This window comes from Podarcis erhardii (genome assembly GCF_964252035.2).
Source record: "Podarcis erhardii genome assembly, chromosome: 5".
Lineage (NCBI taxonomy): Eukaryota > Metazoa > Chordata > Lepidosauria > Squamata > Lacertidae > Podarcis > Podarcis erhardii.
In genome coordinates, this window is record NC_138509.1 from 57,032,219 (window position 1) to 57,176,021 (window position 143,803).

Below are 143,803 nucleotides of genomic sequence, written 5' to 3' on the forward strand. Positions count from 1 at the left end.
TTGTCAGCACCCGTGGCAAGGCAAGTAATTTGCGCCCCCAACCCTTGGATTTGCGCCCCCTAACCCATGGATTTGCGCCCCCTAACCCTAACCCCCAGATGTTGCGCCCGGTGTGGCCGGCCCCCCCTGCACCCCCCACGCTACGCCACTGAATAAAACCATATATCTGAAAGGCACCACAGTCTCTGCTGACTTTCATTCTGAAGAAGCTCGACATCAGTTGCAAACTGATATAGAAATGTGGCAAACAATTTAATATAGAAAATTAAACTAAAATTGGCAGATGGCTCCATCCCTAGACCAGAGCCAGTGTTTCCACTGTGTGGTTGTTAAATCCTTTAACACAGTCTTGAAAGTAAAGATCTGCTTAATCCCTTTTATGGTTGTTTTTCTATGTAGATGGTTCCTTCATGCAACCTGTTACGGGCAAATGAGATTTGGTTTCAACTGAAGTTACAATTTAAGTTTCTACCCTCCCCCTGCTCCCCCAGTCCTTTCCATGTGTCTAATATAACTTTCCCAATATCTCTTTTTCACTTTTAAGGAGCTGTGGAAGGCTGCTGACTGGATAGAAACAAATGCATTGGGTTAGAGGCTTAATCCTCCTCCCTGCTCTGTTTTCACTGATCAAAATTGTCCCATGACACATCTAGCTTGGACCCAGAGAACACAAAGCATTTGTAGAGTTTGAAGGTGGACTGATAAAGCAAGAGAGTGGGGAGGATTTTCCGGTATATATTATTGCATAAATCTCTGCCCTAGTTGGGGCGGGGGGTGAGACTCGCCCTTGCTGTGTTGGATTGTTACCAGCTGGGAGAAAATCAAATGCTTTCAGTCTCCAGCTCTCACACAAGCAGGTGAGAACATCTGGAGGAGTGATCCTAACAGTGTATATATTTTACATAATAAAATAAGTAAAATCTCAGTCTGGACATGTCTAGCTCTTCTTCTGCAACAACATTTGCAACCCCAAAAGAGCAATCCATCTCTTTCTTAGAAAAAGAAAGGAAGGAGTTAGGGCGATCTGAGTCAACAAGAGAAAGAAGAGCAGGTGTTAATCGCAACAGGTTATGCTTGAGGTGTCTTTTTCTTTCTGCTAAAATAGTTAACACCTAGATATAGTTCTGAGTATGTCTTCTCATTTGTGATCTTAAAATGCAGAGAATAGCTACTTTTCAACCTGTAAGATGGGGAGGCTTTGCCCCCTGAAAGCCACCTTTGCGGGTGGGTCAGGGAATGGTCAAGGCTTTCCTACATGTGGTAGGCAGGACCAAGTTCTGTAGAGGGCAGATAAACCTCCACGCATTACATACCACATTCACATGGTTTGACACCCTTAACAGTAACCCTACGCACAAAACCCTTGCTTTGTTCCCCCAGCCCTCTGCCAATTCCGGGCAGGTCAGCTGAGAGGATAGTTCCACCCCTATAGGACTAGTTTCAGCATTCTCAAGAGCACAGATTTTTAACCTCAGCAAGGCTGTAACCCCTTCTACATTCTCAGCCTCCATCAGTTACTACCCAAAGGCCTTCTCAAACTTTCACATGCTTTAGATCTCTGCTGGGGTTCTCAAACCAAAGAGTACTTGCCCCAAACTTGGATCTTGGCACCCTGGAATTCTCCTTTTTATATACCTGTTTTTTCCTTGAACCAACCTTTTCCACTACGGTATTGCCTAAAACACAGGGCTTGCTCCAGGTTTGAATGTACTCTTAGGGCACTCAGGCACCTGGTCTGGGAACTGGGTGTCATTTGAATTTCCCAGAATGCTTCAGAATAACACCACATTGGCTGCAGCAGAGGGAGGAAGAGAAGAGATGCTGGACCATCACCTGCTCAGCTGAGAAGCCAGGCTCCTTCCTCCATCAATTGTCACTAGGCAGCAGTCATTCCTTCAGGATATAGCAGCTGGGAAGAGAAGGGATGCAAGGCCCTCCCACTTGCACAGTGGAGAAACCAGCAGCATTTGGCACCTTCATTCGTTCAACTGTTTCCATCCCAGCTGGTCATTAGAAGAGCTTGCAACTAAGAGCTGGCATGGTGACAACAGGCCTACTTGGAAATGTCCAATTTAACTCAGCAGGATTTAGTTCTGAGTAAAAATGAATGGAATCATGCGGCATGTCTTATTTTCCAATGATTTAAATTGAGAATAAGGTATGCTACTAAAAGGGAAGCATACTGTGGTTTGTGTTCTTTCATATAAAAACAATATTAGGAATAGTAGACACAGGAAATAGATGTACAGTAAATAAAGCACCATCTTTTGATGGCTGCATTTGGAACTGTTCCCTGCTCTGTGCACCAAGATCTGTAATTAGGGCCTACTTTATTACTGAATTGGGAAGCAATGGTGCTGTCAGGGCTAATCTTTGAGCCAGGAGTCCAGGCACCTATGCAGCAGAACAACACAGAGTATGTAATCTGCAGCCAGGATCACTGCCGTTCTAGCATGGAGAAATGCCCTAATGCTGGCAACAAATATGGCACTTTCCAAATATGGAAAATTCTGACTTTTGCACATACACCAAACCATCAAGTCTTAACTAAGTACATTTGTAGGAACACAGGAAGCTGTTGTAAACAGGTACACACCCAGTCTTGCTTTGAGATGCTGGTGATTGAAACTTGGACCTTCTGCATACAAAGCAGATGTCCTACCATTGAGATATAGCCCTTCCTTATGATGATTTGTACTCCTGTTGTGGTCAAATGCAATCATTTTTCAATAATTTGTGCCTGCAAAGGTTTTGAGGCAACCATGCTGCTTCATTTCCAATCAGTGTATATCCTTTAGCTTCCTGTTGAAATCCTGTAACTTTTCATGCCACATACATTCTGGTTTATTTTCTTTATGCCCTGTCTTTGTTATGCTATAGCCACTCTAGACAGCAGTAATGTGGCAGATGGAGGAAGCATCGCAGAGCAACTAATAAAGCAGAATAAACTCACAACTAATGCACTATTATCATGTCAAGAGCATGTTGCAGAATACACCTGTCTGGATGGTCCTGAAAGGTTCAGCTATACATTCAAATGCTCTAGTCTCTGAATCCTTTGACATTTCAGCAAATACTGTATTTGGCATGTAAGTAATGATCACTAGCAGATTTCAGTGAGGTGCTAGGTGGTGTAGGCTCCTGTTTTATTTGCTGTTGGGTAGGCTGTGCTGCTGGGTCTCTCATTAGAGCACTTCTTCTGTAGCAATTGCCTTGCCATCATGAAGCAAGGGTAAAAACTGCTGTGTGCAAAACTGCGATACCTGCCTGCTCCCTGCACCCAGAATCCATTCCACCACTGAAATTATACTGCTGATTTGCTTGCAAAACTTATTCCTTGAACACTTGCTTACCCAGCATAGGGCCGTTTTTGTTTCAAACACGGCGCCTGCCCTGCCAAGGTAGCTGATGTTTCAAACGTACGTATTTTCTTTTGCCTCAAGCATATCATGTGGTCACCGGGTCACTTCAAAATCTCTCTAGCTAGGCTAAGGTTGCAGGGGGAGTTTGCTGCCGCAGTAATTGCTAAGAGGGAGCCTTCCTCCTCATTAAATTAATAAGCTTGGTAGGGAAGCAGGCGAAAGCTCCCCCAACGCTGCAGGATGTGGAACGCTTTGGCGACTGAAGCAAAATGCACACCTTACTGAGGAGTGGAAGTGCAGAGGTGTGGGCTACATCAGAGGGAAACACATTCCCTGCCTCCCCCAGGGCTTTTGCAGTGTGGAAGGTCTTGGACAGCAAAACAGGCTGTTCCCAATTACCATCCAGACCTCTAATGAGGCCAGGAGCATCTGAGCCAAACACAAGCCTTGCTGCAGTGCAGGAGGAAATGGACCAAAATACCCACGTGGCTGGCGTGAGCAAAGCTGTGTCAGGCAGTTTTGCACAGTGGAGTTTGACCCAGAGACGGAGCCAGAATGCTGAATCCAGAGGGAACAGCAAGAGAAGCTTCCAAGGCAATTGACTCAGAGATCCTATTGTCCAAAGGTTTGTCGATTCAGAAGTGCTCTCCTGTATTCAAGACTCTTCTTGGCCTTGTTTTCACTGTGATTTATAAGCCCACATTTATCTACTAATCACTGAAATGCAGCCACCTCTGAGATGGCGAAAGAGCTCCCTTTGCTTTGAGCAGCTTACGGAAACGGCATTAGTATTGCATTTCGGTTCTTTGCTGACTTAATACAATCTCTTTTTGTGTCAAGCTCCAATCACATGTCACGGACAGGCAGGCCTAGGAGAGAGCAGCAGAAATGCACCTTATACATTAAGGGAATTCATTCAGCCTGAAAAGACGGCACCACATAGATTTCCTATTTCATGATGACATTTACTATGGCTGTGTCCACTCCAGGGCACTAATGGATATGTGGATCGCTGTTTCCATGTGTGTGTTTGAGTAGCTTTGCCTGTGAGCATTTTCAATTTTATGCCTTTCAATTCTGTCTTGGTGAACACATAGGCAATTTGGGGAGATGGTACACAGTGTGGGAAACATCAAGCAAACACCCCTCAAATTTGTAACCATATACTAATGCCTCTTAGTGGGTAAGCACAACCCAAATGTTGGTGGCGCTCAGTAGCATCACTTGTATTTTGACTGTACTCAAAGCAGCTTGAGATGGGGTAAACTTGCAATCCAGCCAAATGAAAAAAAGACTGATTATTTGAGTTGGAGGTACTTACGCTTGTGTTGTGCCATGGGCCCTCTTTGGCTGGAGGTGGATCTGACTCACAGTCCTCTATTGTCTGCTGAGACAGACGGATGCCAACCAGCTCATCCTTGCCTCAGGTCTGGGAGCAGCCTAACAAGCAGAAGGCCTTTTGGCTGAGATCAAGTATGAGAAGGTAAGAAATGGAGCCATATGTTTACTTTGCACAACTTTAGGTCTCAGAGGCAGTGACACCAGAGTCTGTGGGAATATAAGGGGTTCTGTTTCGTTCTGGATATGCTAGTTGTAGTGCCCATCTCACCACAAATCCCCTGTGAGACCAGTCATGCCAACATTGTTCATTTGTCTGCCACACCACCTTCCTTCTTCCACTGATTTTGGCCCGGAAAGGAGGCCAGAGCTATGAGCCAGTTCTCTACCTGGGTGAGATGGCCTGCTATTAACACACTCCTGCCTCCACAGGACCAGAGAAAATTGTGTTCCTCGTGCTTCTCCTTAGGCACAAGTCCATATGGAGCCAGTGAGCTGAGGCACACATATTCTTGTTACCAATACAGTCTCAGCCTCAAAGCCAAATTAAATATAGATTTTATTAAGAATGAGACTAGGAGAGGAGATAAGAGCGGGACAATACTTTAAAATAAATGAGACATTAAAGAACTGGCTAACCTATAAAGACTATTGGTTGTAGTCCCAACTGCACAGATTGGATCCTCTGCTGGAGATTTAGCAAACAGCATCCTTGGATAAACAAAGGAATATGGACATAATATTTCATCTTTATGAGTCTGCACCCAGGTGGCCCTGGCTGACAGGCTGCTTGGCCCAGCCAATGGGCTGAGTTGCTTATAACAAATAAAGCACTCTTCACGCCATTTGGGAGCCAGAACAATGGGTGGCCGAGGTGTTACGGGAAATAACAAGGAGACTGATCTGCTCCTGATAGATTATATCAAAGGATTGCTCAGATTGTACACACAGAAGTGGTGAGAGTTATGTGACTTGGGCTGTGTACACATTGCCAGCAAGGTCATTCTTTTTCTCAATGTGGACTGGAGCTCCCTTTGGAAAAACACATCAAAACAGGGTTTCCTAAGTAATGACAGAATATATATAGTGAAGATATGGATTGTGGCTAATGCCATGTGTACACTGCTTCCCAAACCAGCTGTGGGAGCACACTGGATGTGGAATAAGTGGGAGTGGGTTCACAACCTTGGTTGCTTAGAAGGACTAGAGAGAATGAGACTTACCACGAACAAGTTGCACTTCTTTTTGTTTGAGCATTGGCTTTGCTAAGGAAAATGGTGGCTTTTTCTAATCTCTAGCACTGCATGGCACAGCTGGTGCTTTTATGGCTACCATTTTTTAAAAATCTGTTCACTCTGATCTTGGCTAAATGCTGTGTGGCTCTGTGTTTGATGTTTTTTTTTTTGTTTTTGTTCTGTTGTTTCCTTAAGTGAAGTGGGTGGAAGGAACAGGATATTTTTGCTCAGAAATGCTTAACTTTACCTCTTGAGAAATAAAGGGAGGAAGATACAGTTAATCAAACCGGAGGCTCAGCTGTGGAAAAGAATTCTCCCACCTCTGAAAAGTTAATTTACTGGAGACAGTATATTGTGTATGGTAGGCTTTTGCTGACGCACGCTAAGAAAACAGGAGGAGCCTAAGAAAATGAAATGAGGTTCCTGGCTCTATCTATTGGTCACTATGTTTGGCTTGAGAAAGGAATCTCCCTTCTGTCCCTGTTAGAGTGGTATATCTTTTGAGGCTGATGCTGTGTGTATGTGTTCTGTTCTCTCTCTCTCTCTCTCTCTCTCTCTCTCTCTCTCTCTCTCTCTCTCCACACACTCCTCTGTGACACGTGACACAATTTGCTTGTTCTGTCTGGATCTGCTTTACTAAATGTGTCCAACACAAGGCATGGGCAGAAATTTGCATAAAATTAGCATGTACTTATTTATATGTATAGATACCTCTGGGCAAATTAAGATGGTGGGTGGATGGGTTCTCACCAGCACTGCAGTTTGGGAAAAGGAGCAGGAGATCAGGCCCTGGTGCAAAAGACCAGGGGATCAGGCCCCCTAGGTTACCCGCTAACCATCTCCATCCCTGGTATCCTATTTATTTTCTTTAGAGATGCCAGAAAGCGAAGTTGGAGATTTCTGTATGCAAAGCATGTGCTCTGTCACTGAGCTATGGCCCTTCTATTACTGAGATAATGAATAATGATTTGAAAAGATAATGAAAAGCAAGAACCACAGAATGACAAGATGCTGATTTGGCAATTGGCAGACTAGGCAAGACTGTCAGGGCCCATCAGGATTCAGACCTCAGCCCCAATGAAACCTTCTCTACTGAGGAAGGGAGAGCCGGACCCTATGGGAAACCTGCATACTCAGTACCTCCTGACTCACGAGCAGAGGCTGCATTCCCAGAAAGAGGCTCCAATACTGGGATCCCACTGTTCCTTGTTGCGACATCCATCCCATCTCTGAACACTCCCACCCACCACCTGGGACTACAGGAATACCAGCAGTGCTAAGGCCTGTCGATACAGAGCTTGAGGTCTCCCATCTCTCAGGCCAACATGGCAGAAGAGGCAAGCCCTACGCATGCTCTCAGCTTTGAGCAGCTCTAGGCAAAGGAGGAACTGTTAGGTCTTTTACAGACATTTAAAAAACAGTTCCTAGCTACTAAGTGCTGATATAATAGCTCCATGATTTAGCTCCTTGGTCTCTGAGTTGCAGAGCATACCCTCCAACATTTGTCTGATGGAAATAGGGATGTCCTATTCCATTATTATTATTATTATTATTATTATTATTATTATTATTATTAGCCTGCCCATCTGACTGGAAAGCGGGACATTCCGGGATCAAATCAGAAATTAGGGCAGGTTTCTTTAAATCTGGAACTGTCCCTGGAAAACAGGAACACTTGGAGGGTCTGCCAGCTCCTCGCTTGTCTCAAAATGGGACAAGGGCTGATTCTCATGCATCCCTTTTAGCACGACAGAAGAGAGGCTAAGATACCTGACAAAACAGTTGTTTGATCATAATTTGCTGCACAGTTCTGTCACACCTCTGCTGGCTCCTGTGTGGATCAGACTCTCATTAACAACGTTAGACAAATATCAGGCAGGAAAGGCAGATTAAGAAGTAGGCGAATACACGTTTCAACAATTTACATTCCAGAAACAAACCACAGCAGAAGGTAGAACCCTGGCAGGCTTTCTAGCATGCTGTGGGAGCCAGCATTAACAAAAACGTGATACAATTTAGGATAGTGAAGGAAATGGAAGGAAATGATGTGCCATGTGAGCTGGGCCTTTTCAAGTGCCCAAGGCAATCTCTCAAAAGAAGATTAAGTTCACACAGGATTTCAGGGATTTCTGGAGACTATATTGGAACATTATAGCTTTCATACAGAGGCTGCCGAAAAATCTTTCCTGTAGCAGCACTGTCCACATCGCAGTGTATTTTAAAACTTATTACATTTTGCATTTGTTTTAGTATGATGTTTATTTGTAGTCATTTGTCAAATGTCTATTTCATCCTTCCTCCCAAAGGAGCCCAGGGCAGCAAACACAATAATAAAACAATACAAATAAAAACATGTTAAAAATAATATTGATATAAAACTTCTACAAACGTATTAAAATGATCTAAGAGCAATCATATACTCTCACAGTTAATCTTTTAAAGGTTGCCGGAAATGGCATATTTCAGCCATCAGATGCCTGGGTAAAACAGAAATGGTTTTACTTCCAGGACCGCCTCTCCCCCTATAAACCGACCTGGACTCTGCGATCATCATCTGAGGCCTTTCTTCATGTGTCTTCTTCACAAGAGGTTTGGAGGGTGGCAATATGAGAATGGGCCTTTTCTGTAGTGGCTCCCTGTGATAGATAGACAAGAAGTAAAATAAATTGCTCCTAAATGGAGAGCCACCATTGGGAAGACCCTGTGCAATATGTGCCATGTATCCACATCAGTGCTGTCTGTCACCAGGGATGTGTGTCGTGCTGCCTTAAAGATTCTGTACTTGGCTGGGCTTATGGAGACGGGTAAAAGGCTTTCAAAATATTACACCTGCCATGTAGAATACAGTTGTGAGAAAATACTTTTCAGTGGCTCCATGTGTGGTTCATTGTGTGTTAAGTCCTCCACATGGTTACTAGGTAAAGGTAAAGGGACCCCTGACCATTAGGTCTAGTCGTGGCCGACTCTGGGGTTGTGGCACTCATCTGGCTTTATTGGCCGAGGGAGCCGGCATACAGCTTCCGGATCATGTGGCCAGCATGACAAAGCCGCTTCTGGTGAACCAGAGCAGCGCATGGAAACGCCATTTACCTTCCCACCAGAGCAGTACCTATTTATCTACTTGCACTTTGAAATGCTTTTGAACTGCTAGGTTGACAGGAGCAGGGACCGAGCAACAGGAGCTCACCCCATCGCAGGGATTTGAACCGCCGACCTTCTGATCGGCAAGTCCTAGGCTCTGTGGTTTAACCCACAGCACCAACCGCATCCCAGGATGCATTTTTTGCGTAGTGCTCTCTTGAATTGGGAGTGTTGGGGTTTCTTTACCCTTTTCAGGGTGATACATTCCAAACAGTTAAGTTCACAATATTTCATTTTGAAACACCAAATTCCATTCCTTGGCAGCATACAAAAGAGCACGCAGAATAGAGACAGGCCAGACCCTTGGAGCCATTCCAGAACAAAGTTCTCTCCTCCACTTGTTCTACAGTATAGCTGAAAAACGGGTGGGTGGGTGGGTGACTGTACTACAGTTGTGTGAGGCGAGAGGTGACTTAGAGAAATAATGAATGAGCCTAGCTAAGTGTTTCCTACAAAAGGAGTCTGCTGAACTTAACTGCTGCCAATGCAGAGAGAGGAGGGAGAGAGCTCCTCCTCTGATTCTAAATAAGAGCATATCGTAAGTCTGATATCACAGGGCAAACGTGGGTCATCCCTCTGGGGCAGGTACTGTTGACAAGCCGAGGGATTTGGGACCAAGCTGTTGTTTCATTGTTGAAACTCGGGAGGCAGCCAGGATGAAAGGCTTTCTGGGTATTGTCTTCAAGCAGTGCAGCGGGTCTGAACAAATAAAGTTCTGATCCTTTCCCATGCATCTACCTTTGCATCACACCTGGAAAGCAATTACTGAGCAATGGGAGGAGGAAGAGAGGTGGAAAAAAACTAAGATACGAGTTTAGAGGGCTCATTTGGAGCACTTTGGACAAGCTGGATCCCTCCTGATGTAATCTGCTGGACCTGAGGAAGATAGGGACCAGACAGTGGTGTAGCTGGATTTGTGTAAGGCTTTCTGTATTCTTGGATGAGACTGTATCAAACATCTGAGACAGTCTTTGGGGGAAGGGTTGTGGCTCAGCATGTGCTTTGCATTCAAAAGATCTCAGGTTCAGTCTGTAGCATCTCCAGATAGCTCTGGGAGACAGGAGTGTAGACTTCAATTCCTTCATCCACGTCACTTATAAAGATGTTGAACAATATGGGTCTTTTAGGATGGTCACTTTAAGATCATCTTTTTTACAGCTCTGCATACCGTCTTTTAGGCCCAACTGAGGCCTTGCCATCTGTTGCTCCAAAGAAAGTGTGTGACCTTCCTGCTAGGATCTTAATACAGTGGTACCTTGGAACTCGAATGGCTCCATTCTCGAAGGTTTCGGCTCCTGAACACCGAAAACCTGGAAGTAGGCGCTGTGGTTTTTGAACGTTCCTCGGAACACGAACGTCCGACACGACTTCCACTGTGCAAAAACCTCGCTGTTGGCCAATTGGAAGCCGCGCCTTGGAACTCGAATGTTTCAGAAGTCGAATACGTAGTCTTCTGGAATGGATTATATTCAAGTTCCAAGGTACAGTTGTATTTGCTTCCCCTCTTTGACCATGAGGGCTCACAGGCTCATAGGCACATGCACACCTCCCCCCTTTTGTGCCATTCCTTTTGCCATCTCCCATTTCCTTTCAGTCTTGGAAATAGCTGTGTTCAGAGCTGTGCATGCACCAATCTTAATGCTGGCCATAGTTAAGAGATTAACAAGAGCCGATCAAATTCTGCTTACCTTTTCTAGCAAGAATCATAATATGCCGTGTTGTTCTTGTGGTAGGGCTGCCTGATTACTGTGGATGGAACCATCAGTTTGAGTTTTTCCTCTTTCGGTGGCGCCTGATCACAGCTGAAATCTGACAAAAGAATGTTAATGGTCCAGGGTGGCTGAAAGTCTTTTTACAGGAGCTAATTGTTAGAAGATGGTTTACTTTACTGAGACAGAGAGATCTCTGGAATGTTTGAAATACAAGAGTTGTCAGAGTTTGGAGAAGATGTGTGTTTGATGTATGTTTGTAAAGGAATCCAAGAAGCAGATTGGGGGCAAAGCAGTGACAGGAGCAGGGAGCAGAGAGCTGTGGGATGAAAGCTGCCTTGTGGGTGCAGAATCTCTCTGGTGATCTGATATTGGTTACCAGATCCGCTGCCTTGTAGAAATGCACGTGTTTCTCATGCTCACTGAGTATATATGAAATTTCACAAGTTTCCAGTGCTTTCTGTCCCCAAAGAAGAAGCATCTTAACTTGGTGGTGGTGGGGAAGTAACAATATGGTATGTTACTCTTCCCTGTGCTCACACACATTCATCTAAATGTATTCTATAAAACCAGTGTGCATGTATGTATGGCATGCTTACCAGTTATAGACACACACAAAAGGCTCACTCCACTAGCCAACTGCACCAATCTTCCTCTTGGGCAAGCCCACCTTTACACCTCATCCACCTACTCACCTTTCCCTTCACAGATCAAGGAGGGGAGGTTCTTCAGTGTTCTGAAGTGGCTCCCTCCCTCCATTAAACCTCACTGCAGCTGCACGTATTGGAGCAGGGAGGCACTTCAGAGAGGTTTGCCAAACCACTCTCTGAAACGCCTCCCCTCCTCGGTTAATTAACTTGCCTGGGCTGCCATCCTGTTGACACAGTGGAGTTGGCATGGTCACATACTGATGGCCATGTGAACAGCAGCCTGATGGCAGCCTTACATTTATATGTGTATAGGAAGACATACTCAGAGACACTCTATTTGTACACTGAACACTTTTAAACAGCAACATAATCCCCTTCTCCCAAAGAAGAGTTTACATTCAAAATGTTGCCCTGGAGTGTAAAAAGAGGAGCTGGCTAACTGTTTTAAATGGTTTAATAAAATTGAAGCTGCAATCTTATGTGCACTTGAGAGCAAGTCACAATGAACTCACTGATCTTACTTCTGACGTGTATGGGAATGTTTAGGAGTGTCTGAACAAGTTTCTTTGTTTTCTATTAAATTTTATTTGTCATGTGGCACAATCTGTCTGGATTCCTTCATGTGAAATAGTGGCCCAGTTTGCGTGACTCATTGAACCATAGTTGAAAACAAGCACTGATTTAATGTGAATGTGCAGCAAGTGGGTGCAATTTCTACTCCTGCAGGGAAGTAAAGCCAGAGTCTGACTTGTCACTATATCTAAACTCAGAGACCTGGTTTGTTTCCCTCAGCCCACAATCTACTCAAGTTATAACTAGTGGCTCTTTCATATAGCTATAACTATAACTAGTGGCTCGTTCATATTTTTACAAGACCAAACCTTGGCTACTGCACATGGTTTGTTTTGGAGAAAAACTAACCATGAGCTTGGGTTCAGATGTCACAACAAGCCAGGATGGGGTCACTTCCAGAATGTCAGCATGCTGTGGGAAGGATTCAAGTACATATCACAACTTTAGGTTTGTGTAATTAAAGTGGATTAAAGTGCTTTGTCACCCAAGCCCAACAAATCCACTTAAAGACAGCAACAACAAACCTTTTGTGGCTTAGGAAGGCATATAAATACCAAACAAGCAAATCAGGATTAATGCTTATTGTCATACAAAACAAATCAGAATGAATGTACAATAAAGGCCAGATATAATCTAACCTCTGCATAAGCGAATCTAAATGAATGCTTAATATATAGGTTGTCTGGCGGCAGCAGCAGCAGCAGGAGTCAGCAAAGAAGATCCCCCCCCCCCCCCGGAAACTGTATGTTCACATTAAATAATAAACTATGGATTTTTAGCTATGGTTAATGTGATGGGTAAACTGGGCCACTGATTGTTCTTTTGCCCACTCTCTTTCACATATCACGTTGTGAATCATCAGAAGGACCAGGGCATAATACCAGCTTGCAGCAGAGAGGATGCTGAAGTGCCTTGCAGCCACAATGGTGCAGCTACAATTAGCCCAGACACAATTCAATGCCATGTTATATAGTGGACATTGTTCTGCATATGTGAATGTTTGATTTGTGGAGGCCCAAAGGGCATTGTGGGGTGTGAACCCCCAATTCTGCATTTGCTATTGCCATCTGAGATTATCACACATTTTGGATAAAATGACTGTGGATTTTGAAGGAGGTAATCCTCCAGTCATGGAGATATATGACATGGGATATACTCAAGCTTTTTCTGGGGTTCATGGACACATACCTGTAAACGTTAGCTCTTTTAAAAGTTTTCTGATTAAGCTGTGTTTGGATCTTCTGTGCAAACAAGGAATTGGAGAATCGGAAACTATTAACCCAAGGAAGCACTGTGCAGCAGATTGGGAAGTGCTATGAGACTGTGACGGGGGGCTGACTGTACTGTGATTTTGGTCTGACAAGTCCAGTGGACTTGATTTTGTTACTGTCAGTCAAAGGTTAAGAAGAGCACGTGGTGCATATTCCTTTGACAATCTTGACAAACAGACTTTGACTAGCCGAGCTGTTGTGTTTACCCGCCTTGCATTTATCTAATTGCCTTTGAATCTAGTTATACTGGCCTTTCTTTGTCATTAAGGTCTTGTTTACAAGTCTTGGGTGACAATGATTTTTTTAGAGACTTGGTTTGGAATAGCAACTCTGAATAGGCAGCCTTGTCTTACATGTGCCGTGTTCACTGACGCTATTGTCTTAGAATCTAATACTTACATCCTGAAGCAAATCCAGCCTATCAGGTTGAAGTAGTCACACCAGTATCCCCCCTCTGGGCGATGGGTTCTCTTTTCCTTCCTTTGTATGGTGCACGGGTGCTAGCTGCTGTAAGGCTAATAACAGATAATAAGATAAGGCTATCAATGGCTACTAGGCACAATGACTTTGTTCCACTGCCACTGTTCAGTAAGCCTCTGAATATTAGTTGCTGGGAATCACAAGTGCTCAGGTCCTGTTTGTGGACTTCCTACAGATATCTGGTTGGCCACTGTGAGAACAGCATGCCTGACTGATCCAGCAGGGCTTTCCTTCATGTTCTTATGAGTTAAGCCAGCCCTTAACTGTTAAGGACTCTAATCAGTTTAGACTTCAACAAACGTGAGGTTGAAATGGAAGAAGAAGAAGAAGAGTTTGGATTTGATATCCCACTTTATCACTACCGTAAGGAATCTCAAAGCGGCTAACAATTTCCTTTCCCTTCCTCCCCCACAACAAACCCTCTGTGAGGTGAGTGAGGCTGAGAGACTTCAGAGACGTGTGACTAGCCCAAGGTCACCCAGCAGCTACATGTGGAGGAGCGGAGACGTGAACCCAGTTCACCAGATTACAGGACTACCGCTCTTAACCACTACACCACACTGGTTCTTGACTGGACTGAGAGTTGCTCAGATTAGTTATGACATCAGTCTTTCCTTTCACAACTGAGTGGTGCCCCATGTAAAAAGTTTTCTTTTAAATTTGGCTCCTATAAAGGTTAGTTGGAAAGTTAATTTTGAGAGGGAATCTATCTTGAGTTATGCCACCTGGGCAGGCTAGGACCAATGTTAAACACTCTCTCACACACACTTGGAGCACAACATGACATTGGTTGTGGGGGAGGAAATAGTGAAAAAAACTATTGGTGCAGTAGTGGGAACCATGTATTTGGGGTGAGACTATCACTGGCAGAACACCAGCAGTGCAAAATTTGAAGAATGGAAGGGAAATGTGAAAAATCCTACGCCTACTCCTGTCTCTTGCAATGGGATAACCTTCTGTTTACAATTAAGATGATGAAAGTTTTCACGTTCCATTGAAATTAATGGGAGTAGTCCCAGCCTTAACAGCACCTTTCTTCACTTCCACAGCTACAAGGATTTTGATTAACCCTGCACTTGATCAGAGCATCCTCATGCAAGGCATTCTGCTGGTGTAATGCCAAGAAAATATGCAATGGGAAATCCACATGTTTCTATTAGAGAAATTCTGTCTTCTGAAATGAAGATTCCATCTTCTGTGACTCTCTCATAAGTTGTTCCTGGAGGTAGATTCTGAGCCAATTGTTAATGTTGCATAGATACAGCCCTGTCTCAACATGCCACCAGAAGAGGTACTTCTGGGAAATCCCAAAATTGATTGCAGTATGCTATTCTGAGGAATTTCCAGGTTAGAAGAACTGTGGTGAACTGTACTATTTGGTTTTTAAAGGATGAGTAGGATTGGGTTGCCCACATTGTGTTTCCAAAGTTTGAGAATCCCATATATAACTAAGACAGTGAGCTATGAATCAATGAGTCTTTGTTTGAGTCTTGTCTCTACTCTTAACTCACTAGGTGCCCTTAGTCAGGGTAATCAACATGGTTCCCTCCAGATGTTGATGGACTCCAACTCTCATCAGCTCCAGCTAGCACGTCCAATGTTAAGGGATGATAGAGCTGTAGTCCAGCAACATCTGGAAGACCACAGACTTTCCACCTGTGCCTTAGGCATATCACTCTCTCTTTATCAACTTGTTTTTCTCTCCACAACCAGTATCCTCTTCAATATGGGGGATATAAAGGTTGAAAGAATTGCAACTAGATAAATGAATGCACAGTGTTTTGAATGCTTCAATGCAATATACCAGTGTTAAGTATTATTATTAATGGCATTGAGTTTAATAGTACAGATATGATCTAGTTAAATCCTGAAAAATGAATCTCCAAGTAAAAAACATCTAACTTGTTCAATGGTCCAGTAATCCAGTAATCAGTCTTCCACAAGTAATTCCTTGATGTACCAAAGACAACAAATAACCTTGGTCTTACTATAATGTATAGATAACTGATCTTTCCTGCAATAATTTCCCAAAGCTGTCAGATAGTGTCTCGTCAAAATTGCCTGGGCAAATGAAAGTTGAATTCATGTCATCCCTACGGAATATATCTTGTAAGTATATAGAAACAAACAGTTACTATTCAGAGAGAACATTGTTGCAGCTCAGTGGTAGAGAACATGCTTTGGGGTGATGTGGGGCAGAAAATTTTCCAAAATGGTACCTTTTTCACAATACATTTTCTGCATCATAGGTTCATAAGTACCAACGAATGGCTGCAAACTGCAAATACAATATTAGTTAAGCTTTGAAGTTTCAGTATTATTAGCTGTTTCTAAATGCAAATAAAATAAAAACACTAAATTGATAGAGCATTGGATCCCACCCCTTGCAAACTCCCCCCCCCCACCCTGATGCACAATATGTTCTTCATGCAGAGGGTCCAAGGCTCAATCCCAAGCAACTCCAGGTAGGACTGGGAAATACTTCTGCCTGAAACCTTTGAGATGGTGCCAGTGTCAACAGTGCTGTGCTGGATGCACCAATGGCTTGATACGATACGATATCTTTATTGTCATTGTCCCATACAGAACCATGGAACTGAAAATCTACATAAGACATTCAAAAACCCCTAAAAACTCTGAAACCCCATTTTAAAATACAATATACTATAGAGACTCCTTATGCTGCATTTAGAACCAGAATTGCATTTGCATAGACGTAGAAACTGTTTCTCAGGCGGCTAACCCTGGTCTTTATAAACCTATACCTTCTTCCAGAAGGCAGAAGCTGAAAGAGATCATACTTGAGCAGGTATGGCAGCTCCCTATGTTTCTGTGTAGTTCAGAAGTTGTTATTATTATCATTATTGTAATTCAATCTTTATTGGTTTAAAATCAATATAGACACACAAGGAAAACTTAGAAAAAGAAAAAAGGAAGGAAACAGAACAAAAAACACACACCACAGTACATCTCTTACAAATAAAAAATAAAATAGAACAGTACATCACGAATATACAATTTTAAAAAAATATTTTTGTGTAGTTCAGAGTTTTATGGGAATGCCATCTTCCCCAGGCAACGGAAATTATTTTATTCTGTGAACCACCCTGAGACCTCCGGGTATAGGTTGGTATATAAATTTAATAAAATAAATACCATACTTTTCTGTGTATAAGACTAGGTTTTTTTAACTAGAAAATTAGGTTTAAAATTGGGGCTCATCTTATACACGGGTAGTGCTGAGGGGTGTTTTCTTAATTTGGAGTCCCCCCAAATAGGGGGTGTCTTATACATGGGGGCATCTTACACGCAGAAAAATACGGTAAATAAAAATTAAGGGTTTAAACACCTCTTTACCTATTATAGGTAGTGCAGTCCTAATCATGTCCCCTCAGAAGGGAGTTGTATTGAATTCAGTAGGTCTTACCCTCAGGTAATTGGGATTTGGATTACAACCTGAATCCTTTATAATGTCCCGGTTATCAGTGGCACTAGCTGAAGAGTTTAAAGCTTAGAAACCATTTTCTCAGGCCAAATTAGAAGTGTTTGCCACGAGTCAATTCTTGTTATCACAATTGTGATCAACTAGCTTCCAAGATGCTTAAGCGTCATTTCATCTAGTTGGGTGCTTGACTTCTTCACAAAATTGTTTCTGAAAATGGCAATTCTTAATTTTCGCTACCATCTTATATCCTTACTTTCTAGCTCTCAAATTGTTCAGCACAGTCTCGGAGTTAGATCATTTAAGCCCCCTAGCTGATTGTTCCATTGCTTTTTCAAGCTCATTCTATTAAAATCAATATAAATTGTTTGGCACCTTTTCCAAATCCCCCAAGAGCAGTGTGATTAAGTTTTGATGTTGGCGCTCACCTGCTTCTATCACTCATTCTGGATCATACCACACTGATTTTTGGGTGGGTGTAACATACAGTAATTGTTAATAATAGTAAAAATAAACATTTATAATAATAAAGCTGCTTTTATTAACATTTTTGAAGTGGGAAGAGAGGGAAGAGATGGATCAGAACTGCCCACATATAAAAAAATCAGAGAAAGCTCTCCTGGAATAGTTTAAAATGTGGCATTATAAGAGGTGCACATTTATTTTTGTATTTTCTGAGCACTAGGTAATTTTGGGTTTACAGAGGGGGAAAGTGTGAGGTAGAAGTTGTATACAGTGAAGAACTGTGGGATACAGGGGAATTAATTGGCACACAAGGGGTAGACAATCCACAATTAACTTAGGTGTGAACAGGTCCTAAGTGGACCCATAGGATCATCCTGTTTGAGGGTTAAGTATTTGAGGGAGAGAATGGAAGGACATGTTTCTGTTCAGATTTACAACCTGGAGGAGAGACTCCTCAGTGGGGTCATATGGAGTCTTTATCTAGGCAAATTTTCTAGCCTCCAGGGGCAAAGTCGAAAAATTCCCATGCAAAGATGCTCTGCAAAGACGTGGGTGGATGGAAATTGCCCTTCTATCATCGCTTCATCATCTTAAACACAAAATGCGTTAAAATATGCTAAGTGGAGGAACTAATCTGCTTTAAGTGGTTTTAGATCTGCAACTCTGAATCATTGGCTAGATTAGATAGTATACTGGTAATTGTTCACACAAGACATGCCTCTTGGAAGCTTCTCCTGAAGCCTCTCTAGTACCTGTTATGAGGCCACAAATTCTTTTCTCTTGGGATCCTGGATACCCAGGGTTGGCATTACTGCCCGCTCCCCAACCTGGACAGGAGGCGGGTTTTTTTTTGCTTTTTTTGCGGGATATGGATTACTGTATGTGCACTCTGCACATGCCCAGAGGGCTGCCTTCTTATTTTTGTTCTCAATTACTTCACACCTTTCCGGGCCGAATCTTGACCCTCAAGACCGGTTCCGGTGTTCCTTTTTAAATTTCCAATTATTTTTGAACCCAGCCCCTGCCCCCAACCCCGCAAGCCCCCTCCTTTCCCCTGGCCTGGCTGGCTGAGGGTTTCAGGGTAAGCCGCGCTGGCCCTTGCTGAAGGAGCCCGCTAGATGGCGGCGCAGAGAGCCTCGCGCGGGTTTCCTCGCTCGCTTCCCAGCTGCGGCTTCTCGCCTCGGTGGCGGCGGCCGCTCATTCGGCACCGGCTCGGACCGCGAGCGGGAAGGCGAATCCGGGCCGGGGGGGGGGCGTTCTGGCGGGCGCGCGAGCGAGCGAGCGAGCCGTGTGGGACCCGCGGGCAGCGGCCGGAGCGCAGGTGAGAGACGGAGGGGGGCGGCTGCGCGTGGAGGGGGAGACGAGGCCGTGTGGTGTATATAGACGTGTGTGACAGAGTGCGCGTGAGAATGGGCGTCTAATTGGGGGGCATTCTGGGGTAGCAGGCGGTGGACAAAGAGGGCTCCTCGGAATATGCGGCTGCGGGAGGCTTGGAGGGCTACGGTCGTCTGAAGGCGCGTTGCTGCCTGCAAGCGCAGGAGGGGTGTGTGTGAGAGAGAGAGAGAGCGAGCGAGCGCTTGGGCTTACGGCGAGGCGGAATATAATGTGTAGTGGGGGGGGGGGCTCTGCGCTGGACCAGGTTTTGGGGTACGTGGGGGGCGTTCTGAGGAGTCAGGATATGGCGGGCAATTGGGGCATCGTGAGAGAAAAGGGGCTGGGGCATTCTGGAGGTCAGGGCATGGGGGGGGGAGAGGATAGGGACGTGGAGGGGAGCAGGCTCAGGTGTGGGGAGCGGACGAGAGGATCTGGGCCAGCCTGGGGCGGTGGGAGCTGCTGCTGGAGGTGGAAGCTGCGAGGTGTGCCTCGAGGCAGTGGCGTAGCGTGGGGGGTGCAGGGGGGGCCGGCCGCACCGGGCGCAACATCTGGGGTTAGGGCAAATCCACGGGTTAGGGGGCGCAAATTACTTGCCTTGCCCCGGGTGCTGACAACCCACGCTACGCCACTGCCTCGAGGGCACTCTGCAAGAGGTGGGCTCCGTGCTGCGGGCTTGCAACATCGGCTGGGGCTTTAGGGAGGCGGGATTGTTTAGTTGTGGAAGCGTCTGGTAAGGAAATCGGGAGCGGGGGGGGGCGTTGTAGAATACGGAGGCTGGGCTCGAGGGGTAAGGTAAGTGGCCCATCGTGGTGGAGCAATCCGTGGGGCAGGATGTGGGATGATTTAGCGCCTACCCAGGGGCTCATCTGGGTCAGGACAGGCACTGGAAATGGTTCAGGGTAGGCTGAAGAAGTGGGGGGGGGGGTCTGCAGCCATTCTCTTCTAGACTCTGGGACTTACACTCCTTCTCACCTTAAGATGTGACTGAAATCCTTGTGGCAAGTCAACCCTGCTGCATTTCTGGCCCTCATCTGCTGAGTGGGGCACCAAACAGCTGCCTCAAAGTCCTGCCCTGAGAGCGCAACTCTTGGTGTGTGTGGAGATGGTGGAGGGGGGGGGCAAGAACAACATTATGCAATCTCTGGGGCAATGATTTTGTGTCGTAGTGCTGGGATTTAAAGGAACAACTATGGAATAGTGGGTAGGAATACTAGACTGAGAAGGCTATTCTGGAGTGGAGCAGGGTGCTGAGCTGCCATTTCGATGGAGGTTCCTGACTACTGGATATATGGGAGGAGCGGGCTGTGGAAGAGGCCGATTAAGCCTTGATTAAGGGCTGGGGAATATATGGTGGGAAGTGGAGTGCGCATAGCAATGGGCAGAGGGATCAGATGACCCAAATGTCAAATATAAGGAGCAGTGTGGGGTGTCTGTTGTGAAGTGGTCTTCCAAAATCAATGATGTCCCTAATGGTGTTCTGTGCATATGAAATCTTCTTCATCACCATCTTAGGTATGTCTGCTCAGTAGTGAGTTCTATTAAATTCAATGGGACTTACTCCCAGGTTAAATGTGTTTAAGGTGGATCAAGTTTTATTTTGGAATGACAGCTAGAAGTCTGTGTCTTTCTCTGTATTTGTAGCCTTTGACCTGCTGGGTTCCAGGAGGTTTTTGTCAGTTCAAATGGCTTGGTGAGCTAGACTTAGCCAGTCCTTTAGTTCTATCAATTGGGTCTTCAAAGTCATTTTTTGTCTTAGCTCAGAAGGTTCTGTATGTCATTGCTGCTTTTGAGGAGGGGGTAGTGAACTAGACATTCAGAGTGCTGCAGTCCTTTCACCAACACCAGCATAAAACTTGCAAAGTAGCCGAGGAGGAAGGAAAAGTGTAGATTTCTCTGAAAGATTGAGAGATAATAATACTTAATGAAGCTACTCTATTATGGCCAACAGTATGAAGGGCTGCTACATGTGTGCTGATTCCCTTCTTCCTCAACCTGTTCCTATTTTTAATGTAAGGTCTCTAGAACTGATGTATTAAATTAGGATTTGAACTTTATGCTGATTTCTTTTTTCTTTTTTACCCAAATGCATTGTTAAATAGATCCTACATTTTGCCAAGTTCACTGCAGGTTCTGGCCTGTGTAGATTTTAAAAAATGCCGTACAGTATATCTCTTTTCTTTTTAATTTCTTTAGTCTGGGGAGGGGTGAAAGCACCCCTTTTCGTTGCAGAATCTGTTTGTCTTAACAGCTTGCAAAATGCACAGTGAGTCCCTTGTGCTGCACTATTTAATTTTTATATTATTTCTTCTTACAAATCCACCTGAATGTTCCCTTTTGGAAATGTAATGGGTTCTAGTAGTAGTGTGATTTATTTAGTGGCTTTTGGCTGGCTGGCTGTAGTAAGAAGAAACCACCAGAAGCACTCAAAATAATTGATGCCCATCTACTCTGGGCTATGGAAGTGAAAAGCTATGTTACTCACAGGGCTTTCTTTGGGAACCAGGCACTGCAAGTCTGTCTTAGCATCTCAGCAAGTAAGACTTCTGGCAGCTGCAGGAATGGCTTTAATGCAGTCTTTAAAATCCTGCTTTTAAGAGATCTGCCTGAAAATGGACAGTTCTGTGTGATGACTGATGAATTTATAGTAGCAAGGCATGGTTTGGCTTTGTCCTGTTGGGATAAAAGGTGCCATTTTGAAAAGGTGACTTCAGATTGATAGTTGCAAAGAATAAAAGATTGACAATCCTGACACTGCGGTACCTGCTTTGCAATTGGAGCCATTCCATATAGGTCACATCCTTTGACAAGGGAATCCTTGCAACAACTGTGGAAAGCAGGATTGGAGGACCTCAGGCCCAGGGGCCAAATGCAGCCCTCCAGGTTTCTCTATCGGGCCCCTGGGACTCCTCCCAGTCCCCAGAACTCTTCTGAACTACCCCACTCTTTGCAACCTCCTTGTGTGTTTTTGCCTGGCTAGAAGGTGTAATGAACTGATTATGCTTTTTGCTTGTATTGGTGGAGGTTAGAGAGAGAAGTGAGTGTGAAGAAATTAGCTTACTATACAAAGGTAAAACTGCTCTGTCAACCTCTAACTCAGGCACCACCCATCTCTGGTACATGGCCCCAAAAGGCCAGCCAGAAAGGACTGTGGCCCTAATAGTGAAAAAGGGGCCACATCCAAGCTGTAAAATAAGCCAGTCTTGTTCTTTCCCTCTATTGCTGAAATGGAGAGGCTGAAACTGAGAGACAATGGCTTACTTCTGGGGAATGAGTGGCTATTTGAACCAGTGGACTATCAGCCATGCCCCAAACACATCTGTAACAACAGATTTGGAAGAACCATCTTGCCCATTTGGGGAAATGCTAATCATAGAATTGTAGAGTAGAAAGGGACCCCAAGAGTAATCTAGTCCAACTCCCTGCATTACAGAAATCTCAGTTAAAGCATCCACGACTGATGGCCACCCAACCTCTGCTTAGAAACCTCCATTGAAGGAGGAGACTCCGAGGGAGTCTGTTCCACTGTCAAACGGCTGTTACCATCAGAAAGTTCTTCCCAGTGTTTACTCAGAATCTCCTTTCCTGTAACTTGAAGATATTGGTTTGGGTCCTATCCTTAGCAGAAGAAAACAAGCTTCTTCCATCTTCCACGTGACAGCCCTTTAGATATTTGAAGATGGCTATCATATCTCCTCTCAAGTGTCCTCTTTTCCAGGGTAAACATACCCAACTCCCTCAACCTCAATAATATCCTCTTATTATTTGGCTACACTGATATTGGGAAAAAGCACTGCACAGTTGGCTCCCTCTAATATCACTAACCAACTTTTTCACCCAAACAACAGAATAAGAGAGAAGCTGTAGGAGAACCAATGAGTGGATAATTTTCATTGGTAAAATAGTAGCTGGGTGGGAGTGAGGGAAAAAATTTCACAGGTAAATTGGACTGGTGGGGAGGGGGGGCAACACTTCTTTCCTCAAATACATGGTCCCAGCTGAGATGGGGCTCCCGCCATGGCTGCTTTTGGCTAAAATACAGATAGGTGAACCAAAGATGGATCTCTTTTATCTTGTCTAGTTTGGCTCTGAGGCTCTATTTATAACTGCACAGTACTTTATTGTTTACCCAGTCACACTAAGTTCAATGAGACTTATAAGTGTACATAGTATTGCAGTCTGAAAAGCCCTGTGTCAGACTAGAAGGTTTCTTTTTGAAGAAGGTCAGTAGCACCTAAAGGATTTCGACACATAATAGAGGTTTACCCAACCTGTGTTTAGAAACCTCTAATGAGATGGATAAATCAGTCTGCATCCAATTTGTGCAATTGCCCACCAATTATTTTGTTTCTTTATTATATTTAACCTAAATCTATCTTCCTGTAATTTAAGCCCATTAATTCTGGTTACCTGCAGTTGCTGTGGAGACCAACTGGTTTTCAAGGTGTTTAAAGCACCTATTTTTATCTTAAACTGCTGTTCTATTGCTTTGCCCTTCCTCTCACACCCCTTCATCTTTTTGTCATCTCCTCATTCTCCAGCCTAAATATGCTGAGTTCTTGTGACTGCTCACCCCTCTTCCTTTCTAACACCTCTCTCTTAAGTCCACATGCAATTAAGTTCCACTGGCACTATGGCATGTCTTTCCAGACAAAATTGGCTTATATAGCACAATAAATGCATAATTATTGTAAATGTGCATCTGATATTCATCGGTTGTGCTAGTTTCCTTGTCGTTCAAGGTACTGTCTTTGTTGTGGATTGAGTGAATATTGGAGAAAATGGCAAATACTGTATCAGTATTTAGATACGGAGGAAATGCAATTCATTCCCTGCTAATTATGTTATAAACTTGCCCAGTGGCATTAGGCAAGATGCTTTTTCAAACCCCTATTGTATCTGGATTATGCTATGTGTGTGTGTAGTAATATTGAGCAACCTGCTTCCTCTTTAACCAGGCCTTTGGCTGATTGACATCTGATGCCCTTTTAAAATGTGTTGTGGAAGGGAGGAGTATTGCTTAGCCTTTGTTTTTGTTTTTATTATGTATTTTCTGTTTTTCATATTGTGACTTTATGCTATGAACTGCCCTGAGATCTACGGGTATAGGGGCAGTATACAAATTTAACAAACAAACAAACAAACAAACATAAATAAATAAATAAATAAAGTGTTGTATGGAATATTCCAAGCTAGTACAGTGTTACCTTGGTTCCCAAACTTAATCTGTTCCGGAAATTTGTTCCAAAACCAAAGTGTTCTAAAACCAAGGCGTGCTTTCTAATAGAAAGTAATGCAAAATGGATTAATCCGTTCCAGACTTTTAAAACAACCCCTAAAACAGCAATTTTGCTAGGTTTTTTGTTTTTGCTAGTTTTCTTAACCCTATCCAAATTACCATAGGTTCTTTGAGCTTTAGCTGCAAGCCCCTGACACAAGTAATACAGTCATGCCTCGGGTTGAAGTAGCTTCAGGTTGAGTGTTTTCGGGTTGCGCTCCGCGGTGACCTGGAAGTAACAGAGCGTGTTACTTCCGGGTTTCGCCGCTCATGCATGCGCAGATGCTCAAAATTATGTCATGTGCATGCGCGGAAGCGGCGAATCACGACCTGCGCACGAGCAGAAGCACAGGCGCGGGTTGCGTTCGCTTCAGGATGCGAACGGGGCTCTGGAACGGATCCCATTCGCATCCAGAGGTACCACTGTATGGTACCAGGTGTATCTCACATTTAAACTGTATTCCTATGTACACACTCTTTCTTACCTATGTGTAAGTCCCATTGAACTTAGTGGAACATATTTCTGAGTGCATATGTGTGGAACTGTGCTGCTGGTTGCTAACTATGAACAAATCAAAATCAAAATGGTGAATCAGTGGAGGGAATGATTTTTGAAGTGGTTGATCTGCAGAAATCCGAAATGTGCACATGTTGGGGAAGTGGTTTCAGTAGAAGTGTGGGGAGGGAATTGTGGAAAAAAAGATATACACATTTTAAGAATAAGGATTTTGATTACTTTTATACCTTGCAGTAAACAGAAATGTAGGTGGTCCTGAGATGGGTTGGGTGTATGTTGCTCTCCCCAATGGTACCCCTTGTAAAAATACCTTAGTCAGCTCTTGAAAGCATATAGCTGCAGAACTGGGTACTGTGTAAACTTGCAGCTTTGGCTTAATGGGATTATTGGTGGTGTGAGCCAAATGGAGCAGAGCTTGATTTCCAAGTGTAGATTCTGTTTGCTTGGTTGCTTTTTTGTATAAGTAAAATTAACGAGAGAGTGCGTTAATCAGGGAGAGAATGATAGGGTCTCTTCTGCACTTCCCGTCTGAGAACTTCAATATGTACACTGAAAATGTCCCCAGTGTTAAGCTGAAATGAACAGAGACCTTAGCCCACAGATAGTCCAGATTTTAACATTACTGAAAATAGAGGGGTAATGTATTATTCCCCTTCCCATTTGGGGATGCAGAATCCTTCACGCCAGCCTTCTCCAACATGGCTCTGCTGGCTGGGACTGATGGGCGTTTTATTCCAAAACATTAGGAGGATACCTGGTTAGGGAAGGATGCTCTTACATTCTCTATGAATATGGCCTTGGATCAAGTTTAGATGCTTCACATGCATTCTTACCAACTGGGTAAGGAATTGTAGGTGTTTGTATCTGCTTTGAACCAAATGGTTATTGGAATCAGGCTTTTATAAGCATATGAAGCTAGCCTTGATGGAACAATGCTACCTTTGAAGCTTTAGGCGCTGCTTTAGTCTTGGGGGGAGATAATAGGAATAAGTGACCTGACTTTAAAAGAGACAGTGACAGTTAAAACCTACGGCACTGTATTGCATGCTTCTACAGTCAAGTTATCGCATAAGACTTCTCAAGCATAGTTCTTTTTCTGAAATGTCGCTGGGAACTTCAAAGTAATCTTACTGCTTCAAGATTTTGTGTGGAGTGCTGCAGTCACAAAGGCTGTATGGCTCAAACACTGTACAGAGTGTCATGTGTTGCTGTACTTGGAAGGCAGAGAGGGCTGCCTTTACACTGCAGGGCATTGACCCAACTCCTGCATAGAGAACCTTAGCCACTTCTGCCATAAAGAGTTCTGCATTGTCAAATATAGCCCTGCAAACTCTGATTGCAAGAGAGGCTTTCAAGCATCCATTTTTCTCCTTCTGGAATGCGTTGGCATCAAAGTGCTCGGGTTGGCCTTGAGTGGAAAAGTATGCTCCCAACATACTTCAGCTGGGTGCTGATTGCCTTAGAACTAGAGCTGTCAACTAATTAAATACTTTTTCATTGATTAATTGTCCAACTAAATTAACATACTATAGAAGGATCAATATAATTGTATTTGTGCATTATTAAAGAAACTATGATAATGTACACTTTAATAAATAAAAGCTGCCAATAATAGTTCAAAGAAGAGGCCATCTCTAATACATCATTTTTCATTCTCTGACTGTAAACAGTAACTCAACAGATCAAAAATTAACTTCCACAAATAAAGTGTTCCCATAATTTTAGCTTCTATTGATTAAAATTTGCCCTGTATCTTAAAATGGATCTGTACCAAGTAATCAACTAAAATGTCAGTTGATCTACTAAGCAAACCAATGTTAAAGCCTGGAGTCCTACTTTGAACTGATCCACACAATTGTATGGAAGGGAGAGAGATGTATATACAGTACAGCCAGCAGAAAATATACCTGGTTTGCAAGCCATAATTTGATTTCCTGCACTTTTGGCTTAGTATCCATACATGCTGCCTGAACACCTGACAGAGTGCTATCCGCTTGCCTACATCTAACACAGCTATCCTGATCTTTTAGTTAGGCAGTAGAATCATGGCTACATGTACAGCAAGCAGGAGCCCACATGGCTGAGCAAGATGTGCCATTAGGCATGTGTATTCTGCAAAAGTGTACACAGTAGCACAAATCTCAATGAGTGGTATGTGCATTTGGCTGCCACCTTCCAAAATGCCAAGTCCTTGGGGCTAACTTGCTTCACTGTGTTCTTGGCCTCTTGTAGCTATGTATAGTACCTGATTATACTGAATCTAACAGGGCTGCTCCTGGGATCCTTGCAAGCTTAAAACATTGCACAAAGGATTGATTAAAGTCCAAATAGTCTCTGTTTCTTCAGGATCACTGTTGTTAAACCTGTTCCCTCTTTTTTTTGATTGAAGACTAAGATTTTCTAATTTATCCAGTACTCTGCAAGTGTTAATCAATATTGGAAAGTGATTGGAGTTTATAGTTCAAACCTATTACATGGTATATACGGTGATGGAAATAATTGACAAATGCATGCCATTGTAGGGCTTTAACCTTTATTCAATTTAATTGGATAGGTTAACTGATCAAACATTGTAATCAATTGGAAACATGCCTTTGGTTGATTGGGCAGCAGACTCATTTTATTTTTTAAAAATATTTTAATGCAAGTATTTATAAACTTAAAGGGTTTGTAGCCTTTTCAGGCTATCTTGTCCCCTTCAGGTTATTCCCCACTTTCTCTCATATAGAACACCTTTTCTAAGATAATGCCTGCAGCTGCAAGCAAAGAAAGTGTGCTTGTGTTGTAGATTTAATCGATTAATTAATTGCAACTAGTGCAGCTCAATGTTTACAATTTTCTAAATTTAGTGACAGATCTACTAAATTGTATCTAAACAAACAGGAATAAGTTGTTGAGGTTTGGACAAACATAGTAATGATATACCTGTTATGTATAAAGGCATTGTAGGCTGTATGTATGCAATGCAGGCCTAGGCCTTCAGGCCTCCTGTAGCTCAGGAGCTTCATCTGCATAACAAAAGACAGGATTTTAAAACAGTCCAATGACATTGTTTGTAGCTGGCAGGCTGTCAATCCCTGCTGAGATAGGGCCAGTGTTGTGATTTGCTAATTGCAGGATTAAAGTGACCTATCACAGGTGGTGTGTGTGTTTTGCCTGGGCTGGTTTAAGGTACATATACTGGGCCAAGTGTCCATGTTTGTCATTCTTGTTCTTCTTATTCTTGATGTTCCAATAAATCCTTTTTGAGCTGAATCTCGGTTTTGGGTCATGCCTGAACCCACCTACACTTCAATACCTATTGAACTGTGTTATATTTTTGTTTATTATTAATTACTTGTCCTTCATCCTAAAGTCCCAGGGCTGGTTACAACAATTAAAACAATATTAAAAGCAGTTTTAAACAACTTAGGGAGCACCCCTAAGCTGCGAAGCTGCTCCTTTCAGGGAAGTGCAACCCTGACCAGCGCAGGCCATCTTCCCACCTCCCAGATTTGGAACACATAATACCTCTATCTTTTCAGAATCACGCCTCAGTTTATTGGCCCACATCCAGCCCATCATTGCCTCCAAGCATTGGTCTTAACACCTCAGCTGCCTCTCCTGATTCTGTCGGAATAGAAAAAAAGAGCTGGGTGTCATCCTTGGATGTTCACGGCACTTCACTCCAGATCTCCTGATGTCAGGAATCAGACCATTAGTCTGTTTAGCCCAGTACTGTTGACCAGATGTGGTAGCAGCTGTTCAGGGTCTCGGGTAGAGATCTTTCCCAACCACATCACCTTTGATGGTGATATTCATCTGTACAGCTTAGGTAGCCACATGTTAAAAGTCGAAAGAATATTGGAGGCGTCGTGAGCTGATCTTCTAGCTCATGAGTAGGGGACCAGTGCTCTCTCCCCCCCCCCCAGTCCTGACTATTGGCCATTTTGGCTGATGAGAGTTGGTGTCCAAAAGCGTCTAGAGGGCCACAGATTCCTCACTGCTGCTCTAGCTAGTCAGTTGACCCCATTCAGATCCACAGTTTAGCAGCTTTCAAGCACCATTAGGTCTGTTGCAAACACACAGTCAGAAAGAGGTCTAGAGAAACTCTGCCCCAAGTATTCGTTTGTGTTTTTTATTTCGCTAGTTATATCTTTACCTAGTTGAAAGGAGGACTCTAGATAGGTGAAGTACAGTGGTACCCCAGGTTACAGACGCTTCAGGTTACAGACTCCGCTAACCCAGAAATAGTAGCTGGGGTTAAGAACTTTGCTTCAGGATGAGAACAAAAATTGCGCAGTGGCAGCGCGGCAGCAGCAGCGGGAGGCCCCATTAGCTAAAGTGGAACCTCAGGTTAAGAACAGTTTCAGGTTAAGAACGGACCTCCAGAACGAATTAAGTTCTTAACCCGATGTACCACTGTAATTAATGTACAAGATGACATCTCTGTATCAAAGTGTAGCACGTTTTAAGGGGTCCACAATGTGGCTCCCTTAGGTGCCACAAGCTTCTGCTTTTCCAAACTTTTATTACTTTTTTTAAATGAGGGGGTTTGGGACCTTTTTTTGTTGCTGTGAGGGAGTTGCCTGGTTTTATAAAATTTTTGGTCTGGTTTTCATTTGTTATGGGGTAGGGTGGGGAAACGGGTTCTGAGCATTGCCCAATTTTCTTTTCTGTAATGGGTATTTCATGGTGCCCACATCAGTTCCTTAGATTTCCAAATGTGCCTGCAGGCCCAAAATTGTTGATTCCACAAAATACAAATCACTCAAGATGCAAATCACAGTATTTGTGTTCTGGAATTGCAAACAACTGATTATGAAAACTGAATATCTATTGTAATTGGGCGTGATTCCATTTGAAGTCAGACTGTAAATGAGATCCTGATTACGCTATTACACTCTCTCTTATGTTGTTTGCTCACTGTCTTTCATGCGTTTCGGTTTCTGAGACTTCAGTGCCAACAGCACTGAAGCCCTCTCTGAAAAAGAGAAGCTTTTATGTGCAAGTCTCCCCACCTCCCAGCGTCCTATCAATGTTCAATTCTCTGAGTGGTTGATCTGACAGCAGTGACTTCAGCTAGTGGTACAGATTACTGGTAGTCCTTTGAACCACAATGTTGTCTTGTTAGGGTTTCCAATGGTTAAAGGGTAACCTCTTGATAAATAGAAGAGAAAACATAATATATACATCTTTCTGGGTGAGTTTTCACAAAATGAAATAGTGTTTGATATTCTCTGAACTTTGGACCTGAATGAAGTCCACTGTCTAGCTTAAATGAAGTCCACGGTCTAGCTCTTACTGCAACTCTGTTTGTCATGTGATAACTGCAGTCATCACATGGTTATTTGCTTGCGTGTAATGGTGTATTTACCGTTTTATCACATCTGCACCATACATAACAGTTGGCTATATCCTTCTTGATCCCGTGATTAATGGATCCATTCCACTCATTCTCTCAGACTTTGGTATCTGCTGGTCCAAATTAAGCCCTGACATGTCTACTAAAGCCAACCGTTTGGGGAAGAAAAAACAGATTGCCAAGGTACTTCAGGTCAGGGGAAGCTAACACGATGCCTTCCAGATGTTGTTGGATTCCCAACACCCATCAACCTCAGCCAGTATGGCCAGTGATCAGGCATTATGGAAGGTGTAGTCCAACAAGTATGTAACCAAGCATGTAGATAGGGCCAGAGCCAGCCTTTGTGGAGGATTTGCGCAGTGACCCATCACTCTACCTGATGTTGCAAATTACAGATCAGCAAGCAGCGGTTCCATGTGGTAGCAAGCTTTTTGGTGAAGGACCTTCCCAACTGACTTAAAACACCTGTGTACCCCACCCCCACCCCGATTGGCTGCCCATTGGATCCTTCGGGGCAGGAAGGTGCATAAAGTGCTTCCTGTTCCCTCGGAGGCTTGCTTGGCTACAAGGTCTTCCTGTGATCTGGAGTGCTCCTTTATTCTGGCGTCTCTTCTGACCACTGACTCGTCTCATGGCCCCTGAGTCATTTCAGGGTTGGGCCGTGAACAGCAACAGGCTGACACATGTTCATGTGCCAATGGATAGTTGGAAGGGATGAGTGACATTAGTTCTCTGCTTACAGGTGCCATGCCTTACTTGGACTAAATTGGGGGCATTAGTATGTAGCTGATCTTAAAAAGAGGATTTTCCATCCAGGAATGTGCTGTCCTTAAACTAACTGAAGAGCGTATTGTTAATCTTTTCCTCCCTCCCTGCAGGTCTGAGCTTTTAATTGTTATAAGCAGACAGAAATTCAACATGTGAAGTATTTCTCATTATGACCCTAATACACTGGGAAGAGCTTCACCTTTTAAATTTCAGTTTTGTAGGCTGCTGTTCAAAGCCTCAGTCATGGGGGAGGGGAGGTGGCAACCCTGTTTTGTACACTTCATTGTGGCAAGCCCACGTTCTTATTTAATTATGTCACGATTTCCGGTGCTTACCAACTTTCTGATAGCTTCCTGCTTGTGTGTTAGACTGAGTGGAGATACAGCATTTAGAGTTAAGGGGGAATTGGGAAAACACCCTGAATAAATGTTGAAGAAGCACCTGAGTTTCACTGGTCAGAGTTCTGCACCAGAAGGCAACAGGTCTTGGTGTTGCTGATAGGATTCCCTCTCACTCTCCTTGCCAGATTTTTTTGCTGTTTTTTTTCCATATGAACCTTCACAAGTGCTGGAGGCTGCTGATTTTCTCCATGTTCAGCGTTCCTGTGAATTAAGAATTGCTGGAGGGTGGAGTGGGGCTTTTCTCAGTGGAAGAAACCCAGTTGCAGAATGCTCTCCAAGAGAGGCCCATTAAACATAATGTTGTCAGGTTTTGACTTGCCTTCAGAAAAAAAACAACCCTTCATCAGTTTACATAGGCATTTCTAGGCTATTAGTGGTTGGGCCTCTTTTTGTTTTATCCTTGTTTCGTATTCCTCAATGGTTTTATTTTTAAAAAAGAGAGAAATCATGTTGCCATGTAAAGTATATACAAACAGAACTCCAGAGTCGTCTCAGATCATTATTTCTTTTAATAGGAAATACATATAACAATCTGAAACACAAATTGGTAACAACAAAGAAAAACATCAGAGCAACAAGGAGTATAATACAAGCCTGAGCCTGGACTAGAAAAGGAGTGAAAGGTAAATATTTTCAGTACATTTTTAAAGAGATTCTCTATTTAAGATGGGGTGAGAAACTTCAGGTCTGTGGTCCAGAAGTGAATGTGACCCTGTGGCTGAAAAAGGGGTTTCATCCCTAAATTAGAGGATGTTGTCTGATGATTATAAAAATAAGGTTCTGTGCTTTGGTTTAATAGATCTTAAAAGAACCTCTTCTCTTTGATAGTTGCACTAATAATCTGGTTTCCTTATACAGGAACAATTTAGAAGCATTGAAAAATTAGCACCTGTCCATTGAGAAATCTGCTCTGGTCTGTTGGTAAGTTTTAATGCCTCTACCAGAAAACAGATCTCCAAACTGTTTGTTTCTGTTTTTTTCCAAATCTCCAATGTTCATTTTACCCACTTAGGGTTATGTTATGAAACATTGACTTTTGCAGATAAGAAACTCCCAGATTTGTAATGTCATTTTAAAATAATATTCTCAATCCAGATCAGTGCACTTGTTTTAAAGAATTTTCTGTACTTCATATTGCATCAATGAATTTGTTTATTTACTGTTTTACTAGTGGATATGATCCAGTCCAAAATAAGCATGTAAGTTCTGCTGCTCAGAGTGCTTCAGTTGAATCTGTTAGCTGCTTTGATTTCCATTTTGTTGGGAAAAGCTCTGCCTGTAATGTTAGATTCACAATTTAGGATTTTTTAAAAAGTTAGGTATGTTAAAAGAGATTGTCATTGAAATTTGGAGGTAAAGGAGTCCTTGAAATGCTCAGTGGCTCAAGATAATGATGAAACAGCCTATTATCCAAAAGAGCATTAGTATGCATCTTGGTGTAAAGTATTTTATAAGTATTTGGTGTGAGGAAAAAAACCTGATGGCAAAGTATCTTTATTGAGTAGGAGAACAAGTATCCTTGATGTCAACTTTATATAATTGGCTCTTGGTACCTTATATAAACATTAATTATAAATCTGAATTGAAGTAAGATTTTTTTAAAAAAAACTATTTGTTTTCAATTTTAGATGCTCTAATGACTTCTGAATGTTGCTATTATAGTCAAGCTCATGCTGAGATGTAAGACTTCTTTGCTTCACCTCACTAACGCAGTGCCAAAGGTTGACCTACTTTCTGATGACTGTGTCATTGTGCCCTTGCAGGTTCCACTTCCTAAGTCTCAATAATGTATATTATTAAACAAGCCTCTGCCTTGCTGGTATCCTATTATCTCCCATACCTTGTCATTATGTGCTAGGCTGGAGCATACCCATCAGCTATGCCCCTGGAACTCTTGGGATTTTGTGTAGAATTTGGCACAGAACTTGGGTTTCTTGATATTGACTTTTATGTATTTTAAATAAAAATGGTTTTCTAGTTCTCATGGTTAAAAGCAACTAAGCCCCCAAAGTGTTCGGGTAGTGTCAAAAGGCAGCCTAGGAAATCGACCAGAGGACTGATTCTTCCAGGCTTGAATCTGTGACCTCTACTGCCAAGCTCCCTTACACACCTATCGATCTTAGCACCTATGGATCTTAGCACCTGTACACCATCCTTATGCTACATTATCACAGTCTCCCCTGCCTCTCTGGGGTAATGTGACAATAAATAGGATAATCCTATGTCTACTGCACTGAGCTCCTTGGAGGAAGGGAGGGATGCCTATATGATGAAAAAAATTATAACATCCTTATGGCTAAATGAGCCTTGAAGTCTAATGCATTTCTAGCTTGATGTTTGTTAGAAGTCAAATCACTGGGGCTTCCTTCCAAGTAAATGTGTGTTTTTGATTTAGAATCACACATGTAATTCAGAAGTCAGGGCTGTCATGCCAGCTTATTTGCTGGTGGATATAAATGGTTCAGATATTGGAATACAGTATTCAGGGAAAGCTGTCTGTGGCCAAGAGACAGCAACTGCTGTTGTGCGGTCCTTTGTAAGGAGCTATGATTGCATATTTTAAATGCACAGAAGTCTGCCCAAAGAAATCTTTGGACACTTTATACTTATACTTCCACTCTGACTCAGAGATCATTGATACATGGAAATGTCAGCTATCAGACTCTGTGATACTTCATCCTGGTACAAAAGGCAGTGCTAATGGTTCCCAGTGCTATTATGCTGCTTCTTGGCAAGCATACAGATTAACCTTCCATGTGACACTATTGAGCAGGAGTAAGAGGTTATGAAAGTACATAAATGTTAGTCTTTGGGAACCCAAATTCAGTGGCCCTTTTCTTTCAGCTAACATTAAGCAGGGTTTTAATTTTGTTGTAATTTTAAATGGGTTTTTGATTGTGATTATTGTAATTAGGGTTGTTAGCTACTCTGGGCTCCCATGGTGGGCTATGGGGAAGAACGGGATGGAAATGTATGGGAATAAATAGCTATTTTTGGGATGCTTTGAAGCAAGGCTACTGCATTATGATGTTCTTTGGGTGGGACTGAGTAAGGTCAATTATAATGGAAGTTTCCTTCCTGGGGTTAATAACACTTGGGGAAAGGGAGCATCAGGATCATGACTGGAGGGTAAAAAACTCTTCTTGTGCATCTGAGTCCTGATCTTGATTTCCCCCATTCTCCTGCTGCATCTTTTATTGGAATGAAAAAAACTAGTTAAAGGCAAATCATACATTTAACATTTCAGCTAGTTTCAGTCTTGTCTTCCGTTTGTCCACATATGCAGGGTATTATGCAGTAAAAAAAGAGAGCTGAATTCATTAATCAGGATAAAATATGCAAATTAAGAAATGTGCACAAAATACAGAGTATCTGCAAGAAAGGGCAAACAAGTGAAGTAGGCCATTAATATCTTGCAGTCTGACAGCTAGAAATTCTACTAGCTTTGGAAATTTAACCCACAGTGCCTATTTACTTTAAAGCCCATATTTCAAGCCATAAGGACTAGAAACTTGTTTTGTGTTTTTAAATGAAAGCTGGAACTCTTTGGTGTTGGATTCTGTGCCTTCTGCTTTGTGGGGTGGGTGTGCATCAGTGATCTCCCAAGGCAGGTTTTGCGTTGACTTTATTCAATTCCAGTTTCCTTAATATTTCTGTTGTTTCTGCTTTCCTTATGAACTTTTTCTCATTCTGTATATTTCATGGTTAAACTTTCCCTCTGGCAACATTTGATAGAGAATTGTCCTTTTTTTGCCATGGTTGGCAGTTCTTCCCTTTAAAATAAATATCTATCCTAGATGTCCTTCCACTTTTGCATACTGGGGCTGGTATGCAAAATCACTTTTGGTCTTGTTTCAATAGTTTTGTATAGCAATTCCAGATTCCAACTTAACAACAGCACTATCTGGAAACCTGGACTTGGCATGGTACAAATCAGGACCTGCTATCCTGCCCCAGTGCTTGGACTTTTCAGTGTGCATATGCTTAATCCAAGCTGTCCATAAGAGGGGAAAAACTGTTGCAGATTAAATTTCTGTCTAAAACGCAGCTGTGTGAGGCTGGCCTTAACTTATTCTGGCATACTTCTGTTGCTTATACTATTTGAGAATGCAAAATTGGTTAGTGTGTAATCAAGCCCCCCGAACCTTATCATGTCAGTAGTTACTACTGGTGTTGGTATGCTCTTTGGTCATGGCAAGCGTCTTTCCCCCCACCCCATTTCTGATTTTGCTTAATGGTCTTTGCCTAACAACTGCTCCCAGCTTCTGAAATTTGTGTTGCATCCCACTTGTCTTGGTGGAGCTAAAGGAAATCATTGTGCTTTCCGCGAACGGCCAGAGAAAGTTATAGCAGCCTGAAGGGTTGTAGCTGGTAGACATTAAGCAGCCCCCAAAACTGCTGTTGTTTGGGGGCATTGGTACTGCTTTGCTTTGCTTGTTACTGTGTTTTTCTCCCTTTGCTCAACTGGTACGTTCGGCAATAAAGCCTTGTCTCAGTACTCACAAGAAATCTGACAGTGTAAAAGCAAATCCCGTCAGATACTTGAAACAATAAAAGCATTTGGCATTGCTTTGTCTCTAGCCTGCACTGCATCATTTGGTTTGTTTTTGAGCATTGATGCGCTGCTTTTCCAACAAGTGTTTAAAGTGGCTTGCAAAAAGAAAGGAGAATAAAACATGAATAGTATAAAATGATACAACTGGGTAAGAACATTGAGAGTTTAATTAGCAAATAGCCTCTACCAGGAAAACATGGTCTCTTGACACAGCAGCTGACAGCATCCAGACTCTGCCTGTCTTGGAAGAGTTGGATGGGACATTCCCTTGACGAGCTGAAAAACTCCATCAACTCTCAAATGTGTGGTAAAGACTCAGGACAGGGCAGAATCCCAATAGAAGTGCTGAAAGCCAGCTTCACTTCCTCCCTTATGATGCACCTCCATGGTATTTACCTGCAGTGTTGGGAAGAAGGATCTGTGCCACAAGACATGCATCTCTCTGCTGAGTACTGTGGGGAAAGCCTTTGCCCAAGTAGTTCTCAACAGATTTATGCTCACTTGCTGACAGGGTCTATCCCAAGTCACAATTTGGCTTTAGATTTTGGAGGTCAGTCAACATGATTTTCTCACTGAGCCAGCTGCAGGAGAAATGCTGAGAGCAGAGACACCCATTGCACATCCTTTTCATTGACCTTGTTCAACAAAAAAGGACTCTTCACACAGCTCAACAAGATGATCAGGTCTTTACAGGAGAACATGCATGTCACTGTCCAGTATGATGGTTCATCCTTGGACACCTTCCCTATAAAGAGTGGAATGAAACAGGACTGTGTTCTCACCCCAACTCTCTGTTGCTCTTCTATGCCATCAGCTTCCATTGAAGGAGCAATGGTGTCTGTTCAACCTGGCACATCTCTGTGCCAAGACAAAAGTGTGGCATGTTCTTATCTGAGAGATGTTGATTGCCCTTGGTGCAGCCTTGACAGCGCACTCTGTGGGAGCTCTGTCAACCATTTTGCCCAAGCCTCCATGGAGTTCGGCCTCATCATCAGCCTGACAAAGGCCAGCAACCTGAATCAGGATGTTGCCAGCACTCCATGCATCAGCATTGGTGACCACACATGACATGAAGGCTGGCAACATTAACCCTGCCATATGGGAATCCCTTGCGGACGATTGTAGGGCCTGGAGACAGACAGTCAGGTTGTGCATCCACAGCAGTGACCAGAGGAGGAATGACTGTCAGGAGCAGCGCAGAGAGAAGTTTGACTTCACTCCCAAAGATGTACTCTTCCATTGTCTCCTGAGACAGATGGATGCTTACAACTCATGGTTTACAGCTTGAGGTGGGATATCTGGAGTGAAGTTGTACACTATGCCTATAATACCAAGCCTTTGGGATATGAGCTGGGATAGCTCAGTTGGCAGAGCATGAGACTCTTAATCTTCAGGTTGTGGGTTTGAGCCCCACATTGGGTGAAATATTCCTACATGGCAGGGGGTTGGACTAGATGATCCTTGTGGTCCCTTACGACTCTGCAATTATATGATTATATGATTCTGCTTTGGGTCTTGACTGACCTAGGTTTTGCTTATGTGCCTGTTGGGATCGTTGTTGAATTCCAGAAGTCAGGCAGGTGTTTTGTGCAGGTCAGATTAGTTGGTGGCTACTGCTTTTGGGCTGGAATATGTTGGCCATTGAGATTATTTTCATCCATTTTCTTCCACCAATATCTGAGTATAATAAATATAGTTGGCCAGCATAGATCTTGATTTTCTGCTTTTCATGGATTCCCAAAGATGAGGCAGGATAGTAGGTGAGCAAAATAAATTTGGAGCAGTTTTGGAAGATCTCAGAAATATAATTTTTTGCATATGTGTGTTTGCAGATTTGCATGTGTAATAAAACTGGAGTATGAAAAGACTGAAGTTGGCTAAATTGGTATGTGAACCTTATCCTTTTGCCTTTCCCTTAAATCTTACCAGGGAGCAACCCATATGTAACCTGCGGAGCAAATCCAATTTCCTGTGACTCTGATACTAATGGGGGATGGGGTGGACAGTGGCTGTAAATGTCACTGCACCCTGGGCGATATTTTATAATCATAAGATGAGCTTTTCCCTTGACTGAACTTTGATGGATGACTTATTCTAATCTTTTACGTAGTCAGATAATCTCCCCTCCACTCCCCTCTGCTGGCATTAAAATGAAAGATTTCTAAGGAGTAAGAACTGGTCTGCCAATCCAATCCAATCCTAGGATGAGTTAACTTCCCAAGATTGCAACAGTTCTGGGTAAAAATTTAACCAGACCTTTATAGCCAGTTGCTTGATTGTCCAGACCAAAAGCTACGCACTGATCCCAAACAAATGAGAACCTTGGAAACTGCTGTAATTGCAGCTTTACAAAAACACAGATTCCACCATCTGTCTTCTCGTAGACCCTAGATGAGGAAAAGGTAAGCACAAGGGCTAGGGTGTCCACTGCTGATCTTGCCTGTGTTTCTCTTGGATACCTCTCACAGAAAAGGAGGTTGTTGACTCTGCCCTGCTGCGATGGTTAAATTTTAGTCAATGTTTGTGTTTGCTTTGCGATAAGGGAGGGCCTGCTCTGAGGTTTTTTCTCTACAGGCAAGAGCAGGCTGGGTGTTCTGTCTACAGCCAATCACTTTCTAGAGGAGTAAATAGGAAAGGTAACAGAGTTCACTGCTTATTTGCTTTTTAGAAACCCAATGATGCTTTTGCTTCATTTGTAACCAATAAGGTGGCATGATTTCCAACTATAGAATGTCTGGGTTGAAGTGCATTCTTTCATCATCCTAGTTTCTTTTTCATGTATGAAGCTAAGCTTTGCCCAACCTGTCTCAAGGCTCTTTAACGTGAACATTAGGAACCTGTTTGTTATCAGATTTCTTCTTACTTCAGGTTATATGCACAGTTTGGAGTATAAATGCGGACAAATGAGGAAAAGACATAATGGAGCATAGTAGCAGATTATGCTTTCTTAACATGGAAGAGAAAAGGGGTTGGTTTGTGAGTTTTGAGGAAAACAAATGGGGGTCACCCTAGAGTTCTTAAATTATTGGTATAGGAACTCAATAGAAGCTTGTTACAGCCATGCGGTCTGAGCTGTGGCAACCAGCTCAAACCTCCTCACATGGGAGCTGCTCCGTGGCTAACCCTGGCAGGACAGCTTACTCTAGTATTAACCCCTTCATGCATGCTGGTTATATGATGTTGGTTATCCCATATGTATATTTGTGTATCAATTAAAAAAAACTAATAAAACACAAATATTTATTTGCCAGAGGGGTATAACACAACAGAACATTTAAGCACACAGATAGGTGCAGACTGCTACTTGTCTCTGTTGACAGTACTGAGCTAGATGGGTCCAGTGATCTGATTCGGTATAAGGCAGCTTCACATGTTCAGCCTCGTGGCAGTGAATGCCATAGTTTGTAAATACCTGTTCTTTAATTGGTTAAATTATGCATATAGTTAAAGAATGGGTATTTACAAATGAGACCAGATTTAAGGCATATTTCCCCCCTTCACAGATGCATTTTATAATTAACCCCTGCCTTCCAAGTTATATAGGGCACATTCTGACTGATAATACTTTGTGTGATCATAATAGAAAATAGCACAAGGAGGTGAGGTGATGGTGCACTTAATATCTTATGATCTGTCAGTCTTTGTATCTCAATTCCTGGTGCGTTCACACAAATCCTTGCACCTTATTAAAGAGATACACAACTTGCACAAATGGTTTTGCATTGTCTTTGCTGGGAATCGTCTCCTCTTTCCACTTTCTTATCTGAGTGAAAAGCTCTATGCACCAAATTAGTACCATATGCAGCTAGCTGTTTTGTTGTTATTTAACAGAACCTACACCCTCACTACTCCACTATCCTGTTATTTCACTGTCTCACCTCTGGTTTTGGTTGAAATTGCTGTTGATCAGTAGATTGCCACAAGTCCACAATTTTGGAAGCAGAAAGCAGGGCCATATTCAGGAGTATTTTAAACACTGTGGGATTAAACTGACATGAAATGCAGCAAGTGATGGTGTGAACACAGCCTTAATTTTTGGATGTCCTGTTCCTTAATATCTTTTATAACCATGAAACTTTCATGCTGATCATGACTGCTCTCTCTTGTTCTGGGCAAGGTATGAGACAATGGAATCATGTGAGCAGCTCATATGGATGCCAGATGCTTGCAGCTTTTCTAATAACTGGATTTCACAGTGTCAGATGATGAATGAGATAGATGTGTAGAGTAGGAATGGGGAACCTGTGGTCCTCCAGATGTTGCTAGACTACAGCTCACATCATCCCTCTCATATTGGCTATGCTGGCTGGGGCCAATGGGGTATTTAGTCCAACAGTACAGTGGTACGTCAGATTACGAACCATCCTACTTATGAACGCTTCGGGTTATGAACTCTGCAAACACAGAAGTAGGTGCCATGGGTTGCAAACTTTGCCCTGGGATACGAACATAATCAGCTTCCGGGGCCGCGGGAGGCCTATGTAGGGAATGCGTGCTTCGGGTTAAGAATGGACTTCCGGAACGAATTAAGTTCGTAACCCGAGGTACCACTGTATATTGGAGGGTCACAAGGGAAGCGCGGTAGTTCAGTGGTAGATTATCTGCTTTGCATTTAAAGGGTCCCACATTCAATCCTTGGCATCTGTAGGTAGGGCTGAAACTCTTCGAAGCTGCTGCCAGCCATTGGTCTTCAAGTGGTGGGTTGGGTCCCTTAGTGGGCTACAGTTTGACCTATGGAGAGTTGCAACATTAATATATGATGCAAAATTCACTTGTGGGGCCCCAAATGCAGGTTTAAGTTAAAGGGGGTGTCCCCAAGTCCAATAAGCTGAAGGACTATTGATGTGAAAAAATACTGAGCTAGATGGAGCAATGGCCTGACTGAATAATAACGATGTTCTCCACCTCTGGCATAGACGTTTTGGTTAAGTGCTCTGCAGAATCACAGTTCTGACAAATAGCAACCTAGGTAACATTTGAATTTGGAATCCCTGTTCCATGAGAGCAGGTGGGTTCATACAATACCTATACCAAGTACAAAAAGCTAGCTTGACTGTTCCAAAATGGAGTTTGGGAACTTTTAATACGGATGTGACATCCCTATTTTAGAAATCATGGTGTTGACAGGTCAGGATCCTCACATGTCACATCAAGTCAGAGAGAATAATTACATAGTTTTTCAGGTTCTCTCTGCTCTTTCATGACATTTGCACTAAAAATGATGAGCCCAGGAGGAAGCTTCAGGTGACGCTGTTGGATCTGCTTAATGTGCCGTTGGCTCAGAAATGCAAAGAGGATTTCTTGCTAAAACAAGTGCTTGGCTGACTCATCCAGGTGATCATCTCTATATGAAATATTTAAATTGCAGACAGGAGCCATGTGGGTTACGAGTTCACTTTTGTTGCCTTTTTTTGCAGTTGTGTGCTTGAGAAGGGACTGTTATTGTTTCTTGTAGGAGATTGTTCTGCCAATAAACATGTTCATCTTGTTTCTTGCATCGTAAATGGTTGAACAAAGGCTGGTTCATGTTGAGCTGTACATGTAAGAACTCAGAAGGTGGTTACTGTCTTGCTTTAAGAATTGCCTTTTGTTTCCTCACAAAAGTCTTTCATTTTTCACTCTGTACACATTGGCATGATTTGCAGAAACCAGACAAAATTTGGATCAGTGCGGCTGTGTGGGTTCCCAGAGAGGAACTCATAGCAACTTTGCTTCATCCTAGTCTACATTGACCTAAGCCCAAGGTTTGACTTAGTGTTTCATCTGAACTGGGGCTCACAGCTAAACTGTCTTCTCACCATGAGCTGTAACCAAAACAAACCTTGGTTACAGTGTGTGATTAGTGAGGAGAGAGCTTAACCACAAGTCCTTGGTTCAGACAACATACCTAGTCAAAACGTGGCTTAGTGTGGCACAGAAGCAAAAAGGACCAGAAAGTGCAAAGCAGTAATGAGCTCCTCTTATGGAGCCTGCATACCCACACAGCTTCAGGAAGCTAAAGTTTGACTTAGCATGTTGAGTGAACCTGGCCATTGTGAGACCAAACCTTGCTGAGGATCCACTGTATACTATCAACCAGCTTGGATTGGTTGTTGTTTAATCATCCGGAGTGCCCAGATGTACTATGCACAGTGAACAATGACTGTAGGTTTTGCTTGAAGGTTGGATCTTGCTTTGACCATATGCATACACAGGGAGAGGTGGGGAAATGGCCGCCTTGAGCCAGATGGTATTCTGCATTTTGTCCCTGGGCAAGGAGCTAAAGTTGAAGGAGATGGAAGTCCTGATGTTTTAAGAATATTTGTACTAGTATATTATAGTAGCATTTATATATTATGTTCAGGGAGTATGGGGTGTTAAGAGGGAGGGGTTTTGCCTCTGGTGGGGGACACATTGTGCTTCTTCTGGGGTAGTTTGTCGACCTTCGACCCCCATCCTGCACTCAGCAGGAACCTGTGGCTCTTAGAAGCTGTGATTCCTAGAAATGACAGCGGCCACACCATCTAAGAGAAGGAAAACTCTGATCCTAAACCTTCGCTACCTTGTGGAATATCTTTGGGAGAATAAAAGGCCAAGGAGTAAATCAGAGTGGAGTACCTAAGACGGTTGGATGGATGGCGTCTTGTATGCCTCCTTCTGGCAACTCCTGCAGCCAAGCTGGTGCCAAACTTATTGCTCTGCTTATCTTTGGACCACATATGTGAGGCCAGGAGGTGGGTCTTATTGTCTGGGCAGCCCAGGACATCCATACACACTATCCAAGCTTGTGTCTCGGGGAGGTCACTGCTAACATAGTGGTTTGTCTTCACCCTCAGAGGTGCACCCCATTGTCTCTCGAGACAAACAGTTGCCAACAATATAGTACATTCTAAGCACTGAAAGCACTTCACATATCTCAGCAATGTGGGAAAGTATTATTTCTGCAGTGTAGAGCAGCCTTTGCCAACTTGGTGTCCTCCATTGGACCGCCATTCCCTTGGGAAGCTGTAATCCAATACACCTGGAGGACACCAGGTTGGTGAAGACTGGTGTGGGCGGATGCTGGCACCAAGCGTATACCTGAGACACCAAGTACATGCCAAGAGGAGATTTGGCTTGTGGACTTTTCAGCTGGTATTCTTAGCCACCATAGCACATATCCAAAATGTTGTGTATCAGATGATTTTTACCGAGTTGGATCTGCTGCACAGTTACTTGTTTACCCTTAGACTACAGAGGAGTACTTTGGGATGGTCTCACGAAACATACATGAATATGATGGACTCCTGTAGTGCACTCTTGCCCATAGAGTGAGTGACCACCAGTACAAAACTAAATTGTGAGACAAAGCACCTGACTATTATGAAAGGCATGACATCTTTAGCAATATAGTAATGCCTGACTAAAATCCAGTGGAACGGACGTTCATTACGGGACATTTCATTATTTCAGAACTTCCCCACCCCCCACCCTCCTAGGTTCCTTTTCTAAAACCTTTCAGCATCTTGTTTCCGTGTTCCTTTTCATAGTAGAAGAAATATTTGCCACTGGGTAGGCTGTTTGCAGCAAGCCTGTCTGAACAAGGCGTAGGTGTTTGGTTTACACATTGTTGTTTTTGTTTGTTGAAGGTAGCAACCCCCCAGAGTAAGCGAGAACCACGTTTAGTTTGCTAAATCGTGATCTCCTGTTCAGAATCTCTTTTCTCATTAGTTGCTTGAAATTAACCAATAGTTCTTCTGATGACAATGGAGTTAAGCAACGTGGAGGAGATAATATTTTTTGGGATCAAAGCCAAACCAAGCACATGGAAATGAGGCAACAGCATTATGTTCCAGTAAATGGCATTTAATACCTGCTATACCAGCATAAGGGCTGTTCTGTTTAAAATCGGATGCTGGTGAGTGTGGTTGGACCTGCCTTGAATCAATATTTTCCTGTTTTGATCCATGCTAAAGGTTCTGGGTTTCAGTGAGCCTGCAACTGGGAATGGTTGACTAATGACATATTAGCCATTTGAGCCCTGAAAAGCACTGTGGTCTTGGATGGCAACCCTGCTCAAAGGCCCTGTTGGACAAGATCATATTGCTTCATCTTCAGTCCAGGGACCTTTAAAATTCTCAGTATCAATATGTTCAGGCTGATTTATCTGCTGTATGTAACCCACTAGGCTTGCTGCTTCATGGTTCCAGTCTGCTGTTCCTGGTTATAGTTTGTGTGCTGGATATCACTTCCTCTCTGGTCTTGAGCCAAATCTCACCACAGCATCCACATTTACATTTGACTTTCACCTTGCTCCCTGTTGCTTGATCATCTGATCCAGACGCCCTATGTGCTTCACACACGACACACCATTAACCTGTTGATGCTTCAGTTACAGATGACGAATATGCTCTGCTTGGGTATAATGGCTTCTCCTGTGTGGGAACAAGACTTGATATTCTAAGAAGCCGGTTAAAATGTAACCTCAGAACTTTCAGTTGCAGGAGAATTAGGGGTGTGGCAGAACATGCCTAAGGGAGTGCTTTAAATATGCTTTCGTTTTTTATTTGATAATTGAAATGAATACAGGAAGAAAGAATTGGCAGTTTTGTGAAACGTTGTATATGCCATAGAGTTTTGGTAGCAGTGAAAGGACTTTTGGGTTAACGTTTCCGGAAATGCTGTTACTCAAGCATAGCCATATTGCACTGCTTCCTTATCTATTGTTTTCACCAGTGTCAAACTTTTTATATACAAGGAAGTTGGGTGATTATCCATTACAGGGTTTTGCCTGCTTTGGTTACAAAGGTGTGTTGTTGTGGATAGGTTAAAGTGCAGGCACTAGCAAGCTATATGTATAAGGGACAATCTCAATTTCATGACAGTTGTGCCCAGGGGGTTGCTTTAATTTTTTTGCTAGAGTGAATTGATAAAATAACCATTTTGTAGGTTTTGATGTTAAATCTCAGTATAGGGCAGCTGCAGTCTGATACTACTGCCATATGCATACATGCTAACACTTAGGAGCAGTGTTAAACTCCATTTTACATGCTGCAGCTGTTAAGATGCGAAATGCTGATTATAGGGCAATTGTGGTATTATTGGAATAGCTTTTAAGCAAATGGAGAAACAGTACCCCCCCAACTTTTAAATTAGTTTGGGACAGGCTATTGCAGAATAAATAGGTACAGCAGGCAGGGAAGACCTTTCTGAAACATAAAATAGTGGAGGAGTTTTGAAAATTACCGGTAGCTCCACTGAGATCTTTAGGGCCATTTTTGTATACTTGCAACACTCTTTTGTTCATCTGTAAAATGTTGGAAGACATGATTTTAAGCTGCTGAAAGACAGGATGTTGGATCCAGTAACTTTCAGTTCCTCTTAAGAACCTTATAATGTTTGTTGTTTTGAAGTCTGGCAAAGTAGTAATACTGTGTGCTAGGGCTGATACATAGCTTCTGTTTTCCAGATGGGTGTTTGGTGGTGGGGAGAGGGATGGGAAAGAAGGAAGAGAGAGATTGAGATCAAGCGGCTTGCCTGAGGGCACCCAGTGTATTCACAGGTGAGCCAGCCTTTTCTTCAGCTTGTTTTCACAATTGCTTACTCAAGTTGAGTTATAAGCAGTAATGTGATACTGCTGCAAACAAGGCAAAAGGGTCCTTTGTACTGCATTGTATGTGATATTGGGGGTGGGTGCACAGTCATCTACATAAAATTGCCTGTTGAGATGACTCATTCCATGCCATATCCTGTGATCAGTTGTTATTCAGCACTCTTCTTACTGGATGCTGTTTTTTAGTTTCTTGTTTGCACCTTATTAACAAGGTAGAAATTTTTGAGCAATTTGTCTAGATAGAAGCGTCCCTCTTCCTGCCTATTGGTTTCCAGAGCTCCTGCATTCCTGCTACTTTCAAATTTCTAGTCCTGATGACCAGGCTCATTTCAAAACCAGATGGCAGCAGTATTAAGGAAGGTGATTCTCCATCACTCCCAACTTCTGCTTTTGCTTCCCAAGAAGGGCATAGAAGCCTCCAGCCTGCTCTTCTCATATTTAGACCCTTCTTAGCGTGCTATCCCTGTAATGTGGTTGCTGACAGGCATGTGGCTTTTTGTGCTGCCATATGATAAGCCAGGATGACTTGGGGAACTGATAGATGGAGCCAGCCGGTAACCATGTTGTGAACCACATCCCCAAATGCTCGCTTCATTAAATGCTAGCTAGTAGAATAAACCTCGTCCTTGGTCCTCAAACCAGCAAACTAGAGCAAGCAGAATTCCTGTGAGAGCATTCTCTTTAGCACACACCACACACAATATGCAAAGCAGCGTTTATATTTGATAGCTCTTTTCCTCTTCCTGCAAACCATGTGGGTGTAGCTTTGTTTCTGTGCAAAGACATTCATTCATTTGCATGCTTCCTTCACACTTAAAAAAAATATTGGCTGGCTGTCCTCTTTTTAAGACCTTAGGAACCACTGGGACCTGGCTGCTGACAGAACAGAATGGAAATGCAGGCAGCTGCTTTCAAAATCCAGTACATGGCATAGATGCTGTTATGCATTAACATCCTGTTCTACTTGTGGTGGTCCTATGCAATACAGTGGTACCTCGGGATGCAAACGGGATCCGTTCCGGAGCCCCGTTCGCATCCTGAATGGAACGTAAGACGCGATGGCGCATCTGCGCGGGTCGCGTTATGTCACTTCTGTGCATGCACGTGACGTCATTTTGAGCGTCTGCGCATGCGCGAGCGGTGAAACCCAGAAGTAATGTGCTCTGTTACTTCCGGGTTGCCACGGAGCGCAACCCGAAAGCGCTCAACCCGAAGCACATTCAACCCGAGGTATGACTGTATTTAGGTAGATTAAGCCCATGGTCAAATGCAAATCATCCTTCTTAATACTAGCTGGCCACGTGGGAAGTTCACATGTCTAAAGATGGGAAGGCAGACTGGAGGAGACTTAGAGCCCTTGCACCAAAGGTTAGGGAACCTGTAGCTCTGCAGGTGATGTTGGACTACAACTCCCATCGGCCTCAGCCAGTGTGGCCAGTGATCAGGGACAATAGAAGTTGTAGTCCCAGCAACATATGGAGGGCTACAGGTTACTTAGCTGTGTATTTCCAGGAAGCAAAAATAGAGGTGGAGTCCCCAGCCACTGGGGAAAGAGGAAGGAGGAAGAATATACTTTTTTTTAAAGTCAAAAGAAAGCAGACAAACAAAGAAGTCCACCTAAAGCTTTATGTTACAGAGCGTTTGATTTCGATATCGTGGCCTTGATGCCCCAGAGATGAGCTTTTGCAGCTTAGGGGCTTAGCATGTCTCTTGAACATTCCTTCAGTTTAATTTGATGTTTCTCCACATTTTCATGGTCAGTGTCTGGAAGGTCTAAATGACAGAAAATTCCTGGGCAGAGGTTGGGCTATATATAGAGGTAGCCATTGTACATCATGTGGGATTAAGGTAATGGGAATAATGCTTTAAAAACCACTTGCAAACGTGCTCCAAGGGTAAGGAGGGAGGGTAAGGTGATGGCAGGCAGTAATAGGTGCCTTCCACAGCCATCTGACCATCTTGGAAGCTTGCAGAACCAATTTTCTTCCAGAGCTTGCACAGGGAGAGAAAAAGGTGCGTAACAGGTGCCATGTTTGCTTTCAAACTGTCGCCACTGCTCAGAAAATGTTATACAGCCTTAAACTGATTGGGGTCAAGGAGGTTTGAAGATGGCCTGCTCTCATATGATCTTGTCTACTTGTTAAGATCTTCAGAAGAGGTTCTGCTCGTCATCCCACTTCTATTTGGTGTTAGGTTGAGAGCTGACCCTGTTGGGCAACAGAATGAAGCAACCTGCCTAAATGTAGTACTGGGGATGAAGGCAGGGATTGGTGTCTGGTGCAACAAGTTAAAGGGTTGGCCTTGGGTTTGGAGGGGGGGGGGGATTTGAGCGCTGCTTCAGGCAGCAAAATGTCTTGAGCCAGCAGTAGCTAAGTTGATGAGAGCTTTCAGGCAGCAGCTTGGCTGAACAGGTTTTCTTGGTGGTGACTAGGCTGCAATACTTCCTTGGGATACCGGCATATATGTTTGTTTTTCTGGCATTTTATAAACCACTGCATTTGGCAGGCTTTTTGTGACCCCCCTCCCATTTTGGATTGTTGTACGTTAGTTCTTGGTGTTTGTGAGTTTTATCGTTTGTTGCTTTTTTGTTATTTTGTCATTTAAAATCTTCCTGTGAGCCACTTCAGGGGCCTTTAGACAAAGTGGCATAGAAATGCTATGATAAATAAAATTAATACCTGTCAACACCATGAGAGGGAGAGAGCAGATAATGGGGAAGCTTGCTGAAGGGAAGGCTTTGACTTAACTGCTTTAGGCAGGAAATCACTTTGTACTGTTTATCGCTCACTGAACCGCAATGGAAAGCCATAGGTTATGATCCAGCTAAAGTGAAGCCCTTTTTCTGCCCCATTGATTCTAACCAGAGTGATTTCAGCATGTGTTTAACTCCTCCTGCTGAAGACAATGGGACAAACTTTGGGTGGATGATAACCATGGTGTTTACTCTTGGTTTTCAGTTTGGCTATTGATAAATCTCTACTGCCAGGCAAGTAGAGGGTCAAAAACAAAAGCTTCACTTTCCAATCTGTGGCTTGTTAAACACTTTTAAGATAAGGATAATTGGCCTTTTGCTGTAGAAGGTCATAAAATAAGTACCTTACCCTAATGCGGAGAGCATTTGTTGACTGGTGTTGTGGGTTTACACCCTTCTTTCAGAGCTTAGGCACTGGTTAGGCTTGGGCCTTACCATTTTCAGGATAGTTCTGAAAACACCTGTGCTATTGCCTTTGAGTAATGTTTAGTCCACCCATAATATAGGTGAGAGACCATAGCTCAGTGGTAGAGCATACACTGTGCATCTCAAAGGTCCTGGGTTCAATCCATGGCATCTCCAGTTAAAAGTTACAGATAGGTAGCTGTGTTGGTCTGCCATAGTCAAAACAAAACAAATTCCTTCCAGTAGCACCTTAAAGACCAACTAAGTCAGTTCTTGACAGTAGTCACCAATGGCTTCTTTGGTTGTGTGGGACACTGTATCTGAAGAAGTGTGCATGCACACGAAAGCTCATACCAAGAACTGACTTAGTTGGTCTTTAAGGTGCTACTGGAAGGAATTTGTCCAGTTAAAAGGTTCAGGTAGGAAATAATGGGGAAAGGGCTATGCCTCAGAACACAGAAAGCCACTGCTATTCAGAGTACTGTTCCAGATGGAAAAATAAGCTTAAGAACATAGGAAGAGCCTGCTGGATCAAGCCAGAGGCCCATTTAGTCTAGCATCTTGTTCTCAAAGATGCTTATCAACCAGATACTTATGAGAAATTTGAAAGCAAGATCTGAGCACAACAGCACTCTCCCCTTCTGCAGTTTCAACTGGTATTCAGAAGCACACCCTCCCAACAGTGAAGGGAGAACATAGCCATCAGGGTTAGTTGTCATGAGGCATGTGGTGACTTAAGAAGGTGGGGTGGTCCTGGCAGGATCTGTCAGAAGGGGAGGAGGAATGGGTAGAAATTATTGAGTCTGTTGGTGGGAAGGGGTCTGGAGAGTCTGCTGCGAGACTCCTCTGTCCAGCTGCTGCTGAACATCCCCACCCAGCTGCTGCTGAATATCCTAATGGAGGAAGGAGAGTAGCAAGCCAGCCATCACCCCACCTCCAGAGTTCAAGATTGCCCGGTTGAATGCATTGAAGTGAGAGACCAAGCCCTTATTTTGTCTGTCCTGAAATTTACAACGACCTGCTTAATTGAATGCCCGCTGGATTCTAGTGTTAAAAAATAGGGAGAAGACCTTTGTTCTGTTCACGTTATCCATGCCACGTCTGTCACTTCACCTCTCACTCACCTTTTCTTTAAACTAAAAAGCCTCAGATGCTGACTTCCTATGTTCCCTGATAGAGGTGGCCTTGGAGGGGTATAGCAGGGGGTCCTCATGTACTTCAGACCTACAAGTCTGGATAAGGTGTGTTCCAGTATACAAGGGACTGGGGGACGGGAGAGAGTATCTCTCAGGATCTGAAAATTACCTGTCCTCAAGGCAAAGTGTAGCAAGATCAGGCATCCAGTCAAGTCTCTTGCCTTGATAGGTGAAAATGATGGAGCTTCTCCACTGGCTACCTTGACATACTTAGTTTTGACTTTCCTGCAAATGGCGTCTTTGCTGACTGTGTGCTGGTGTTAAGGTCCATAACGTGTTGGAATAATTGCAAAGTTTGTCATTGGTAGTGCCATGGGCGTTCTTCATTTCAGTAGATGCTCATGATGCTTCTGCAACCTCATTCCAGATGGCCCACTGAAATTTATAGCACCAACTAGCTGGGGAAAGAATAACACTTCCTCAGCAATAATATATTGTGTGTTGAATGTGAGGAAAAGGCAGCATCCTAAATGGAAGCATTTCTTTGAATGATGTTATTTGGACGCCATCATCTGGATAGGTTAGTCTTGAACATTCATTTGTGGTTTTAGGCTGAATGTTCTTCTTTAGCCCTAGCTCGAGTTGGGGTCATGGTGGTACATGAGCTCTGAGGTATCTTTTCTGCAGCTACTTTTAGAAATCAGCTAACTTAAACCAGTACATGACTTGTTTGAAACAGGTGTCTGACTTTGGTGGAAAGAGAAGGTCGGGTAATAGATTTGGGAGGTAGATGAATGGAGTACTGAGCATCCGACAGACAATTGTGCTTGTCAGTATTCTAGTGCTAGTCTTGCTGCTTTGCAGAATTTGAGTGGATGAAAGGGAACGCCAGGAGAGGGATCTGTGAGGGCAGCCCCAACAATTGCTCTTGAGCATCATCCTTCTGTGTTCAAATGCTTCAAATGGAAATGTAGCACTACATTGAATTCTCCCTTCTGAAGCTTATGGAGAACACACAGTCTGCCCTTTTACATGGATCATGTTCTTAGACATATGGATCAGCCTAGAGGGACTAGAAGAATCCACATGGATAAAAAACAGACCCTGTGAGAGGAAACCAGGTTTTGTTGATATTTCCTGCTGCTCCTCTTTCTCTTTTTGGGTTTAGAGCAGGGATGGAGAACATCAGAACTAGGGTCTGAATTATGGCCCTCCAGGTATCTCTGTCTGTCCCCCAGCCATTTCTTGGTCCACGTCGCCTATCCCTAGGCTACAGCCCTCTGGCTCTGCTTTGTGCCCCCCATGAGTGCTTTTGCCTGGCTGGAATGTAACATGGAACTATGATAATGTCTCTTGTTTGTGTGGGTGGTAGTTAGAGAGATGTGTGTAGGGTATTGGTGTATGTAGAAACTTCTGGTTTTTACTGTACAAAGATAAGTTTTGTTGCTCTACTCTCTTTTGCTTCTGGCCCTGCCCAACAGGTGGGATGTGGAAGGTTGTCCCCAGAAGGTTGCCCAGGTGGGAATGAGGCCCTGGGAATGAAAAGGTTCCCTCAACTCTGGTTAGAGAGTATGAGAGCCCTTTGCAGAAAGGATCCCAGCAACAGTCTTGGAATACCATTTCTGGACCTTGGTCCATATTTCCTCCTCCTCTTCCTAAAATGCACCCAGCTAGAACATTTTAAGGAGTTCAGAGGTCTCTTTGATGGACTTTTGAATCTTGAAGTGCACTGCCACCGCCTTTCTGTTCACTTTGGAGTGGGCCTTTTTATATCACAGAGGCATTTATTTATTTTTGGTAGAGATTGAAATCCCCCCTCCCCCTGCATAGTGTCAGGGTTCAGGCTGGGCTGTGCTCAGCCATCCTGCTTGTTCCCTCCTACTGCTGTGCTGCTCTCCAAGCTGCCAGTCGAAGGAAGCATTGGATGGTTGGGTGACCTTGACTGCACTAAGAGGATAAAGCTATGGTAGTTACACTTGTTTTCTCTCTTCTAGCTGAGGACCTGTAAAGAACAGAAGAGACCCCAAATCCAGTAGTTTAGAGAGCTGTTGTATTGAGGTTTCAGGTGTTTCCTCCCTAAGCGATACAAGGTTGGCCATTTCTCCATCTCTCTCTCTCTCTCTCCCCTGCACCTCCACACATTTCCTAACAAACACACAGGGAAATCTAGTGTCTGCATTGGCAACAACTGAAACACATGTTCAGATCTTCTCTTGAGTCTGTTATTTATATTAGCCATATAAGCATTAGCATACGTTGCTTTCACCTTTGTACATAGGAATGGAGTGCTTTATGATTTCTTAACATATTTGTAGAAGTCGTTTTTCTTGCAGGAGTGTTTGGGTTTGTTTGAACAAAATAAAAAAATTCCTTCCAGTAGCACCTTAAAGACCAACTAAGTTAGTTCTAGGTATGAGCTTTCGTGTGCATGCACACTTCTTCAGATCTGAAGAAGTGTGCATGCACACGAAAGCTCATACCTAGAACTAACTTAGTTGGTCTTTAAGGTGCTACTGGAAGGAATTTTTTTATTTTGTTTTGACTATGGCAGACCAACACGGCTACCTATCTGTAACTGGGTTTGTTTGCTTTGTTTGTCTTTAATTGTAACGTTTTAACATTAAAATAAAGCAGAATGAAAAGGTGCATGAGAGCGATCCATATATTCAATAATATTCATAATTACTGCTAACCTAATTAAAGCCTGCATGTCAACAAATTTTCAACGCCTTTCGGTGTTGTTTGCATTATAATAATGAACTGTCTAATTTGAGTCTCTGCTGTCTCTGGCTTCCTGAATCCTCCACTTCTAGTATGCAGGCTGGATGATGGCAGAAGCTCTGTGTGGAGTTTGTCATAATATAATTAAGAGGGCACAAGTAGTTGTTTTCAGTGTAGTGATGGATATTGTATATTTCCCTTCTTCCTTGCTCTGTGGTTTTCTCCACCTCTTGAAGACCCCCCATAGCTACAAATGCACAGCTTCCTGGTTTCTTCTTACATCACAGCTGGGCAACTTGTAGCCCAGGGGTCACATTTGGCCCCTGACGTAATTTTAAGTGGCTCCAAACACATTTTTACTCATTTTCTCCTTATTTTTCCTAGCTTTGCTTTCCAGAACAATAGATGTATTGGTCTGTTGTGCTAAAAAAAAGTCATTGGTTTACTTATCTGAGAGTAATCCCATCAATCCCAGTGTGACTTACTGCTGAGTAGACTTGCACAGGATCCAGAGGTCTCATCTGAGGTACCAAGGTTAAAGTTGAAGCAGGGCAACCTTTCTCCCAGCTTAGTGAAAGCAGAGAACTTTTGAGTTTAGTTCTGCACATTAACATCTCTGGCTACACCTATAGCAGGCCTTTTGTTTCTGATAGATTCCCCTGAGCAAATGTGATTATAAGAACATAGCAAGAACCTGCTGGATCAGACCAGTGACCCAGCCAGTACATCATCCTGTTGTCCAACCAGCTGCCTATGGGAAGCTTGCAAGCAGAACATGAGTGCAACAGCACTCTGCCCACCTGCAATTCCCAGCAGCTGGTATTCAGAGACATACTGTCTCTGACAGTGGAGGCAGAACACAGCTATTGTGGCTAGTGGCTATTGATAGCTTTATCCTACATTGATTTGTCTCATCCTCTTTTAAAGCAATCAAAGTTGGGGGCCAACTCTACTAACTGTGGGAGCAAATTCCATAATTTAACTATGCACTGTGTGAAGAAGTACTTCCTTTGTCTGTCCTGAAAACTCTGTGCTGTAGGACTGCAGTGGGCAACCTCAGCAGAAAAATGGTTTTCCACCGCTCTCCTACGGCACGTGTCTCTTGGAGCAAGCAGAGTACCTGAAAGACTGAGATAGGAAATGAAGTTTCTGATCTAGCTCTGTGGAATGGCAAACTCTGTGATCTCAACCAGTGTCTGTCCAAGCACCTCTGATTTTAAATGAAACAAACAAAGAAAAAAAGCTTCCATGATACAAACATGTTTACCTTACCATGGCCACATATCTAGCCTTGCAGATGTTCTCCTGTTGTGAATGGCAGACAGCAGAGAAGCAAAAGCTGTTAGGAGCCCGTCCTATTCTTGAGTAGGACCCTGACAGAGACACATGCCAGACTGGCATGTTCTCTCCCTCCTGGTCAATCGTTCGGGAGCTTCAAAAGCTTTCTTCTGCCCGAACATTACAGCGACTGATGCCAACAGACATCGGCACACTTAGGGATCCGCAGAGTGTTCGCAGTTTGCGTAACAGAACTCAGCAACTCAGCATTTTGGCTAATCTACTTTATTTACATATCAACATACATGGAGCTCTGCAACATGGCTCCCTCTCTCTCTAGCATCAGACAGCAAAGAGAGAGAACAAAGGACAATAGTCCCACTTCATGGAACACAGCAACACAAACATCTTGTCTCCGTCGCTTCCCACACTGTGGAGTCAAAACATGCACCGTCATGTGATCGACAACAATCCTATGACTGCAATCACGGAGCAGGAATCTTAACAAAAGCCTGGCTCTGTTTTAGTGCTGATTAATGATAATCTAGTAATGTTCATCACTCTGCAAACCCTAGCTTAATGAAAGCTGGTGGCATGAAGGGAAGCTATTTTTTGCTAACAGGCATGTGGGAGAGCATTTTTAGAGCTGGCAAAAAACAGCAAAACAGAAAGCAATGATTGTTATCTGGTTTGAAATATATTCTGAGTTGTCAAATAGAAATGACTCTTCCTTCTTTGCGTGGGTTCCTTCCAGCATCTGTCGGACTTGCATAACTCATAACTAAATGTGTGTGTAGCCTCCAACCAACAGTAATGAGGTTGTGGAAATCTCCTGGATAGATTCTTCTCCTTCCCCAGCCTCTGCTGCTTTTTGTTTTGTTTCTCCTCTTAGAAAACAGCTAAACCTCATAAATTGCTGTCTCTGAGGGTGGCCACCTGCAGCTTTCCTTCTCCCCTGGAGCCGAATTTGAGCCAAGGTGACTTGCACTAATTGGCATGGGTGGGGTGGAATCAGGGAGCTTTGTCCTCATCCTTTCGCCTTTGGCAGGTCCACGTTTAAAATTAGAAACCTCCCATAAACAGTGCCATCTGCTGCCACCCCAACAGGCTTCCTTTTATAGCCTTTTCAGTGGTGTTTGGGAGTACCTCCTACTTAAGATACAAAATCACAACAGTGTTGTATTGGTAATAGGGAAGTGGCTAAGGATGGGTAGGCTTGAGGGGGGTTTAAATCCACAAACATTGATGCAATAAAGGAGAAAAGTAGGTGTGTGCACTCAGTGGCGTAGCGTGGGGGGTGCAGGGGGGGCCGGCCGCACCGGGCGCAACATCTGGGGGGGGGCGCTCGCCGCCTCCGGAGTCGTCGAAGAGCCTCGGGCGCAGGCTGTAGCAGAGTCCCATGTTTCGCAGAACCGACGAGCTGTGCGTGCGTCCGGGCTGAAGGCGTCCGGCAGGCAGCGGCTCTCAGCGCTCGCCACAGTCCCTGCGCATCAGGGCCGCGGAGGGCGCGCCAGGCAGCCCCTCCTCACAGCCCCGCCGCCGCCGCCGCTGCAGCTGCTGGGCCATGTTGCATTTTCCTCGCCTCTCTGCCCTCCTCCTCCGGGCAAGCGGTGGCAAGTTAGGGGTTAGGGGCGCAAATTACTTGCCTTGCCCCGGGTTAGGGGGCGCAAATTATTTGCCTTGCCCCGGGTGCTGACAACCCACGCTATGCCGCTGTGTGCACTGTAGAATCCCATAGGCCTCATATACCGAAGGAGAGAAGGTAGTTCAGGACTGAACTAAAGTACAGACTTTTTGTCCCCAACCAGAAGCCCATCAAGAAAGAGGCAGCCCAGAGAACATACTCTTGACTATCACGAATTCACTGGAAATGGTTGGAAAGCAAACATTTGTTTTCCAACCGTTTCCAGTGAATTCGTGGTAGTCAAGAATATGTTTTCTGGGCTGCCTCTTCCTTTCTGGAAGCAGCTGCAACCACAAATACCCATCTTGGGTTCATATGAGCACGCAGAGAGAAAACTGAACTCCCTGAGGGACTTCAGTCCCACCATTTAATTGGAAAAGCATTAACTGTTGGGCAAGTCAGAATGTCTCCATGCCACTGGTGATGTAGACCAGCCAGTTGGGGCAGCTGCCATGTTTGAGAGAATCCTAGGCAAGGTGCCTTCTGGCAGCCCCTGGAAGGGACAGGTGTTGGCAGACAGGCAGCACCAGGGACAGTGCTGTGAAGAAAAGGGCTGGGCGAGGCTGTTGAAGCCAGTTGCTGCACCTTCATTATCTCTCATGGCCCTGGGCCCTACCTGTGATGGGATAAGGTGCTGAGGATAATGAAGATGGCAGTAGCTGCCTCATCTGGTGGTTCTCTTCACAGCACTGGTGCATTAACTTTATTTCTTTTTAAAAGGGATACCAACGTTCGTGGTGGCACTCCAGGTGCAGATGCATCAGCACCACGTAGTGCTGGTGCCAGGATGGTGATTAGTCCTCAAAAGGTAGTATAAGAAATGGCTTGTGAAAAGCCAATTATGAGTCGACATTGTGCCCCTGAGCTTAGGGGAATTTTACTTAGCAAAAGGCCAATGAGTCTCTCAAATGGGGGGTTTTAGGAAGTGGGTAGAAAGGGAGAGAAGTGAACTTTGGCTCCATCCTCAGTAAACTTTGGAACAAAAATGGAAAGTAGTAAAAGATAAGATGGCCAGAGCTATGATTCGGGGTGGCTATAAATCCAGTATTCCCATGGGCTCCACTGGAAAGGAGGAAAAATTGTATTGGGGATTAATTCAAATTTTGTTTTTCATGTCAATTATTTACTGGATGACGGTCCTGTCTCTGACATGTTTTTCACCCTATTGTTTTATTTTCTTACGCCACAAATGCAAACAACACAATGAGCAAAATGACTCATAATAAGAACAAAGAAGCATAGAAAGCTGCCTTATAATGAATCGGGTTACTGGTTCATCCAGCTCCTTATTGTCTATACCAACTGGCAGCTGCTCTCCAATATTCCAAACAGATTCTCTTCCAGCCCTCCTTGGAGATGCTGGCAACTGAACATGGAACCTTCTGCATGCAAAGCAAGTGCTCTACCATTGACCTATGGTTTCTCTAAATGGGCAAACTTTGCACTCCCTGATCCATTTGTACCGGGTATCCATGATACAAGGCAGCACCATGGTAAGCTCCAATCAAATAGCTTTTGGCAAAGTCTGGAGAACTGAGACCTTACAGGTGCCTCCAATTAGCCTGCTTCTTCAAAATTCTGCTCTGTCTGAAGAGTGTGAATTCTTAAATGGCTTGCCGCAGATGGTCTTTCTTGCCTGGCATACTTGTGCCAATGGGCAGGCATGTGTAGAGCAGGAGGTATTTGGTTCTTCAGGTGAATTGGGCTCAGGGAGAAGTGCCTGCTAAGCTCCTTACTTGGGTTCTGCATGCTCTTTCCCATTAGCCTCTGGTTCAGAATCCAGAGCCTGGTTCTATTCTTTTCTTATTGCCAGTGTTATTTACATGAAACCACTGGGTGCGATCATTAGTTGATTTGGGGTGAGGTGCTATCTGTATGCTGATGACGCTCATTGCTACTTCTCCATAACATCTGAATCAGAAGAGGCTGTGCAGTCCCTGGGCCACTGCCTGGGCACAGTGGTGAGATGGATAAGGGAGAACAAGCTGAGTCTGAATCCTGGCAAGGCAGAGGCACTTTGGGTAAGTGTCTCCCGTGTCTGAGAAACTGGCCAATTGCCTACCCTGAATGGGGATGCACTCCCCCTGAAGGATCAGGTTGGCAGTTTGGGGTTGCTTCTGGACCCAGCTCTGTCACCGAAGGCTCAGGTAGCCTCAATGGCTGGATGTGCTTTTTACCAACTGTGACCGGTTTGACACCTACAGCCGTTGCTAGACTGGGAGAGCTTGGCCACAGTAGTTCATGCACTGGTTACTTCAAGATTGGATTACTGCAATGTGCTCTATGTGGGGTTTCCCTGAAGCTGCAGTTAGTGCAGAATGCTGCAGCGAGTTGCTCACAGGAGTGAGGCCTTCTCAGCATATAATGCCTATGCTCAGAGGTCTGCACTGGTTTCTGATCTGCGACCATTAGTATATAATGCTCCTAACAACCTGGGACCACTTTACCTGTGAGATTGCCTTACCCTATACGTGTCTACTCAACAGCTTCAGTTGGTGCCACTTAATACCCGTCCTGCATCTGTAAGAACTTGATCATTTATTGTGGCAGTTCCAACACTTTGGAACTCCCTGCCTATTGATATTGAGTGCCTTCACTGTATTCCTGTTGGCACCTGCTGAAGACCTTCTTATTTAGTCAAGCCTACCCAGATGAGTTTGACCAAACTGCGGGAGGCAGTGGAAGACAGGAGTGCCTGGCATGCTCTGGTCCACAGGGTCACGAAGAGTCGGACACGACTAAACGACTAAACAACAATCCAGATGTTTAGAAAGTTTGTGTGAGTTTTCATTTGAGTTTTCATAGTCTATTCTAGTGTGGTTTTAACTTTCTGTATGTTTTAAATTATGGTTGTGTTTTTTTTAGTGATAATTTTATTATTTTCTCTTTTTTGTAAACCAGTTTCTACAATCAAGTGGTCTACACATTTTACAAAATAAATAAGTCCTCTTCTTCTGACTCAGCACAGGACTCGGGCTGACATCCATGGCAGATTTTATCTAGCTCCTTAAATTCCTCAGTCTTACAAGCTATTGATAGTCATGTGCTTCTTGTTTTAAAGCAATGATACAGTTCCCAAGTCTTGCTTATGGATGTATGCAAACATTTGAAACAAGCCCAATAGTAAAAAGGCAATCTGCTTTTCTTGTGAGGTTCCTTGCCTGTATGCATAAGATTTATTAGATTCTGCAAAACAGCTATGTCATAGTATTTGCAAGCCTATTATGTAATCGTAAAACTTGCACATTCTTCCAGTTCTCAGCTATTCATAATTTCTCACCTTTCAGCTTGTGAATTATAAATGCTTTATTGTTGGAAAAACTCCACTTTGTTCCATGTGTCATTTAATTCCATGGCACAACCGGCACAGTTAGTATTACACCCCACCTCCATATGGGTTCAGTGGGATATTCTGGCCTAACATTACCATTTCTGATGAAATTTAAACCCTGGCACAGACTGTGCAGTTATGCATATCAAAGTGTCTCTGCTTCTATCTCCATCCGACTCCATTCCAATTCACCTGCATAAAGAAGCACATTGAGGTCCTCTGTTAAGAGGCTGCATGTATTCCTGGATATGAAGCATACTCCTCTTTCTGTAGAAGCTCCATATTTCCTGTGGATATGATAATGTAACTCTGCTGAACAGGAGTACTGAACACAGCTGATAGCTACAATGCTATTATGTTCACTGCTCATTGTGTGATTATAGCTAGCATGTCTGCCCTCCATACTAGAGGCTTTCCACAGTGTGTAGGTCCAAATGGAAAATCTTTGTATGTGGTAAAGGGAAGTTTGCAAAAACTTATGGAAACTCTTTCTTTTATGGAAACTCATTTTTCAATGTAGCCCTTTTCACTTATGGGTGTTGAAGATTTCTTCCCAGTGGAAATCTGTTCGGCTTCCTCCTAAAAATGTCTAGGGTAGAAGTGGGAGATTTGTGAGCTGGTGTAGTAAATGGTACCTTTTCAGACACCTGGAAGTGAACTGCATGTGAGAATGCCACCCCAGACTTTTGAAAACGACAACACCTCCCTGTGAACACCCCCCCAAAAAGCTCAACAACTTTTGGCCATTTCCCCCACCCCCATTTTTTTTTGTTGCAGTCCAAAAAAATAGGGGTCGTCTTATACATGGGGGCATGTTATACACTGAAAAATACGGTACATACTACTTTTAGAGAAGCCTTTGTCTATCTTTCTGGTGTCCTAGCACTGTAGCTACTTGGTGAGGAAAGGATAGGTGAGAAATTTGAGGTTTCTTTCTATCTGAAAAAACAGATTTATAGCATTGGAAGGGACTCAGAGTCCCTGTAATCCAACCATAAGCTGCAAGGTAGAAAAATCCATATCACCATCACGAGTCCCTCTGATCCAGATCATCAAAACACTGCAAGCAACATTTATTGAAAAGTTCTGTATTTTTTGCATGCAGAACTTTAAATTATTTTGGCACAGATATATGAACATGAATTGAGAGTACTGATAACAAAGGAAATGAACTGAACAGAACACATCCTTGTCTTGCACTTTCTCTTTTAGCAAGAGTGTTCACCTACTAAACTTGTGACTTTCTTTTTAACCAGTAAAAGGAGGCATTTGCTGACTACTCCACAGCTTGCCTTGTTCTTCAACACATTGCTGTAACACATTTTAATTAATACAGCATATGTCTCTGAACAACTGCTGTCGAGAAACACTCTTGCGTGTGATTTATTCTAGTGATTGTGTGCCTGAGATGATGTGCTTGCGTGCCTATGTGTTGATTATGTTAGCTGACATCATGCTGATATTGGGGTATTGGCACGCTCTGCAAATATCACATGAGGATGGTTCTGGATTATTGCCACATTCCGTAAGGAAATTTTCTGTCTCTTATATACAGAATCAACATTTAGCCTTGGAGAGGTCAGATTTCATTAGTGGATGTACACATTTGGTGTTTGAATGTTGCAGGTATCGCGTTTGATAGTGCCTCCAATGTGCTTGCATGGAAAGAAAGCAGAATTGTGTTGGCCATATTGATAATGTGGATAGTATAGATGGTTTTCCTCCACTGCAAAAGTCTTATGGGGTTAAAATGTGTTTGTTGATTTGAGAAATAATGTAGTATTCTGAAACAGCATGTTAAAATCTTGCTTGCTATTTTTTGTGCATAATTAAATGTTTAAAAACAAAAGTAAAATATTTAAAATTCCAAAATCTTTTGAATGCTTTTTTTTTTTAATTGTTGGAAGACAAAGAAGAAGTAAACACGGGGAATAACTATTCCAGTTCTCAGGCATGCTTCAACCTTTTGGTCTTCAGTGGCATATAAATATCAATTACCTGATTAGTTGTTCCAGGATTGTCTAAATTGGAAGTCATGTTCTTGAAACAAAAGTATCACATCCTCATTCTTCTGGGTATGGATCTTAATTGCAATCCTCCCTCAGGTAAACATACCGTGGGTTGGGATGCATATGGTTTCTTGCCATAGTTCTAATCAGGTGTTCAGAACCCGCAGGAACTCATGAAGCTAGCAACATCCCATTTATGATGATTCATGATCTGCTCAGTCTTAATGTGGCGGCAGGAGGCACCCTCTATGCAGGTAGGGTTTCCAGCATGGGTCTGGGAACATTAATTTAGCAAATCTTTGCTGTTTCCTACTTAAGCCCGGTTAGTCAGTACCTGCGGTGATCAGGCTATAGCTTATTGCAGAAGTGACTACTGTAGATCCAGTATATTGTACTGTACATGCTGAGATTGGAGCTAATTTTTAATTTATATTTTTGAACTATTTGAACTTCTTTCTGAGAGGAAGAAGCTGTGTTATTGTATATATGTGAAGGGCAAGTGGAAATGTATTTGTTATATTTATATCTTGCCTTTCCTCTGAACTCAGAACTATTATTTGCACCCAAAGCAACCTTGTTACATGTCCAAAGCCCAACTAGTGAGGTTGACAGCTAGTGGAAATTTGATATTGGGAGCCCTGCATTCAAACCTAACACTCTCTAGCCATTGTACAACACAGCTTTAGAATTCTTTTGCAGCCTAAGCTGAATTACGCCATGGAACGATCGCCAGTCTCCACACCTACTATGACATACCGTAATAGTTCAGATGGAGAATCCAAAACTTGCCATAAGCTCTCTCTGAGTGCAGTCCTCTCCTCCAAGGTTAAGTGTGTAGAGGATTGAAGCCTGTCTCAAAGGATAATATCAACCTACCTTACAAAGTGATTGTAAAGCTTATTGAGATAATGTACCGTATTTTTCGCCCTATAGGATGCACTTTTTCCCCTCCCAAAATGAAGGGGAAATGTGTGTGCATCTTATGGGGCGAATGCAGGCTTTCGCTGAAGCCTGGAGAGCGAGAGGCGTCATTGCGCACCGACCCCTCTCGCTCTCCAGGCTTCAGGAAGCTATCCGCTAGCCGTGGGAGATGCAGCTCTCCCACGGCTAGCGGAGAGCTTGCCTGCACCCAGAAGCTTGGGGCGCGCTGAACTCAGCACGCCCCAAGCTTTGGGCTTCGCGCAGCGCTCCGCTAGCTGTGAGAGAGCCCCGCGAAGTTGCGTGGCTCTCCCATGGCTAGCGGATAGCAGCCTGTTGTGGGGGCTGGGGTCGGGGGAAGCTCGGGCTTCCCCCGTCCCAGCCCCGCGCCTGGGGTGGAAATAATTTTTTCCCCTTTATTTCCCCCCCAAAAAAACTAGGTGCATCCTATGGGCCAGTGCGTCCTATAGGGCAAAAAATATGGTATGCCAAGAGCTTTGCTATATCAGTTCTAATTATGTACTAAAAATGCCAATTATTAAAAGAGGATTAGTAACTAGTATAGAATATTGAGCTACATGGTAATTTTTAACAGGGGTTTGCCGATCAAGCCATGCCCTGAAATTGATCTTCAATGAAATAAACAATGGTTACTTATGTGAGTTTGAATTAAACCACTGATGTTGCAAGGCATAAAAATGCAAAATATCCTCATTTAAGCACTTTGCTTGTTGTGTTTAGGAGTTTTAGTGCCTTGCATAAAATGTAGGAAGATGGAGAATAAATCACAAATAGCATCTTGTTCTCTCCACGAAACATTTCGGCCCAAATGTTTAATACATGGTATTTAATGATGCAGAAGGAATTGCTAACCTAAGTAGCAATGCTGCGCCTGCTGTAGCAGAGCAATGTCCAGAGTGTGAACGCATCCCTGGAGAATCCAGTTGTGTGAATGTTTAGCCAGTTGTTAGTAGCCCTGGGATTTAATGAGAGCAACTTTCGAAGCTTGGGAAGGGAAAACAGTCTTTGCCTTTTAAAGGGTCTTGTCACGACTCTGACGTGAATGACTATGCAGAGGCCCAAGACAATTTCCCATATGCGACACATTAGCTGGCAATTGGCGGTTGATTGCCTGAAATGAAGCAGAAGGGAAATCTGAAATATAGACTTAAAAAAAAGAGTACAACAGAGTTCTCTGGCGAATATTAAAGGTGCAGGATTGGGAATGGTAGTGCTAAAAAGGAGTGGAAGGATGAAGAGGCGATATAGAGTTTAGTGGGAGGCTTCGGGCACAAGTCAACATGCAGTAATGGTGGGCAGTAGAAACCAAACTTGAGAGATGGTGGGTCACCAAGCAAAAGCAACCAGCCTTATTTTGTGTATTTCAAGTTCTGGGAATGCTTAAAAGCCAAAACCAGAGAACCTAGACTGTTGTGGTTAAGCAGATTCTGATACAACTACACGCTTGGTTTGTCTTTATCGTTTTGGATAGTTGAAGTTTTTTTTTTAATGTAACAACAATAGCATCTAAAGGAAAAAGCATACACAATATATATACTAGCTTGGTAAATGGCAGATCCATATGCTCAGCATAGCACCAGAGACTGTGGAAGCAGGAGGAGCAATGTGATTTTGAGGGCTTTGCAGACCTTTTTGCCACACTTTCCATTTACAAGTGAGCAACACATGAAGAAGGCTTGAGTTAGTGGTAAATCTTGGGGATAAATTTTATGAGCTATGAATTCTTTTACACTATTAAGAAGTAATTGATTATTACAATTATTGTTTTTTAAAAGCTTTTATTTTGCATTTCAGAAATCCCTCTGTGGTCTCCAGTGACACTCAGCAGGAAGGTTCTCCAACTATCTCAAGGTTTTCTTGTAGAAAAGGGCTGTGTTGCCCAGTGGGCAGCAGCCTTTGTCAACCAGGAAGAATGAGAAGGAATGTACACCTTTATCAGATGGCTCTCTTTGTGGTTGCTACAATGGGATATCCCTCCAGACGCTCTGCTGTAGATTTGGATGCCACACCCCGAATGACAATTGTCTATAACGGTAAAGAAGCTCTCCAGGTTTGCCTTATTTATCATGAACCACTTAGCTGGGCAAGTTTGCAATGTTTATGAAGAAGAAAGATCTATGTGCCTAGATGGTGATGCTTCTTAGCTGCATACATCTTGGTATGCAAATCCCATTCTCTCTCCCTTTGTTATCTCAATGTTTGAATTTTGAGCACTTATTTACATGATTTCAGCTTTCCACAGTTACTAATGTATGTATTGACAACCTCCTCTGGTGTATATTTGCACAAGAAGGCAATTACACCGACTGTTTTGGGTAACCTATACTTGCTATGAATGGTAAAGCCCACATAGTTTTACCTATTCAAAATGTTTTTCTTTGAAATTGTTTTCATGGCCAGTTATACTGAAAGTGGAGGCGGGGGCCCCTTGTTAATCCAGAGCCTCTTGATCTAGTAAACAAATCTTAGCGTGAAGCAAGTTAGCAGAGACTTTCTCCGTAAACAGGCCTTCAAATATTGCTGTGAAAGATCCCTCTACTGCACTGATGCAGCCTGTAATGTGCAGGAAAAATTGCTTAAAGTTAGGGGTGGATGCCCGTGACATACAAAAGAATCTGTGGCAAAGATTTTGCAGTCTGCTGTCTCGTATCCTTATGTAGTCTCCTCTTATATGGGAATGGGATGAAAGTTGGCCATTTAGGAGTTGACAGGGCCAGTGCTTATCTAGTCCATAACCAAACACAATTGGGAAAAGGCAGAGAAAACCTGTTGTGGGCATATAAAGGGAATTTATTGATCGGTTCTTGATTCTTTGACAGCTTTCTGAATGTTGCAGACTGGGAATTGCTGGTGGAGGTTCTTGGAGATATTTGCCTTACGTATGATTTAATACTCAAGTGATGAGGGCTTTGTAGTTTTGCACGTTTTCTGTCAGTTGTGCTGTCACAAAATGAAGATTGTAGGAAGCTAAGCTATTGGCTTTAAAGACTTGCAGAAGATGATGTAACCCTTTACAAGAGAGATGGAGAGGAGGAAGGAATGCTCTGTTATATAAACTTCTTTCAAGTTCATTTGAAAAAGTTGTTTGTTGTAATAATCAGGGCATAACCTCTCCCTTTTTTATTTTCCATTTGATGATTTTTATTTTTATTTTTAAAAAAGCTGCTTCCAAATATTGCAATAATACAGCTCTCTCTCTCTTACTTTTTGTATCAGATTTGAGATGTCTCATCTCACATTCAGGTGACAAAATTGTGATTTGCTGCTAGAGTTGCCTGCAGTGTTAGAATCAGAAGTTGGCATCATTGGGCACCTGCCAAAACCCGCATCGCAGCATGAGGTCCACTACTGTCCTATGGTCTTGCTCCATTTCCTCTTTGATACCGTACTGATTGACCTGTCCTCTATGTATGAAGAATGACAGGATCAAGGGGAAGGAGCAGTAGGTTGCATTTGCCTTTCCATCTCCTGGGTAGTGGTGCAAATTGATCCCCAGGGAAGAGGACACTTGTAGTGCTGAAGAGAAAGGTCCACTCAGGGAGGAGTCTTACTGAAGGCCTCTTTCCCAAGGACCCTGCAAAACCTGGAACTGGCACTGGATGCCTCTCTCTCCAGACCTCCATGGTTTTACAACTGTTCAGTCCTTCAATGCAAATTTAGAGGAGATTGGAAATGACTTTGTGTTGTGCTTTAGTCTGTTACTTTATGATTGGCTAGAAGGCTGAAGATGAAAGGCAAATATAGGTAGATGTACATGCCATGGGTGGTTAACATCAGGTGGAATTAAAACCATGACAAGACTGCTGATACTGTGTAGAACAAGGGATGCCAAAGTGGTGCCCTCTTGATTTTGTTGGATTACAACTCCATCAAATTTCAGCCAGCACAGACTGTGGTTAGGGATGATGGGAGCTGTAGTCCAACAACATCTGCAGGGAACCATCTTGGCTACCTGATGTAGAAAGAGCACAGCTTGGTGTCATAATGATGACAGTGGCATACAGGCAATTTTCGCTTTGTGGTATGCTTGGAACAACAAAGGAAATAATCACTTTTGAGAGGCTTCCGCCGGGCTCCTGCCCTTTCGTCCCACCTTTCTTTCCTTGCCTTCCTATTATGGAAGAGGGAGAGAGGGAAAACCTGTTTTGAAAGCCGTGTGGGAGCTGCCACTGATTATTATATGCCAGATTGGTGCTGTCAGCACTGCTGTCTTTCGCCTCAACATGCATGTCTGGTTACATCAGCATCTTGGAGCAATCTCCTCTGCTCCAGTTTCCCGGGGACCCTGAGGCACTACGAACACATGATCACAAGCGTTTCTGAGAGTGCAGGAGAAGGGGGTCAAGAATTTCCTTCTGTTTGCCTTTGTTACCTTGTGCTCAAATCCCCTGTCTTGGGTAGCTTATCAGTTCTACAGTGGTATTCATCAATCCCACCACCAGAGTTGCTTAGTAAAGCTAAGGCTTTGTATAATCTGTGCTCCCTCCTTAATGGGAAGGGGTGTGTGAATCAGATTTAAGGGAAGCACAAATTCATGTGCTTGGAATAAAAACGTTATGTAATTTATTACGATTTCTGTGAACTCTCACAGAAGCCTGATCAGGAAGATCTGCCTATAGGTGCTGAATAAGAATAAGAGACTTACCGTAGTTTATGGACTGCATATTTTTGGATCATTTGTCTACGGTTCTTGTAGTCCTCATTATCTTTAGCGTTCTTCCCCTCCTTTAGCACCTCCAAGATGGTACTGGCATGCAGTGTCCTAGAGCTTAAATGATGCCAAGATATTGGAAACATTTTCATGCTGTTGCCAGAGATGGGCAGCCGGGTTGTGTTGGGATGGTAATGTTTGGGCTTTGAAATTCTTGGCAAGGGCTTAAAATAGTGGAGGAACTGAAGATCATATCTAAGGTCCCTTGAGAAGGGTAAGGAAAAGCGAAAGAACAGAGTTCCACCTATTCCATGACCACTCAGGTGTCTACTTTTTTAGTGTTCAGCAGACTATTTCCTCTGCACTTATATGCGTCTCTGCGCATCTGTGCTGGTTTGTAGAAACAGTGAATGCAAAATGTTATTCTTAAGATTTCAGATTCTAAATGTGTGTGTGTGTGAGAGAGAGAGAGCGCGCACTATAATATGTAGCTTGATTTGAACTATTAAATTTGTCAGCTCAGAGAGTGCTGGTTTGCAGAAATTGCTGCTTTTCAGTTGTTGGCTGGCTACCCATAAAACATTTTTTAAAGGTTTTGACGTAAGATCCATGGGTAAATTATAACAATTCAGTTAGCTATTAGTCTGGGAAGACATAGTTAAACATATGACAGGGTCCAAACGGTTGGAAGTTCAAACTAGAAGAGATCTGAATATTTAAAAACATGGATTTAGTGCAGTGAACCATCAGGCAATCCTGCTAGTGAGTTCCCGATTTTCTAATGGCTTTTAGTTAGAATTGGATGCCTCTCTAAGGAGCTGCTCTGGATGATTAACAGCCTCTTCCCCCCAAAACAGCATGTTATTAATCTAGGATTGCTACACTTAAGATTTTTTAAAAATTGTTGCCCTATCCCTCCTCTGAGCTGTTAGGGCTCCTTTGACCCTTATCAGAGGATGTGGCACTTAAGGAAACAATGAGTCCTTTTTCCTGTTAAATTTTCTAATAAAATAATGGGGGGGGATTTAAAAAGATATTTGAAGCATTCCCAATGAAACGCTTCCCAATGATACAGTTGGTGATACAGGAAATGTAACATTAAGCATCCATTTCTCATGGTTTCCTTCCTTCCACCCTCCACTTTCAGCCCACTGGTGTGGTAAGTTCTGTGCCTTACATATTAAACAATTTACAGTTATCATTCTTCATCAGAGATGAGCAATTGACTCTTAAAGTTGTAATGGTGTCTCTAACACGTTCCTGGCTATTGGCTATTCTTTGTCATTATTGTAACTACATGCGGCAATGGTAGTCACAATGTTGGTCAACCATCAAGTGGCTGTTTAGGATAGTTATTGTACTCCAGGAGATGACAGGGATCCATCCATCCTAGTACTGCTCGGAAACTTGTGCTTCTGCTGCTTAGGAACAAGAGGAGAAGCAAATGAAGGCTTGAAGCTCTGTGGAAGGAAGGAAGCACCAGGCCACAAATAATCTATGGAAACAGAATCCAATGAACACTGGGTTCTGTATTGTTAGGAGTTGCTGACCACTGCTCCAGATGGTGAGCTGCATGAGTGCAGTTTTTCAAGGGCTTCCTGTCTCAGTGGCACTTAGCTTAAATAACAAGACAACCCGAGTTCTGTTGTGCTTATGTGTTTCCTTTGATCTTGACTCTTGGCTTGTTCTCTGGCTCTTTATTATTAGGCTTGAGCTGCTAGTTTCTCGCCTAGCCCTGACAAGATTTGCAGAATGGTACAGAAGATTTGATGAGTATCAACTAGGGGTATTAGTGGTGGGGCTGATTTGCTCAGCTCATAGAGGAGGTGGGAACTCTGTTGCGGCTCCGGATTGAACCACCAGCTCTAGGAGTTCAGTGGCCAGCATGGGGGTGGAGTAGTGTGACTATGTTAATATTTTGCTTAGGGGTGCCCTCAATAATGGTCAAGGTATTAGAATGGGCCTTCTTACCACACTGCTACCTGCTGTGATAGATTGGGACAACTAAAATATGAACTGTGTTCTACTATCCGTAGTGTCCAGATTGCATTTGGAATTTCTGTGGAATGAAGTGCTGTCTAAAGGAAATACTTATCAATGGAACAGCAAGGCATTCCGTGCCAGTACTTGGATAAATGCAGCTCTGAAAGCCTGTTAACATATTTCATGTGGGAGGGTGTTAGCTGATTAATGGCTTTTAAGTTCATTGTTTTTATTTAATTCAGTCTGTTAGACAAATTAAATAAATAGCTTAGCATATTAAAGCAGACTACTCTCCCAAGCAGCCTTGCTTCACTGTATTTCCTCTGTTTGTGTCAGAGGAGCAAGACCTACTGAACGAGGTGCTCAGTATATGCCATTGATTCACTTCTACCCATTGTCTGACTCATGAGACTGTAGATTATTGATAGTAAGGTTACTGTTGATTAACATCTTTGACTAGAAGTTGCTACAATTGAAATATGATTAAAAAAATTAAGCTACAAATAATTCATTGCACCTCAATTATGGCCTATGACAAAGGTCTCATTTAAGATCTTATTCTCCATTCCCCCCAAAGAAGTCACATCTCCCTTTGAATATACAAAGTAAAGAATGGGTTCTGTCTGGCAGGCAGCTAGTTAATGCTGCAATAGCCCATCTCCAAACTGCCAAAAGTAGTGTGGCTGACTTTTGATTGGTTAGCCGCAGCCATCAGTCAGTCAATGTCCACCTAGGCCAGAACCGTTTAAAAAGATGGCTAATGCCAAACAGTTCTTAGTCCCTCAACCTTACCATCTATGCTGCTATGTTAGATGAGAGGCCTGTTTGGAAGTAGCTACAATAGGACAGACTTTCCTTTCCTTTTAAAGTACTGTTCTGTTTTTACCTTTGCCTTTCTCTGTTTTTTAATTCTTCATAAAGTTCATAAGATTTGGCTGTTGGGAGTCTTGGGAGCCAAAATGTGAAGGTTCTCTTGCATGACTGGCCTACCTTGATGGGCAATTGGAATGAAGTACCCTCTTCCACCAAAGTGTCCACCTTATCCCAATAATTCAAATGGGAAATGGTCATTTTGCTGTAAACTGCACCAGAGCTTTCTGGGAACAGCAGAACGTACCTACACATTTCACACAAATGTGTATATCTAAGTTGTGTGTGTGTGTGTGTGTGTGTGTGTGTAATGAAAAACACCCTGGGGAGGCTGGTCTTCAGCAGCCTGTTTGGTATAGAGGTTTAGCAATTTCAAGCCCTCATTTTAAGTGGTGTGTAGTCATACCCACTCCCTGATTTTCAACCTTCCTTCCTTTGTGTAACTAGGGCCCCTCAGCTTCTCTGCAGACTCCCTGGTGCAGTGTGGGGGGTCTTGCAGCTGGCACAGGAGCCATGAGTAGGAATTGGCACTCAGCCTGCAGGCTTTTCTCTGAGACTTTTCCCACAAAGCATCGCTAATTGCATTATGGCTATCTGGCAGCCAAACTGAGAAGACCACAGTCCTTACCTTGTAGAGGTGGCATTTGGATTAGCGAGTTTAACATTTTGCAAATGTTACCTAATGCCAAATGGAAGAGGCGTAACCGAGTCTGTTTATGGAAATATTTTTTTACATGTAGAAACAGCTAAACCTTCCCTGACACAGGCATTATTTGTACAATCAAAATACCAACCTGGGTGCAGCTTAGTTTTTGTTGAGAACAAGTTGGTTTGATCTAAAATGCCTTGTTATGGCAGAAATGTGTAGTTGCTGCTGCTGCTGCTGCTGCTGCTGTGTGATTCTGCTAGTTTATAAAGCTAGTTTGCTGGGATTGTATGCCCCATCATGCATATAGCTGTCTGAGACATCTTGATAACTTTAGTAGATTTCTGTCAACCTCTTCTCCCCTCCCTCCTCTTTAAGGTATTCTACCACTCGTGTATGGAGGGAGGGTTTAATATCAAATCCTTGCATATAGATCATACCATCTAAAGCATGGATGATTGACCTGTGGCCCTATAGGTTATGATGAATTCCTACTCCCATCAGCTCCAGTCAGCATGGCCATTGGTCACGGATAGTGAGAGCTGTAGTTCAGCAACATTTGGAAGGCCACAGATTCTCCACTCCAATCTAAAGACTGAGATCTTGCTGAGGTTTCCCCTGGTTAGAGAGTGTGCTTTTCTCTGCAACCATAAAAAGAAGGAGGTTCTCCTCTTCATTTCCCCCAGCTGAAGACTGTAGTTTTCAGTGTTCTAACATATTTTTATGGCCTGGACAACATTTTCAGTAAGCTAGCCTGATTAGGGTATTTGCATACGTTGCCAATTTGCATAAAGAGCTGGATTTTGTTACTTGCAGTGTCAAGAATAACTGATGAAGCATTAACACATCACTTTGGAGATTTGGCTTTGGTTCTTTGGTCTGCCACTCACTTCACTCTGTAAACTGCCTGCTCTGCCAGCTCTTTGCATTTCTTTTGACACAATTCTATGTACTGTACGTATATTCAGAAGCAGGTCTTCTGAGTGAGGCTTACTTTCAAGTAAGTGTGTGTAGGATTGCAGCTGATAATTCAGTATCTGCACATACGAGCTGAGGATTTTGGAAGTGTTCAACACCGAAAAATATGAATGCCTCATAGCTGAGCTTTAGAGAAGCAAAGAGTAGAGCTGTTCCTGAAATCAGCTCACTGCAGAACAAGTAATGAAGTTAGCCTTGGGGTTAGCATACTTTAGAAGTGGCATAAATATAATGGGGAAGAAGTGAACTGATGTAACATAATGGTGCCGTTTGTGTCTTTTTTTTACACCCGTGTTGACACGGGTGTATGAATTGATAATGCTATTTTATTTTATTTTGAAGCCCTAAAAGACTCTGGACCAGTTAAGGACTGTCTTGCTCCTTATGTCCCTTCCTGAACACTCTGATCATTGGGAGATGTACTCTTGGTGGTGACTCTTACTCCTCCTGTCTGCTTCACAGTTGTTAGGAGCAGGGTGTATAGCACTGTAGCACCTGCTTGGTAGAACTTTCTCCTGATTAGTATCAGACAAGCATTTACTCCCTGCCCCCTGGCAAAAACTTATTTTATAAAGGCAAGCATTTACAATGCCAACTTTTAAACATGTGCTCAAAATATTTTTTGTTCACTTGGACATTCCCTGAAGTGTGACAGATTACTGACCATGGCAAATACTATTGTTCAGTAGTTTGTTGTGTTTTTATATTGGATTGTATACCATTTTCTTACTCCATGTTAGCTGATATTTACATCTGTTAACTAACTAACTAGTTTCTGATGGCCAGTCCAAAGAGAAAAGAGCCCTTTTCTAAAGGACTGACTTCTAACAGGGGTGGACACTGCTATTGGTTAAATGTTTCATGTAGGGCCTTGCATTTGAATATTTGCATGTTTCAGGTTCAGTTTGATTTGTAAAAGTTTGGTGCAGTGGATGATGTGTTAGCTTTAGATGTGTGGAGGCCCAGTCTCAAATTCTTGCTTTATGGAGCACACGCTGTAGCTTTCTGTGCTAATTACTTCACAATGTACTTGTTGGGATTTATAAAGAATTATAAATTGCATCAAGCTTGAATTTCAGTGTTGCTGAAATTCCTTTGGCCACCAAAACCCATGTTTTGCTACTGTGAATTCAGACATTTTAAAGTGACCTCAGTTCTCAGAAGCATTTAGATTTTTATAAAATAAAATAAATAGTCAGTATGCAGGGAGGCATTTGATGAATTCAGGTAAAAATTTCCTGAGGTAATAGTAGATCATGAACTTTTAAGGACTTGATGGTGAGGGAGAGTGGCCTCATGCTGTTGTAGGATGTACATCTATACTTGTATTTTTAAAAGTTATATTTCAGCGGAGTCGTTTATTGAACATTAGTATATCTACAAATTACAAAATACTGTTCCAGATTTTCATGATTTTTCTTCAAGTTATTACCTGAAAGGGCTATAGTACTTTCGATTTCTGACTTCTGACTTCTCATACTGACAAAGCTTGTTGCTTCCAGCTGTTGTTGTTGTTGTTGGTGGTGGTGTTGTTGTTGCTGCTGCTATTTTTGACATCCACTGTGACAAGAGGACTGCTCTCTTCATTTGAGTTTTTGGAAGCAATGGAGAGTTGAGCCTGTTCCCTTTCCAAGTCTGATGTGGTTTGACAGCTCCTTTGTGGGTCTTTGCCTTTCAGATCTCGTAGGAGGATAAACGGCTGTAGCTGGTCACTGAATGATGAATTTTAGCAGCTGGAACTGCATCCATCCATGAAATAGACACGATGCAGACTCCCCTGAGAGCTAAAAGGAGTGATTGAAAATTAATATTGTTTGAATTGAACTCCTTAGGCCTTTCAGTTAAACTCATAAATGCAGGCAGCAATTACAATCGGATCTGCTACAGTGTGTCACCACAGCAGAAAGCCTCTTGTTATTGTTTCACAGTGGTATTGGCAGGCATGCAATGTGTGGGGTAACACCTCTGAGTAGTGCATGTCTGTTGGTATGTGACTGGGAGGAACGCATTGGAAGACAAAATGTATTTTACCAGAGGACTCACTGCTTGGCTCATCCAGACCTGTACACATCCATTTTCTATTCAAAACAAGCATTAAATACAATATCAAGAAAAACGATGGCCTAAATATCAAACTGTCTTTAGCATACGAGGTATTCACTGGAAGCGTGTGCAGAGGGGCAAGTCTTCCGGATATTTGCTGTAAGAAGGAAGGTGCTTGTAAACATTACGTGTCCTTGGGTGATGTACGCAACCATGCCATAGGAACAGTTTGAAAAGGTAATTGTAGGAACATGTTGGAGTGTTTGCAGTCATTCTTGTAAAGAGAAGGAGGGCTCTTGAGAAATTCTTGTGGCAGGCAGCTCTTGCCTGAAGCTTATGTTTCTGATGGAGCTTATAAAAGGTTCTAAAACAACCTGTTTTATGGTTTCTTAACCCAGAGTTTATCACCCTTCCCCCCCCACCCTGCTACTTTGAAACTCTTGCGAGAGAGAGCAAGAGAGAATGAGAAATGTTTTTCTTTGAAGGACATCCTCCCATTGCAGAGCTTAAATGAGGTAGTTTTGCTTTTCAATCTCCCAGAACCTGCAAATTAAGTTTCTACAGAATCAAACTGCAGCGGCAGAAGAGGGATTAGGACCATGGTGGTGCAAAGGAGAAAACAGCTCTGATTACTCAAAATAATAATTCTAATTCGTAAGGAGAGACTTGCAGTGGATTACACGTGTTGAATCGCTCTAGTGAATGACTCAACGTAATCCAAATAGTGACAGTTTTTATTACATTTATACAGTATTCTGCCCTTTCCCCACAGTTTTTGTTTCTCAAAAAGAAAAGAAAAAAGCAGAAGATCAGCACTTCTGTGAGATTGGCAGAGGTGAACTTCTATGAAGTCTCCATAACTGAGTGCCTAAGGCCAAATCACTGCAGTGCATCATCTTAAATCTGGAAAGGTCTTTTTTAAATGGGCTGAATTCAGATATGCTACTTTATGTATAATCTGAGCATCTGGAATTTTTGGTAAAGTTTATTATTATTCCTCCGTGTTATAATTTATATAAAAAAGTGATAACAATGACAGGATCAGACAAAAATTAAAAGATGAAAAACAGCACATGACTCCGACCATATGGTGAACCATTCAAAAGATGGGCAAATATATTGGAAAAATCAACTTGCTTTAACATCAGCTTGTGAAAATCTGTGAATATGTGCTTAATTTGGCTAGGCAGCAAGGGCTCTATTCCCTGGCAGGTGGGATTTCAAGTGGTAAACAATCCTGCATTGTGGTATGAGATTGAATTCTGTTGCTCTGGATTCTAGAAACTGCCTCCCACCCAGTCTCGGGCAAACTGATTCTGTTATTATTGAGAGCAATGGGGTTTTTGCTGCTCAAGGGAGCCATGAATTGTAACACCAGCAATGGAAGGAATCGTCTGAGCCTTATAAGAAGCTGTGTGAATGAAGTTCTCCACTGTACTATTATTGATGTTTTAGATGTTTGTGTACAGTGTCATTTAATGCTTCTACAAGCTGCCCTGGGAGTGCCAATTGGCACTGAAAGCCGGGATATGCATCAGAACCAGGTAGTTTCCATAGTGCTCTCCAGATGTTGTGGTCTACAACTCCCATTAACCTCTGGCCAGCATGGCCAATGGGCAGGGATCATAGGAGCTGTAGATCACAACATTTGGAGGGCACCATGTTGTCTACCCCTGCATTGGAACAAAGATGAAACAGCTGGGGGTATGCTCATCTCAAAACTGTGAAATCATGCATATTTTACGGGATGATATATCAGTTCAGTCCATAATCGGTTGCCTTATCTTAATAAAATCTGAGAAAACTTCCCACCACATTATCTTAGTGTGGCTGAAATTTGAGGAGGAATTTGTGGTCATAAGAAGAATAAATTACTTAAGGGGCCTCTAAGAGAGCTAATCCACATTGGTACTACTGAGTGGTCTGGTAAGGAGAGGCAGCTGTTAATACAATCTTGTTCCCTCTCAGTGACTTGAATAGTGCATGAAGTATGTATCCCTGCAACCCTATATTATAAAATACCATGCTGCTTTAAATCTCCCCAGCATGATTACTGGGCATAGCTATGGAGGCATCCTCCAGACCTAGTAAATAACGTTTCATTTTTCGACAGGAGTGATGGATGAATGCAGCATCCTTGCTGAGGATAAACTGAGAAACAGCTGTCATTGTACAGAGCATTTAGCCATTGCTTATTGTTAAAGCCTTGGCGCTTGGGAAAACTACTCTGATAAAACTCCTGGCCAAGACTGGAGCCTTCAGGACAGACAGCTGCATTGTGAGAAGTGGGATTCAGGGCAGACCTTGATTTCTTTTGGTTTCTTTGTGATCTTTTTGGAAACATTTATGATAGCATTGTAAACAAGCCCACAAAAGTTCCTCTCTGGTTTTTTTGTTTTGTTTTTGTAAACTGATTTGTGGTTTTTAGATAATCAAGTGGTGTGTAAATTTCATGAAATAAATAAATAAAAATAACACAGCCAGCAAGGCTGATGGAGCCTTGTTATGGTGGGTGAGTTCTGAACCATTAGTGCTGAGATGTTCCTCCTTCAGGGAGTACATTTTTTCATGCTGTTTCTAAAGAAGCAGCAACAGGAAAATCTCTCCACAGGCCATGCTTTTCAATGCATCCCTCTTCCATTTGTCAAAGCAATGTTCCTATAAACATAAACAGTGAATGGAAGCTAAGTAACTGGCTCAGAAGTACAGAGGGTGAATTCTGCCATAATCTTTTGTTGTTTGATCTCTGTGGGAAATAGAAGCAGGAAGAGAGGCTGACAGGCTGCTTTCTGTGCGTGTATTTATTCTGACATACCTTGATGGAGCTTCTGGTTGTGTTGTTCCATTGTCTCTCTGGTGTCCATGTATCTAGCCTGACCTAAGGCCTTGAATCCCCAGACGCTATGGAAGCACCCCGCTATGGGATGATATATTTGGCACTTGCCCCTGGAGGTGCTCATGTGTGAACATGCCCATATTTATAGGCAGGTTTTAATCTAGAAGAAGAGCAGCTGTTGTGTACAACATATAAGAAGTGGACTAAAACATTCTGGCAGGTTTGCAATGACATGTAGATTTTTTTGCTCTAATTTTGTTTTAGCACTTCAAATAAAAACCAAAGCCAAGTGAACCTAGTGCATAAAATCCAAATTGGGGAGAACTGTCCAGCAGTGTGAAGCAGTTGTTTCTGGCTCCTAAATGTTGATCTCATTCCCATAAAAGGAAGAGAATTGTCTCTCTTTGAGACCTAAGCATCCTCTGTCATTGTTTTTTTCAAGAAAATAAAGCCACTTTCTCCCTTTTGAAAGCACCCCATCTTTTCCCCCTGCAAAACAAACAAAACCGGTTGTCCTGGCTGGGACTTACTCCATTGTACAATCATTTATCCTTTTATGCTGTCTTTCAAAGCAGCCTTCATTGGACACCAAACTGTTTCCCTTGAAATGGAAGCATCAGGAGGCTGTGCAAGCAAACAACATTCAGAGCTGCTTCAAAGTAGACACTAGGCTTATAAGGCTCTGGAATTTAGTCTGTCATCCACACTCTAGTTTCCTATTTTGTGCAGTACAAGGGGTGCTGACTGTAATTGTATTATTAGAGCATAAACTAGCATCTAAGGTTTGTAGAAATCAATGGGACATACGTACTAAGCAAATGGCGGTAAGCACACAGGACTCCAAAGTGCATGTTCTTACAGATGCAGACTTCCGCTTGCTTCACTGAGCATTTTAACTTGTACAGATTCACACAGTTGTCTTAAATGCTAAGTAGAAGCTGACACCCTGAGGGCTCAGTAGCACATACTGTATTTCCTGGAATCGGCAAGGGTTGGGGGAAGGCAGCACAACCCAAAGGAGACAGAGAGTGGAGCTGAAGGCAATGGAGCTGTGCAGAACAGCAAAGCAAAACAACTGTACCCACCAACCCAGAGCAGAAGGGTATTCTCTGGTCTACGGAGGCTAGAACCCAGTGTGGCTAAAGACACTTCCCAGTTAAAAGGGGCAAGAATAATATCCAAATGCTGTTCTCTTCTACTGTGTAGCACAGGAGAATTTATATTGGTCAGATGTTCTACACCTTTGACCTTACCCAAATATAAGGCTGATCTTATTTCACGAGGAGAGAGGCAAAGGCTGAGAAGGATAAATTGAAAAACTGGTCCAAGGTGAACTGCTGGAACATAGTGTATAGAATTGCTGTCACATCAGAATGCTTCCTCACATTAAGATGTGTAAAACACATTGTGAGATTCCCATTTGGTGCAAGGATGGTGCTTCGAAGCTGAAGGTTGCCAACGGAGAAAGCTCTTGGCAGAAAAGGCAGATTTTTCTTTCAATCTCTATTGTTGTGATTGTAGAAGCCAAGAGGCCATGAAACCAGTTTGACTGGAGATTGCTGTGGGTAATCGCTCTTCCCTCTAATCACACAAAAATGAGGAAGTACTAGAAAGATTTTGGCTCAAAAACATGCAGTGTTGGACATGGCTCCACAGTGGAAAGTATTTAGTAGAGGGTGGTTCTCTGGATGTTGCTGGACTACAAGTCCCATTATCCTTGGCCATTGGCCATGTTGCCTGGGTCTGATGGGAGGGCCACAGGTTCTCCAATTTAATGGAAACTGTGCTTAATATGAACGATGCAGTGGATAGGGTTGCCATATTTCAAAAAGTGAAAATCCAGACCGCTTTTTGGGGGCCAAAGTAGTTTTGCCGAAAGAGTTGTTGAACTTTTGGACGCTGCCAACATTGGTTGCCGTACATCGGGAATTTCCTGGACATTTCACCCAGACACTGCTTCTGGCTGTAGTATTCCGGGTATGTCCTGGAAATTCCAGACATATGGCAACCCTGCAGTGGATCAGAAATTGATGATGATAAGTATTGATAATAGAATCCTATTCCGCTGGCACAGCTGAGTCATATTTACAATTCAAGCTGCACCTCTTAGTCATTGGTTCCCATATGGAATCTCTCTCACTCTCTCACTTACCTGGAAGGAAGTGTAGCATGGAAGGTGCTTGTTGTACATGGGTAAAAGTCTGATCTGGTGCTCCACCCACTTTTGTTTTGGGCACCACCTGTCACTGGCAGGTGGCCTCTGAATTGCTGCTCATGAGTTAGTGCAGCCTTTGGACTCAGAAAGGTTCCCCATTTCTGATCTAGACAGAACAAATTTGATAGGTGCCAGTGCTAAAATGTTTGTGGTAAATGAGGGGTTGGGACTCCTTTTGGCCTGGCAGAACAGATCTTTATTTCCCTCGACTGCATGGGCCAATGTTCGCTGGTGGGCAGGGTCACTCTTGCTGATCAGATGACTGACAGGTAGGCAGGACCACTCATCTCTCAGAGTTAATCCATTGAGTGGGAAGAGGGGGGTTCAGCTAGTTGGGGTTCAGTCCTGCTGTCTGCAGGGCTCTACACCCAATGTGACTTACATGTAACAGGATCCCACTCATAACTCTGGCTATGTATCTAAAAAATACAGTTTCTATTTCAGAAGGGTATTGACGGGCTTATTTAAATTTCAAGAAAACCTTCAAGCTGTTTTCTTTGAGCTAGTTCCACTGTGACATTTTGGCTTTACCAGTAAGCTTCAGAAACTCATCCCATGTGCGCAGGTATGTAAAAAAAATATTCTGCCCAAGTGACACAGCATGCATCTGGGTTATCTCATGAGCTGAGGCTGGATATGTGGATAGGATTATTTACCAGCAACTTGTGCATGTGCACAAATCTAACAAATATTTTGCATTAATTAATGTACCTATAGGATTCATTCTCCAAGCCATTTTGTGGTTGCTTAATATTGCATCAAACCTGGCTTTAGCTTCAGCATCTCACTTCCATAAGTGATAGATTTTGTTCAAACAGTTAAATCAAGGACCAAGTCTCTGTTCTACTGTACTGGAGAAAGCAGCTCTCTTAACCCCCTTTCATGTCCTGGGATTGTTCTCTTAAAAGCTTCCTTTTCCAACAGCACTGCATCATCCTCAGTAATTTCTGATTCACTTTGTTCTTGCTTCCCAGTATGGCAGGAGCTTTTAACTTGCCCTGCAGCCATTTTCCTCCTTTGCTGCAGGCAGAGGGCAGAGCATTTTGCTCTTTTGCAAGTTTTAACTGAGCCTCAGAGAGAAGGCTCTCTCTCTCTCTCTCTCTCTCTCTCTCTCTCTCTCTCTCTCTCTCTCTCTCGTGTGTGTGTGTGTGGTTGTGTGTGTTTCCACCCATCCCTGTGTTTCCAGAGCATCTGATTTCTTGGATCAGACAGATAATACCAAAAAATCTTCATTGATCAAATAATTACACTATGGTGCTAAATATTTTATGTGGAAGTTAAATATGTTTGGAGCTTACTCTCACACCAGAATTTTGGCTTCTCAGAGTTAATATGTTAAGGTTCCACCCTAGCACTGAACCTGAAACAAATAACCTTTCATATTTATTCCACACATGTGCAAAGTTGCCTTATGAAGTGGTAGTAGTTCATTTTTCCTGTTTACAGTTGAGAAAACCAAGTTGGGCCTGCTCAAGGTTATTTGCAAATGGATAGATGAACTGGGATTTCACTTCTGCTGCAGGCTGAATGCTTTATGCACCAATACGTCTTTTTAATAGCAAATAACTGTTTCTCGTGGTCCTTATGCACATATGAGGACAGGTAGCACTTGGTTTCCTGATATTTACACATTATCTGTTGCATGATACTTGTTATCTGTACAGAGGCATACCTAGGCTCCCCCCTCTCCATTTTTGCCCCTTGGCAAGAAAATGTATCAGTACCTCTGAAGCCAGGAGAGACCATGTACCAGAAACTCAAAAAACTTTATTCTTGTTGCCTTTCATGCTCTGCCAATAACTTCCTCTGCAGCCATTGGCATCAGGTCTGGTCTGCTCCACCTCTCCTCCTCCTCCTTCTCCATTGGTCAATCCGTCCATCTGCTTGCCTGCCTCCCTTGGCTCACCGCTTTCCCTTCTGGCTTCTTTCTTTTTTCCTCCTCCTGCAACTCATGCCCGCTCTCTCCCTCTTTCTTCCCTCTGAGCCCTGCTGGGTGCCTCACTCACACTTCTAATAGCACCACCAGTCAACTGTGGAGGGGGCCCTGCAGGACCCATGCCTGTGACCAGATTCCTCTCCCAAGGTGCCCGGAAGAGTCTGTGTATCTCACCTGGCTGCCCAGAACAGCAGAGGAGTGGCCCGGGGAGTGTCCAAGCGGGTGGAGTTCTCCTAACCACTCTGAGCCAGAGTGGAGAAGTGTGATTTTTGCATCCCTCTGGGTCTGTGCCCTTGGTGGCGGCCCAACCTATCTAACCCTTAGGCATGCCTCTGTATCTATATGCATGCAGAAGAGGCCTTAGCCCTGTTTGAGTTGAAGCAGTTCTCAAATTGGCAAGAGTGACATCATTTGAATAGCACAGTGCAGAGGTTGGGGACAGGGAGGTAGCCTTTATTGGAGTAGTGGAGATGTTGTGCTTACCTGCCATACTTGCATTTGTAAATCCACAAAATTCACAGTTTCCCTTCTCAACGTCTCTTTACTGACAACTGGACTGCTCACATACTTTGGTGTTGTTTTGTCACACACTGTTGCATTCTTTCAGTCTACAGCTGCTAGCAGCCATCTTCCCCTGCCCCCAACATCTCACCCAGAACCAAGGAGGTGGATGAGAGCCATTTGTTTAGAGGGCTACTCCCACTACCGGTCTGGCTTATTCCATGCCACTTCCATTCCATCTTGGACAGCAGAATAAAGTAAGCTTGCATTCAGGGCATGGGAAGGAGAGATTCTATGGTAGGCAAGACTCCCCTTTGTGTTTTGATGCCAGTACTGAGAACAGAGCTCTCTGCTCATAAATTTTACCAGCATTTGTCTGTTTAAGGAGATCTCATCCGCTTGACATTTGGATTAGTTTCACCCTTCCCTATCCTCATGCTGATGAATAGGTTAGCTGTGCAGTGTGGAATAAACATTGATTAGGATAAGTGGACTGTTCAGCTGAATTACGGATTCAACCAGCCACTTCTCATACTTTGCTGCTTCTGCCTGTCCTTTCTTACAGAGGAGGTTGGTTCAACTGGACCTCTGCACATGTCCAGAATTGTGTGTATGGTTTTGCTTTGTTCTAATAATGAGAGAATACCATGTGATCATCACAGGAAGCCCTTATTGTGTGAGGCTGCGCTGGTATAAACTGGAGGTACATCCAGTCACAAGGAGGTGGTTACACTGTGACCCAATTAATTCCAAAATCCAATCCAATAGCTAATACATCTAATGCCTTTTTGCATTCCCTAAGAAGTCCCATTTCAGCAAGGATGAGAGCACCTTGCCATAAATATCTGTATTGGCAGAGATATCCCTATGTCTCCTATGTTTCAGCCTTTGGCACGACACTAAATTAACTGAACTTGGGATGCACCATGAAGTCTCCACCAATGTCCTTTGTTATGTAATGTCATTTATGTCCGAGCCTGGACCCTTTGTAAAAAAAGCCCTTTCAGAATCAGGGAAAGCTATTGGGTCAGTTTTTCCTAAAACTGGGTACATAAAAAAAAATCCCAGTTTGTTCAGCTTTTGGGGAGATGCTTCAGGAGACAGGAAAACCACAACTTTTCATGTGACCATTTGCCTTTCCTCATTCTTTTTCTCTCCTTAAAATAAAGCTGGATCTTTTAAGAGTGCTTCTGTAGTGACATTTTAGTAAGACACATAGCTCTTCTGCTGTTTATAAATAATTTCATATAAGCAATTTAAATCTTTATCCATTCATAAATAAATATTACAGTTGCAGCAACAGTATGGCTGGTTCTCTGCAGCAAAGATACTAATATGCAAAATCCCACAAATTGATCAAGGTTATCAAAGCAAATGCAATTCTCTCTGTGTACATGTGTAGTGTTATTCATTATGCTTCCAGGCATGTATATTCTGTACAGATTTTCTGATGCCCATACAAATGTTGCCTGTCAAATGCTCATTGTGGGGCAGATCCTGACATTCACGTGTGAACTCTAATCGACACTGACCCCATGCAGTCTGTGCGGTTTTCTGTTCTCCCTAGAAGTGGGAGATTATTTTCCTAGAAAACCCTGCTATTCTTGCGAGGGGCTCCTTTATGTGCATACAAAGTCCTTCAAAGAATATTAACAACCTGAGTGTCTTGCAGAGGCCTGGAACTGATGATCCGGAGCTACAGATTTGATCAGTTCAGGCAACCTTGGAAAGGAGATCTGTGTGAAATGACTGAGAAACAGGCTGGAAAGGGCATCCAGCAGAACGCTTCCCACTTGCAAAGCGATTTGAGTGTCACCTTTCCTCGTGGCAGCACAGGTGGGGGGGAGGCTATCACATTCTCCCTCAAAGCTGGAGCTAGCTAACTCTCAGAGGTAGGGAGGCTGTGGCTCCCCCCACTGAGGCTCACCTTGCAGTTCTGCATTTTGGCACAGCAATGACACTTCAAAGGCAGGTACCTGCCATCTGTCACTGATCTGATCCCCCTCAAGGTAGGGCTGCCGCAACACCAAGAAGGTGACTCCAACATTTAAGCTTTGCTCAGGGAATTTATTTGCTCTACGTAGGCAGGTTTAGTCATTAAGGCTTATAACTCTGCAAACACCTTACAATTTGAAGTGATTGGTCTGCCTTCCCTGCCTTGTGCCTCATTCATGTACAATGTCACTGCCATTGTTCATGCACATCAACAGAGCTGGTATTTTCATAAGTTGTATACTATTTGAATAAAATGATTGTTTGCATAAAGTTCCAGGATGAGCTCAGAGTGTTCCGAATCTCTCTCTCCCCTGCCCTCCCAATCATCTACAGTGGTACCTCGGGTTAAGAACTTAATTCATTCCAGAGGTTCGTTCTTTTTTTCCATAATAATTTTTATTAATTTTCCAACACAAATAAACAATCATATCAGAATTTCCACAAATTTAACTCTATTTGGACTTCCTTCAGCTTCTCTGACAATCATCCATATTTGCCTCCCAGTTACGCATTTATTCTGTTTATATTGCCATTAACCTTCCCTCCCACTTCTATTTCTGTTCAAACAATATATCTCAACTTTCACAGTGCTTCTTGGAACCCCACTAGCGTTGTTTGCACATCACACGTTCTTTTCAGATATTAAAAAAATTTCCCCCAGTCCTCGATGAACTTTTGGTCTCGAAGATATCTGATTTTCCCAGTTAGTCTGTCCAGTTCTGCATAGTCTGTCAGCTTCAGTCTCCATTCTTCTACCGTTGGTATTTCCTCTTGTTTCCAATTCTGGGCCAATAGGATTCTTGCTGCTGTAACTGCATATTGGAAAAGTTTAAAGTCCTTTCTTCTTATTTCCTTTCTTGTAATCCCTAAAAGAAATATCTCTGGTTTCTTTGCAAATGTACATTTTAACATCTTTTTCATTTCATTGTATATCATCTCCCAAAATCCCTTCACTTTCTTACATTCCCACCACATGTGATAAAACGTTCCTTCTATTTCCTTACATTTCCAACATTTATTACACGTCTTATACATTTTTGCTAATTTTACCGGTGTGATATACCATCTGTAAAACATTTTCATAACATTTTCTTTTAGTGTCATACAAACAGTGAATCTTAAATTCTCCTTCCACAATTTTTCCCAATCCTCAAACTGTATATTATAACCAAAATCTTTGGCCCATTGTACCATTGAGGTTCGTTCTTAACCTGAAACTGTTCTTATCCTGAGGTACCACTTTAGCTAATGGGCCTCCCGCTGCTGCTGCGCTGCCAGAACACGATTTCTGTTCTCATCCTGAAGCAAAGTTCTTAACCCGAGGTACTATTTCTGGGTTACCGGAATCTGTAACCTGAAGCGTATGTAACCTGAATCATCTGTAACCCGAGGTACCACTGTACCTTTTGGGAAAATTGCCCATTCTTTTGATGGGACAAACTAGAGATATGTCCATACATCTCAAGCTCCATTTTTCTTTCTGCAAAATCATCTTTTTCCAAGAAGAGATGAAGTATTTATAAATATACTTTCTATGGCAGTTTAGGTTATGCCCGCACTTGCTGTATAGTTGAGGTCATTGCTTGCTGTGTATATGATTCATGTCAAGCTGGCCAGGTCTATACTGCACATACATTCATCCCTTCATCTACTGAGTATTACCTGTAATAAGGGAAGTCGTGTCAGTGTATGGTCTATGATGCAGCACAAAGGGTACATATCCATCAGGATCTGTGGTCCTCCAGATGTTATTGGATTCCAACTCCCATCAGCCGCAGTCAACATAATCTGTGATCATGGATGATGGAAGATATAGTTCAACAACATCTACAGGACCATAGGTTCTGCAATCCTGATCTTTATGGTTTAAATAAATTACAGGTGCTAGCTACATCGTGTGTGTCAGTGAATCGTGTATATTTGGAACACCATTGAGAAAGCCTGCAAACACCCTGCCCCTTTTTGTGAATTTTCGGGTCATTTCTGGATTTGGCACGATGTGGTTGTGCACATTCATGCACATATTGAACTCATAAATGGGGGGGGGTTGTCTGTATGGTCTTTTGTTTTTTGTTATGCTGTATATTTTTGTGTTTTTATATTGTAAACTGCCCTATTATCAGATGAATGGCAATATAGAATTCAAATAAATAAATAAATAAATAAACAAACAAATAAATAAATAAATCTTGCCCCTGAACACTTCCCATGCTGATAACAAAAAGTGTTCAAAGCTGCTGTATCTGATGAAGTATGGTCATGTTTTCCTTTTCCAATATCCCCTTTTTTTATTTGTGAAATGCTAAATTTCAGGTGGTACAGTTTTACACAGAGAAAAGTATGGGAGTGTACAATTGTACAAATCTGTACATAAGCCAGAGTCACACCAACACTACTAAGCCACTGGTGCAATCTTATCTATTGTGAATTCCTTTTGTGGTAAACACCTGACTCATCAGATAAGAGTGGGTCAGCTGCAGTTACATGGCCCTGAACTGCTTTAGGATTACATGGCAGAAACATCACACAGTTTGAATAATTGGGAGCACCGGGAGTGGCAAACCTGTTGCTGGACTACAGCTCCCATCATTCCTGCTTATTGGCCATGATGATCGGGGCTGTTGGGAGTTGAGATCTAACATCTGGAGGGTCAGTGAGCTCCACCCCTGGAATGGGATGGAATAACATGGCAAAACAAAAACATACAAAATAAAAAACTATCAGTATAACATGATTGCTTAAACAACATGCTGCATCCAATAGAAAAAGTAAGAAGGGAGTTTCACAGGTTCACCTTAGTCCTAGAAGCACTCCTCTCGTAATGTTGCTCACAGTCCCTCTCCTGCAGCAGCTTCTGATAAGGCTTCCAAAGCCAAAGAATGGGGTGGGTTCAAGTTAGAGGTTCCAGATAACAGTTGCAGACACAGATTGACAAAGTTTGCTGACTAACAGAAGAAACTAGAATATAGTATATAGAATGAAAATGCAAATATTGCAGTGGTCTCTGTTACAATTTGCTATTTTTTGCTCAAATACTCATCCTCTCCTTCTGTTGCTTTCAGTTTCCAGCATATGCTAAGGATTCTTTCTACCAATGCTGAAATAGTTCAGCAAAATGAATTGGAGCGGGGTGGGGCATGCCCTTTGTTAACATACTGGCAAATAGAAGAATGATGTTAAGAAGTGGAGCTCACAAGCCCATGCTTTGCATCAAGATGACTTTTTGGAAGACATTGTTTTCTCCTGCTGAGCTCCCTTCCCTCCCAGGTTATGAATCAGATCACACAAAAAGTAAAGTTTGTGTAATAAACCAACCAATATCAAAGGGCCAGTTCACATGTGTACATGTGTCATTTGATGATGAACCTATGTGAATGAGCCATCCCAGATAGTACTTCAATATGGAAGTTTTCAAAGGGAATCAGTTCACATGTTTGGTTGCAAGTCATCAAGTGATAGAAAAGAATTAAATTCTATCTATGCAGATGTGAACCAGCAAATAAGATTCTTTGGCTCCTTGTTATTGCATGTTAATTGGGTTTCATTTTTTTTAAAAAAATGCTCAATTTCTGTCACTTTCTTCTCGCAGATCTTGCATTCTAACAGCATTGTCATTGTCACGCTCCTGTGATCCCTCGCAGATTTTTACTACACTCGCATCATAAACAACAATAAACACAATTTTCCAGCTGCACCTCTCCAACTGAGCTGAATTTTGAGTGGTATTATTCTTATTTTGACATGGTACCTTCTAACCTCCAAACAGCTGTGACTTCTTTTTACAGCAGCCTAGTTAATAATCAGGAGCAAACACTGGCATTTTGCAAGGGAGAGAAAACACTGATAAGCCAGAAGTGCCTTTCACCTTCTTCTGCCACAGGCATTTAAATGACCAGGAGTGGGGAGGGGAAATGATGGTTGTGAAAGCGGGAGGGCTCAGGACTCTGCCTGACCTCAAACTGTCTCCCAGCCTGCCATCCCTGCTCAGAACTGGCCTTCTGGTGACTCAGTCTGAGCAGTTCTAGGTAAGGGATATAAATAGCACCTACTATCGAGGCAGCTATCTGCCTCAGGCATTTGTGCCCCAATCAAGATTGTTGGTTTGTCCCTGACTTCCCTCAAGGGACTGTGGTTTGGAAAGCAAGTCTTACCTCCCTTAGCTCAGTGTGATTGTGTGGAAGAAGACATGACTGGATATGGCTGTATGAATGTATGGAAGCATTTTCTTACATGTTACGAGGCAAAGTATATAACACTATTTGCTCACAGTTTCTGCTTGCGTCCACACCAGACATTTACAGCTCATGGCTTCCCCCAAAGACTCACTGAGAATTGTAATGCAGGGTGCAGGGGGCTGGAGCTCTGTGAGGTGTAAACTACAATTCCCAAGATGCTTTGGGGAAGCCATGTGCTGTGAATGTATAGTGTGGATGTGCCCCTTTCTAATTTTCACTCAATAGCAGGCTATATATGAAGGGTTGGAACACAATATTGATCAGTTTTCAGTAGGAGTTTAGGCACTTGTCTGAAAGGGGTGCTTTTGCTATAAAAACGTGGTGCTCTAATAACAACTGGAGGAAATTCAATTGGTTTTTCACTGCAGCTTGGACAAGGCTAGGGTTAAATTCCTCTGGGTGTATTACGGTTTGCCTCGGTATATTTATATATGGTTTTCTGCTTCCTTCAGTGCTCCCATAGGGAATGAGGACTCGCATTCTCAAGCAGTCAGATACTGATTCAGTTTATCCACCTTCCCTTTCATTCACTCGCCCACACACGTCGGCTCCTGAAAACATGCATTTCCATGGTATACTTGAAATTCCCCTTGAAAAATATGGGCTTTGTAAGTTGGAAGGAATCTTCCATAATCAGTTTTCACTGTTACACAGAGCATAACTTCTGACTGCATTTCTTCTGCATGCCCTGTTCAAACTCTTGATTGATACCCACAACAGAAGAGTTTGGGACATGAGGTAGCCAGAGAGAGACAAAAAACCAGAACAGGTCACGGTGTGCAAGCAATAAGGCTGAAGTCCAGGGGTGTGTGTGTGTCAAACCAGGGCTTCCAGCTTACCTCCTGCTCCCCATTGCTCAATTCCTTTAATGAGCCTGGCAGACTCTGGAGTTCAAGGCTGCAGCGCTAATCTGGACATCCAGTCAGCTGACTCTATGGGTCAGTCTCAGAGCACCAGGCTTTTTAATACCCTATCCTCAGAACTAGCTCCTTAGTTTAGCCACTTGACTCTAGTGTAAAGACTCTGCCTTACCTGGACTATATAGTTGCCTCTTTGGTAGGGTTGCCATACGTCAACAACGTTCCTGTCCGGATCTTCACTTTTTGAAATATGGCAACCCTATCTTTGGTTCTTGTTTGCTGCTCTCAACCTTGGTTCTCGCCTGCTTTAGACTACACTTGGGGTATTTGGGTGGACGGCCAGCTCCCGGGATCCCAGAACATGACAGCTTGATGCTTGTGCTTTCTGGGGTCTAAACTAAGGGACCAGATAGTGTGGGCTAAGACATCTAGGCTGCAATGCTGTGCCTACTCAGCTAGAAGTAAATCCCACAGAACTCAATTGGACTGTGTAGATAGGCATAGGATATGCTGCCACTTAGGGATAGCTGTGCTGCTATTTTGTGGGTTGCTTTGGCTGTGAAGGCTTTCAGGATTGACCTTAGAATTTGTAGTCCACCTTCAAGGGAGAAAACATACTTATGCAAAAGGGAGCAGCTTCAGGGGCCCAGTGAGTGGCCTGGGAACACCTGAGGCCGCAGAATTGCTAGTGTCCTTCGGATGGGAAACCGGTAGAAGCTGTTCGTAAGAACTGGATATATAAGCATAATCAATCTTTCAAATGAAAAGCAGTTTCAGATGTCATCACACTCACACTAAAACAGTTTTAATGGGAACTTGAGATGCAGCAGATACTGGATCAATGATGACAAAAAGCCAGCAGTCGGTTTTTTTTTGTTTTTGTTTTTTTAAAAAGATTCATGTTGAAGGCATTAAGATCTAGTAAGGATGCCCATAATCAACATGGAGGAAAATTAGAGTTTAGTTTTTGAGCAAAGGTCCCTCTACTTAGAAGGTGCAGCTTCTCTCCCCCCCTCCCCTCCCTCCGGTGTCCTCTGATCTGGGCTGTTATTGGTGTCCAAAGATTACACACGCACGTGTGTGTGTGTGTGTGTGTGTGTGTGCGCGCACACACACACACACACACGGTAGATGGTTGATGGAAGGCTACTTAGTGAGAGGCAGGGAAGGGAAGACTTCCTCAGGTGAAAGACTGGGAGAAGAAAGGAAACCTCCCAGGTGAGAGGTGAGAGGGTCCACCACTTCTTGGGTGAGACAAGGATTAACTTCCTTTGAGAGAGGACTCTGCATTTTCTTTTTTCTTTCTCCTTTCTCTGTTTTTGTTTTTGTTTCCCTTAGTTTCTTCTATCTTACTATATTATGAAAAAGCTTTAATAAAATAGTATTTTTAAAAAAGAAAGCTAGTACTGTAAATAGGTTTGGGCCAGTATACTTCCAATTTAAGCAAGGTGAACTCGTACTCAAAATATTTACTGCCCAATTTGCAGTTTTATCCATTAATTTATAATGTTGATCCAGGGAATAGCCATTCAGTAATTTTTGACCCAGCCAGAGGAATGACTACCGCATAGGCAACAATGAGAGCTGTGCAGTTTTGGGCAGCTTGATTTACAACTTGAAACTTATGAGGGATTTATATGAAGCAGCTAGCTAGAACCTCTGTTTAATTTGTTTTTGTGGTTAATGGCACGATCCTAGTCAAGCTTATCCTAATGTAAGGCTCATGGAGTTGATTAGGACTGACTCCCAAGTAAGCTCAAGGCGCCAACCCTAAATACACTCCCAGGGGAGTAAGCACCATTAAACACAATGGGACTTCTGAGTCAGCATGTGTGGGAATGAGCTGTTAAGTCTGTAAAAACACCTCAAACCTGACATCTTTTTGGTAGGTAGTTATGTTTGTTTCTTTAAATGTTGTTTTAAGATTTTGGGCCCCCCACAATATCCCTTTGTCATAATCATGTATGTGTATATATATATATTTCTTTGTAATAATCCATTTAAAATTTCAAACCATTGCATTATAAAAATTCTGTTTGGCTTATTTTGAAATGCATTGGGTTTGAGAAATGTAACACTCTGCTAACAAAATTCACCCTCTCTATGAAGAGAAGAGGAAACACTGAGTAGCAGGTCATTCCTCCTTTATCTTCCAGTATGCTTCTGAATACCAGTTGCTAGAAACCACAGGCAGTGGGTGGAGGAGGAATGCTGGTGCCTTCAGGCATCTGATCAGCCACTGTGAGACTGGGATGTTGTACTAGATGGGTCATTGGCCTGATCCAGCAGGCTTTTCTTATGTTCTTATGGCAACCTTAGGATCTGTGGGAAAACTGAGAACTGAGAACTGCCTTATCTGGGGGAAGCTTGCAATGCTAATAGGGGACTGGTTCTTAACAGTACCTATCTTTTCAATATGTATATTGTCTAGAGATATTTTTTAAAAGTGTACTGCCTGTTGGGGTGCCTTGCAGGTCTGCATCCTCCTAAAGCAACAGCTCAGAGCCATATCAGACAGCTTCACTATTTCAAATAATTACAGTGGTACCTCGCAAGATGAATGCCTCGTAAGACGAAAAACTCGCAAAACGAAAGAGTTTTTCGTTTTTTGAGTTGCTTCGCAAGACGGATTTCCCTATGGGCTTGCTTCGCAAGATGAAAACGTCTTGCAAGTTTGTTTCCTTTGTCTTGCAAGTTTGTTTCCTTTTTCTTAAAACCGTGCATTCACTTCAAGGAGCAACTCATAGCACACGGTGTGGTAGCCTTTTTTGAGGTTTTTGAAGACTTTGGTGATTTTTGAAGCTTTTCCAAAGTCCATGTTTCGCAAGACGAAAAAATCGCAAGACGAAAAAACTCGCAGAACGAATTAATTTCGTCTTGCAAGGCACCACTGTACTATGTGTTCTCCACCCATGCTTTCAATTGAATTGCCTACATGACAAGAGGCTTCACAATATCTTTTCCTTTCTGGCCCAATGAAGAACATTATCAACCTGGTGCACAAACAAGTTAAGTTAGAACATATGGGCTGATCCCTCTTGACGTCAGTAGTGGGACTAAGGCTACAAACCTTCGCATTCTTACTTGGGGATAAGCCCCAGTGTATGCAGCGAGACTTTCCACCAATTAAGCATGCAGTAGGCTCTGTCTGCACTTCATTTTAAGATCCAAGTGCTCTGATTACTGTAACTGAGCTGAAGAGCAGGCTCTGTATCTTTTGAATCTCTGGGTTAAATGTTGATCCATGGAAAGGTTTAAAGGCTTTCCCCCCTTCCAAAGTTGCTGCATATATTGAATAATATTTGAAAATCATTTTTGGAGGCCCTTGAAAGTGATCAACTTCCACACTCTGTCCTGATTCACATTTTGGTTTACTTTTGCATTTTTCTGTTCCAATCTTTCTGATGTCGGACAGCACAATAGTGAGCCTTCAGTTCAGCTGCCTCTTCCAGGGTATCTGGAGTGCCCAAGAAACCTCTGTGGTATTGCTTTTTAAACAGCCTGTGTTTCTTTCCGCAGATTTGACCACTGCAAGACGTTTTAGCAGCCATGCCCAGAACTACACCACCCTCCTGCTAGAGGATGAGAAGGGTATTCTTTATGTTGGGGCCAGGGGGGCCATATTCTCCTTAAATTCCAGCAACGTTTCTGATGGCTCGCATCGGACAGTAAGTGCAGCTTTATCCCACTGGCATGTTCACAGTTAATTCCCTTTGCAAATTTTGGTTTCCAAAGCCATTTAGGGCTACATATGTACCTTCAAGGAAGAACAAGTACAGCTTTCTCTTTATTTAAACTTTAGAATCTGCTTTGATTGGGGAGGGACCATGGCTTCATGACTGAGTCAGCAAATGGCCGATCAGTGCTGTGCATATCAAATTTCTGCTATAAAGTAGAAGACTAGATTTCACCTCGAATCTTATTGCATATGTGTAAAATATGTGATGAGTGCATTTCCACAGCAGACTCACTGCTGGAATAATGTATGCCTGCATGCAGCCTTTGTTACATTAGAGTCACCAAGAGATACACTGAAAACAATCTGTTCTGAAAAACTGATAAATGCCTCCTCATTAAAAATGGATGCATCTGCCATCAAATCTAGTTTCCACAACAGATATAGACAGATATGGACCCTTTTGTCTGCCTCCCATGTTAGTGGAATGGGCTGGGGCCAACCCACACTGGTAGGCAATGGGTTCCTGAACTACAGCTCCCACTATCCTTGACCTTTGGTCATACTGGCTGGGGCTGCTGGGAGTTAGAGTCTAACAACACCATATTGGTTGCCCTTGCTGAAGTACACAAAGGTCCTTTAAAGTACCTGGAAGTCTCTGGTGCCTCTTACCAGGTATAACATTTGTTCACTCTCCTTTGAGGCCCTTTATCTCAGTACAGTTTCTTTTCTGTGCCCTTGTTTTTTATGCAAAATGGGAAGGGAGCTCTCGAGCCATGTAAAAATGAAAACAGCAGCCACCCTCTACTGAAAACCACTTGCTTTTTTTGGTCTCCTTCCCTCTCCCTTTCTCCCTGCTGCTTCCTTATGGTATTTGTAACAGCCAGGTTCTCATTTCAGCCAAGGACCTTTAAAAGCAAATGGACTACAAAAATCTGCAGCGCTCCCCCGCTTTGCACTTAAATAAATCCACTCATTCTGGGGGAAGGCGAAGTGTGAACTTTGAAGAGCTCTTGTGAGTTTCATGGGACTTGCTTCTTAATGTCACGCTCCACCACTATTTCCTGGGCTGGGATGCCCCAGTGAATAATGATCCTGCTTTGTGTTTAACTTTGTAGATTGATTGGGAAGCCTCTCCTGAGAAGCGGGGAGACTGCCTGAAAAAGGGCAAAAACAACAAGGTATGTGCTCCATAAGTCTCTGCCTTTTTGTCTCTGTTCCTTCGCTTCTGACCTGTTTGTGCCTGTAGCTGATGAACAGGCCATTGTCAGGACTCTTGTGCAAATGACACCCTCCCTTCCTCTTTTGCAGACAGAGTGTTACAACCATGTCAAGCTTTTGCAACGGCTGAACACAACCCACCTGTATGCCTGTGGCACATATGCCTTCCACCCGCTCTGCACATACATTGTGAGTAAAAGAAGCAAAAGAATCTCCTCCACTGCCTTGTTGGGAGTCCCTCTTTGCACTGAAACTGACTGACAGGCAGATGTCAGCCATGCCCTTTGGTTCCAGAAGCTGTGCAATATTATTAGCCAGTCAGAAACCAACTGAAAATCACTCAGATTAACTTTTCTGCACATGGAACTGGTTGTAGATGAACTCTATAGGCAGGTATCCAGGACAACAAACCAATCCCAAATCCTGGCTCCTGTGTCAGTAATTCCTGCCAAGGAACGGAAAGGTCATGAAGACCAGAACTAATTTTTACTGCCTGCCAGAAGGAGGGAGGTCTGTGGGGAGGCTCTCTCTTCCTGGTGTTTTGTTCTCCAAGGCTGGCTGTTGATTTCTGGGAAGCCTAAGAACCTGGACTGATCCTTTAAGGTGCCTTGCCCATGGGTTTGCTAACATACTGTCTGCATAAAGAACCAAATGAAATGGCCAACCCTACCATTAGCAATGAGACAACCATCTCAGGTGGCCTAGTGTGGGGGCACTGATTATTTTTTTATTAATTAAATTTCTATATTAGTTTTTAATATATAATCATACAAATTTCTATGACAGCAGCCCCTTCCCCCTGTTCCCCTCTGTGGAGGACAGAACTGTGTGTGCCCTGTGCCAGTCTGGAAATAAGATTCAATTATCATTCGACTCTGCTTCTCTACATGGGAAGGGGGTGGCAACTTGTCTTTCATCATAGGGTCGGACATCACTGGCCCGTACGGGCAGGGGTACCTTTACCTTTACCTTAATGGTTCTTTAGGGACGCGGGTAGCGCTGTGGTCTAAACCACTGAGCCTTGGGAGCACCGCAACCCCAGAGTCGTTTGTGACTGGACTTAACTGTCAGGGATCCTTTAGCTTTTTTAAATGGTTCTTTATGTATGTTCAGACCCAAAAGCACACAGCTTTGGAGCTGTATGACGGACCTCCTCCTTCTGCCTCCCTTTTTTTGGATTTGGGGCAAGAATGGACTTTAGTAAAAAGTGTCTGCAGTTTGTTAATTTGTGTACAAGCATTTGCCTCTCATTTTATGAAGACAGACATTAATAAAAGGAAAGCAATAAAAAAGAACAGAGGGGCAAACTGTACCCTTTCAGTGATGGCAAGGCCTCCTACCTGAGGCACATCGCCCTACTAGTGATGTATGTGGGGAGAACCTTGTCAGTTTAGGCAACTCACCAGAACACTTTATTCTGATGATCGAGGACTTTAAACTCATACCTCTGCTCTGTTGCCAGTACTGCAAGTGACTTATTTGAACTTTCCTCTACCACCCAGTAGTGTTTCCTGCATCATGCTTAAAGCAGCAGAGTCAAAAAGCTAAGGCTTACTATTTTGTTCCAAAACTAATTGTTGGAGCCTAGTGAAATTTCACTTTCCAGGGCTGGACCACCAATAGGAGAATGTCCAGGTTTGGCTTTGCCAATGATTGTTTTTCACCCAGAGTTTATTTTTTATTTAATTATTGATTCACGTTCCACACTTAACAATGCAATCCTTTGTAAGTTTACTCAGAACAAAGTCTCGTACAGATCAATGCTGCTCACTCCTAAGTAAATTTATTTAAGGATGCAGCCTTAGAATTCCAATAATGCAGCAGGTAGCTATTATTGTGATGTTTTGAGTGTTAGGGTCAAAGATCAGAAAGCAAGTATGTAGTCTTTTGTCATTGACACCAACACATGATATTTTAGACAAATTTGTCAAATGATAATTGAACATCTCTCTGGGAAATAAAGTGTTAGCTCTTCCAGAGTTAAAGAGTGGCTATATTTTCAGGAAGAGAGATTATAAAACCAGTGGCATCAACTATTGGTCATGCTGGACAAAGAACATTGTGATTGATTCTGTAGTCTAATTTGGCCGTTCTTCAGAGAGCATTCCACCTTTAGATTGATCACATTGGCTAGAGAACCTCTCTGTACTAGTTCCTCAGCATGTTTATGCAGGATGTCAGAGTCCCACCAGCCCTCATTCTTTGAAACATGTTGCTCCCCAGAGTCGCAGCAGTCATAGAAACAAGGAGGTAACATCCTTCATTGAACTAATCGTCTTTACTGGCTAACAAAGATGCTGTTCCCCCTCCCCCCTCAATTTGCAGCCTCTAGATACCTGCCACCTGTTCAAACAGTCATTTAGATGGATCATCTTCTATTTTAATAACATTTTCTATAATCCAGAGCTTGCCCTAGACAGCCTCATCTATCTTGTGCTCATTTTTGTGCCTTGCCACATTTCTGCATGCCATTTTTAGCTTCACTGCCCAATTGCCTCTCTTCCTGAATCTCTGTGTAAAATACACTTGGGTTAGAACCAGTTACAGTGGCGCTACCCCAGCCTCAGCTTAGACTGTGATACATGTGTGACCTTTGAATAGCTTCTTCAAAGTAGCTGGGCTTTGTGAAGCTTGTCCCAGGGGTCTCCTTTCCAAAGCAAACCGGGCAGCTTGAAAGAGAACACATTGATAGCATTAGCCTCATCTCTGCCTAACTAAAGGCTTAAATCCATCAGTTAGGGTTGAAAATCTGCTCTGGCCAAGACATTTTCCACACAATTTCCACACATTTTCCACACTGCCTCCTTTTTATATCCATTATCTCTGAATCATACCCAAAGCATACCTGTTATGATACTGATTGGGCCATAAGAGGCTCCTGAAGGATAGCTACCCTCACAGACTTTGCTGTTTAGCAGCCCCTTCATCCACCTCTTCTTTCTTGTTCTTTGCTTTACCAGTAGAGTTGTTCACTTTTTAAAAAAGCCACCAGTACCATACATACTGATGGTTTAATCATTTCCTCTGTTCCGCGCCCCCCCTCCCCGAGCACGGGTTTTCTATATAATACCTGTTCTCAAAACTGTTAAAGAATTCCCTGCATTCCTGCTCTTTTCTTTACAAACAAACCCTCCACAAGTGCCTGGTGCTCTCATCTGAGCACCCTCCAATGCATTAGTCTCCTGCTGGAAATAAGTTGTTTGGAAAAGAGCCCAGCATTTTTGACTGATCTATGGATTCTATGAACAGCAGGAAAAGGTGCCATTTGTTAGCCAGCAGCAGGTTCTGCTACTCTCTGCTGTTGGAATGCTACAATCAACCACAATCCTCTTTTGCTATCTATCTTGCTTTTCAAAAAATATCAAATGGTGACCAACAGAGAAGCAAAAATAAAATAAAGATTAACTCTAACAAGAAAACAACGTAAGAGAAAACCAAAACAGCAGCAAAATGTAAAGCCAGTGGGAAGACCAAAAAGAAAGAAAACCCAGTAACAACATTAGATTCAGACTGATGCTAAAACACACACAAACACAGTCTGTCAAAACCTGGAGGTCTTCATGGACTGGTGAAAGGCAAGAAGTTCTACGTGCTCACCTGCCTTATCTTGGGTCAGCGCTAAGCTGAGGCTCAGAGTTCAGCATCTATATATTGGGATCCATGTTTGTATAGACTGCTCTCCCAGGTTAGTTTGCACTTTGAACTGCACACCACACCCAGAGCCAAGAATTATGGTATAATCAGAATCCTATCCAAGAAATGGTCCTTCTTCTTTTAGCTAAAAGTTCAGATCCAACTGACTGAAGCTCCTGAATCACTAAAAAATGAAATAAGAAGATTTGGACCTGATCCCTGGCTTGTTTTGTACAACAGAGGGCTACCCTACAAATGGAAAATTGAACAGGATCTCCTCCAAAGACTGGTGAAATTGAGCAGGTTCAGGTGGGAGGCGGCAGTGCTTAAGATACCTTGGTCCCATCTATTTAGGGCTTTATGGTGAAAACCAGTGCCTTGAATTGCGCCTGGCAGCCAGTTGGCGATTCAGTAATTGGAGTTGTCTGACATGCACACTTAACTTGCTCCATTGGTCACATAGATATCAAGACTTTAAATCTGAACAAGCATACATAGGATCAGGCTTCTTCTTTGGCGCTTGGTATTTGGATTCCTTTTATAATCAGAGGGAGTTACTGGAGTTATTTTAGGAAAGTTAGGAAAGGCAGAGATCAGTGAAAACATTTCCATGAAGTTGGAATAAAGCTATGATGCATTCCCATCAGTGTTTGCGTTTCAGTGTAAACACACTTCCTTCACTGACACCAGCTTAAATGGGATGGGGTGGGGGGAGGAATCAAACATGAAAGAAGCACACATAAAACAAAGGACTGTTTATATTCTCAGTGGAGAATTGGATGGTTTGATTGCCCAAAATAGAAACTGAAGCAACTGGACACAGTTTATCACCACCTCAGTGCTTTGAATTAAGATAAGTGTGTATTTGTGGTAAGCCACTTTAGGCACAGCTCACTGTGGAAAGGGGGCATATAAATAAATATTTCACCAAACATCCAGATTCTGTTGCGTACATTGTGATGGTACTCATGCAGGTTTCTAAATCAGTGTGATGCAGAGCACAGCGTTAAGTTTTGGAAGTGGCAGATGTCGGTTTTAGATCTGTGCTAAGCCTTGAACTTCCATGCCTGTGGCAGCCCAGTGGGTGATCTCAAGAGATTGTTGTGAAGATAATGATATAAAAATGGCAACAAGTTGTAATGCCCAGAGCATGAGTTACGAGCTGGCAGTCCCTGATTCACATCTCAGCTCATCCTTGAGTTTGTTGGCTCATCTGAGCTAAGCTGTTGTTCTCTGAACCTTGACCTCTCGTCTGAACATTGGGCATAATACCACCAACCTATATGACAAGCTGCTGAAGATTACTGCGGAATCGTCAACTAAGTGCTGAGAAAAAACAACTGTGCTTTTAAATGTATGGTGTGGATGTGGCCTAGACCTAGCAATCAGCACTACTGGAACTTCAGCTCAGTGGGAGACCCTTGGGCAATGAGGGTTGTGAAGGAATGAGAGTCTTTGCCACAAAAAGCATCCCATTGTTACCTTTGGAGAGCAGGATCTGACGGGTCCTGAAGGCCTGTCTCTTCTCTTCCCTCTGAAAGAACTGTCCTACTTGTTTGTTTCCAAGTGGAGGCCTTTGGTCTTCAGGATCATCAGAGGTATTGATTACTTTAATGGATGCAAGCAAATCCTGTGATCCCCTGCCCAGAGGTTGATCTGTTTCTTCTCTTTGTGTTCTGCAGGATACCAACAAGTTCACACTGCCCTCTCACTTTGAGGAAGGGAAGGAAAAATGCCCTTACGACCCTGCCCGGGGCTACACAGGTCTCATTGTGGGTATGTATGTGATTTCTCCTCCATATAACAGTTCGGCTTGGAATCCAGCTGGAGTGGGAGAAGCAGGCAGTGCCTCCTTTGAGTGGGGGTGTGGTGCTCTAGAGGAAGGCCATGCTCGCTCGTCATCCATCACCTGAGGGCCCACTGCATCTCCATCTCCCCCATCCCTTCCAGCACTTAAGTTTCCTTGCTCTTTTTGATGTCAGAGCAGCTGTAATCTCCCTGCCTGTGCAGCACCTCGGCCTCTCTAGCCACATGGTGCGGCTGCTTCTCTTCCACTCTAAATGTGGCCGGAGTCATAAACCAACCAGGTGCTGCTGCATGACAAAATGACAGGGAAGTCATGGGTAGGTGATGCTCTGGTTATTCCTCGAATGCTCTCTTGGTACCTAGCTCTGTAAGGGAGTTATTATGCACCGGCACACACAATGGCCAAAGTCAATAAATCTCGGGAGCGGGTGTGGTTGTTATCAAGGGTGTGCTCTTCCTGCTTAGAGCAGGTGCAGAAGGGTTAGCTTAACAAGGAAAGAAGCGTTTCGGGCCAAGCTTTGTTAGAGAGATATTGATCAGACACATCCATGAGCAAAACCATTCAGAAAACTGGCCTTTCCTTACTACTTTTGCTGCATTGTCTCGCAGATGGCAGTTTATATACGGCGACGCGCTACGAATTCCGCAGCCTGCCAGACATCCGACGCAACAGGCACCAGAGGATTCTGAAGACTGAAGAATCCCCCTTGCACTGGTTGAATGGTAAGCCCCACTAATCCCAGAGCAGTACCTCTGGGATCTCTTGTCTCTTCCCACACTGGAGGTGGAGGGAGTCTTGTGTTTGTAAGGCCCTAGGTAGTGGTAGTACTCTTCCCAACTCTGAAGCCAGAGCGTGTCCTATTCCACTGCAGAAAGGAGCCTAACTGACTCCTGGATAGATCTGAACCCAGTTTGTTCCTAGTTCCCCTCTCTGTTGCCTATCCCATAGCCATGACACCCAGGCTTGAGATCATTTAGAGTTGCTGTGTGAACACCATCTAGTGCCTCCTTTGGTAGCTCTCCCCTAAATATTGTGCCAACCCTTTCCCTCTCTCCTTGGTGTTTTCAGATGCTGAGTTTGTGGCCTCCGTGCTGGTCAGGGAGAGTGTGCGCAACCCTGTGGGCGATGATGACAAGATCTACTACTTCTTCACCGAGAGAGCAGGAGAGGAGAGCACTTCTGTATTTGACAAGGCACAAGTGCCCAGAGTAGCCAGGGTGGCTCGAGTGTGCAAGGTAAAGAGATTGGTGTGTTGGAAAAAGCTTGAGTGTGCTGAAGGGCACCAGGAGGATTAATTCAGAATTTTATCTAGGAGTGCTTGGTGGTAGTGGGGAGACTCTTTCTCCTCATTTAAAAATGCCCCTCTAAGCCCTATAGTTACGGTGTCATTAATCTAAAAGGGAGCTTGGGATCAAATGAGATGTGTCATGGAAGATCTCTTGCAGGACATCCTGATATCTTGGGTTAAAAGGAATTGTGGGGGTGAGCTTTGCATCAAGGATGTAGTCCTAGGCAAGGGTTTCCCCCCCAGCTGTTTCTCCCTGTTCTGTTTTGACAGCTTTATCCCTTGCAAAAGTATTTGTAGGTTCCCCCCCTCCCGTCTTTTCTTTTTCTTCTCTCCCATGGCTTGGCAATATAGAAATCTAAACTATTTTTGAACAAGTCATTTCCAGTCTTTTTAAAAAATAACAGTTCAGAAAGGTCAAACAAAAACATTACTCTTGAAGTGGTGTTTATACACTGGACCTTTAGGGACACATGGCTGACTTTCTACATTCAAAGAAAAAGAACTAGGCTATGCAGATAAGTATCATCAAGCAACACTAGAAAAATCCCAGGTGCTTGGCTGCCCAAGTGCCCAAACATTGGATAATGGCACCTGGGGATCTTGAGCATAGAGCCAGCCTTGCATGGGACAGACTACCTCAAATGTTAAAAATTTAAAATCTGAATTACGCAACCCCCCCCATCTCTGACATTATGTATAAAGAGGCTCAGGCAACTCATATATATGAATCAGTCACCCCAAGAAAGGCTATAGGGAGAGGTAGTAACTCATCCAAGTTATGAATGAATGAATGAAGACCCAAAGGCCCTTTTTCCTGGTAGGGTGACCAGATGGCTCCTGCACTTTTAATAGTTGTGCGCAAGAGAGAAATTCAGCAGGTGCAGCTTGCTTTTGCACCTGAATGCTGCATGTGCTGGCAGGTTATGCTCAGGCCTGGTGTGTATCTTCAGTTAAAACTAGAGTTGAATATTTGACTGAAGGGAGCAGGGCCACTTCTTAAGCAAGATCCTGATGGGGTGCAGTGCACAGAGCAATTTGAGAGGTGCAGGCTGAAGTGCAGTTTGGTCAGCCCAGTATGTAGCTGTGGAGGCTTGAGCCTCAGCTTTAGCCCTGCATGGACCTGGTGCTTTGCTTCAGCCACCTGTAGATTCCCTTTGCACGCTGCCAAGCCCTTTATTGCTCAAGTTCTAGATTGCAAAGCCTTATTCACAAGTTTTATCTGTGGCAAATATAACCATGATTATCCCTGTTAGCCTATTACTGTTCTATCCTGATTACCCTGTTGCGTCTCTTGAGATGGGTAGTGTCCATGGCTAAAACCCCTTTACAGCCCCTTTGTGTTGTTCACTGCTGTAGCAAAACTAGCTACTGGTGCTTAGGTGCCACAAAGCATCCAAAATGAAAGGAAGAGACAGTGTTGTACAGAGGGCTGAGTTTGGACCAGGGAGATTTGCAGTATGATCCTAACTAGGGTTGCCATATGTCCTCTTTTTCCAGGACACGTCCTCTTTTTCATGGGTAGAGTGGTCATAGCGATCCATAGTTAAAAGCAGATGTCGGCAAATGTGTCTCTCCCCCCCCCCTTCAACAGCAACCCCAACATGTTTACCCAGAAATAAGCCTCACCAAGTTCAGTGGGACTTAGGAGGAAACACACGTGCTTGGGATAGACAACCTAGGTTTCCTGCTCAGCCAGAAAACTTTAGAGTCCCTGACTCTGAACCTGGCCTATCTCACAGGGCTGTTGCAAGGATAATGTCAAATAGTCCCTTGGGCACTCCTTGAGAAGAGCTATAGCTCCAGTGCGGGGGAAGCTAGCTAGATTTTTTTATCCCGGGTGAAACCTCCAGAGGGGCACCATTGAGGATCTCAGCATGTGTGTTTGTTTGTTTGTGTGTGTGTGTGTATACACAAATGCACATGGGGAGTGCCAAACTGGGTCTTAAACCCGGGTGAAAGAAAACCTAGTTTTGCCCTTGCCTTGAGGGTGGTGGCAGGCTGGGGGGGAGGGATGCAAATGTGATAAATGAAAAGGGCTAACCAAACCAACTGCAGTATACTGCAAGGACGAGCACTGAATCTCTTCTGCATGTGATGCCAGAGCACAAATAGCTCAGATAGAGGTGATACAGGCTTCTGTCTGTGCTCATGGCAAGGTGCCCTTGGCCCCAGAATGAGCCCTATCACTCTAGGGACTGCGGCAGTTAGCACTGGACTTGGTGCTCACAAGGTTTTTGAGAGAGAGGCTTGTCAAAGCAGAAGTCCTTCCACTGGTTCTCCTCTGGGTGCTGCCAGCTCTGCCCAGGGCGTTGCAGTGAAACCCACGTTCCCACGGAGGCTATGCTGCCCACCCCCAACCTCTTATGAATGCAAGCCTCGGTGGCTTGAAAGCCAGAGTATTTCAAGTGCATCTAAGTGAGGGCAGGGCAGAGTCAACAAGGCTGCATGGGATCCATCTTTCAGCTGTTCTGACAGATGGTTCTGGGCCCTGGGAGCATCCAGGACTCTGCTTGTGGCTCTGAATTTATGCATCAGTCACCTTGGCTGGTTATACCTCAGTCCTTGTAACCAGGGCAGCAGCAGCAGCAAATTGGAGCAGGCAGGGAGAGAGAGAGAGAGGAATGGGAGAGTGAGCTTGGCCACGAGAGATTTAAGGAGCTTGAGATGTGTGCCTGATCACAAGGTTAAGAGGCTATTTGATTACTGCACATAAGTATGTTCCCAGGGAGAAAGCGCTGGGAGGGAGGCAGAAACAAGAGTCAGCAGCAGGATGTTAAAGCTATGTACAATCAAATTGGAAACCAGGTTCTTACGAACAGAAACAAAGCAACAAGGGAGATTAGCGCCAACCGTTTGTGAAAGGGATGTGCGCCATTACACCCAGAGCCCTGTGTCTTTGGCATCAGGTGTTGCTTGTTTTCTCCAGGGCCTGAGGCTTCAGTTGCATCTTGGAAGGAGAACAGTCTTATCCGGAATACACAAGCTCCCTTGGCATTGTGCTCTGATCCTGGGTTTTGTCGGGGGGGGGGGGGGAGGGGGAGGGGTGATCAAGCCTCTCTCAATCCTCCTCCAAATGCTGGTCTTGCTGTGTTTGACTCACAGGGAGGCAGAAACACTTGCTTTCAGAAAGATCAGCCCAGATTAGTTACCCTATTATAGCACTGAGAGATGTTCAGGGGGCTCGTTTTACAGTAATTTTGAAAAAATATTGAGTCTTTCCTAGAGTGAACTAAGTTGTTAATCCTGGTTTGTTAATAGGTGGTTTTTTTCAGATGCCATAAGCAGACCCATGTAGTTTCCCAAGTGATGTGCATTTAAATGATTTTGATGTAAATGTTTAGAAGCTGCTGATCTGTTTCAGTAAAGCTCCAACTGAAGATGAGTTGGAGCCATCCTAGAAGACCTTGGTCCCAGCTTGGAGCAAACCAACATTAGTGCAGAACGTTCTGTTCACATATAGAATTCCCTTTGTTTATGACCACAGTTTCCAGAGGGGTAGACCTCTTGCAGCAAAACCAACAAAGAGCCTCGAGGCACATCAAAGACAAACACATTTATTATGACATAGGCTTTTGTGGACCTATAGTCCGCTTCATAAAATATATGAAGCAGAACATAGTCCATGAAAACTTGTGCCATAATAAAATAGTTGGTCTTCAAGGAGCCACAAAACTATTGATTGCTCATTTGTGGTTCCCTCCCCCACTGTCCTTGGGCTTTTCATGCACGGTGAAACTGTTCAAATGGGACCTTTCCATTGTATTGGAATCAGAGTTGGCCTTGTGCTTGGCTTTGCCTAACAGATATAAACTGAAATGGGACTTGGCTTTAGCCTCTGCCTCTCTTTCTTTTTCTGCATTCCAGAATGATATTGGTGGCAAGAAGATTCTCCAGAGGAAATGGACATCCTTCATGAAAGCAAGGTTGGCCTGCTATGTTCCTTACTATGAGGTACTGAAGGATGTTTTCAGTCTGGATGGTGGCGACTGGAGGAGCACCGTCTTCTATGCAACATTCACTTTATCAGCACAGTGGTAAGCCAAGCATGCTAACTGCGTGTTAGGTACTCGAGTAACTGTAACCGTTCCGAAAAGATACATGGAGTCCGTTGAATTACACAAGTTCCATGTGCTGCCACCAGCAAAAAAGACAAACTAAATGCTAGGGATTATTAGGTAATGGTACAGAACACAGCGCAGGACGTGTCATGGTATCCTTGAGTACTGAATGTGGTTCTCAATCTCCTGCCTGCTGCATTGCAGAACTTGACTTGCAGTATGGTGCAGGACACAAACAGAGCAGATAGGCTGTTCAAGCAAGGGAACCTGGCCTTGCGCATTTCAGCATTCCAGGGAGCATCTGCATTCACTTGGGCAAATTGGTCCAGTCTCTGTATTCCAAGGCAACAGGTATGGATTCACCCCACCTCTGAAAGGTTTTCAGTGCTTGTTGCGGCACAATGCAAACATACGCCACACTGTTCAAAGCCTCATAAAAGACACCAAAGGAAAGTCAACTTGCATTGAATGGAAAGAAGGCCATTGTCAGTTGGTCCTCAGAGTAAAGAGGCTTTCAGCTGCTAAGACTGCGCTGGCTCTGCCAGTACCACTTGTTATATTCTCAGATACTTTTGCCCTCTGCTTCTGAGTGAGGCAGGAGGCTCGCTCCTCTGTTTCCAAGGCTGGCCTGCCTGTGCTTTTAAGCTGGACGGGGTCCACTGATGCTTTCATCCCACCTGAGCTCCAGTCAGTGGTGTGATGGTGGATGGAGGCTTTCAGTTTGGTTGCCAGCAAAATCCTCCTTGCCCTTGTAAGTATTTTGGCACTTGTGACTAATTCAGTTTGCCTGAGTGTTTCTTGCTGAGGGCAAGGAACAGATGGGACACTCTGAGCACTTTGTGAGACAAAAGTCCTATTGGTGAGCATCCGTAGAATAGATTAATAATAGCTGCTTATGCAGGAGGTGGTGTGGGATGGGAAGGGGAGTCAGCTTAGCATTCTGGAAGGGCTCACTTTGGCTTAATTGGGAGCAAGGGCCAAACTGTTCGCCATACGGATTTTAACCACAGCAATAGGCGCTGTGCGACTTCACTGTTTGTGGACTGAGCCCAGTCTGAAGTCATAGCCAGCCTTTTGCATTTCCTGTTAGTTTTTAATGGTAGTATGAATTTTAACAAGTTGTCCTCGGCTAATTAGTAGCTTTGTGCTTGTAACATTTATCAAGTGGAAGGTTCACACTGGCAGCAAGATGGCACCCACTGAGCTACCATCCTCATGAGAGGGTAGCGGAACATCAGAGGCATTTATTAATGAGCACTGGCCGTTACATCTCAAAGGCTATTGAGAACGTACAGGGTATTTTGCACGTGGCCTTTTCGGGGATGTCAGGGGAATGGTTAAAGAGACAGAACTGGGGCAGAAGTGGCAGCTGGTTGTTGTTATTATGTGACGATGAAGGAAAACCAGGGGGCTTTGCAGGGCTGACAGTCTTCCCCACAGAATGACAGGAAATGAGGAAACCTCCAGGATTACACAGGAATATCCTGCTCGTGACAGAAAGTCATTTGACTCATTTGTCACAGAAGCAAAAGCTACCACTTACTCGGAATCTATTCTCTTGATCTGGCTTTGCACTGAGGGTGTGTAAAGGAGACCACTGCCAAATCCAGAGAAGAGTGCAAAACTAAGAACTCACCATACAGCACAAAGTCCAGCAGGAGAAGCAAGCATTTGCAAGCATCAGCATGAATTAACACTACAGGGATAAAGGAGTCCAGTTGGAGATGGCCCAAAATATTTTGGTGTTTGAGAATGAAGATATAAATGTTGCTACTGTGACAGCAATTTGCTGTTGTTTAATGGTACCTCCAAAATCTGCTGCCTGGGGCAGGCGGACTTTCCCCTGTCTAATGGTGAATCCAGACTCCCCGCCCCCCCCCAAGTCCAGTATCTCTCATGCAGAAAGGCCACACAGGTGCAAGGTAACATTTTCCAAATACTGGCTGGAAGTTCATGGAGGGATAGCAGGAAGACAGATGCAATGATAGCCAGTAAGTGGTAGCAAGGACAGGTGTGATATTTATTTATTTATTTATTTATTTATTTATTTATTTATTTATTTATTTATTTATTTATTTATTTATTTCATAAAATGTATACACCACTAGATTATTGAAAGAAAAAAAATACTCAAAGCGGTTTATAGAGAGAATAAAACAATGCTGGGGATACAGCTGCAAAGAGAGGGCAGGGACCCTGAGAGATAGTCTTGTTCAGGTACAGAATACCAGGACTGGCTCCAGGTTTTAAAGGCCAGAGTGCCAGCTGGCAGGCCCCAGCAGACCTACTCGGCAGTGGCAATGGGGTAGCAAGTACCAGGCAGCACCACTGCAATGCAGTGCTGAGCAGCTGGGCCCATAATGATTCAGAGCAGTACTGCATTGGGGGGCACTGCAGAAAATTTTAAATAACAGCTCAGATACAGCCTCCCAACAAAGGGGTGGGGGTGGGGGTGGGAGGCATAAGCATAGCTGGGGGAAATTCTGCTGACGCTCCAGCAGCTGCACAAGTCTTCTCAAGTGAGCCATTTCATCTTGGTGCAGGGACTGATTACTCTTCCAAGCTCCGCCTGGCAGCAGAGAGTGAAAGGGATTAAAGGTGTTGCCCTGTCACTCAGACCTTTGCACAGTTTATGGCACCAGAGCTTTTGGCTGCCTCAAGCAAAGGTTCTCAGAGGCAAGTGGAGTCTTGGGTAGTGGATGACAGTGCCTTGCTGGCCAGATGCACAGGAGGACAGAACAACTGCGCTTTTAACTGTTGAGTAGAAGAGGGAAATTCAGGAGGTGTAGCTGCTGAAACTCCCTCTTCCATACAGCCATTAAACTTATAGGAGCCCCATCCTCTTGTGGATCTGGACACTCCAGATCTATAGTGAGGTATATAAGAACTGTTTGTACCATCAGCTGCTCATGCTTTTTAAAATAACTTGTTCAATTACTTTTAATATAAATGTGTAAAACATTTTAAAACTTTTACATATGCGTGTTTCTCTATCTCCACTCCAGTCACCTAGCAGCTACTCACTCCTGAATTGCTTCTTTTGTTCTCCCTTATCAAAGGCTGCTAGTCTGGCTCCACTGACATTCTGCCAAAACAGAGTGGGGGGCAGCAACCTTTTTCAGCAGTGGGCAGGTCTACTGTCCCTCAGACCATGTGGTGGGCCAGACTATATTTTGAAAAAATATATATATGAATGAATTCCTATGCCCCACAAATAACCCAGAGATGCATTTTAAATAAAAGCACACATTCTACTCATATAAAAAAACGCTGATTCCCGGACCGTCTGTGGGTTGGATTGAGAAGGCGATTGGGCCGCATCCAGCCCACGGGCCTTAGGTTGTCTACCCCTGCATTAGAGTCCCTATAAAGTGGCAGTGCCTGGGCAGCCAACTGCTTGAGAAAAAGGTTGCTAGAATGCTGCCTTACCGGTAGAAACAACTGCTGCTAACTGCTAGACTTAAGAACCCTGTAGTCATGACCTAACTCTCCACAGCCAAGATAGATTTTGCAGCTGATCTTGTGGCCTTTTTTTTTTTTTTTTAAGGCTACTGCCTGTCCCTGAAACAAGAAATGTTTTCTGCAGAGAAGCGCAGGGATGCTTCATTCATGGGCCAGGTTGTATCCAATCTTAGGCTCTATCTAATCCGTTTATCTGGAATGGGAGAATAATTTTCCTGTAAGTCAAGTGTGCTGGTGACGATACCCAGGATTTATTGCATTCTCCTCCAACATGCAATGTCATAGACTTTGTTGAGCCATCTGGGTTTAGTTCATGAAACCTGTTCCCTATTGGTCAAACCAGATGATCTTCAGATTCCTTGCGGCCCTATAGTGCTACAAGGATCGTTTTATGTTGAGGGTGGGGAGCGTGTGGCTCTCCCATCATCTCTGCCCACTGACCATGCTGCTTGGGGCTGATGGGAGTTAAAGAGTACAGCAATATCTGGAGCACCACAGGTTTCCCATGCCTGGTTTCTGTGGACCCAGAGGAATTAGCAAGAAGTGGAAGGCTCTGGTCCTGTGCTATGACCATGTCACCATGCCTTTCAGGAGGAGCATGGAGGTGTCTGCCATCTGCCGGTACAACATCTCTGAAGTGCGGGCAGCCTTTGAAGGGACCTACATGGAATACCAGGACTCCTCCCGCAAGTGGTCCCAGTACACCGGGGAGGTGCCAGTGCCCCGGCCAGGATCAGTAAGTTACTTACCCAACTTAATAGCCCTTAAACATCATTGATAATATTCTATTTAAGTCAGTTTGGAATAATGGCTGGCTTTTAGTTTTTGAACCTGAGTTTTGTTGGGTTGGTGCTGGAGGTTTTAATCAGTGTCAGACTTTATGGCTGGATTTTATCTACTGCTGTGTTGGTTTTTCTGATTTATAGTTTTGCTGTTCATTTAAATTTTATCTATTTGTCTGGGTGCATGTCACCTAGAGAACAGTTTTTTATTAGGTGACTCATGCACAGAATAGCATAAATAAATAACATCTTACTTTGCCTCTTGTCTCAGATAAAGGAGGCGGGAGGCACTCTCTTCCACCCAAGGAACACAAGAGTGCTCATAACTAAAACAGACTAATATGCACCATTCCATACTGAGGGTGAAGGTTGAGGGCGAAGGTTGAGGGCTCCCCTACCCAAAAAAAATCCATACCAGCAGAAAAGTAGAAGATTCTCCAATTAGGCTTTTCACAGGCATTCTAGGTTTGAGTTGCATGTAGGGTTGTGTTCAGTCTCTTACCTGCAGATTGAAATACAACAAGCCTGTCAACTGGTGTATCAGAAGGGGTATTTGTTTATATGCTTTAGCTATTAGAGCAGGGGTGGAGAACCTGTAGTCCTCCAGCTGTTGTTGGACCCCAGCTTCCATCAGTCTCAGCTAGCATGGCCAAAGGTCAAGGATAATGGGAGCTGAAGACCAGAAGCATCTTGAAGCTAGGTGTGCAAATAACACCCATTTCTCCTCTGCAGTGCATCACCAGTCGGGCTCGCAAGAATGGCTACAACACCTCCCAGGACCTGCCCAATGGTGTGCTGGATTTTATCAAGCTCCATCCACTGATGTATGAAGAGGTGAAGCCTGCGGATGGAGTCCCCCTGTTGGTGAAGAAAAATGCGGTTTATACCCAAGTAGCTGTAGACAGAGTCCGAGCCCTGGATGGGCGAGTGTATGACATGCTCTTCTTGGGAACAGGTAGGTGTGTTTGCATTCCCCATGCATATCTAAGTGTCTGTGTGTCCTCATCTGTTAGGACAGAACACACATCTAGGGAGGTTACTCGTTGTTCTCACCCCTCTCAACCTTGTATTGGAATGTAGAGGAGACAAAGAGTGCAACCCTATTATGCTTTCTAAGCTTTCCAAACCTGTGTTTTTTTAAAGGAGACACAGTTGGGGTTTCTGTATGCTGCAGAGCCTCCCTTTCCCCAAGCTGTTCCAGTGCCACTCAGTTCTAATTGACAGCTACTATGCTGTGCTTAACACTACTAAGCTGCAAACAGACATACCTGTAAACAGGTATGGTTGCTTTCCTCCCCCCCCCCCAGGTCAGCCTTGCTTTTTCTGGCTTTTGCTCTTCAAAGGACAGAGAATCAAAGGTTGATTACCTGTTCTTCTTTGCCCCTTTTCTGTCACTTAGGCAGGCTTTGTGGGTTTTTGTCTCTCTCGAACATAAAAGGTTATATTCCTCTTAAGTTCTACTCCAAGTGATGCTTTTTTGATGACAAAACCCCAGCATCAAATCAGTTCTGGACAATTGCTCTGAGAAAGGGAGTGGTGGCTTCATGATTGCCAGTGAAGTTCCACTATGGAACTTGGGCAGTTACAACTTTGTGCCTGTTTAGAATTCAGTTGAACTCCTCTCAGAACTACAAATCCCATTATTCTGGGGAGAGGAAAAGAACAGGAAAAGAAGTGACAAAACTGTTGTCCTGCAGCATAGACTGGCTCTACAGTGTTCAGGCACACTTAGGCTTCTTGTAAATCTGGAAGTAGACAGATCCTCTCACTTGCCAACCAGACCCTACACAGGGCTAGCACCTTGAATTTTGCTTGCATGACTGATGTCAAGAATGAGACTGTGTTTGAAATTGCCTTTTTAATGTTTACTCCCCTTTAACAGGTAATGGCTGGATTCACAAGGCTGTGGTCATTGGTTCCATGGTCCACATCATCGAGGAGATCCAGGTCTTCAAAGCCCCCCAGCCTGTAGAGAACCTTGTCATCTCTAAAAAGCAGGTACATGTGGCTTCAGACCCCACCCAAATGCTCTTGGTGAAGGCACACATGCACTGTGAAAAAGCAAAGCACCAACAAGGGTGCAGTAAACAAATGTTGGGAACAGGCCTATGTCAGCTGGAGAACCAATTCAGGATAGTCTGGACTTCATTGCTAACCTATGTCCTGCACACTTCTCTCTACCAAAGTTGTAAGATAGTCACTTTTTCTTCATACCACTGTAACAGGAAAGAACTATCCATATTAGCAAACGCTCTGTCAAGGTGTGGTTCCCTTTTACACCTTTCACCTTGGAAGGAAAAAAAAATCATAAGCTTGTGGAACGTGGGTGGTGTTTTTCTTATGTATTCTGACTCTGTGCTGTCTCTGCCAATAGGCAGCCCTCAATAAAACTGTGCCTTGAGGGTGTTTATTTGGCTTTGCCTGTAGCTAAGGTGGTTCCCACCCAGTGTCCAAAGGCCCTGTCATGCGCTGTCCTGCCTCGTTGGAGGCCTTTGCTCAGCAGTCTGGAGCTTGTTCCTCCACATTCCTTGCAAAGCTGCACAAGTTTAAAAGCTTCCCTTTCCAGCTCCCAGGAAGGACTGCCATTTTTTGTGACTTAACAGATTCAATTAATTCTGTATGCATAATTTGCATGCCGCCTTTTCACCATCCAAACCATGCTCAAGGCGGCTTACGACATAAATTCAGCATAACGAAAGAAGTCATAAATAAACAAAACATCAAAAAATACACAACCAAGCTGAACAATTTCCACATAAATCACAAGGTCTAAAATAAAGATACACAAAAATCAACAGCAACAACCCCCCAGCAACAAAACACCCCAGCCCAAGAGTCTGTTCAGCAGCCTCAACTGATCCAGACCCCACCCTCACAGGCCAGGTGGGAAAAGGCTTGCAAGGCAGGGAGCAGGTCTTCCAGCCAATATGCTTTGTGCCTCTATGATGACAAGCAGGAGGGGGGGAAATCACTAGGTAAGAACCTCCATCCTAGCAAATGCTGCATCTGTTGAATTCTTCAGTTCCCGTCAGGCAAAAGAGCAGCAGCCCTATTTGCAGCTCAGTCCCTAGTTCCTTTCTCAGTGTGACAGTGAAGGTTTATGCCTCCCTGGTACAGCTGTCAGGGGAATTTGTGTGATGTACTGCAGGTGGGATGATATTTTAGTACTATAATATGTGCAGTCATGTGTGGTTCTGCAGGCTCCTCTGGATCTTGTTAAGACTACAATTCCCATCATCCTTGACCACTGACCGTGTGCTGGGGGTCACAGGAGTTGCAGTGCAGCTACATATGGAGGGTACCACATGGGCTAACACCCTTCCTGCTTTCTCTTTGGGCTCTTTTTCTAGGACTGCCACTTTTTTGTTTTTTACTGGCTCTGCCCCAGTTCCTTGCATTAGCCATCAGCCAGACATGCAAATATTTAGTTGGTTGTGTTTTTCCTGGCTTGGAGATAAAAAGGGTGGAGAAAGCTTAGCCAGGCAAACGCCTGCATGTCATGCTGCTGTTAAAAGGAAATAATGTAGATGGGACTCAAGGAGGGACTTTTCCTGGCCTTTGTTCTTTCTCTTTCATTTCAAGCATCTCCCTCCGAGTGGTCAGCAGGGAATGCAACTCTGCCCTCAGACTTTTTTTGATGTTAGGGTGGCTTTGGAGAGGCAGCAAATCTACGCACCAGGTGGTGTACAGCAGTAGGATAGCCTTGAGCTGGGAAGGATAAATGGCTGCAGGGTGACCCCAGTGATTTACTCTGGTACCCTGCTTCCCTCTGCTGGTCAAACACTGGTGCTGAAGCTACCTGTTACCAACACATGATATTGAATGTACCAGCTATAGCTGAGCCCAGCTTCTATAAAAATCCTGGCTTCCAGTTCTGCCTTTTAAGTCATTCCAAGGTATGGTCTGAAAGCCACCACCTTGCTGAAGTGAAGCAGGTATAGTGGCTGGAAGAGTGGCTATCTGGGAACAATGTATTTGCCACCTTAGGTTCCATGGCAGAAGAAAGGCAAGATATGAATGTAAGAAAAATAATACCGTGTTTTTCCGTGTATAAGATGCCCCCATGTATAAGACGCTCCCTATTTTTGGGAACTCCAATTAAGATAACACCCCTCAGCACTACCCATGTATAAGACGAGCCCCAATTTTAAACCTCATTTTTTGGTTAAAAAACGTAGTCTTCTACATGGAAAAATACAGTAATTAACCTGGGCCTTGAAGCATTGCACCTTACATTGCCTTTCAACAGTTAATTGGATGTTTCAGTTCCCTGCCTTTGCATCTCTGCTGAGTGCATGTCCTGTCTTTTCTCTCTTTGCAGAGGAGTCTGTATGTGGGGGCTCAGAGTGGAATCCTGCAGTTACCATTTTCCTCCTGCAAGCGCTATGTCTCCTGCTTTGATTGTATCCTGGCCCGAGACCCATACTGTGGCTGGGATGGTGAGACCTGCAGAGAAGTAGCCGAGATGCTGGACAGGTAATTGAAAACTGACTACAAAGACCTGGAAGTGTATATAACACTGTGTACGTGTTGCAGTGGTACCTTGGGTTAAGAACTTAATTCATTCTGGAGGTCTGTTCTTAACCTGAAACTGTTCTTAACCTGAGGTACCACTTTAGCTAATGGGGCCTCCTGCTGCTGCTGCTGCTGCGCCGCCAGAGCACGATTTCTGTTCTCATCCTGAAGCAAAGTTCTTAACCCGAGGTACTATTTCTGGGTTAGCGGAGTCTGTAACCTGAAGCGTCTGTAACCCGAGGTACCACTGTACTTGCATGTGGAGTATACTTGTGCACAAACTGGAGCAGGGTGATACTTTTAAACCTACCCTGTTCATTCCCCAAATGCTGGATATTTGGTTGTTTTTTTAAACAACTTCCCATTGGGTGTGTTTGTCCGACTAAGGCAGCCAATGTGTGAGCTCCTGCTGGAACTCCACATGACTGGGACACCAAGTTGCCTGGATGTCCCAGTCAGGCAGATGCTCTGCAGGCAAGGAGGAGCTCATACATTGACCATGCTCAATGCAGCTATTAAAGAAAAGATGACTTGAGGTGGGTTAAACATGTGCTCCCCACTCTGGTCTGTACTCAGGCACGTCCTACATATGAGTAATGCATGCATACAGCTTGCATCCAAGACCAATGTTCGCCAACACTTGGTGAAGCCAGGGCTCTGTTAAGGCACCACTAATGTGCTTCTGCATTGAGACCTATCCTACATTGAGGTTTATTGGATCAATGGAGTATTAGTTTGTGCTTGTTTGAGACTTAACAACATTCCTTCACTCTATCCCTCCCTATTGAAAGTGGGCATTTGACAGGACACCCCTGTTATTTGGCTTTAAACATATCAGGGCGTCTCTCTGTCTCATACAAAACGGGTTAGGTTTAGTGGATTCTGATTTTGCAGGATATCTAAGAAGCTGTAGTCAGCGACAGTAATAAGAATATATTCCAGAAAATTTACATGCCTTACAACCATGAAAGTTTTGAGTGTGTGCATGCTAAAATATAAATCCATTACAAGAATCACGGCATAAATGTATAGATAGGGCAGGCAGTTAAATCCTATAGGTTGCTAAATCCCATAGGAACTCACTGAAAGCCTATTTAAATAAACATGCTTTACATTGTCCCCCCCAAAAAACCCCCCTGCAAACTTGGACTCAGACTGGGTCTTCCTTAGTAATACCTTCTCTTTAAGACCTGGACTACAGCTGAGCAGCCATAGTTCCATACTCTAATTAAAGGGATCACGCTGAAGAGCTCTGTATTTTGTCGCTGGAATTGTCTGCTGGCTGTGCATGTGCCCTTGTGTGAGGTGACATATGCAGGTGACTCGGGAGGTTTCAGCAAAGCCTGCAGTTTGTGTTTTAGATATTGTGCAGCTGTGCATATTGGGGTGCTTATGCTGGGGAGGGGTGCCTGCTGGAGCATGCAAGATTCTGCCCACAAGTGTATTAATGCCCACAGATTTCATCAGGTGTGTGCTGCATGCCGGTGAGATTGAGTATCTTTGCGCTGCTGCCTTTCCCCAGCTGATCAAGGTTTTGCTTATATTGGCTTAGGAGTCTGCTGATCCAGGACATTGTGCATGGCAATGTGGGCTGCTCGAACGACTCTGCCCAGGGTAAGATTCTGATACTGCCTCTTCTGGAAGCCAACGGAGCCTTGCCTCTGCTACCTTGGTCTGGTGCTCTGGGTTGAGAGAATGGAGGATGATTCCTTCCTAAGGGGAATTGTTCATCTGTTTCCAACCCTTGCTTGCAAGAGGAGCAAGCTTCCCTTCTTCCCACCCAGACTCAAAGTTTGTTTTCCTTAATTACCGTATTTTTCGCTCCGTAAGACGCACCTTTTTCCTCTTAAAATCTAAGGGGAAATGTCTGGAGCGAATGTGTGGTCCCTGGGGCTGGGGGGGCGGGGAGAACCCGGGCTTCCCCCGCCAGCCCCAACAAGCTCTGGGAGCAGTGGGAAGGCTGCGCTCCGGAGGCTTCGGGTTGCCTTTACTGAAGGCGACTGAATGCACTTTGTTTTAGAGGGGGAGAACAAGAAAAAAAAATTCTTCCCCTCTCTGCGCAGCGCCCCTTCAGCGAAGTGGCAGGAGAAATGGAAGGGGCTCCGTTTCTCCTGCCGCTTCGCTGAAGGGGCGCTGCGCAGAGAGGGGGAATTCCCCCCCCTTGTTCTCCCCCTCTAAAACAAGGTGTGTCCTATAGAGTGAAAAATACGGTAACAGAATATTTCCAGCACAGGATTATGTAAAACAACAACAGAAAAACCACAAGATTATGGACACAAAGTAGTGCAAATTAAGTAGGACAACATACATTTCTTTGCATTGTGGGTTTTTCTTTAATCAAAATTATTCTTACACTCATTGTTTTTGCAGTAGGGTGGAGTAAGGGAAAGGGGGAAGAGAAAGCCATGAATGAGGGGTGTTTTATGGGACAGTTCTGTATACTAACCACTCACTATAGGGGCTGTGCCTATCCCAACTAAGGGATCTAAACTTTTTAGAGCCTGGCCTCAGATTCCCTTTATTATCTGTACTTTTAAGGAGCGCTTTCGCTTTTAAAAATAAAACAACCCTCATCAAACCCTTTGGGTGTCCCATCCCCCTCAGCTGGAGAGCCCAGAGTGCCTCTTCCAGAGTATTAACTGGCACTCCAGTCCGACACCTGAATTGTTGCGGCTCAGGTAGGGCAGCAATTTGGTGCTTACTACGTGTGTTTGTGTCTCCTGCAGCCACACCCATGCAGAAGAACCGGACAGTGCTGTGTGGTGATGACGTACTCCTGCCTTGCGAGCAGATGTCCAACCTGGCCCGGGCGACCTGGCTGGTGAACGGCACCAAAGTGCTGGCGGAGGACGGACAGGGCCGCTTCCGCCTCGGGGTGGATGGGCTGCTGGTGACGGACACCCAGCCGGAGCACAGCGGGGAATACCGCTGCTACGCGGAGGAGAACGGCCTCCAGGCCCTGGTGGCTGCTTACACCCTGAACGTGCTCCCTGAGCAGCGAGTGCCACAGCAGGCATCCACCGTGTCGCACCCATACTGGCACGCCGCCAGTGCCACTTACGGAGACGTGAGGTTCATCTACATTGCCGTCATCACGCTGCTGGGGGGGCTGTGCCTGGTGCTTAGCGTCGTGCTGCTCTATGTCTCCTGCCTGCAGAAGCGGAGGGGCAAGTACAGCCTGGGGGTCCCCCAGGCACCCAGCGTGGAGCTGCAGACGGTCTCTTCCAATTGCCTGGGCAAAGGAGGGGAGGAGGAGGAGGAGGAGGACCCGGGCACCTACCTGGACGGCTGCCTGCAAATCATCCCCGGGGAAGCCCCCACCGTGCCATCGCCCTCCAAGGAAACGCTCCCCATCCCACCGCCGCCCCCTCCTCCGCTCCCTGCCGAGTTCACCAACGGCATCACCACTTTGCCCAGCATGCTGCGCAAGATGAACGGGAACAGCTACATGCTCCTGCGGCAGAATGAGGAGCCGTGCACCTCTCCGCTCTACAACTCCTTCACAGAGGAGCTGAGCAAGATCCTGGAGAAGCGGAAACACACACAGCTGGTAGAAAAGCTGGACGAGAGCTCCGTGTAGGGCAGGGTGGAGGGCACAGGGAGCCCACTTTGCTGTGAACTAAACCCCCTAACTGCCCTCTGTGATTCCTCCTCCCCAGCCCAGCAGAGAAACAGTGTTACGACTCAGCAACTACCTCCGGCCGGCCCTCCGGAGCAGCCACAGGCTCCATGCTCATTTCCTTCTCTCTCTCTCTTTTTGGTTGTTGTTTTTTCCGTTGGCGTTGATGGTTTGTTTTCCAATTGCTGTAAAAAAAGATCTTATTTAAATGGAATTATATTTATATATAAAAACAATGATCGATAAACAGGAGCCACAGCGATCTGTTGGGTTTGTCTGGGTGGGGTATATCGGAATGTGCCCTTGGCTTGTGTGGGGAATGATGTTGTCGGGCTGGACAGTGGGGTGGTTAGAGGGTGGTTTCCTACCAATAGTTGCAACGGCCAGAAGGGCATCAGCAGTCATAATGAGGGGACAGGAAGTGCAGCTGCCATTTCAAGAGGTAGGTAACAAAACTTCTTTGTTACACCCGAATTACATCAAATTCAAATCACGTTTCAAATACATCTATATAAATAGAATTAAGGGTATTTTTTCTGAGCATCAGATATAAATGATGGCTATTGGTTAATCCTTTGGGTTTGGGTTTTCCTTAGATGACATTAGGAGATGCTTTCAGTTCCTTTGGGGGGTTTTTGGGGCACAATCACAGTCCACAACTTGTTAGTGTTGGCCCATAGCAAATGGTCTCTCTGCTATGGTATTAGAGGGGCTAGGCAGCTGAATGGAGAAACCTTAGTATATCACAACTAATGCCCAATAGTTTCTTTAAAAAGAAATTAACTATGGCTTACAGCCTATGAGCTTTTGAATGACACCTTGCTGGTGCAAAATAACTGAGCTGTTTCATCCAAACTTTGCTGTTTGCTTATGTGAACCTGCAGGAAAACAGTGCCCTCTGCTGAAGTTGAATTGCAATTTGTCCATACTCTCTCCTGTTGCCCTGAGAGCAAAGTGTTTGTCTCACTGTCATTTCACCTGTCTGGCAACAGGCCTCCTGCAAGAGTGGTGGGTGAGAGGACAGGTTTCAGTACAACCTTAATAGTCTTTAGAAAGTTTAGTCTTGCCTTCTCCAATGTACAAGAATAGTTGTTTTGCTCCTGGTCTGAACTAGCACGAGTCTCTTGCTAAATCTAGATCATGGTTTCTCCCATCTGAAATTATTATTGCTTTGTCAAACTGGAGTAAGGGGTAAGAGTGACATCCCCTAATACAGTGGTACCTCAGTTTTCAAATGTCTCCATTGATGAACATTTCAGTTTACGAACACCATAAACCCGGAAGTAAATGCTTCGGTTTTTGAACACTCCTCAGAAGTCGAACATGCCACGTGGCGTCCGCTGAGTGCAAGATCTGGAGGCCTAGCTGTTGGAAACCACACCTTAGTTTTCAAACATTTCAGAGGTCGAACTGTCTGGAATGGATTACGTTCAAAAACCGAGGTACCACTGTATTCGCAGTTGTGTAAGGCAGCACCATTCCTAATGGGTGACTAGAGAAATCTCTTTCATAGAGCTCATAATGGTACCCTAAGGACTAATCAAAAGAACCAGCAATGTCTGGCTGTGCACTGCCATGGGCAAGCACTGGTGTCTGAGTGACCCATGGGTGAGAAATGACAGGGAAGTAGGAGTAGAATCTCTTAGCCCAATCCATCTGCAATACAGGGTAAAAAAACCACCAGTCTACATACCACAGAGTTTAGTCTTGTAAGGACATATTTGTGGTGCACTTAAGGAAGTTCTTGTCACTGTCATTGTTTCTCATGATCTTCTATGAGCCTTTAGGAAATCTAATTTATGTGTCATTCACATAGCATTGATACTGGAGACCTCAATATAAATTTATCATGCATTTCAGACCTAGAGGGAGAGTGTCACAGGTTGCAATGTCATTTATGACATCTTACACAGCCTTGTTTTCAACCCAATGGACGCTTAACACAGTTGCTGCTCTTCTCTGCCTTGGGTTCTATCATAGAATTATAGTTGGAAGGGGCCTTGAGGGTCATCTAGTCCAACCCCCTGCAATGCAGGAATCTATGATAAGGTTTTCATTTACATATCTGATGGGATTGGGGGAAACTCTCCACCTTCAATCCTCAGAGTTGCCCTTTCCCAGCTCTGTAGTATCCTTTTTGGTGAGACATGCAAATTATACACAGTATTCTAAATACGTGCACTCCTGTTTTGTGTCAAGGGCATTAAGATACTTTTATTTTCAGTTGGGTCTGGGAGACCCAGCATCTGGCGGCACCAGGCTGGGAAAAGCTGTTTTTACACTTGTACATTGACCCTCTTTTTACTGTTTTGATGTCAAATCACACCCTTTTTAGAGAGATCCCTTGCAGGGCTCTTTGCAATCTACTTGGGTTTTCACCACTCTAAATAACCTGATGTCATTTGCAAACTGGGGGGTACTGAAAAAGCCATCTGGTGATTATTAGGAAGGCTTCAAGAGCATTTTCAATGCACTCAGATTATACAAGTACAGAAATTTATGAGTGAAAGTTTCAGCATCTTCAGAAACTGCTTTAGTTTTAATAAAAGCAAGTTTCTAGTCTTTGTGACTGCTAATTACATTAATGTTTCTCACACAATACAAAGCTACAGTTTGGTACACACTTCTTCTACACCTTCATTACTTAACCCGAGCATGAGATTTTTAATAGTTATAGTCAAAACATCCAATACAAAGAATCTCTCCTAATAATGGTCTTCTCTCCAATCAAAAGAAACCAAACCACATGCAAGACAGAAGACAAGCATAGGGACAATCCCCTTGATATAGTAAGGGTTGTATACAATGCTTCTTGTATGGAGTTCTGCTCATGCAGTGGGATGTCCCCTTGCTATCTCTGCACGCCCTCAAAATCCAAGGTGGTCTTCCAACCCTCTGGGGGCAGATTCTGAGCATGGGGCAGGGGACAAGGGCTGCTGGGGAATAGAAAATTTCATTGTGCAAGCACCAGCCTGTTGACAGTAGCAAACGGCATTAAAACAAGGCTCAAACAGGAGAAGGAAGCAAGCCAGGAATTTATTGAACACTGGGACAATACACCAGACAGATTAGGAGGTTGCTGTTCAGAATCTTGAATACTAATGTAATCCTGGAAATAAGTCCCATTGAAGAGTGTAGGACTACCTGATAAGTAAACCTGCATACGGAACATGTGTGTGTGTGTGTGTGTGTGTGTGTGTACTGCCCTTCACCCAAAGGTCACAGGGTGGTTCACAACATGAAAAATATGCAAGCTGTATCTCCTAGTGTAATGTAACAGAAATGGAAACCCAAGAGTTATTTTTATCCCTTTCAATCAGTTTCTTTTTGCTGCTAGTTCAGAGTCCTGCCACTGCCATACATCTTATGAAGACTGAAAACATGGCATATGAAGAATCTAGGTTGGGTTCAATCTTGTGCTCAGTGGAATTCTGCTTGCACTGGAGAAAGCAGGTGGGGAGGCAGTTTTTACTAACTGCCTTCTCCCTGCGCCCTCTCTCATAATCTGTTCTAGAGGGTTGAGGGATCCCCCAGAACAGCATGGGAAACTGCACTAGGGGATGCTCCACTGGATCCAAATTTCTTCCATTAATAGAAGACATTCATGGAAGGGAATGTCTAGAACCAACCCATTAAGTGCAAAAAGAATTTGTTCTTACAAAACAACATTCCTGGTCTGCCTACATGCTGCTCTGTCTGCTTCTTGCCCTAGCTTTCTCATTAACTGCAGTTCATGCCAAACTGAAAGCACTTTCCTGCTCCAATCTCCACTCCTGTTAATGAAACGTAAAAACTTCTAAAAAGACATTTTAAGTTCTTGTTTAAAACATTTAAGAGCACAGCTCAAACCTCCTGATTGATACACAGTTTAACAGAAATGTAAAATTCAAACTGATCAGAATGCCATAAAAGGAATTTTTACTCAAAGTCTTAAGATCTGTTGGACTGGCGTTCCTGAAATAGAAGTATCACTTGCTGGCATGTTATAAAAGTCCACAATGTCCCTGGGAAGCAAAAAAAAAAAAAAAAAAAAAAAAACGTTTCCGAGCACAATTCAAAGTGTTGGTGCTGACCTTTAAAGCCCTAAACGGCCTCGGTCCAGTATACCTGAAGGAGTGTCTCCACCCCCATCATTCTGCCCGGGCACTGAGGTCCAGCACTGAGGGCCTTCTGGCGGCTCCCTCATTGCGAGAAGCAAAGCTACAGGGAACCAGGCAGAGGGCCTTCTCGGTAGTGGCGCCCGCCCTGTGGAACGCCCTTCCAGCAGATGTCAAAGCGATAAACAACTACCTGACATTCAGAAGACATCTTAAGGCAGCCCTGTTCAGGGAAGTTTTTAACGTGTGATTTTACTGTATTTTTGGTTTCTATGGAAGCCGCCCAGAGTGGCTGGGGAGGCCCAGCCAGATGGGCAGGGTATAAATATTATTATTATTATTATTATTATTATTATTATTATTATTATTATTATTATTAGAAGCAAAAGTTAGATGCTGGTTGCTTCCTCCCCTTGCTAATCAAAGAAGCGTTATATCCTTCCCATTGCTGCACAACCTGGTGAAGCTGAAAATGCCAAGACACCTTGAACTGTTGCAAAAGGCCCATACTTTGCAAGCAAACTGCAAAGGGAATGTAAACAAAGGCAGCACATGCCCAAAATTATGCCCTGGCCGTACGTAGGGCCATATTACGCGCTAGCTTAATATACTGAGGTGAAGTGATGGCAAACTCTTCTTTTTAGTGGTATGGCCTTTATGGAAGCCAGGTCATAGCTCTATGACAAATTAAATGCTTTGTGTGTAGGGAAACTCGAATTCAATCCTCATCACCTCCAGTTGGATCGGGGGTAGAAGGGCCAGAAAATACCTCTGCCTGGGATTCTCAAAAGCCCCTGGCAATCACAATAGGCAGAACTTGGTTAGACAGAGCAAAGACCTAACTCAGTTTAAAGCAGCTTCATATTCTTACCCTTATACCAAGGTAAAAATCCCATTTCATGTATGTAGTTTCTTCTGCCAAGACTCTGGCGCATGTTGATAATCTATGACAAAATCTCTGAAAGGAACCAGATGAGAACTTGCTTCTGCCAAGCTGCCAGTTGCTTTTTTTCTTTTGCTGCCAACATTGCTAATTAATTGATTCAGATTTCCCAGTGCTTTCCATTAAGAGATGGCAGGGGTTTTACAAGGAGAAAGGGTTCTCTTTAATTTATATTTAATAGAAGGGAGGAGAGATGGGGCAACTTGTATAAAGGCAATGGAAAACAGCCACTCAATGTAGACAAGGGTATGTAGACTTGTTTAGAGAAAAGTTCCAGCTGATTTCTACTTGCCTGAATTCTCTCTCTGTGTGTGTGTTTTCGGAATGGTTTGGAAACCAGGTATAAGAATTTCAACTCCAATATCCTAGCCAAACTGCAGCTCAGTGCTAAATGATGTTTGATTTCTAGCATCTCCAAATAAGATGATATCTGGCACTACATCTGAACAACAACAAAAAATACCTCTAGCCCAGACTCTTATGAAATTCTAGTGAACAGGGAGATTTTTATACATTTGCTAATTCAAAGGAAGGGTGGATAACTCATTGTTTCTTTCTGTGCTGGCCAATGAAGTTTGGTGGTGTTCCCACAGGCTGAATGTCAAAGGTAACACTACTTCAGCACAAATTAATCCTTTCTGTACTGTATGCACAGGAAACACTGGCTCTTTCCAGCAGAACAGTACATGACTCTCCTTTTAAAGTTGTGTAGATGCTACCTCTGAAGGCATGAGGAGCCAAACCTTACTATGTTGCACCAAGGAAAGCTAGCAGAGTAGGGAATCAACACCTCTATCATCTTGCCTCCTTCCATCTGGAGAAGCCAAGGGGAAGGTACTCAGACTTGCTGAGCAACTCAGCACCATCCTCTACAGGGTATGTAGAGGCAGGAGGGAAGGTTGAACCAATGCAAGCACCACCTTCAAAGACCCCTTCAGACCTTCACTCACTGAGCTCAAAAACCTCAAGAGGACTTCTAGGCGTGTTCAGCTGAGCATTGCTAGAAGCCTCCCCAAGATCAAAAATCCTAACAAGGCAGGGTGCCTGTTTCTGTAAAATCTTTTATAACTGGAATCAGAAGCCCTCTCCAGACCTTTGTACTAAACATGCAAAAGTCAGGGGGAGGAAGGAGAGTGAGTGCCTGACATGCAGGGCACACCACGGGTTAAGGTGCCACATGCAGGCTTGGCCATCTACAAACATTTAGCCCTCCATGCTTGAGCTGAACACTAAAACAGGGCTTAGGAAACAATTATCACGGGCAACGCAGCTTCCAGTGAAGAGAGGAATTCACAATTAGTACTCTACTGACTTAAGTATTTGCAACTCAAGGCATGTTCATTAGCAAGAAAGCTCTCGGAGAACCTTACAGGTCGTTCCATCCATTTATTTCCAATTCCAGCAAGAGTAGCATTAGCCAAGGATAACATTCAGCACAAAACATGGATAAGACAAGCTGCCAGCACAAGTAGCTGGTGGTGTAGAGAACAGTTGCCTCTAAAGTCTCTGCCACTCTCTTGAGGAGGAGGAGCAGCCAGTCCCATCCAGTTCTAGGCCTTGTTCACCATTGACCTGGGCTGGCCTGTGACTTAGCTGATAAAACACAACAAATCAGGTAGGAAACTGTCCGATGTCAACATACAGTAGTTTGGAATCCTTTCAAAGCCCATTTCTTTCAGGAGAGGGATGATATTCTTCCTCCAGATGAATTATATCAATGTAGCTCTATGATCTTGGCCTGGATACAAGAAATTCCCACTCACAAAAGCCCCGGGCGGTTTGTACCATTGTAGATTTAGTTTTTGGGGGGCTGCAGAAGCTGCTGACCCACAGCTTCCACATTGAGCTTGCTGGGCTTATTTGTGAATGGGTGCCACTGGCCTTGGATACTGGGATTATCTGTATGGAAAGGCTTTCGGATACGGATGATCTCCAGGCCAGACTGGCCTGCCAGCTTCTGGATGACCTTTGCAATCTCATCCACTGTCTTGCTGGTTAAACACTCTACCTTCACGGTTCCATTCACTAGAAAGAAAATTAGGTGGACAAAATGTGGACCAATTCTTTTTCTGTTTGGAGAAATAAGATTCCCTGGGCACTTAAACCCAAATCCCAAGGATTTTTTGTTGATGAACCTCAATAAATCCACACATCCACCCTCTTACTCCTGAATGTTACAAACTAAGGCCTGATTTACAGCTCCTTGGTGTGTAAGTCTTTCAGCAAATAGCACACATCAATTGCTGCTGAGGGTTGCCTTAGAAGCCTTGTTGAGACAGGGTGCACCCTCCCTGCTGATTTTTAGGAGCAAGTTTCACAGGAAATGCCAATAACAGCCAACACCAATCTCTCGTTAACATGGCTCTAATGCAAAGCTGCATTTTCTATACTTACTGTATTCAGCAGTCAATGTAGGGACCCTGCACTGCTTTGGAGCAACGTAGAACACAATCCCAGGGTTCTGCCTGGCAAAATCCACCACCTTTTCTTCAATGTATTCTCTAGAACAAAAAAGAAAGGAGTCACTGAGGTATTTAAATAACTGTTCTTATGAACAATTGAAGGAGAGCTCAGGAAAAGCTGCCACCACCATCTGCAATTGGGGGACTTCAACTGCAGTAATTCCCATTGGGCAGCATTGCAATCTACATAAACTGCAGGCCAGGTAAATATTTCTTCATTAACTATTCTGTGATTCTATACAAAATTATTCAGAACAACAGAAAGGACAGGCAATTCCCTTTTGGCAGCCACCTACCCACCTAAAACAGTTAGCCCAATTTTTAAAAATATTAGTAGCATAAATATATGGTACTAGGCAGGCACCCTAGTTATAGTGTTTTAAATGCCTGCTAAAAATATTATTTCAACAGGCCTATCCCAAAACATAGTTGAGATATACAATTTTAATGTTCGCTAATTTTATCTGTGTTTTACTGATAATTGTTTTATGTGCATCCCTTAGAGGGTCCCCCCCCCATTAAGCAGTTTAAACATTTTTCAAAACAGATGAAAATGACCAGATTATAGTATGCCAGAAATAGAAAGCAAGTGGGGCACTTTCTAGAGATGCATGAAGGCCAAAGACTTCAGTTTCATAAATATATACTCTTAATAAGCAAGCGAATCACAACCCAAAAGAATGAAAAAAATATTCAAAGCCATCAACCAAGTCTTTATTGCTCTTGGACATTACTTTATTAATATGAGTCAGTAATATTTCTACCTGAATACAGTGGTACCTCGGGTTAAGAACCTAATTCGTTCTGGAGGTCCGTTCTTAACCTGAAACTGTTCTTAACCTGAAGCACCACTTTAGCTAATGGGGCCTCCCACTGCCGCCATGCTGCGGTGGCGTGATTTCTGTTCTCATCCTGAAGCAAAGTTCTTAACCTGAGGTACTATTTCTGGGTTAGTGGAGTATGTAACCCAAGGTACCACTGTACCAGCCACCTGATGTATAAAGACGCTCTTCCACAAAACACACAATTTCTCATATGCCTTGAAAACCTATTTGATTCTGAGCTATAAAGCTAAATGTCTAGTGTTTTGATTTCTATATTAAGGAGTTTTTATAGTTTTGTGCAGATTAGGTCATGTTTTGACTATACAAATGTTTTAAGTTTTGTATCAAACTAGTATATATTTTATTGAATGACATTGAATACATTGCAGCAGCCTTTGGCTATAAGCAATAAACTTGACCGACTGACTGACACACATGTATTCCCCCCCCCATCCTAATCTGGAAACTTCAAACTGAATTTCAAGGCCCTAAAAAGTAAGAATTCAGTGACCCCCTTGGCTCAGATATGAAAGTCAATACAGTATTCCAGTGGCTATTCCTCTTCCCTCCTCCTCCCTCTTTCTTTTTTTGCACCATGTATTTTACCTTTTAATGGGGGCGGGGGGCAGGGACTGTCTCTTTTTAAATTGAACCATACTTACTTTATCATAAATGTGCAATATAAATTTTTACTTATCAGTCAGTCAATAAGAACTCAACAGTGCTACACAGTGCTTTTTTTTCCTTTAAAAAATGTTTAGGGGCACTCTCATTTTGACTCAAAAACACCCTTTTATAGTTCAAATCGGGGGAAATAAATACTACAGTAAGCGGACAAAAGTACTGTACGAAGATTCACAAATGTTTAGGAGTATGCGTGCCCCTGCGTCACCCCAGGGGGAAAAAAAGTTTTGGGGAGCCTCTCGGCTGAAGGGCAGGGCGAAAACGGCCCACGACTGCAAAGAGAGGCTGCAGCGTCCGCGTTGCGCAGAGCCGAAGAGTCAAGCCCCGCTCGAAGCCCTTCTAGGGAGGAGACCAGCAAAGGGCGCTCCGGAGAAGCCAGAGCCCCGGCACCTCTTTGCGGGCGGGGGGGGGAGCAGCAGCGTACCTGGCGCCCCGCGAGCTCGGCGCATCCCGGCTGACCGTCAAGGTGAGGCGCTGCAGCTGCCCCACGTAGCGGCCCACCCCGTTCCTCAAGACGCTGGCCAGGAAGCGGCTCGGGGTGCCTCGGCCGGTCATGGCAGATGAAAGCGGGATGGGAGCAGGTTGGCCGCCTCCCTCTCCTCCTCACCGGAAGGAGAAGCAGCGGAGGAAGGGACGCAGGGAGGCCGCTAGCGCCCTAGAGCTACTCTGGTGGGAAAGTGACAGATAGGTAGCCGTGTTGGTCTGCCATAGTCAAAACAAAACAAAACAAATTCCTTCCAGTAGCACCTTAAAGACCAACTAAGTCAGTTCTTGGTATGAGCTTTCGTGTGCATGCACACTTCTTCAGATACACTGAAACAGAAGTTTCCAGACCCTTCTATATAGTGAGAAGGTGGGGAGGGGTATTACTCAGAAGGGTGGTGGGAATGGGTGATCTATCTGCCAATCACCCAATCCCACCACCCTTCTGAGTAATACCCCTCCCCACCTTCTCACTATATAGAAGGGTCTGGAAACTTCTGTTTCAGTGTATCTGAAGAAGTGTGCATGCACACGAAAGCTCATACCAAGAACTAACTTAGTTGGTCTTTAAGGTGCTACTGGAAGGAATTTTTTTATCTGGTGGGAAAGTCCTACGAAGGCTCTGACGGTCACTTTTTACGCCCGTCTTTTTTTTTGCCTGCCCAGTAGAAATAGCAAAGGTCACCGTTAGTCTGTGCACTTAGAAGCGCCTAACTTGCCACGGCCGCCCTATTATACACTCGCCAAGTGCTAACGTGGAAATGACGCCTCTATAGTTTCCTATCTCTATATACCTGGCTCGACGTTTGAGGCCAGGATCCCCGCGCGGAAGTGACGTTTTCATGTTGTGTTGTTGTTCCGGGGCGCAGCGATCGCGCGCTCCCTGCAGCCGCACGTGGGGGGAAGGATGATGCTCGATCCGAGACAGGCGCGGAGCTCTCCGATCGCGCGGTGACAGGAGGGAGGGAGGGCGGGGAGGTCGAGTTTGGGGGCAGGTGCTGCTTGTTGCAGCGGATCGGGGCTTCCTTCAAAGCGGCCGGTTGCCGGGGGCTGAAATCTGGGGCTGGCGCCTCTTTGCCCATCGCAAGGCAAAGCGGGGTTATGCGGCGGGACTCGCGCCGCGAGCGAGGAAGTGGTTGGGGTGGCCGGGAGGGAAGCGGCGAGGCAGAGGAGGGGATGGTTGAGGACGGGGTTGCTTCTCTGATGAAGGCAAGTCTGCGCGCTCGTGCGATTAGGAGGGAGAGGTATTATAGCAAGGTGAAATAAGGCAGTCTCGATATGGGAGAGGTTGCTCTTGGGGGAAGGTTTCCCAGCAGAGGTTTTTAGTGTGCCAGTCTGGAAGGTTACTGTCTTGAGAGGATGCTCTTGGCAGGCATCTTTCTGCCACTGGTACAGAAAAAATGTGGTTCCTCACCCGCTCCTTGTTCAGTCTTTCAAGCCACTGGCCCCTTAGGGGCAGGCTGATCCTTGCAGGGAGCAAATCCTGTAGGTCTTACAAGAAAGAGACGCTTCCGTCCCCAGAAGGGCCGATCCCCCCAGTTTCAGTCACAGAGATTCGCCAGTATCTGAGGGCGCAGGGCATCCCCTTTCATGATGGCTATAGTTGTCTTCACGTGCCCAGTATTTTTGTGGAGGAGCAGCAGCAGGTCCGCCATAGCTACAGCCTCTTCATCGACAAGACCACTGGCCGCTTTTTGTGCACAGCTTCATTGGCTGAAGGTAACTGGCAAGACTTTCAGGCCAGTGTAGAGTTGCGACATAAAGGGATGGCTGTGGGTGGCCTGGAAGAGGCCAGTGGGCAAAGAGACCAAGATGGGAAAGATGCCATGCATATATGGGAACGAGCCCTGCCTCTCTGGGAACTGCTGGATGAGCAGGAGACTCAGGAGGCCAAGGCTATGTTCGGCATTTCCAATGTCTCAAATGCCACACTCAAACGGTTTGGAGTACGTTACTTGCGGACAGCGCGGACCTTGGTTTTCCCTTGGTTCAGTCCCCGTGGCACCAGCCTGAAGGGGTTAAAGCTTCTGGGAGTTGAGCGCCAAGGGGAAATGGTGCACTATGTGGAGAACACCCTACCTCGCCCTGTGGCCTATCACAACCTCTTTGGATTGCCTCTGATCAGCCGACGAGATACAGAAGTTGTACTGACTGGCCGTGAGCTGGACACATTGGTGCTGCACCAGGTGACTGGGCTACCCACTTTGGCCCTGCCCCGGGGGATTTCCTGCCTCCCGCCAGCCCTTCTCCCCTACTTAGAACAGTTCAAGCGGATCACCCTGTGGTTAGGGGAGGACCTCCGCTCCTGGGAAGCTGCCAAACTCTTTGCCCGCAAGCTGAACCCGAAGCGTTGTTCTTTGGTGCGGCCAAGTGACCAACAACTACAGCCCCTGGAAGCTTTCACCCAGGGCATGAACCTCACCAAGATTCTGCGCTCCGCTCTACCAGCTGGCCACAAGTCCATCATTTCATTTCGCCAGCTGCGGGAAGAGGTGCTTGGGGAGCTGGCCAATGTGGAGCAGGTGGCAGGTGTCAAGTGGGCTCGTTTTCCAGAACTGAACAAACTCCTCAAGGGTCATCGAAAAGGGGAGCTCACTGTATTCACAGGTGTGTAGCTATGTGTTTTGTGGCACTTTAACTCTCATTCTCCATTCACTCTGTGTGTGTGTGTGAGAGAGGGAGAGAGTGTGTGTGTTCCCTTGTAAATTTCAGCTGGATGTCTTCCCCAGGGTCTCTTCAAAGGATACTGCAAGTAGCTGACTGACTTTTCATTCACAAGTCATTTACAATCAAAGGCTTATTGAGCCTTCAATTAGAAAATGATGCAGTATGCTTTAGTACTGTGTGGTTCTTGGCTTTTTTGTTGTTGTTGTAATGCCTGCTTGCCAGCTCAATGACTTGTTGCAGAGTTGGGCTACCTCAATCTGGTGGCTCTTGAGCTGTCCGTTTTTTCCTTCAGGAATGTAAGGAGTCTAACCTATATTTTGCTATTTTCTGCCTTAGACCAATTTTCATGTCACTACTTGCCATGAATGCTGATTGCCGTTACTCCCACTAAATAACTGGGTTGTTTTTTTGTCTACATCTGAAGTGGGTGGTCTTTCAGAAGAAAGGGCGTGTTGGTCTACACATGAAAACTCAAGGTGAAAACCATCTATCCTGTAGGTTGCAACAGCCTGTCCTCATATTAATTTTATCCTGTCTGTGGAACAGGCCCAACGGGCAGTGGGAAGACAACCTTCATCAGTGAATATGCCTTGGACCTCTGCACACAGGGAGTGAACACTTTGTGGGGCAGCTTTGAGATCAACAATGTGCGCTTGGCCAAGATTATGCTTACCCAGTTTGCCATGGGGAGGCTGGAAGAGCAGCTGGAAAAGTATGACGAGTGGGCAGACAAGTTTGAGGATCTTCCGCTCTACTTCATGACTTTCCACGGGCATCAGAATATCAAGTAAGGTTCAGGGTGGCAGCTTCCCTCCTGCATGTCATGGCTTAATGTTCTTGATGTGATGCAGTAGTGGGCATGAAGCAGTGTTCTAGTTGTTCAGATGCTAAGGCCGCATTCCTGTTCATATTTCCACGTGTGACCCTTATTTCAATCTTTTCTTTTTCAGGACTGATGATGAAAGATGTGTGTGTAATTGTGATGGTCTCTTCCATGCAGGACAGTGATAGACACCATGCTGCATGCTGTGTACATGTATGATATCAGTCATGTGATCATCGACAATCTCCAGTTCATGATGGGCCAGGAACAGCTCAATGTGGACAGGTAAGCTCCCCCACATGCATTCATCCTTTGGCCTAGACTCTTTTTTTACAACACTGTATTTCTCCTCTACCTTCTTTAAAAAATGACTCAGTGTGTCACTTATTTATAGTGACATGAAAATAATTGTAATCATGCCGGTGTAAACAGTAGTCCTGACTGAGAGTGAATTTCTTCCTTAACCATAGATAAGCATTCTTTTGGTAGTGACAGTAACTACAGTTAGGCCTTCTAGTCGTTTTTATGTTTTATTTTTTGTGGTCATTTTATGGTACTGTATTTGGATTTTAAAAGTTGTACTGTGTTTTAAGTGTCTTGTAAGTCACCTTGAGACTTTTTATAAAAAGCAGTGAACATAATAAATAAATAGGAACATGTTCAAGAGGAAAATAGTGTCTCTCACTATGAAAATGTGCAGTTCTTCTTTTCATCTTCTACTAATATTCATTTCCCCTCTCTAGCAGGTAAACATCAAGTAACCTTTCTTTTCAAATTGTGTTCTTTGTACTTCACTATTCATGTGTCTAATGTAATTACTTTTGCTACAAGGTATATTTATTCCACCATGTTGCCATTCTAGGCTAGCTGTGCAAGACTACATAGTGGGTGCCTTCCGGAAGTTTGCCACAGAAAACAGCTGCCACGTCACCGTGGTCATTCACCCCCGGAAAGAAGATGAAGAGAGGGAGTTGCAGACGGCCTCGATTTTTGGGTCTGCAAAGGTGAGAATTTGTGTGGAAGTGGGCAAATTTGGTCTTTGGAGAGCTTATATTTCCAGCTTAGCTCAAAGTGTGTGTACTTTATCCTTAACAATCAAGAGTTCATTGCACCACTCTGTATCCCTAACATAGTGGCTGTTGGAATTGCTAAGTCTGGTATGCAATTCTCTGTCCCTTTGATCCCTTCTGGCTATAGTGGGTATGGGTAACCTGTGGACCTTCAGATGTTGTTGGGCTACCACTTCCATCACCCCTGGTTATCCTGGATGGGGCTGATAGGAGTTGGTGGCCAACAGCATCTTGAGAACCACAGGTTCCCCATGTCTGGCCCATAAGAATCCATTTTTTCTGCATATTTGGGCTGGTCTAACTAGACAACCCATAGTCAGATGATTTAACCATCTTCTGCCTAGCAACTCCTAGTGACAGAAGTAGGACGGCTTCAGCTGGCACCCTTTGATGTACTTGTGCTTAATTTTCTCCCGTTACAGTCAGTGGGATTAAAGTGCTTACTTGTTTATTAGATTGTATCATTCTCACTTTTAAAGAATGAAGATACCTACATTGTGGTTCTTGATCCTTAGCTGGCTAGAGGATCTGAGAAAAATACTGCATGTCTCAACTTGTTGCGAATTGTTTGCAGGGAAAACTGTGCAGATAACCTGGGGAAAGTGTAGCAAGATCACCTGACTGGCCTAAGACCCACCACATTCAGTACAATTGCATTCATATCGCATGTACTCTAAATCTGCTTTTTTTTTAGCTGCAGGCTGCTGCTCCTCATACTGCTGAGCTACATTCCATGCTGTACAAAATGGCTGCCCCTTCTCCCCTCAAACAATAACTTTCCTTCTGCGTCTCTTGCGCAGGCCAGCCAGGAAGCCGACAACGTGCTGATCCTGCAGGACAGGAAGCTGGTGACAGGCCCAGGAAAGCGCTATCTACAGGTCTCCAAGAATCGCTTTGATGGGGATGTGGGAGTCTTTCCCCTGGAGTTCAGCAAAGCATCCCTCACCTTTTCTACCCCCGTCAAAGGCAAAGCCAAGCTGAAGAAGGTAAAGGATGACAATGGTGTGCCTGCCAAGAAACCAGCAGGTGCCGGTGGAGCTTCAAAGAAGCAGAGGTCTCAGTCCCCCAGCAGCACAGCCCCTGCCCCAGGGACCTCTCCTGATGAGCCCATCAAACCAGGAGGAGGAGGAGGAGGAGGAGTGTAGGACTTGGAAAAGGGTTGGAAGCCAGCAAAATCACTGCCTCACATCTGATCATAGGAATAATCATTGGACTGCAAAGAAAGGCACTGGTGGGATATTTCCTGCTTGGTTGCCTGTTTTCCGTTGGGATAATGTGCTGGAAATATGTATGACAAATCTGTGGGGTTGTCACAGGATTTCCAGTATCATTTTACTAATCAAGCAATAATTTGGAGAGGAAACTTTAATACCGGCCTCGTTCCACCCAAGAGGCAACTACTGGGTGGCTCCATTTGTGCAACACAGAGGAGATTGTGCTGTTGGTGCAGGGAAGTAGCTTTGTTTTGCCATCTTCGGCTTAGCCTTGGCCTGGACTCAGTAGCTGCAAAGAGTGAAGACTATATCAAAAGGAACATTGAAAGTACTTCCAAGTTGTTTTGTGTATTTCTTGCACTAGTATGCATACAGAAAAATGGTTTGCCGCAGCCTAGTAAAGTGTTAGATCCCTGGCATGGGATCAGAGGGGACATGCTGTATCCATATGCATTGCAAAAATCACTGGTTAAAATTGCGAATGTTACAACAGGAGCTGTGCTTTCTCTCCTAATCTCAGGGCTTGAATTAAAGTGAGAATGGTTAAATTGAGCCGAGGAGGAGTCAGCAAATCCTGAGATTTAAATGAGCCATGGGTTTGGCAAAGGGGATTGACAAAGCACTTAGCTGTGGAGGTTGAGTAAACGGTTGGCACAAAGGTAAATTGCTCTGAAATGCCCTTCCTTCCTTCAAATTATTTCTTATATGACTGTTCCATACTGGCTCTGGACTTTACTGTTCTAGCCTAATGTGAGTTTAGGAGAGGAGATTACTTGAAGGAAAAACCACACTATTAATGTATTCCAAAGGGGGCTGTTGAAATGCTGTCATTAAGAAAAGTAGCAACTTTGTTGCAAAAGCCTTTTCTAAAGCATTCATGGTTCTATCAAACTTTTGGATCGATCTCCCTGGTTTTGAGGCCGAGTGGGTTTGGGTTTTGTTCACTTCAGTTTTAGCACCAAGAGATACCTCTGTTTAGGATATAAACATGTAGAAATGCTGCTTTTTGAAAACCTATCTCACAACTGACTCTGATCAATGCATAAGCTGAAATGCTTATGGAAGTAAAAGTGTGTTCCCTCAACCTTTATGACTTTAATAAACTGAATCCAAACTAATTCTGACTGTGATTTGGTTTGGCCATGCACACACTGTCTTTTAACAGTATTTGAAATTATCTATGCATTTTAGAAATTACGGGTTAATCGACATTGTGTTGGACGTTGTGTCATTTATTTAAATTAAAAACAGTACAGTTTGTACTTAATGTGTGCTGTTCCTTATACTGTCCACAAGAGGCCAGCCTGTTCAAATGGAAGATTTACATAATATTCCCATGCTAACCCACAGTACCTCCATCACGTGCCAAGCACTGGCATGCTTCTTTGAGCTCTGAAATTGCAGACACAAGAGTATAGCAGCAAGTTCACTAAAACAGGCGATTTGTGGTGTTACTAGCAGTATCATCTAGCCTAAGATTCCCTAGATTTAATGTCCCTGATAGATGCTCAACTACTCTTCATCATCATCATCATCATAATAATAATAATAATAATAATAATAATTTACAGGTAACTAACTTCCATAACCTTCCAAGTTCTTATTCTTGCAATTAAGAGGATCCCTCACTCAACCCAAATATATATATTAATCCACCATGAGCCTCTTTCCTGGTTGTCCTGTTCTGATGTTGCTCAGCAGCTGCTACCCTTTTTCTTAGGGCCTGCATTTTAGCTAGTTAAGAACTTCTGTAATTATCAGCATTGCCTGCAAATGAAAATACTTACTTCAGCCTTTACTCACATGTTTTCCATTCCAGTAACCTGACCTTGTATTTAAGCAACCACTGAATAAGAGCAGACCTCAGAAAGCATAGAAGGACCAGCAGAAGTGATGCAGGAGATGTTTGGGAGTAATAGTTTTTGTGAGACAACATGTAGGGGAGTGGCGAGAGCAACCCTTTTCATCTGATCTTAGGGTTTCAGGGCTTAATTTGTAGGCTATAAGCACTCCTTGACATTGGCTATGCTAACTGTGGCTGATGTGAATTGTAGCCCAAAATGTCTGGAGGATACCAGGTTGAATCAAGGGTTAGTTGAAGGTGATGATTTATGCCATTGCCAATAGAAAAGAGCAGCAGGTCCACACATAGTTTGTTATAATGCTGCGCTCATAATTACCCACTAATGGGATGGCAGGCAAGTGTTTCTTAGATGGACTTCCATCAACCTTTAAAAGTATACTTCCTTTTGCATGAACGTGGCTGTGTTGTATCTTTAATCTCTTTTGCCTACTTGAGTTGGACATCATTTTGGTAAAATGCATGGGGAAATTTAAGAGTTCCACCCTGCACTTTGTAGGAACATTAGGAATCTGCCTTACACTGCATTAGACCTCCAGCCTATATAATTCAGTACGGTCTACAGTCTTCTTCAGCCATGGTTCCCCAGATGTTGTGTTGGACTACAACTCCCACCATTGCTGACCAATGGCTTTGATGTAGTCCCAACAACCTCTGGGGCCCAGCACTGGAGAACAGAGATCTGTTGCACTGACTGACAGGAATATTTCCCAGCCCTCCCTGCAGAGCCTGGGGACTGAAGCTGGGACCTTATGCATGCAATGTGTGATCTCTACCCCTTCCTCTCAGTTCTGTCTCATTGGTCCAAGCAGTGCCAATTCTAGCTTTTTGGGGTGGGTGAGTGGGTCTGGACGAAGTGCTGTCAGTGTGCCTCATTCATGAGCATGGTTGCCACTGCCTATTTGCTTACCTTTCCCCTTGGGTCCAATTGGTACCGCCTCCCAGAGGAAAAGAACAAGAAGTGTGCAAACCATTGTTCTTTCTCCTCCTTGCTCCTCTCACTACTTGCTTGCTCAAGGGAGCAGTCAAGCGGAAGATTCAAGAGGCTGCAGAAAGGACAGCTGTTGTTGTTGTTGTTGTTGTTGTTGTTGTTGTTGTTAATTTATTATTTGTATCTGGGCAGCTTCCACAGAGACCAAAATACACTAAAATGTCACACATTTAAAACTTCCCTGAACAGGGCTGCCTTAAGATGTCTTCTGACATCTGTAGTCCTCCGGGTGATGTTGGACTCCAACTCCCATCAGCCCTAGCAAGCCTGGCCAATGGTCAGGGATGGTCGAAGTTGTCGTCTAAGAGCAGCAGGAGAATCACGCATTCCCCATCCCAGGGCTTTCATGAGTGGCAGTGAACCCCCTGCTCGAGGCATAAGCCCAAAGAGAACTATAAACTGACTGAACTGAAGAGTTGCTGAATTAAACGGCATCCCTGTCAATCTGGTTGCTGAAATAGAAAAGGGTGCAGCCGCTTCTTGTGTAGAGCTACGTGGGGTCTGGAGAGGAAGTCTTGGCATTTTGTTGAATGTCTGGCGCCCAAGGCCTCTTGTGCCATTTTGTTGCTCTGCTTTGCCAAGCCTGGAAAGCGTTGCTGGAGCCGGACAGTCCTGCACCTCTCCAGATCAGCACCGTCAAGTCTCTGGCATGAGGCCTAACTGCTATGAGAAGAAAGTTAACTTCCTTTAGGGCTCTCTGCGAGGGTCTGGTGGCACAAAGACCCTGCCAAACAGCTGTGCCGGGTCTGTTTTCATGGTCTGACACAGACCTCTGTTTTCTCACACTTGCTCTCATTTGTGTCAGAAAGCTACATGCCTGGGAGTATGATCAGGTCAGATGAAGAGAGAAGGTGCAACCTTTCTCTAGTAATATGCTTTTTCTCTGTGGCTAGGTTGTTTTAGACTGTTCCTCCCCTCCCCTTAGCAGCAATTCTTTCCCCTCCATGCCAGTGTTTGAATTGCAGGAGGGAACCAGACCCTAATCTTTTGCCATGGCCCCTGCTTAGAAAGGCTACAGGCAGGACATGGTTGTCTAAAACAGGCCAGCGGGGAGAAGAAGGGGGCTTGTGGATTTTATTATTGGACTCTTCCAGCTTCCTCCCTATAACTTTAAGTGCTGGTTTTGTTCCCTTCCTCCATACTGGCCTTTATCAACCTAGTACCTGACAGCAGTTTTGGACAACAACTCCCATCAGCCCCAGCCAACATCAGGCTGTCCGGGCCTGATGGGAATTGTAGACCAGAATGTATGGTGGGTGCCATCTTGGTGAAGTGAAGTAGACTGTACAATTGCAGGTTCCAAAGGTTTATCCCACAGCAGAGGGTGGCTGATCCTGGAAGGACTCTTTACTACATACCTCAACCTAGTTCTAGTCAGAGCATTCCCCTCTGTTCTGTAGAGGGATGGAAAGGGACCTGGGCAACTGCAGCTTTTAATAATTAGCTTCTGGCAGCACCAGGGCAGGATGAAAAGAACTTGGCCACTGAATGATGGGAACTGGAAGGAGGCAGAGGAACAAGGGCCCAGGGCTGGCTGAGAATCGGGTCTGGACACTGAGGCATGGGCAGGGCCTATTCCTCTGAGAGGATGACCCAATAGCCCGGTTCCCAGTTAGCCTTCAACTTGGCAGCAAGGGATATTTTGAATCCAAACATCACACATTGCAACAGTCTGGACAGAGCGGCACACCAGACTCTGGGTGTGTTTCAAACTCTTCTGCCTCTTGATTTGTGGTTTGAGTTGAAACCAAGGCTGGAGCCTGGAATTCAAACGGGGCTCATCGGAAGCTGAGCTGTGCCTGGAAGCGATTTCCTTTGCTATGGCTAGCTGCTCTTGAAGCATGATTCAATCACAGGCTTCCACCCTCCCTAACCCAAAGCTGTGGGCAAACCAGACATTTGCATCTGTTAGGAAATAAGTGATTTGTGCAACATTGGACCATCTGTATTACAACATGTTTTTCACACCCTTCAAGGAGCCCCTCCCCCATGTACCCCTATGAGGTTTATTTGGCTGAGAGAACCCAAGGTTACCCAGGACTTGGCTTATGTGCCTCAGTGGGGATTTGAATCCTATCTCCACATTCACACCTTAAAGAGCAGTGAATGCTTTTTTGTTGGTTCTTTTTCACTAAACATTCCCTTGCTGTCTGTTCACACCAGCACTGGTCAGTGCCTAATTCATTTCTGCAAATGCTCACATTGGGAAGTGTGTGTGATTTCTTACCTCATCCATAAACAGGTGTGTTTATAGGTTTGGTGCCATCTAGGCACGGTGCCTGGCTGATGTGTAGTCTTTTGTAGAGGTGTTCATGCCCTTAAAGAAACGGATCAGGCACATGCTGAGGGGAAAAGCCAGCATGAAGCTGCTTTGAGAAGCAATACATCAAACAGAAGCATTCCATGAAGAAGTCCAGGATCACAACACATTCTGGATATTGCGGTGTGAACATGTGTTAAAAAGCCAGCACTGGAGCCGCAGTAAACAGAAGTGTGAAGACACCCCAAGTACCTCATTCCAGTCCAACCTCTGAGCTTAAGGCATGCTGTTTAGATCAGGCACCAGTGACTATCGACACCTAACTTCAATAGAAACTGCTGGGAACACAGAATGGTGGGGAAAGGAAAGGTGTTATCCTGGTCACAAACTGTGATGGTTGTTAAAGGTGTGCAAAATGGGTTGATAAGATGGTGCAATGTTTGTGTTTCTTGGATCTTGTCCTTAGGGAGATATGGGAAGGACTCCAGAAACTCTACAAAGATTTCTGCACAACAAGCAAGAGCACACCAAAACACATCTGCCATAGCTGCTAGCAGCTTGATCTGCAAACCAGTTAAACTAGAGTCCTTGGATTAATGCTGCTTGAGTCCCTTTGATCCCAAGGAGATTACAGTTAAGTGTTCCCAGTAACCAGCTTGTTAATGAGGTGGTTTGTTTCACTAAAGCACAGCTACCTTCCCAGTAGAGGCATTTCTAGAATTCTGACCCAGCCATGGGTTTGTTTGTTTTTGCATTTAAAGCAAGATATTGCAAGAGCTGAGCATTAGATCAAGCCAGAATTCCTTACTAAAGGCATTGATTAAGCAATACCAATTTTGCAAGATACCAGATGTGACTTGGTTCTGATTAGTATGTAAACTTGAACTGAAGTATTATAAAGCCTATGGCTCAATGTGCAGTCCAATCTTAAACAGTACTGAGTTATGTGGGACAGATTATCTCATGTACATAGAATTCTAGCTCTTAATAAAATATGTATGTGAGAAGGTCAGGACACATATGTGAAGAAAGGGCCTGAGCTGCCCACCATTTCCCTAAACAATTGTCATGTGTTTCCTGTTATGCGTTCTCATATGCAAAAAAGAGGCCTATCTGACCAAAAAAAAAAAACCCCTTCAAAAAGCTGGGCTGCTTTTTGCAGCTTGTTCCCCTCAACACCAGAGAATCCCATTCCCTTTTCAGCTTTAGGGTTCCAAGACAATCTTATGAAGCTGACCAGCCCTGCTGTTTCTTTGAGAGTAAACTTGAACAAGGGTTGTTTTTAGGCTACAGTTAGTTCAGACTGTGCTCAGGTTTATTTTGTATTTTGTTTTGACTTTCTGCCTGTTCCCCCTCTTCCTTTATACCTTATAAAGTTTCTTAATTTGACCACTGATGTGCGCATGGTTGCCAGCCTTAGAGTTTTAGAATCTCCATGTGCCTAGATGCTTGGTAGTCAGGCTACTGGGAATTTAGGATTGAATCATAAAATCACAGAATCAGAGTTGGAAAGGACCCCAAGGGTCATCTGGTCCAACCCCCTGCAATGCAGGAATCTTAACTAAAGCTTCCATGCCAGATGACCATCCAACCTCTGCTTAAAAACCTCCAAGGAAGGAGAGTCCACCACCTTCTGAGGGAGTCTGTTCCACTGTCAAACAGCTGTTACCATCAGAAAGTTCTTCCCGATGTTTACTCAGAATCTCCTTTCCTGTAACTTGAAGCCATTGGTTCGGATCCTACCCTTTGGAGCAGGCAAAAACAAGCTTGCTCCATCTTCCATGCAACAGTCCTTCAGATATTTGAAGATGGCTACCATATTTCCTCTCAGTCTCCTCTTTTCCAGGCTAAACATACCCAATTCCCTCAACTCTTCCTCATAAGGCTTGGTTTCCAGATCCTTGATCATCTTGGTCACCCTCCTCTGCACATGTTCCAGCTCGTCAATATCTTTCTTAAATTGTGGTTTCCAGAACTGGACACAGTACTCCAGGCGTGGTCTGCCCAAGGCAAATGGCACTGGATAAAGAAATGGCACCCTGGTTTTGGTTCAGAAATGGACTTCTGAGATAATCAGGGCGGAACCATTTGATGCCGGAGTTTTCCCCACCTTACTTCCCAAGAGATTGGGGGATTACTCTGGCAAAGGAGGAATCCTTAGCTTGCTGCGTCCCCCTCCTTACTGAGAAAACTCTGCTGCGAGGGAAGAGAAGGGAAAGGAAGACGCTGGGCAGGGAGAAATCAGCAGCTGTATCTTTGCCCAGTTGTCAAAGCCACATACATGGGGACCTTTCTCACAGAAAACTGGCAGCTGAGTTCCAAGCAGTCCATCTCCAGGCAGGTGGAAGAAGAAGAGAGTGGGCGGGTGGGAGGCTTAAGAACGGGGATCATATTCCCAGCAGCTGGGCCTGGCTTTCTCCTCGCCACTTCTCCTCTTCTCACCCCTAATTCCCACACTCCAAACATCATCCCTCCCCCCTCACCTCCATCCTTTCTTTAATCACTCATTGAAAGGTTTATTAGGGAGGGGTTGATTTAAAGGACAGCTTGCCACCCTTCCTTCTCTGCTCCCCTCTATCAAACCCGTTGAGAAGTCTCTCCTGCCAAGCCCATGTACTGGTCTGTGGAAGTAGGGGAAGAGTGCTTAGCAATTGAGGAAGGCACTGTGTGAATGAATGGGTGGTGCAGGCAACTGGACAGAGTCTGTTCACTGTTCCAGGCACAGAACGGTGCCAGCAAAGTCTAACTGCCAAGTGTGAGAAAGGCCAGTCAGTGACAAAGGAGCAGCTGATGCATCAGTTTCCCCACCTTGCTCTCTCCCAGCGCATCCAGACCTCTAACACCCACCAGAACCCATTCAGTTTAGCGCCCATATTCACATGTTCATGCTACCCTGCCTCCCACCTGCTCTCCTTTGGAGGGAGCGAGAGGTTGCATTGCAAACTGGCACCTGGAAGCATTGATCAGACGAGCTGCCCCAGGTGCCACATCGCTGAGCCCCTGGCTAAGCACTGTAGTGTCTCTGGCATTTTGCTTTTGTTAAATAAGCAGCTTGTGTGTGGCAGGGACGTACTGAAGACCGCAGCACTGTACTCTAGCCCTGTGGAGCAGACATCATGAAGGGTGTTCACTGTGCTGAGCACCTTGGAGGAAATGAAGGATTAAAATATGTTATGTTAAGATGTCTGTTTCAGCATGTGATGAATTCTGCAAAGAGCTGCCTGATCCACATTCCCAGCATACCAATTTCATTGCATTAATTAAGCCTCACTGTTATGGTTTGGAATTTGAGGCCATATTTAGAATATGCAAACACTCACAAGCCTGAGTGATTTGCCCTTTTGTGTTTTAAAATAGAAGCATATTGCATACCAAGCAAAATAATGATCCTGAATGTGTTAATCGGAGCTGGAAACACAACAAAAAGGATGCTAGTCAGTCCACAAAAAAGAAGAAACGAGAGTCTTTGTAAACTCTGAATCCCATAGGTTTAGGAGTCATGTGTCATTTCCCACCCTGCACCCACTCACCCCCACGCTCTTCACCTCCAGCTGGGTGCAGACCAGACATCCTAATTCATTACCCTAATTAACTATGAGCACTTCTTCTCATTATGCTAAATTATTAATACTTTGGAAAATTAATTATAACTTTCATTTTTCTCCCACTTGTGTCTTTCTCGTTCTAATGGAAGCCATGAGGTCAGTGATCTCTCATGATCAAGGGAGAAAGTAGCATTGGTCTTATCTCTGGAGACCTGTGTGTCTGTGCCAGAATATTGTCGCTGTGGTGGGCAGTTTATTGCTTGTTATTTTAATTACATATAACAGGCTGATATAAATTTCTGAATTCCTTAAATATTCTGACAAGGATGTTTAGTCATGATATTTAAGAATTCCCATACATTGGTTTAACCCCCCCGCCCCACCCCCCAATCTTCTTCTCTGGATTATTGCACACTTTAGATTGATAATGGAAGGGCTATAGCTCATGTGTTGCATGCAAAGGGTCCTGTGTACAAGCACCAGGGAGGGCTTGGAAACACTCGTGACTTAAACAAACCCTGGAGAGATGCTGCAGTCTAGTAGACAATACTAAGCAAGATGGTTGGCTACTGGATAGAGCAGCTTCCTACATTCCTGTGAAAGTGCTAGTTTTTGTTGTGTTGCCCTGCGTCAAACTGTGGGCTTAAATCAACCAGTCAACCACGGAGAAGTAATACCTTTAATAAAAGAAAGAAGATATCGTACCACACACAGAGAGCTGGCTCAGCTGTTTTCAGTTTTCAAGTAAGAGCTTATCCTGTTGAGGAATAGGGCTTGCACATCCCAAAGGCATCTGGTTGACCATTATGAAAACAGGATGCTGGACTTGATGAGCCACTGGCTTAATCCAGTGGTCTGTCTAAAGTCCCTTTTACATCTCAGCACAATTGTACAACTGCTTCAGTTTTTTAAGTATGGGGGTTGGGGTGGGAATGACCACTCAACCATGAAAACCACTTTAGTAGCTGTGGGTCTCAGCTTGGCTTTCTCCACAGGATTGTGGTGCAAATAAAGTGTAATAACCCAGGGGTTCCTCAAACTGTGGTCCACGGGCTGATTTTGATACAGATAGTATGTAGCATATCTATGGATTTGTGGTTTTAAGACAGGAGACAGCACTCCCATCACATTAAACATGTGATTTTTAATTGAATTGGCATTGCTTCTTTTCTTTCTTATATTGTACGCATTGCCATTTTAATTCTATGGAATGCAAACTGTAATATGGTAACATACAACATATATGAAATGAAATGAACAATAAACCTACAATTAAAAACCATACAGTGCACTGCAATTGCTACAACATGCAGCAAAATCATTACCGTATACCATCCGCCAAGACCCTCAGCAATTTTTCAAGTGGTCCGTGGAGAGAAAAACGTTTGGGAACTGCTGGAGTAACCTCGCGTATGCAATCCTGAGTTCCTAAGAAGAAGAGCAAGATACAAAGTGACGGAAATAAAACAGAAGCCGGCAGCCGGCCAGTTGAAAACTGAATGTGCATTCTAGTCAATGATGTTTTTGTGCTCATGCCAGAAGGCAGGGAGAAATGAAAAAAGAGTTCTGGGGATGGAGTCTTGTCCAGAGTAGGGGGATACAGCCTTAGTGTCTTAGGCCCAACTCCCTTGCTTGCTTTGTGATTGATCAGGCCCTGCATAAAGTGGGTTTTGTGTTTTGGATTCACTGAGGGAAGTGACAGAGACATTGGAGGGAACATGTCCCTCTCTGCTTTGATGCTGCCTCAGCATTCCCAAAAAAGCAGTGCACTGTTTAAATATTCAACATCTAGGTTGAAATATTAAACATTCTGACTCTTCTTCCACAGTGGGAGGCTGGACACAGTGAAAGTGGAGACAGGGCATTGCGCCAGACGGTGTCTTCTTGATGGAACTGTCTGGCTCTACTCAAACAGACTTGACACACAGGGGCTTAGTCCCCCAACTGGAAGGCTGTCTGAGGGGCACGAAAGCAGTTCTAAAGTACTCGGAGGAAGGTTGAATGTTCTCAGTCAAGAAACAGAAGGCTTATCCTTCTTGCACACTTGGACAAGCACCAATTCAAGTGACCGCTTGGAAAGGAAATTGTGTGTGTGTGTGTGTGTGTGTGTGAGAGAGAGAGAGAGAGAGAGAGAGAGAGAGAGAGAGAAAGAAAGAAAGAAAGAAAGAAAGAAAGAAAGAAAGAGTAGTTTAAGAGGCATACTCTGCCATCCTCTGAGAAACAGCAAAAGATTCAGGGGTACATTTTCTGATTTTGCAGTGCAGTGCTGAAAGGGCAATGTCTTAGATTTGGGTCTCAGGTGAAAATTGTTTACGTGAGATGCCTGACTCAGATGCTGGTAAAGTCCAGATGTCTGGAGACTTCTTGTGGTTACCAAGTGCCAGGGGGAGAAACACACATTTTACATACTCTTCTTCATTGCTCCAAAACATCTTCTTCCCTATAGATGCTTCTTGGTTTGTTTGTTTTTAAAGATCTCACATAGTCAAGCATTTGTGATCAGCTAGGTATGTTCCATGTGAGAACTAATATTCAACCAAAGCAAGGCAATGAGAGATTATGCATAGTGAGTCTTCTTATAAGAATTCTCAGATCTCAAATATAGAATAAATATTTATAAATGCACACATATCTAAATATATAAACCATGTTGTCTGAAATAGTACAGGAGAGCAATGCTAAAGCCATTTTTACTCTCCCAGGGACCTCAAATATTCCTCTGCAGTAAGTCAGACAAATGAGGAAAGCTTTCCCATTGTCTTTTTGGTTACAAATCCTGTCATAAGGGTGTACAGTGGTACCTCGGGTTTCAGACACTTCAGGTTACAGACGCTTCAGGTTACAGACTCTGCTAACCTAGAAATAGTACCTCAGGTTAAGAACTTTGCTTCAGGATGAGAACAGAAATCGTGCGGCGGCGGCATGGCAGCAGCGGGAGGCCCCATTAGCTAAAATGGTACCTCAGGTGAAGAACAGCTTCAGGTTAAGAACAGACCTCCAGAACGAATTAAGTTCTTATCCCGTGGTACCACTGTATTTGTGTACGAATAGGGTGAGCATGTGACCTGGATTCAGGAAGTAAAGTATTAACCATCACAAAAGAATGGCCAGGCTGCCCAGGTAATGCTACAAGCGACCATTATCAGGTATCCTGACAGACAGGATTTATGCTGTAGACCACCTCCTATGATGTATGTATGATGATTTTAGGGTGGTCTTTGGCTAAGAGACTTGGGTGATATCAAAAGTCTTTAAAGGTTCCTGCACACTTTTGTTCTGGGTCTCTTCCTCCTTGCAAAGAGGGGAGGGAACTTTGTTGTAACAGAAAAAGAAGTATCTGCCTTCCTTCCCACTGGATCCTGCCTCCATCCATTCTTCTCTGGCCGATCACGGATTTAGGGGGACTCAGAGTCCCATGGGGAGTTGGGCAGCAAAAGCCAAGCCCCAATTTTTACATGAATTTCACATTAATTAATTTCAGGAGATTTGAAGAAATAACCTGCATCGGACAAGCCTGTTTTGCCGGAAAAGGGACTAAGTGTTTAAACTGTCAGACCCGGGTATTAAAAAAGTAGTCCCAGTCTCTTGGTTTTGCCTTCTAGCTTTTATTCTGTATTTTCAGGCCTTTCCCCACAGCAATAAAAGATACAAGAAAAGGTGGTCATGATTTAATCATCTGACTCTGGAGAGTGTTGCTTGATGTTGGATCTGTCAGGGCCTGGTTGATGGAACAGGGCGGCCTAATTTGCAGTTCGCTGAAGAGTCAGTGTGCCTAGATTTTCACCTTTGTAGAACTGCCAAATTCCAGGTTATTATAGGCTGCCTCCTTACCTTGTCCTGCTGCCTTCTCCAGATGCTTTTGTTCATATCCTAAAGTCATGATGACATAGTCATTACATGTTCTAGTGAGAGACCAGCAAGCAGCATACCGGTATTCCACCCCAAAGGTGACACATTTTCTGTATACGTAAAACTTGAAATTACACTTTGGTTAAACCATAAGTGAGTTAATCTGTTGCCTTACAGAATAGGTTGTTATTTAAAACTAATATAAAGGTAGGAAGAAAAAAGTTAGGGTGGTGGATGTGCACAACATACTTGTCAACTTTTGCAAATCCTAAGGAGATAATATTTAGATTTGTTCCACTCATGCTGTTTTTTTTGTTGCATTGGCCCCCCCACTGTTTTCTCTGAGAAGCTCTGGAGAACATGCATGGATTATTCCACTTTCACACAACAACCCTGTAAGGTAGGTTAAGTAAACTGAGAGATAAGTGACTTGACACTCAATGACTTTTTTTGGATGAGTTGGAATTTGAAACTTGGTTTTACCTCACTTTACC

The 143,803-nt window shown here is 43.9% G+C and overlaps 3 protein-coding genes and 2 long non-coding RNA genes across 5 annotated transcripts; 2 read left to right on the top strand and 3 right to left on the bottom strand.

Annotated features, from left to right (window-relative positions):
- Window positions 1-8,394: 8,394 nt before the first annotated feature.
- LOC309342990 lies at window positions 8,395-28,588 on the bottom strand. Its single transcript, XR_014157053.1, has 4 exons — window positions 28,343-28,588; window positions 27,758-27,840; window positions 13,679-13,794; window positions 8,395-8,571 (listed from the first exon to the last, which is right to left on the bottom strand). It is a non-coding gene; the product is annotated as an uncharacterized lncRNA (long non-coding RNA).
- On the top strand, window positions 18,827-115,655 carry SEMA4G (semaphorin 4G). The gene is made up of 17 exons (XM_081863964.1): window positions 18,827-18,987; window positions 31,861-31,968; window positions 32,204-32,266; window positions 63,521-63,759; window positions 90,995-91,143; window positions 92,270-92,332; window positions 92,463-92,561; window positions 97,688-97,781; window positions 98,421-98,534; window positions 98,881-99,047; window positions 102,965-103,134; window positions 107,212-107,356; window positions 108,135-108,357; window positions 109,285-109,400; window positions 111,724-111,878; window positions 113,470-113,531; window positions 114,644-115,655. Exons 4-17 carry the CDS (start codon window positions 63,639-63,641, stop codon window positions 115,495-115,497), a joined length of 2,532 nt encoding a protein of 843 aa, XP_081720090.1. The 5' UTR covers window positions 18,827-18,987; window positions 31,861-31,968; window positions 32,204-32,266; window positions 63,521-63,638; the 3' UTR covers window positions 115,498-115,655.
- Window positions 82,439-85,442, bottom strand: LOC309342998. Its single transcript, XR_014157060.1, has 3 exons — window positions 85,175-85,442; window positions 83,722-84,042; window positions 82,439-82,691 (listed from the first exon to the last, which is right to left on the bottom strand). It is a non-coding gene; the product is annotated as an uncharacterized lncRNA (long non-coding RNA).
- Window positions 115,656-121,947: 6,292 nt separating the features above from the next.
- MRPL43 (mitochondrial ribosomal protein L43) lies at window positions 121,948-125,165 on the bottom strand. Its single transcript, XM_081864032.1, has 3 exons — window positions 124,971-125,165; window positions 122,971-123,077; window positions 121,948-122,601 (listed from the first exon to the last, which is right to left on the bottom strand). The coding sequence occupies exons 1-3, from the start codon at window positions 125,099-125,101 to the stop codon at window positions 122,372-122,374; spliced, it is 468 nt and encodes a 155-aa protein (XP_081720158.1). The 5' UTR covers window positions 125,102-125,165; the 3' UTR covers window positions 121,948-122,371.
- Window positions 125,166-125,881: 716 nt separating this feature from the next.
- On the top strand, window positions 125,882-131,467 carry TWNK (twinkle mtDNA helicase). The gene is made up of 5 exons (XM_081863977.1): window positions 125,882-127,636; window positions 128,243-128,483; window positions 128,697-128,804; window positions 129,382-129,523; window positions 130,390-131,467. Exons 1-5 carry the CDS (start codon window positions 126,430-126,432, stop codon window positions 130,732-130,734), a joined length of 2,043 nt encoding a protein of 680 aa, XP_081720103.1. The 5' UTR covers window positions 125,882-126,429; the 3' UTR covers window positions 130,735-131,467.
- Window positions 131,468-143,803: the final 12,336 nt, after the last annotated feature.

Bases quoted from the DNA above. Each gene is read 5' to 3' on its own strand.
- SEMA4G (XM_081863964.1), top strand. From the start codon at position 63,639: ATGAGAAGGAATGTACACCTTTATCAGATGGCTCTCTTTGTGGTTGCT. The intron at 92,562-97,687 runs GTGAGTAAAAGA...TGTGTTCTGCAG, and splicing joins ACCCGCTCTGCACATACATT to GATACCAACAAGTTCACACT. The intron at 97,782-98,420 runs GTATGTATGTGA...ATTGTCTCGCAG, and splicing joins CTACACAGGTCTCATTGTGG to ATGGCAGTTTATATACGGCG.
- MRPL43 (XM_081864032.1), bottom strand. From the start codon at position 125,101: ATGACCGGCCGAGGCACCCCGAGCCGCTTCCTGGCCAGCGTCTTGAGG. The intron at 123,078-124,970 runs GTACGCTGCTGC...TTTTTGTTCTAG, and splicing joins CCGAGCTCGCGGGGCGCCAG to AGAATACATTGAAGAAAAGG. The intron at 122,602-122,970 runs GTAAGTATAGAA...TTTTCTTTCTAG, and splicing joins TACATTGACTGCTGAATACA to TGAATGGAACCGTGAAGGTA.
- TWNK (XM_081863977.1), top strand. From the start codon at position 126,430: ATGTGGTTCCTCACCCGCTCCTTGTTCAGTCTTTCAAGCCACTGGCCC. The intron at 128,484-128,696 runs GTAAGGTTCAGG...TCTTCCATGCAG, and splicing joins CACGGGCATCAGAATATCAA to GACAGTGATAGACACCATGC. The intron at 128,805-129,381 runs GTAAGCTCCCCC...TTGCCATTCTAG, and splicing joins GAACAGCTCAATGTGGACAG to GCTAGCTGTGCAAGACTACA.